This window comes from Empidonax traillii, unplaced genomic scaffold (genome assembly GCF_003031625.1).
Source record: "Empidonax traillii isolate 1590-97213 ecotype Southwest subspecies unplaced genomic scaffold, ASM303162v1 scaffold227:size730986, whole genome shotgun sequence".
NCBI lineage: Eukaryota > Metazoa > Chordata > Aves > Passeriformes > Tyrannidae > Empidonax > Empidonax traillii.
In genome coordinates this window covers 115455-259633 of record NW_020955420.1, presented here as the reverse complement: position 1 = coordinate 259633, position 144179 = coordinate 115455, and the positions used below count along the sequence as shown (strand labels likewise).

Genomic DNA, 144179 nt, shown 5'->3' with positions numbered 1-144179 from the left:
CAAATTCAAACTCCTTAATGCAGCAATAATGAGATAAATACCTATAAATTAAAACAATATGTTGTGTATGTATATGCTTTGAAATACCATGCTTGGGCAGAGCAAATTACTGGTGGCTCTAGGACAAGGACATATGTAGGAGAAAGCAATCATAAGGCTGTAGCAGAGACCCTCAAGAAAACCAGATACCAGAGACTCTGGAATGCAGGAAGAGGAGGGGACCATAGATCCAGCAGACAATGTGGCTACTCAGTGATACAGATAACAGCAGAATGAAGCTGCCTGTAACAGGTACCACATGTGCGTTGGTTTTAAGGTGTGTTTATCATAAGACAGCCACAAAAGTAACTGGTTGCCCTTACCTTGTATTTCAGAGCCACACATGCCCACTACATGGTAAATACTGTCTGTGTGGTACCTTTAAAGGGACCTGTGTTTGGGGTTTTGGCCAAACGTTTTCTTAATTTTGTTTGGCTGGTTTGGTTGTGAGGAGTAGCTGTTAAACTTAGATGCATGGGAGATGGCTGGCTGAGAAAAGAGATTAAAACTCTGGGTTTTGTCCTTCATCTTTGAAGTTTGCATTTTTTGTGTCAGTGTAGATCAAGAATTTCAGAGTCCTAAGTATGAATGTTAACCTCAGAAGACTGGTCACCTCAAGACAAGGACGGATTTGAAGGGTTCAGAGGGTGATACAAATGGAAACACTCTGTTTTAGTTGTGGTGAGGCCATCAGCTTTGGCACTATTCATTTAAGAGTAATTTGTCATCAGTGTTAGGAACTCTGTGTTGATACTTGAGCATTTAATGTGATTGCAGGGATGTTTTAGAACAACTCCTAGTACGAAATGGAATCAAAGAAGCTTGTGGAGCTCTTCGGCAGAGAAAAATCCCTACTGAGCTATATAGAAGTGTATTATAAATGAACATGGAGTGCCTGAGCTGTGACCAAATGTCCATTGCTAGCCAACTTTATTTTGTAGTGGATTGATCTTTCTTCTTCCAAAGCTCAGCATTCATAAATTGTTCTGGAAAACATCAAAGTTATTTCAAAAGGTCTATAGTAATATAAATTTCTCTATGTAAAATGGCTGTTTAACAAGATTGTCTCCTTGAACTTTTCACATGATTGTGACAGCCACTTTCATTAACTAATGGAAGTTTTATAGCGGATTTTCCCACTACTCCCACATCTCTGTTTACTATTATTTTACGGAGAATACTTTACAAATTGGGTCTCTGAAACAAAGGAAGAGATATTTGGTGACATTCCCAGACTGCTATGTGGCTTGTTAGCAGGGCTGCCCAAGAGACAGCAAACAGGAGAACCCCAGACCACATGGACTGCAAAGTTGGGCTGCACCTAATTGGCCCATGGGGGTTAATTCATCAGTCATTATGGTCAGTGCTGAGAAACTCCTTCTGTGTTAGCCCTACTTAAATTAAAATTAGGGAGAACAGAAGGACCCTTATTATTCATGGGGCAGACAGCAGAAAGATGGTGTGTGTGTGTAGTTAGATTTGACAACAATAGTGATCAGTTAAGTGGAAAAGGAAGAGAGAGGTTTATGGAGTAAGAGGTTCGAAAGGCATCTGAGGCTTCCTGAGCCCAACATCCATCATACTGTAGCTCGATGACTTTTGGAACTGGTCAAGAAATGACTATTTTCTCAGCTCACCATGCAGGGAAAGCATTCACTTGGTATTTTAGGAAATGTCTCACGTACTCCATCTGGAGAATCCCTGGGTAATTTTACGTTAAATGGTTGAATTCCCTCAGGGCAACAAGTAAAGATGTTTTCAATTGCTTGATGAGAAAGAAGAGAGTAGAAAGGAGGAAAAAATATCTGGAGAAAAGAGGAGACAGCTAAGTGTAGACCAGCATTTAGAGAAGCAGAATACAAGTGTGAATAACAGAAGTGAAGGAATGATTTATTTATCTTTTATTTTTCCAAGTTATATGTCTTTGTGAAGTCTCTGTTGCAAAAGACAAACCTCGAGTTTGCCTGATTTGCCATTTTTCATTTTGTGAAGGAAAGAGAGTAATATTTCTCCTAGCAACTAAAGATTTTTTTCTTCAACAAGTTATAAATGTGAAAAAAAAATAAATAATAAATGTTCTGACTTTGAACTTTGGTGAAAAGTCTCATTTTTACAGTCAACCATCATCTTTCAGAGCATTGAAAAAACAGAAAGATATTTAGAAATATGTTTTTCTTTTTTTTTTTAACCAGAAAAAAGTAGCTTTCATTTTCAGTGAGGTTTCAAAACTTCATAAAAGCCTGAACATTTTTATTTTTTTGTCAGTCCAAAAGAGTATTTTGCACATTCCTGAATGTGACATGATGAACACTTCTCAACTTTTGAGGATGGGTCATCCTCCTGAACCAGGGTCACCCAAGGTCAATGCACTATTCTGAGCATCAACAATGTGAAGCTTATGATGAATCATTTCTACACATGGGATAAAGACATTAGATTGCATTTTTCTTCGAGATTAAGTCATTGAATTACACAAAAATTAGGGGGGGAAATCAGTCTTGAAACATGCAGAATGTCACATCTCTAACTGAGATGGCTTATACTTAAGATTAAATTTGATATAGTGGTTGCACATTGTTGACTAAAAACTCTTTTGATTCTGGCTGTGTGGTTTCATAGCAGCAATTTTCAATTTAATATATACTGACATCACTGTAATTAAATTTAATTCACAAAAGAAAGCTAATTTTAAAAACTTTTAATTTCTTTTTGTTTCTGTATAAGTGCTAATATTGAAAAATTTAAGGACACGTAGTCACAGCAGGAGCTAAGGAACTAAATATTCAGTTCTACCTCCAGAACCCCTTAAATTGCCTACTCTTGAGGCACATCATCTACATCAAAAGGACAGAATTCCAGCAGAGTATGTCCTCATTCATTACTGTGGCAAGTGAGGAGATGCACGATCAGATTACAGTTACACTATGTAGATGCAAAGGATCAGAATAGGACCTCAAAGACACATACTCTGGGCTTCTCAAGTCAAAGAGTTCCTAAATGTTATGCAAAATATTATGTGGCATTTAATATTCTAAGAGATTTAAGGAAAATGTCTTCTACTTTACACATTTAAAAGGAAAAGTCTTCTGTTCATCACATTGGACAGAACTTTTATCCTTAAACTGTCAAGATGATAAAGGCATCAGCATACATTTAAATTCCTTACCTCGAAAGATGGTAAATGATGTATGCAAAAGAAAACCAGATTGCACAAGAAATTTCTTTACACAGCGATTGTACCATGGAAGAAAGTTAATGCAAAAAGTAGGTGTGCTTTTTTAAGCTAATGTTAATGCATGATGAGGTTAAGTGCCAAGCAAATCCAGCCAACTACAGGCTTTTTTTTTTTTTTTTAATAAGAAAAAGGCATGCTTTTTTTCAGATAGAAGATTTTTTTTTACTTTGCTTTTGCTTATATTGATGGACTGTGAAGGTCAAGAAGAGATTGATCTGCCGAAGCCAGTAAAAGTTAGAAGTAATTTAATTAGAGTTGTCCAAATCTGAAATATCTTCTAATCCGATTATATACTTATTTCTTGAGGGACAGTGTGTGGGCATCTATATTGCTATAGAAAGATCCTTTTTTGTAATCTACAAGGATTCAGTTATCAACTCTTTTTCAAAAAGCAGAATGAGTCAAGAAAATAAAATCCCAAAGTATTTTTCCACAGTTAAAAAATAGAGTATGCTTATATTAGTTTATGTTTCAAATTAACTGCATTTATGTGTATGTGCATTTTGTATATTACATCTATACTACATAAAGTAATCCTTTGGAGTCCAAGTAAGTGGAAGTCCAAGTAAGTTGCTTAGATATGTCCTGTGAGGATCTGTTTTCATACTGTGCTATCTGCCCTAGGTAGCTGGTGTGATTCACTGTAGCATAAAACATATTCTGGGACACTCGAAGAGATGTAGTTTTCTCTAACTGTCTTAATATAAAGTAGACAAAACACTTTCTGTGAAGAGGAAGGCTGTCATCCATCAAATCTTTTCCATCCCTGCTTTGCCATGGTCATCCTTTTAGGGTCTTAAGGGTACAAAATGCACAGTAACTGTACATGATAAAACTGAGCTGACTAAACACCTCTGAAAGCAAATGGGAAGGTGAATACACTGTAACTGAGAGTAGAGAGGCTGGGAAACAAACTGGAGTATCCACTGAAGAGCAGCATAGTCTGCTCCACAGAGCCCTGAGCTGTAGGGAAAGGTTTTCCTCCCACTGCCCCAAAATAGCAATGCTACAGAGAAGTTTCTAAGCAAATGTCTCACTCTCAGATGAGCAGGTATTGCAGCACAGTAGAACGCATTTACCTGAAAACTGTTCATCAGAAATCTTGAAGTAGGTTTGGGTATACCAGAAGCACGGGAGAGCAGGAGAGTCCCTTCCTTTCCCTGTGTATATTTGTAGCACTAAAACAGAAACAAGGGCATTCTTTTAAGAGCGAATTACATTTTTTAAAATGCCCCTCCCTTTCTTTTCTTAAATCAAGAGCCAAAAATAGCAGGGCTGAAATTCTGTGAGAAAGACCACTCTTGCCCTCCTGGGAAATACCAACGTTATCTCTATAAAGTCTGTTGCTGGAAGATTTGGAGATGTTTTGCTGACTGCAGAGATCTGGATGTTCTTCAGATAAGGAATTGAAAGTTTGTCTCATTACCAGATGCAAATCTCCACTCTAAGTTTCATCCATTGACAGGTAGGCTGTTGAAGTACACTGAAGTATAACTATCATACAAATCTGGTAGGATGTCCTTGACGTAATGTTTGCAGCACAGCTTTCAAGGGCTTTATGAATATGAATGGACTGGTGACGGCAACCAACATGATTAGGATGCTCCCTAAATCAACGCTACCACTGAATTGCCCACAAACGTCACAGTAATAATTTTATTTTTATAAATAAAATATCAGAGATAAAAACCCCCTGTGAACTGAGTGCTGTGCCTCCTGAGCTTTTACCTTTTTTACCTTAGATGAGCAACTGATACAAACAGCAATTAGGGGCTTACTTTAAGCAAGAACTTAAGTTCCATATACTCAAGCGCTTTGCCAAGCAGGAATGAGGTTACTCATATACTTAAATATTTGTCTTGCTATTAGACAAAGAATTCAAAATTTGAAATTTATATCCATGCAAATCCATCCACATATAACAGTCTTGCAAATAAAGAAATGTGGTGTATTTTTGGAGCTTGCTGCATCATGGAAAATGGAGAACATATTCTTCTGTCTCACTGGTTATTTCACTGCACAATTGAATTTCTTGAGGAGTATTGGGCAGATCATGCATTCCTAATGATAAATATGCCAGCGTGATGACAACTGGTTTTACCTTGAACAGTTCCCTGGATAGTGATTTTTTTTCTAAGCTGCTAATAATACGGCTCAGTCTCCCAGAGGGGAAAAAAATACTTTCCTTGGAGCTGTGTTAGTCCATGTTGAATGAGGGCTCTAAGAGCAACCCCAGGGAGAAGTCACACGAATGTTTTTTTAGACAATAAAAAAAAAAAAATTAAGAAAAAGGCTGGCCTAAAAGAGTTTACACAGCTGTGAGTGATAAAATATAGCAGCCATGGCAACCCACTCTCCAGTATTCTGATAATGCATCAGAAATGAGGCTATTAGAATTATTAATTCACATTAGTGGCTATTAAAATTACTACCTGCAGACTCACAGCCTGAAAATCCTTTTCTGTTTCTAAGAGAAGGTTCAATTGCAGAAGGAACCTTTTTGCTAAATAGGTGCACTGTATTGTATGCTAGACATTATGGGAAGTCCAACAGATAATAAAGCTCACATTGAGCTTTATGTAGCTGCTTTGTAATGCAAGCGTAGCAGATGTAATACTTTATTCTTTTAATGATGGCAAAGAACCAGTACAGCCCAATGGCAGTAACAATAACTGGACTCTTACTGGTTCCCTGGAAGCTAATACTAGAAATCCAAGTTACTGTAGGGTATTTCATTAAATAGCAAGTGACATACAAAATATTCTACATTGGTAGGTAATAAACAAAGCCATCAGAAACCAGCAGAAAAACTGAGCCAAACCCATAGAAAGGTTTTGTAGAGATGCTGGGGTGAGACTCAGAGAGTCCTGCAGAGATTTGGCTACATCCTTTCCATCCCCCATTAACTTAACTCAAAATGCAATTGCATGCTGTTTTAAGTAAAAGAAGAAACACTATTACACCAAGGCCACAGCAGGAAATAATCAGGGGGAACGGCAACATGGCAGAGAAAGAACATTTTATTTATGGAAATGAGCAGAGAAAGTAACACACAAGCTAGAAGCCAAATAGGTACCAGTAAAAATAACAAACAAGCAAAGAACATGAGCTTGGATCACAATCAGTTTTTAAGAATTCACATCACGGTCTATCTTGTTTTAAGAACCCATGTACCAAAAATGGATATGACATCCAGTGTTCTTTCTAAAAATTATCATCCTCAGAAAGAGAAGAGAAAAACAAGGGTGACTGTAAAATGAAATTTAGCACATCCTCACAGGCTAGACACAGCAAATGATGTGGGTACACACAGTGGGGCTCAAGTAGCCTTTACACTAAACACAATTCTGAATTCTCTTTCCCTGGTCGCCACCTAACCCAAGAATAGCCTGAATTCCTTAGGGATTCCTTTATTTTTTTACGAAGTTCCCTCTGTGCCTACAGACATTTGTTTCTACATATGTCCTGCAAATATCTATCAATAATACCTCGATAGTTGAAGTAGATATTTATCCACCTAAGCTTCTCTTGGAGCACAGAATGAGGCTCTCATCAAATACACTCTTCTTTTCAAAAATGGTGGCAAATACTCTTCTAACAAATAAAAAGGTGGTAATACTTTAGGTTATTAATTAGAAGACCTAGGCTTGATTTTTATCTGGGGATGTTCAGACTGACAGACACTGGATGCCCATATGGAAGTCTCCCCAACACTCTTGGGGTTGTGCCCAGAAAAGTTGTTTAGTTTAACTGTGCCACCAAAAAACAGCAATTGTGGATGCACTTACAGTACAAAGAAGGTAAAAGTAGAAATTTGGCTTGGTCCAGTTTAGTGAGCAAAGTCAAAGAAATTAGGCATTCCAGAAAAGTGTTATTGTATCTCACAAGAGATATTATTAGACTTCACATGAGATGACCAACTAACAAAAATATTTTTCAATGACCTTACTTGTAAAAGTTCCAAGGACTACAATTCTGTGTTGTCAGAATATACCCTGCCCTTTTCCCATTTTTTCCTCAGGCATTCAGACAAGCATTGCTGGATATGGCATTACTCATACAGATAACAGCATCTCTGCACAACCAAAGGGCTTCATGCATGAAGAAAAGTATTTGTTGTTTCTTTTTCACTACTTGCTGTTCATCAGCTCAAGTTCATGTCAGCAGGATGACTCATGTTTAGCACGTGCTTAATGCTCAGCTGAGTGAAGCAAAGCCTGCTGTGGCCTGCAGAGCCCAGTTTGCCAGTGGAGAGGGGAGAGGAGAACAGAACAGCTCATGCCCCATGGACAGCCACTGCACCAACAGATAACTGAGCTGCAATAATGGGAGCAAGTCCAACACTGCTTCATGTGACTGGGAGTGCTCACCCAGGAACCCTCAGATACAGCCGTGCTTTCTACGGTCATAAAAGTGTCAGGGAAATATTTTCGCCTAAGAACTTGCTGACTTGCAAAAAATTAAAGCGCTGGCAGAAGTGGTTTGGTTTTGACACTGTTTTGCTTTGTTTTGGTTTCTTTTCCAAATTAAAGCTGGAAAAAAGATTAAAATATTAAAATCTTCTATGAGGCAAAATCACCTTTCTCTGTAGAGTTTCTGTGTAATGGACTAATGAGTAGTTATTTTCCTCTGCATCACAAAGAGATTTTTGGGAAACATTTCAAGTGGGAGACAAAAGAAACTTTTTCAGGGAATAGCCAGGGAGATCATGTGAATCAGAACAGGTAGTAGAAAACAATACAGAGTCAAGTAGGTAAAAATCACACTTTCAGCTTTTTCATGTTTTTTCACTCTTCAGCTCACAAGGTGGAGACCCCAAAAAGTAGACTGAAGGGGTCAGAGGAACTAGAGCAGGTGACAGAGCATTTCCTTTTTTCCACTCACACACCATGAATACATTTGCAGAGATCTTCAGTGTATTATGATAAGTCCCTAAAAATACACCAGAGTACATATACCAGGAAGCTACCCTGTACTGGAAGAAGAGGAAAAGTCAAAGTATCCAAGTGCATTATTCTTCCTTATAAAAGTGTCCACATTTTAAAGAAAGAGTTACGTTTATAGTAAAATTTAGTTGGACAAATACTCAAGGACACGTGATGGAATTCTTCAGCGGGTCAAGGGAGATGGACTCAATGCATGCACAGGTCATTCCAGCCATGACTCCTGGGAGATGCTCCCCGTGTCCCACGTGTGACTGCTCCAGAGCACCTCTGCAGAGGGAGCAGATGCTTCCACAGCAAAACAGGCTTTCCCCACAAAACTATTTCTGACAAAAGCAGCTTAAAATCATTTGCTTCTTTCTACTTTAACATTTTCTGTGTGTTCTCCTTCAGATCACCATCTTTTAATTCACCACAAAGGCACAGCTTCCATACATTGCCCACTGACTAAATCACTGCAGCTACTTTTAGTCATTTTGATTTTAACTTGATCTCATATTAAAATCTAAATGAGGGATGATTTCAATTTTTTCTTGGAGGATGGAAGGAAGAGCAATGTGGGACTGTACCAGCTGCAGCTTTAGAGCTTTATTTGGAAGGTTACAAGGACACACTTTATTTCCTTAAGGATCTCAAAGGCCTGGACTAATTAGTACTTATTAGAAAACAAATTAGAAATGCATTTTATTTCTCCATATGGTGAAAGCAGGAGCTACAGTAAAGGGGTGGGATATCGTGAGAGCTGAGATGGTGATTTGCGGGTGATTTGCAATGCATAATTTATATAACTAATTTTGCCTTTTATGCCTATGCATTGTCTATGAACAGACAACAACTTTCTTCAATGTATCCATTGTTCAAAACAATTTGTCAAATAATTGCTGCTTTGAGGCTTATCTGTGAACAATTCATTGCATGTATTTGATCACTGCAATTCAAAATTGTAGTGGCAAAAAACAATAGATATGCGGGTTACCTTATATTTTTTTTGATTTGATAACGTGGATACCACTGTGACCTTTTGTATGTAAGCATGTTTGATTTTATTTTTTAGTTTTTTGCCAGAGTAAATTCTTCAAAATTAACTTAAAACAGTCTGAACTAGAATTGCTATGGAAGAGAAAACAGGCATTACCAGGATTAAGTAGAATTCACAGGAACTTAGACCTTATTCTCACTGTTTTGTGAATGTTTCTTCCAAGATTTACTTCTTGTATGTAAAAGGTGATCCTGGCCAATGAGTAAATACAGTTGTAGTAATCTGATTTTTAAAAGTTAATGAATACTCAGTGAAAAAAGTAGAAGTTATCTCAGTAGCTACTGTCAGAGACACCTTTTGGCAGCTCTGTCATAAGGGATACATTATGTCTGTGTTTGTAAAAGAGGGATTCTCGGTAATTTGAGGCTGGACTGAAGAACTTGCTGTTCATTATGCCTTGAGTACATTAGAAATGGCAACACTGATCACTTAGTTCACCTGGCATTGTTGAGCAGTAGGGTGATGCCAGCACTAACCCCTGCAGAACACCACCACGTAGATGGCTGTGTCCTGGTGGTGTTGGAGGTCAGAGCATCTCAAATTCACAGCTCTGATCTCTCTTCCCTGAGTAGGACATAGTGGTCACCAAGCTAAAGCCATGCTTCTCAGCCCAAATCCTCACTTCTAACCTCAGGAGTAGTTAAGAGATGGAAAGATGGTGTTTTCCACATGCCTAAAGTTCAGGTCTCTAATTTCTGAGCAGACTCCTATTCAACTGGCTTTTATATGAACTGTTTCTAGTAACCTGCCAACCACAGTTGTGAACTCCATGTGGTGTGGAAGCCACTATTGCCAATGTGCTAGGTGTGCTTTCAGCCCACCGGCAAAACAGGGCACCTTAGAGACAACGGGCAGAAATGCCAGGTTTGTTCATCCCAAACAACTTCTCACATTTGTCTGCTCTGGGCAATTTCAAAAAGGGGAAATTATGCACAGACAGAAGTAATTATATCTATATGCATGCTGACCATGCAATTGCAAGAACAATTGATTCCAGATATTCCTTTTATAGCCCCTGCACCTGCCTAACTCTAAACTGTCATCTTTAGATCCCAGTAGATTGAGGGCACATTTAGCCTAGTCCCATAAGTAAGACATCTAAGTCCTTTAGAAACAACCATGTACCCTTCACATGACCAAATATTCCAAGAAAAGGCATTCTATATATCTACTACTAGGAAGAAATAAAAAGAATCTATGCAAGCATAAAAATTTTGAGGAATTGATTTTATCCCTGGATTAAATGTTTTAGTTCACTATTTGTTGATTCTAGCCAGACATAATCTATTTTATTCCACTGAGAGGAAAAGGATAGATCTGTTATCTTTCTTAAAACATATTTTGGCCAGAAGAGGCTTCTAACTTGTATGATGCATTTCTCCATCGATGTTACAGAACTATCTAAATAATTCATAAAAACTGTAAGAATCCATGGCTCAAACACAGTTTTTCAAATTGTGAAAGACTCCTTGTTTTATTATGTTGATTTCCCTTACTGACAGGACTGAGCTCACCTCTCATCCACCTCTTTTAACAGCACTTTGCTAATCTATAAGTAGTTTATAAACTCTTTCCTCTCTTTGAAAATGTTTTCTCCGATATGTTCCATATTCAGAACAATATTTCAAAGTGCCACTTTAATCCTTTTTATCTTTCTTATAACTTAGGGATTGGTCATTACTTGGTTATTCTGGTCACATTTCACTGTTCTTCAGTGAAATCTCAATAGAGGAGGAATGCTCTAGGCAAAATGAACTCTGAACTTTTGTGTCATCGAAATCTTAATGTGAGTATATTGAATACAGCCTGCACAGCTAAGCCTAAAATCATAAGAAACACATCACATGAAGAAATTTGAACCAGCACAAAAAATGGAACAATTTTGTGAAAAAGAAATTTAATTTCTCTGTGTTATTTCTCATAACTCTAGGTACTTACTGAATCTAAAAATAAAAATAAAAAGTTTTGAAAACATTTATATAAAATTCAAGAATGGAAATGCAGAGAAGGTAATACTAAGAACCTCCTGCTCCCTCCTATACAAACCATAACACTGTTTGCTCTCCATGAGCTATTAAACGATTTGGCTTCCTAAAATTACAAAGCTAGGACATTGTCTTCATGTGCCACATTTGAATACTTACAGGTCATGACGACACCATAAAAGCGAATGTGCAAACTCTTTTTTAAATACCATTATGGCTCCAAGGAAGTAATGTTTATCATAAAGTTTTGTCTAAATTAAAAAGAGATACTAGCATGAGTTAAAGTGTCCTTTTCTTTTTCATTCTTTTAATACTTTATCTCTCAGGGATCCTCAGAAACCTACTTGTTTTCTAAAATAGACATTTCTGATACAGGTGCTTTGGCTCATAGTTTTCACATATGTCTCCACATCATTATTACATTAAATCACCATTTCTGAAGAGGATTTTGTCTTCTTTGCTTCATGTTCTGCATTAGTTATCAAACCTGCTGCTTCCTTCTGGTACAGACCAATTTTTCACAGCTTAATACTCAAATTATTATCTTAAAATTCCTAAAATGCAGTTCCACTATGGCTTAGCCACTTCTGCTGCTTTTAAAATCGCTACTTATTAATGTTAATCATGTTAGAATGCTGGGTTTTCTTAACTAGTATAAGAGCTTAAGTTTTTAATCTGAGCCTTTTTTTCCCCCTCGCAAATTTCCAGAAAATTGCTAGGATTAAAATACCATAACGATTTCCTTTCAATCCATGTGAGCCTGTAACCCAGATTGCTTAGAAGTGAATCTTTTATTCCACTCAAAGGACATATGTGCAGACTGATGTAAAGCATGATCTGTGGTACATGTGTGTCCACTCCATCTGGACATTTGCACACCTTGCAACCTGTTGTTAACCAAAAAGTAAGAACCGACAGAATCTTGTTACAAACAGCTATTTCTTCCCTTCACCCTCATATTGTATCTATGTCATCACCCATCTTGTGTACACCTTTTGAGTGTCACTCTAGGTGAAACACATAAGGCTTTTAACCTGTGCAAACACCAAAGGGTAGTGAAAGTTGGGTCTCCATTCAGAAGAATAAAGATGACCCTACAGGAGAAGCCAAGCCAACCTACTTCATTGCAGTTGATGACCTGTGGGAAAGGAGATGGACAAATGAACTCTTCACCCTCAGCGTTCTCCAAGACAGGCAGTGTATCCACTTGTGGTCACACAGCTGGGACTGGAAGAGATAAACGTGACCTCTTCTCTGGCAATATGTCAGCCAGCTTAAGCAGCAGCTTAGAAGTTTGAGGAGTGACTTAATTTTGCAGCCTGGATTTTGGCACTGAGTTGAGCATGAATGCATTGAACCAAATATTTCTGATTCCTCATAAGAACTAAAGATAGCATCTTTGCAAAACTATATAACCATTGGTCACCTTAAACAAGCATCTCTCAGGGTATGCAATTCTGTTGCTATCACATTACTCCACAATCTCCCCTCTAAGGGTCTTTAAGAAGGAAGATGAGGATAAATAATCCAGTCTGGAACCTTAATCTGTCCTTCAGCCTTTTTTTTCAGGTTAATTTCAGTTAGAAGAATAGCACAGAGACTGTTCTGGTCTCACTGATTGTTGGTTACTCCTTAGCAATGGATAAAATCTCAGGTGTCTGTTGTAATTTTTGAGATCAGTCAGTGGGCTTTGATATCCATGGTCCTTGGTTGTGATAAACAGCATAGCTTTTATGCTATCACTCACTTGAGTGATTTTGTTCTTTACTCTCCAAATGTCAACTCCAGTTCCCGCTGAACTCAACTGCAAAACTGCTTTAGGCTTCAACTAAAACAGGTTTGGGCCCCAGGAGATGAAAGAAAGTGATTTTGATCAATTGCTCATCTGCCCAAAGAACACTTTCACACAGGTTCTGCCAGGCTATATTTTAGTGCGCCTCCTCTATCTGATGCTGAGAGAGATAATAACACAATTTGGGCTGTTGTGCTTTCAAGATGCAGATGACACGCAGCTCTCTGCCTCATTTTCATCAAACCCAGATGGTGTGGCATCTTTGCTTTGCCTGTGCCTGGCAGAGATTAATACTTAGATAAGGGCAAGCCGACAGAAGCTTAATTTGGACAAGATGGAGGAGGTGCTATTGTGCAAGGGAAAATAGGTGTGATCTTACTTCTTTTCCACTTCCCATTTGGGAGGATTTTCACCTGGAGTGTGTTTGGATTCCTATTGCTTTTTGAAATCATGAGTGGCTTTGCAGGCCCAAGACAGCCTTTCATACCTGCTTCATTTAGACATCTATCACACTACTTCTTGGCTTTGGACAGTGCCACCTCCAATCCATGCCTTTGTAAATTCTAGACTTAATTATTGTGATGTGCTCTATATGAGGCTACAGATGAGGACCAACTGGAAACAACAATGCGTGCTGAAACCAGCTGCTTGCCTGGCTGGCAGTGGCAGCCTGTGAGTGCATACTAGATAGCTTCTCTGGCAAAAATTCCATCTCCCTCCCCAAGAAAGCAAAGGTTCCCTCCCTATTGAAACTGGTTCCTACACTGAACTAGTGTTAAATGACCTGGGTCCTGTCTTCTTGAGAAAACATCTCCTGCCAAGTGAAGTTTCAAAGCAATTTCTGACAGTATAATATTAGAGCTCTAGATTTAAACAAATAGGAGGCAGTAGCAATGCTTTTAAAACAAACAGCGCTCAGCTTCAAAATTGGCTTCCCCAACTACTCCAACAGAGCCCAAATGTGTTAAGCTTGGCACAGTAAATGACCCTTCACTTTTCCCTAGTTTTGGATTATCACCACACTTATCACAAAGGACTGGTTTGAGAATCTCGTGTTAATTGCATCTGTATTCATGATGCATTTTAACATCATCATTAATATTGCACTGGAGATATGGACTCCTCATGATATTATACTAAATTGACACCAAGAGCTTGAACTTTGGATTCTTATTTTAAAGATTCCATCCGTGACCCATTGCCCCTCAAAAGTGTGGTTCAGATAAGCACTCTCAGGATTCAGTATTTTTCTGACCCGCCTCTTGGGTCAGCAAAGTGGTTTGGAAAGCTCAAGAGAGCAGCCTTATTTATTATATTTCAGCACTTCTCTTTTTTTTCTAGTTCTAGCTAAAACCAGGACCTACAGAGAGAAATTCTTAGGACATTAAAAAACTCCTTTCAAATTCCAGAAAGCCTTTATGTTTAGTCTTAAGATAGGAAAAGCCTGTCACTTCTTATTGCAGCCAAATCATCCATTACAGGGGACAGTTTAAGTAGAATACCCTCATCAGAAGTTATACTACTATGTATTTAATGCAGAAAACTGAAAAATTTTCTATTAGACAAATTTTGTTATCCATATGCCCACCAGATTCTCCATTAGTAGTGAAACTGCCAAAATGATGTAAGATACTCAGGACTAAACTACAACTTGATGAGAGTAACAGTGGCAGAATCTGATTTTTATGATAATAGAATTCCTTCCTCTATTTTTCCAGAAGACCAGTTCAGGCCTTGTTATCTGAATACAATACCTCTGTCTCAAATACTCTGAGTGAATGGAATTTATAATTCTTGGAATCTATAGTTCCTAGAATTCTTGGAAGGGAAAATATTTCATTATTTCCTATATAGACTATGTATACCAGTAATAACTTAAACTCCTAAAGATATGCAGGTGCTTGGATGGAAAAAGTAGACATTTCGATTCCTTAGTCTCTGCTTTGCTTAATTGGATTTTACTGAGCATTTTAAATCGGCTGAGACTTTTGATCAACTGCACATCCACTGTCACTTCCAAGAGCTTTCACAACACTACAGACTTGAATATCTATCTGACAGACATATTTTTGAATCTACTAACAGTTCCTTACTAAGATATTTTCATCAAAAATGTAAAACCTTATAAAAAATTCAAATGTTTTGGTTCAGTTGAGGCCCTCAGTTAGAATAATGTCATCTCATGTCTATATGGCATGGTGTTGTTTTTATTTGGGGGCTTTTAACACTACAGTGATAGTGATTTCAAAGGTTCTAGCTTCTTTTTAAGAGATAACTGCACTATTCTTGATTTTGATCTGTCACCACCTTGCCACAGTACGATATTCCAGGTTTCTTGTTTTGAGTAAATGTATTTTTTTCACATTGCAGCTTGATAAAACAGAAACCCATTTTGAACAATAAAGCATAAGTAATGTATTTCTATTTTTATATGTTTTCTTGGATATGATTGCAATTTATGAGAAAAACCACTATAATTATGAATGCAAATGATTTCACAGTTACTGCAACAGATTTTGTTTATATATGTTAAACTATGCTGAGAAAGAGCCGGCTTTGATCTGGGAAACTCATTAATGTCTTTGCAAAACAGCAATCAGAACATGGTATACAGCAGTGATAGTGACCGTGGTTCACCAGGATGTGAGTCAAACCATGCCAGCTTTGAAATTCAGACACCCTCTTGTGTCAGTACTCAGATGTGGATCATAGGGAATCTAGTAAGGCTTTTTAAATTAAATTGTTTAAAATTGTGTTTCTAGCCTGATAGAAATAATACTGTTTTGTTTTATTAAATCAAAATAATCATGTGTTCTATCAAGAAAAGACAGAAGTTGCAGGGAAGACTGACAGTCCACATCCTTACCTGTGAAACCAAAGAGGGTGAGTGCTGCAGCCTGAGCATTCGGCCCTCAGTGTCTGCTCTGCATTCTCTTTTGCAGTGGTTTGGACTGCTCCCCTTACATCTCTTCACCATGAAGCCCGAGTTCATCCTGGGGTTAGCTTCCACCAAGAAGCAGTATGGATGAGGCCATACTGTGTTTAGCTATCTCCATCTGTCACCATACTCCAACATTAACCCAGAAGACCTCAGACTCTCACATGCAACCCAAAATATTCACACAACACTCCAGGACATGTGTATACTCTCCACATCACACTTATTAAAATCCCACTCTTGAGGCTGTAAGGCAGTTTCCTCATTAGCAGCCTGGCCTATGGACCCAGGCCTGATGACAAGTGCTGTTAACACCATGTCAACAGATGTCTGAGGAACACTGTGGAGCCAGCCTGGGCCTCACAGAGACAGCAACTCTCCTTTCAGCATGCAAAACAGAAAGCCCAGGAGTGGAAAGCCAGACGCCCTGAAAGGATCATCAGGGTATTGCACCATCCACAGGCCATACTGGTAGCATCACAAAAGTTCAAAAAACAGTAGTTACTCTGAGAGGATCCCAACAGTGGTGTCTAAAAGACATTCCTTGACTTCCTCTTACCTGGTTTCCTGATACCTACTCACTCTTCAGTGTTTAACTCATTCAAAGTTGGCCCAGGTGAGCTTATAAGGATCTAGATATGTCTTATGCAAGGCATAAGGAATATCTTTGGGTGATCCACCATACAGGCATAAGATGAGCACCACACTGGACAGGCTCAAGACCTGGAAGAGAAAGGCAGGAGGTATGGCATGAGAATGGTCATTTACCACTGCCTTCAGTGTTTTCCCAGAACTCATCATCACATGGATGGGCTTCTACAGTGTGTTGGAAACTCATGCATGCCCCTCTTACAGCAAAGGTGAGATCCACTCCTGGTTGTGGTGAGGAAGCAGACTGGCACAACAATATGGGGTGGTACCTCTCTGTCCCTCTCAAAGACACTCTCCTCCCTCCAGTAGGGCAGCTGAAGTAACAGACACTGGACCCACTCCCCTTTGCCAAAGAGCCAGCAGCTCACACTGTGGAATGCTGAAACCCTTTCTGCTCAGACCACTTTCTGGTAAAACAGAGCCCTCTGCACTCTGGTCTGCCAACAGAGAAATCTGGGCTATCACCTAGTAGATGAATAATAGCAATTTGGATAGGAAATGGATGTTGAATCCTTTGCATGTCCTCCTGCTCAAGACCCTCCCAGAAAACATTCAGGGTCTGATCCTTAGGGATCTAAGGAACTCAGGGACTGATCTCCATACTGGGCAGCTGAGCAGCAGGTGGTAGTATGTAGGATCACCCTTCACTTTAATTGCCTCCTTTCCACAAAAAAGTAGCCCTTCGTTTTGGTTAACTCTCACTGTGATAGTTTTCTATTTGCTGGACAGCACCAGTTTTTGCAAAGATGTAGTAATTGTCTATGCAGCTGCTAAAATACGAGTTGACCAAATGGGCCAGGTACTATTCTCTGGCCTGGCAGCAACTAACACAGTCTCATCTATGCAGGACAGCTTTGCCCAGACTTCCTAGGGGGAATAGTCCCTGGCCTAGGCACTGTCTCCATGCACTAGCTCACAGTGACCAAAACCACACTGAAATCATGATGGCAATTATCAGTAGTGCTCAGGTCTACACAGCACCCTCATTGGTATATCAGTCTAACTATGGCCTGCTTAATTAATTAAAATATTAATCTGTTTCAAGTTGGTATATGTAGGGATTGGAATGACTGCAAGTTACAGAGCAATACTCTTTCCTTGATCTAACCTTTAGAAAAACTTTTCTTTGGACTTGAAAACAGGTTAACAACTGAACCAAATTATCCTAATCTGTTGTAATGCATACGAAGTTGAGTTTCATGAAGACAACATTCCATGGGGCATAGGCAAGCAGCACAGTCTCTCAGAAAAACTGACTTAGTTCAATGAGTGTTTCTCAGGTAAACCTTCTGACTAGTTGCCAAGGAATTGCTTCTTTTCAGTGTTTGTAATACCTTGCTCTTCAATGAGAGCCGATTACGGCCGCACCATTCTCATTCTGGGGCAGTAGGTCAATAGGTTAATATCTTGGCTAAAGAACCTGAGTGTGCTTCACTTGGCAACGCCGCAGCGTGCTGCCAGAATGCAGCCGCAGACGATAATAGTGAGCTTAACTTCCTAATGCTCCTCTTCACCAAGGGAGACATTACACACAAATACCCACAGACTCCTCTAAATGCCTGCTGCTCTCCTTCTGCTGGGTTTTCCCATCCACATGCAGTCTTGCCACCATGTCTAGAGATATGAAACTTGGAAGATACATTTTTATTTTTTAAAGCAGTCACTGTATAAAATGTTCTCATTTCATCCCCAAAAGTGTGGGCCTTTGGAAGGATGAGCACCAGCACATCTCTGGTCTTCTTTAGCCATAAATAGATAACATTTAAAAGCAGAAATTGTTTGTTAACGCTGTCTCATCATGAACTTAACATTTTTTTCTCCAGGTACTACATTTACATAATTAAGAACCATTCATATACTTTGATTTTAAATTTTAATTCACCTAAAACTCTTCAAAATAGAGTGTCTATACTTTACTTGAATGGAGACTTGGAGAGATTCTGAATATACTGATGAATGCAAAATGTATTACATTTATACTGATTACACTAGGTCATATACGTATCCCACAAAATTATCTTGTGAGACAGAAATCAAGGCAGAAAATGTAAAAGAAGCATTTTCAATAAACTCAGTAAGTTCTGCTTGTTCTCAAAAATGTTTTTTTTCAATTATATTCAGGGAGTGATGCTGCATATGTCAAAAAATTAATTTCATTAATTTTCTAATGTTTCATCTAGATACTGTATCACAAAGGTCTGGAAACCCTTTTCTAATTCTGGGTAATTGGGTGAAAGAACATTTGAATTTATGTTAATATATGAACTTTCTGTATGAAGGATGCAGAGCTCTCCAACAAGATGCTCAGTGTTGTACTAAGGAGCTAAAAAAAAATCAGCTCCTATTACGTGTTGTATGGCAGCTGAGGTTACTTACTCTTTTATAACACTGCTTGGTATCTTGCAGGATTAATTTGAAGTGGGGTTCTTGGCCATTGGTCACAGCATGTTATTTTCTGCCTAGCTGAAATCATCTTCATTCCAGTCAATAAAACCCAAGCACCTTTTGGAATCACTACATGCTATCACCAAGCTGTTAAAGTGGGCTTTGACCTTTTTCCAGTCTATATGTGGTACCTGGCTTTTGTCTGTTTGTTACTCATTAAGATCTTTGTGATGGAAGAATTTTCCTCAAAGGAGAATAAAATAATTGAAGGTTTTATGAGAGGCTATGGCACAATGAACAAGCCATGAAGGAAATCTCAAAAACAACACAACATATAAATGTCAGGGAGTTTGCACTGAAACACAAATCTCACCAGAATAAACCAAGGACTCTTACTAATCAGAGTCTGGAATAATCTTAAAGAACAAAGGTGTGTGTAAGACTTTAGCCACAGGGATGAAAAAGGAGACCATGTCATATTTATAAATTCTGCAATGATGACAAAGAAGTTTCAACACAATAAAGCCAACAGAGCAATTGAGAACAAAAAAAGCAATGTCTCTGGAAAGATTTGGAAAAACATTGAATTTAATTTTTTTTCACAGCAAACAAGATGTTCTCTGGCAAATGATACGAATCCTTTGTCAAGGCTGTCCAGATGGCCTTTGCGAATAAAATACTGCACACAGCAGTGACATACTTGTTGGACAGACAACTTACAGATTTGGAAACAGCCTTTTGGAGAGCTTCTTCATTAAACTAATAATGTTTCTGGTGATTTGGTTACAAGAAGCCAAAGGCCTAGTTGCACAAAATTGCACAAAAAGGAAAGTTTTAGCTGCTATGACAACCTGGACAACTGTGTTTCTCCTCATGACAACTTGTCTGAATTATACAAAGTCATGAACCCACAATGAAAAATAGATTCCAGAAAGGTCTCTAAGAAATGTTAAACTATACCTGGAAGATGACAAAAAATCTGACGCAATGATTCTGTTACCCTTTTCATGAAGTAAGATTGAGAAGATTGTCAGACGTTGAAAACTGCTTTGGTTATTGCATAGAAGCTTCTTTTAATTTTTTTTTTTCTCCTGCAAAGGAGGTAAAGCTCAAAACAGGAGTTCTTCAATTGATTTTATTGACAAAGAAGTAGTCTCAATACAGGTAAAAATAAAGTAGAAAAGACAAGATGGAGAAAAAACTACAAACATGGCAAATTTCCAAGAAAGGTGAGGCCTTTTAAAATATAATTTCCTATTCCTTTTTTAGTCTCTCTTTTAATATCTTTTTCTAGTTATCTACTAGTTTACCAATCTAATTTTCTAACACCCTCACTGTGTTCCTCTGACATCCCTCTAATGCCCCCTGAAAATTCAGTTTTTAAAAAATTTACCATAGCCAAAATTACCATATTCCATAGCCAAAATATCCTTTTTGTTTTACTTGCATCTTTCTGTTAAAGTAACAAAACAAAATATTACTCTGTGGTGTTTTTTTTTTTTTTCAAAGTAATTTTATGAAACACAACATATTAGAGCAATTTTTCTACAAGCATAGCAATAAGGAGGAGATACTGAAAGAAACCAACATTCTGAAAATAAACCCCATAGTTTTCCAGTTTCAAGCCCCGATATGAAACAAAATTTACCCATGTAGACCCTAAGAGCTCCCTCCGGATCTAAGTCATATTCTTAAGCTGCAAGACCAACAACAGCACAGATATGAACTAATTATACTTTATTTATTTGAATAATACTCCTAGCATTACATGTAATCACCTGAATAAAGATCTGTGTGTTAGGGGTTGCTTCCATCTCCTCCAATGAAGTTAACTGACTGGAGGTAATCCACTGCCTAAGAGTTAATCCCTCTGAATACAATTCCCTGAATTTCTAGTTAATCCACTAGAGTCTACAAATGGGTTCTCTTTTGCATGTATAACATCAAAGTATGCCCACTGTAAATGTTCTCTAGTTAATAAATAACCCAAACAAGCATTTAGCTGAAAAGCCATTTAACATCAGCTGTAATAAGTGACAAAGAAAATTATGATAGAGAACATCTCTTGAAGAAGATGAGAGACGGCAGAGAAAGGGAATCTGATCTGTAATGAATGCAGTTCGACTGCTTGTTTACCCTGATTGCTGCATTGTAGCTAAAGGGGGAGCCTGACAACCATGCAGCGCTGCTGTGACAGCTTCCATTTCCCTAATAACATTGCACCCTTCCTAGTATTATTCTATCAGATGGAGCACATATAAAGTAGTGCATATAATTTTCAATAATATCATATAATCATATGGGCCTTTACGGATGAATAGATTACATGAGCAGGACACTAATTTTCCAGCCAAAAATAGGGCAAGACGAGAAATACAAAGATACATCTAACACTGTTTTTACCTACTTCTTAATGATTACAGACCTTCAGTCTGGCAAAACCTTACTTTGAAAGGAACTGCTATTTTTGGTTTTTTGCAGCAGTTATCTTAGTGTAAACACAGACATTGATATACCCATTATGCAAACAAATGGAAACAACTGAAGTTGATAAAAACAAGTTTATAACCTAAGAGTCCATTATCATCATACAGGGCCTGCTTTTCTCCTTTGAAGTCAGTGGGATTTTGTCATCACCATCAATGGAAATATAATCAGATTCTTAGTCCATATGGTGGATTTGCTATGTAAAACTTCTTTCATCACAGAAACAGCTACTTCAGAACCCCTTGAGTTGATCAGGCATTATTATTATGAACACTACTGTAAATAATATGTTGTATATGTCCCCCACTTCCTATTTCAGATAACAAGCAGATTACACTGAGAATATACAAATATTACTAAAGAAAGAAAGAAAGAAAAAAGGAGTGGGGCAATCTGGAATAACATGGTGACCATGTTTAGATTTTGGCAGTGTAGCAATGCAAGCTACACTGCATTGCAGAATTAGACCTTGGAGAGACCTGAAGAGCTTGTTGTCACATTGGAAATGGGAATAGAATGATATGTGCAATAATTTGCCTTTGACACAGATAAAAACATTTGACTTCTGATGATCAGATAATCAGCTAATAAAGCCTTGGGCTGTGCTAATTTTTTGGAGTGGAATATGTTTAGACAGAATGATGAACAATGATAAGGCATTTGTGAGATGGCATAGTTGTGATTCCAAGGAGTCTGGTAAGGTATTTGTAAAGTCACTCTAACCCTAACAATGTAGTCAGTGTGGAGATGATGTAAATGCAAATGAATCTGATCTCTGACCAATGGAGTATACAATATGAATGTATATTGCAACACATGGTCATATGTAAATTTAAATAATGTAGAAATCAGATGGCACAGTTTATAAAAATAAATGTATTTGCAGTGGCCCCTTGAAGCTTAGGAATATGTGCAGTAAAAGAAGGAATATCATTTAGATGCATGTGGCTGTGTGTGGAAAAGAGGTGTAACGTGAGAGGACAGGGTAAAAAAGCATTGGGTGTGAGAGACTGAGTAGGAGGATAAAAGATGTAGGAGATAAAAGGGTTGAGAGAGGAGAGATATAGACAAGAGAAAATGTATGTCTGATCTTAAAGATAAGGGTAAATAGCTTTGGTTCAGTACAGTAAGCAACAGGAAGCCTAGCAGTGACTCATGTGGCCAAAACAACAAGAGAGGAGATGACACAGGAGCCTAATTTTGGAGAGATTATTGGGGAAGATAAGTGAAAGAAAAGGAAAACATTAGAGAGAAGATTATAAATGAGCACCAGACTCTATACTAAGATATTAGTAGGTACTAGTCATAAAGCAAATATATTTCTATTCTCCACTAAATACTGGTAGGAAGTCTCCATTCTTAGGCTTTTAATATTACAGATGGGTTTAATTTGTTGTGATTCTTTTTCAAAATAACACCAAATAAAGGTGTCTTAAGCCATTGATTAATCATTTGCCAAACTTAGTTTTTAATTAAATGTGTTACTGTGTTATGTGAGTACATAAAGGAGTAAACATCAAAGTTGCTCTGTTCTGCTATTGTTAAAATGGGAAAAGTGTTTTTTCCTTTGGAATTTTAAGTTTTATATTACATGATTTAGCCCAAGGCAAATATTTTTTTATGGTTGAATTATATAGTTCTTGAGAAACAGGTTTATAACAGAAGTGCAGACAATCTTCAAAAAAGCATTATAAACACCAAGTCAAATTACGAAGCAAAGATGGGTCTGAACCCAAACCCCAAAGCTAGCCACTCCATTAACTTTTACATACACTGGATTCAGATTCAGTCTTTGTAACACTAACTCATCCCTGCCATAAAATCCCATTACTGATGTGAAAATGGAGAGCTGAACAAACGTGTAAGCAGTTGCAGGATCAGGACCTAAAATCCTGTGACTAAAATGTGAGAAGTGGATTATAAAGAGAGACTTCTGAATGTTTCATTTGATGCCAGTTTATATTCAAGATGATTAAAGATTAAGCATTTTCAGGTAAATATATGTAAACCCGGGATAGAACGCCTTCACTCATCACTTCAGGGCAATTCATACGTGGAAGAAACCTGCACCTATATCCATGAACCAGAAAGAAAAAGATGGGTGAAAAAAATAGACTAGTGCCATTTGTGTTATGATAGGAAAGGACTCTACTGTACCAGATTCTTTTATATTTGCTAGGTCTCAATAATTCAATAGAAAAAAAAAGTCTTGGTGTGAAATCCAAAATACCCATGGAGTACTGAGGAGGAACAGAGATCTTTTCCATGGGCCATGTTAGCCCCAAGAGAGACCATTCCTGTTCATCTGTCTTTGCAGCCTGGTGTACATCTCTCTCTCTGCAAGAAGAGGAAGCACAGACATTTGAGACATGAGCATGTTGAAATAAACTTTGATATATGGATTCGTGGTTACAGGGTAGGCTCAGGTGATAAAAGCAACCTTCATCATTATCTTAAAATTTATCACATTGTACAGTCTTACCGAATGTACATGTCCTGTTTGCATTTAAGTGTTTTATTTTTCTTTCAGGGAATGGAATTTCTTTAAAATACACTAGCTGGTAACACACTGTGCCTCCATCTGCAAAAAGCAACCTGTTAATCAGATAAGAAAAAAATGGATAAAACACTAGGGTTGGTTGGTTGGTTGGCTGGTTGGTTGCTTGGTTGGTTGGTTTGGAGCATTTTTAAAATGTACATCTAGGAATTTTTATTTCCTTTCTGCAGATTAGTAGCAATTATCTGACAGACTATGCTAATCCCAAAGCAAGAGAGCCACCACTGTCATGCACAAAGTGTAATTTTTGATATACGTGCTCTCTGGGTATCTGCTTACTATTTGTCACCTACAGAATTAATCTTGGCTTCTGAGGCTGAGGTTTTAAAACAAACATATACGTATACAATTCTGCAATCCCTTATTGAGCTGCCAGGGAGCCCCTGGTGGTCTAGTGGTTAAGGATGCGGCGCTGTCACGGCCGAGGCCCGGGTTCGATTCCCGGTCGGGGCCCCTCCTCGGGCAGATGGAGCTCGTTAGCCCTGTAAGGCAATCCATCTACGTCCTGAGGACCTCGCTGCCACTGTCCAAGCTCGCTTGGCCCTGGCAGATGAACCTTAGGATTAAAGGGTGGGCTCAGTTCCGTGCACACTGTGTCTCACCTAAAAAATCCAATGCGCAGGCTGGAAGGTGGAAAGACCTTCCCTGGATCTTTGTTCACGAAGACTGGCCATTATTATTATTGAGCTACCATCAGCAGATAATTTTGGCTTTCAAAAATAGATTTACTTTATTTAAAACCTATGTTGCTGCTTAGGTAGTCACAAACTAAGATATGCTTCAGGGCAGAACCAATTTATCTCAAGGACTGTCCAGCAGAATAAGAGTTTTAATAATCAGAAAGAACTGCTAAACTCTCCCCTTCCCCCTTGTTCTGGGAACTTCTCTAAAAGAAAAAAAATAAAGGGGGCTTAATGTGCTACCCATAAAATATACATTCCAATCAATGCATAAGTATTACAAATGATGATCCAGAGACTGCCTAAAGATGGGGAAATGAGACTGAACCCAATAACTCAATCTGACTAGTTTTAGCCTGCCTGGTTTCTAGCCTGCCTGCAGACACAGGCATGGGCAGGAGCAGGGGCAAGGGCAGGGACAGAAGCTAAGAAAGGAAAGAATGAAGTGTACAGAGAGTACAACAGGATCAAACTTCACTTTACTGCATGATATTACACAACTGCCATCACAGAAGAGAAGGGGAATGTCTGGCAAAAACTCAGAAAGTAGTAGTGAGAGAGTGCGCAGCATGAAATCAGCAGACAGATTTCCTACGGACTTAATCTCCAGACTTCAGCTGACCTTAAAGTCGGGGCTTCAAAAGGGCAGAGAGGGAGAGGGAGAGTGGAAATCTCAGACTCGGGGCTAGAGACAAAGGGATGGTGGAGACTGGATCTGTGTATCATTTCTGCACACAGATGTAACACATTTGTAGTTAATCTGTGTGGCTGCAGACTGACAACTATGTTTGAAAACTATTTCAAACATGGTTACATCTTCAGGGTGGACAGGGATTTACTGCTGCAGCTACACTTGGAGGATGATCCTGCCCCAGAAAAACCCAATTCTTTTCCCACTGCATCCTTCAGAAAGACTCCTTGTGGAGTAGGTCCTCTATCAGGCCTTTTTCCTGATCAAGTATTAACAGAGTTTGCCTCAACTGTGCACCAGTAACAAATTGTTTTCAAACTGCTCTGGGAGATGAGAGTGTCTGACATCCATTGCTGGCCGCAGGTCATTTTCTTAGCACAGACCTATCTTTGGGGACCATTTAACACTGTGTTTCAGCTTTCAGCCTTGAAGTTCTTCCTCTAACCCCTACCCCAGCGACTGGATTGCCTCAACACAGAGGGAGCTCAAAGTACTCCATATAAAAGAACCAGTCGGGTTCGGCTAGGTGATCACTCCCCAGGTGCAGGGACAGCCTGTAAGACAGGGCAATAGGGCAAGGAAGGAACAGGGCCCATAGCTGGTGAGCACCAGAGCGTACAGCCAAAGCAGAAGGATTCAGGCACAGCCCACTATGTCCCTGCTTAGTTCCTGTCCTCCGTTGCCAGTGGGAGCAAGGCGGGAGTGGGGGGGGAGGGGGAATGCTCAGAAGGAGACAGACACTCCCCAGTGGGGATTTCATCCTGCATAGCCCCCATGGGGAGGAGAGCCTGCCCTGGGGGACCCCCAGGAGGAGCTCTCAGCTCCTCAGCCCCTCAAGAGGCTTCATGAGAGACAGACAAACTGGAGGGGCAAAGCCGCAACAGAAGCTCAGAAAGACAGGAATGACAGCCAGGGTGGGGAAAAGGGTCGAAAGAGAAGGGATGCAGGGAGGCCTCCCGCCGAGATGCAGAAATGCAAAGGGGACGAGGGCAGTGACCGGATGAGCCTAACACTTGGAGGTCCGCTCACGAGGGGTGAGGGCAGCTCACGCCACAACAGCACAGCCAGACTCCCCTGCGATCACAGACAACGGTGGTGTCCCACTGGGGAACAGCAGGGATTCCGAGGGACACGCGCGGAGACGGACGCTTGGCTGCACTCCCTTACGAAACAGAAAGAGAGTGGGGAGGGGGGGATAGGTGGCAGAGGGGGTGGCCCGGGAAGGAACGGGGCAGGGTTCCCGCGGGGCACCGTGCGGAGGGCGAGCCGGGACGTGGGCGGGGGTGCGTGTGTGTGTGTGCGTGGGGCCGGGGCACGGCAGGACACGGCAGGACACGGCAGGGCAGGGCAGGGCCGGGCAGGGCTGCGCGGGGCCGCGCAGGAGCCCGCGGGCCGGCGGGCGCAGGTGGTGCCTCCGCCCCGATCGGCTCTACCTGCCGTGCCGGGGGACACCGCCTCTCGATCCCCCCCTCTCCTCTCGCGTTCCCGCTCTCCAGACCACGCCTCGGCTGAGTGTCAGGGCTGGGGCTCGCCGTGTTTGTTTGTTCGTTCTTCTGCGCTGCCGATGTCTTGGGGGGCTGAGGAGGAGGAGGAGAAGGAGGAGGGCGGGGAGGGGGAGGGGACTGGGGCTTGGGAGACGGCGGCTCCTCGGCCTCTCTTATTGCCGCTGAGTTGCGCTCCTCTTCCTCAGGCTGCGAGCAGGAGCCGCCCGGGCGCTTCCCGCTTCCCAGGCCGGCCGGGAGTCCCTGCGGCGGCAGCGCTCGCTCGTCCCCCACCGGGGCAGGTGAGTGCGGGGCGCCGGGCACCGCCGGCATCGCCGCCCCGGGGCTCCGGCCCCGCGGGAGAGCGGAGTAGGCAGCGGGGACGCAGTTTGCCAAACTCCAGCGCCCAGCTGCTCCCCGCTCACGGCCGCTTTCCCTTCCTTATCTCCCCTCCGCAGAGCACCCCCGCCCCGTCTCCCGGAGCCCGCCGGCAGAGCGCTCCCGAGGTGCCGGCAGCCGCCAGGATTTTTTGTCTGTCTTGTTTGTGTGTTTGTTGGGTTTTGGTTTTGTTTTTTTTTTTTTTCCCTCGTTTTCGTTTGGCTTTCTAGTCTCGCTGGGAATGGCAGAGGCAGCGGCGCCTGGAGAAAGAACAAGTGTGGGAAAAGGGAGAGGGAGCCGGAGCTAAATGACAGGATGCGGGCGGCTTGAGGCGAAGAGAGAAGCCAGCCTCTCTCTGCCCCCGGGACTGCCTCTGCGGACCGTGCTTTCTGCTCCTCACTTCGGCTGCAGGATTTAAGGAAGAGTTGTGCGTGGAGGGCATTTTTATTTTTTTCCTCCTTTCCCCTGAAGGGAAAATGGATTGGGGACTTCTCCTGCACTGTGCAGCCCTCACCTTCACCCTCGCCAGGGCTCTGCGGAGCGGTGAGTGTAACGTGGGACATCGGGTCTCAGCTCTGGCGGCTGTGGGCGCGGGGAGAGGGCGGTGGGACCCGACGGGTCATGGGACCGGCACCGACGTGAGCCCGGTTGGGGGGAACTTTCTGCCGGAGGAGGGATGCGGCGGAGTCCTCGCCCAAGGATCGCCCACCCTCGCATTGCCTTTCGATTTTATTTTCTGTTGTTTCGGGCTGTTGTATGAAGCAGACTGTTCATTCTCGTTGGATCGGGGCAGCCAATTATCTTAATAATGTTCTGTCTCATAGGCAATTAAATGTATCTCCTTCGAAATCTGAAAGATAATGAACACTTTAAAGGGAGGGCTTTCTCTGCCCTCCCCCCTCCCACCCTTTCTATTTTCCAAAGCGTAAAGTTTTAGATCATGCCTCTTACTTGCTGTGTGTGTATCTGCGAGTAGTCTTCACATGGAGAGCTCTCTAGAGTACCCCTTTCCCAGGTCTGCAGCTTACGTGCAACTTGCACTGTGCCAAGAGAGGAGCTGTGAAGGCTCACGACTCCCTTCCAAGAGTAGAAATCCCATAACAAATGAGTGATGTAGCTAGCTTACTGTCAAGCAGCCGTTGAAAACACAACTAATTAAAAGCAGCGTGCTCCTCCTTCCCCGAACAATGCCAGGGCACTGTGAATATTTCACTGCATGGTGCAGTTTTAAGGATGGTCTAATTGTGGGACTGCTTGACGTTTAGCTCTTGCACATGAAACAGCTCGTGCGAATCTTCCTTCTCCGGCAAATCCTGAGCAATTATTACTAACTAATTATCAAATATTTACTTTTGCCTGACTGGGTTTTCAATCTAAGTAATTAAAAGAAGAGAGCACCCTCCACTTATACTGGTATATTGTTTTAATAATGGACCACAAGTGGAGTGTCAAGCAAGAAAGAGTATTAAAATCGCATGTTTTATGATGGAAGTTAATCTCTTTCCCAATATGTTTTGAAGAGGCTGCTTAATTTAATCAGGACGAGCTGCCTCTTCCAGTGCTGTGGCACAGGAGCCAAGGTGCTAGAGGCGTGCACCAAGCCTGGCGTGGGGATGCTCTGAGAGGTGCACTTTGCTTATCCCCCCAACCCAGGCGAGGGTTGTGGGCAGCTGCCTCCCACATAAACCTATATTGCTGCTAGTCCTGTACCTCTGAGGAGTGGGAGAGGGCCACCCCATGCTTTTGTTGATAATTTCTCCCTGTGAAAAGAAGGGGAGTAGAGCCTGTTGCTGGGCAGAAGCCTCCACTATGAGTGGTTAATGTGGTGGTCCTGTTGCAGTCACCAAGGTTATTAACCTCCCCTATAACCTACCAGACCTACTAATGCTACCTTCACCTACATGCAGTATTAGTGTCCACTAAATTAATTCGTTAACCTTATTTGGAACTAATGGTCCAAAGTCATTAGAAACTGCTCTTCTTAATCAAGTGTGAGAGAGATTGCACAGAGCCAGGGAGTCTAGCAGACCGCATTATCTTATTACACTGTCACTTTCCCAGAAATCGCAGATTAAGGAGCGCTGGTGGTAGTGAGTCCACCTCAGCGTCCTCTGAAGTGACTCTGTCAAGTGACTATAAGCAGCACTGCTTTATTTCAGGCATTTAACAGATGCCAGACTCTGCCATGTTGTTTGCAGGGCTGGAGTGGGCTTAATGAGACAGGATCACTTTCCGAGTTTGCTTACACAGGGAGGAAAAGGCAAGATTCCCTGAGAGCCCCAGACAGCGGATTAGCAAGATCACCAGTGACAGCTTTTGAGCTTTGAGCTGCAGTTCCTTTTGTTCTGGTCAGAGGAAAACAGTCTGTTTTGCAAAGGCACAGCGGAAATATAATAAGATAGCCTTTCCCAGCAATGTGCTTAGCAGTATCTGGGTTTTGACCATATAGCCGAGTATGTATCATCCCCTTCTCTCCTAATTTATGGCAAATAATTTCTATAAAGAGTATTGCTTTATGCATTTTTGATGTGCGCTTCCTCATTCATTTCCATTTGACCTGTTTTTCCTACAATAAAATCCTGTACATTTATGAATTCATGCTGAGAGCAAGGATTGCCATTTTGCTTTCACAGGGAATGTATTGGATAGAGCACTGCAGCCTCTATGTACCATTATTGGGATGTAGTGATATATAGTCTTGCTTTTTAGTGTGGACATTCTTCCTGTCCATAGTTTACTGTCATGTTTTATTGCTCCAAATTACACAATCAATGCATGAAGAATGTTCTTCTTACTTGAAGGTCTATAGAAAGAAATCCATAGTATTAAAAAAGTGATAACACAAACCTGTACTGGACAGTGGAATGACTGTGTAGGTTGGATTTCTTGCCCCTTTTTCTATAAACCTTAAAATGCAACCCTGACAATGCTGACCAGAGGAGCAAGATGCAGCACACCACACTTCAGTCACACTTGGTGATTCTTGAAACTTTTGCAACTATTCTGCTATTAGAAATAAATCTTTGTTGTTTATGGGGGGAGGAAGGAATGGAAGGGAGAGGAAGGGATGTTGTTCTGCTCCATTACTTTGATGCAGTCTCCAAGCGTGAACAAACTTCCTTGAAAGAATAAATAGGGGATGATTTCTGCTTCACTAGAGCTGCTTTGTTCTCTGCAAGCCTGGGTTTGAAGAGCACAGATAGTTTCAACCTGTCTAGATTTATGGACTGATAAAACAAAGGCAGGGTCTGCTTCGAATGCTTGGATCCACTAAGACAATCCCAGTGGTCAGTGACACAGACCAGGCTTATCCCACAGCTGGGCAGGGGGTCAAACGGCATCCCTTTACACCTCCTCCCAGCTTTTCTTTAAACTTCATACCTAAGAAGATTATGCTTTGTAGAGTTAATTATGTCTTATGTACTCTTTTGAGCCAACATTAACCCCGTTGTGCACGGTTTTAACGCTGTAAAGGGCACTGTTGGAGTGGAGAGCTTTTTGAAAGGATACTGTTTAGAAATGGGGTATCTTCTACTACATGCTGCCTGTCCTGCCGCTGGACTTAAGGATGGGGTTGGAGAAGGAGGTCTCTTCCTTTGGGTACAACGTAGCAGAGATGGCTTTAAAGGCATAAGGATGCAGCATAATTTTGCCGGTGGAAGACTGCGGCCCCGCAGCATTCCCACGGCTACCGGCCGGTCCACTTGGCGTGCGGGTGCTTGACAGGGGGACCGAGACCAGACCCTCTCTGTTTGCTTCCCCCTCGCAGATAAGTGCGGCGACACGATCAAAATTCTAAGCCCCGGGTACCTCACGTCTCCCGGCTACCCGCAGTCCTACCACCCGAGCCAGAAGTGCGAGTGGCTGATCCAGGCGCCGGAGCCGTACCAGCGCATCATGATCAACTTCAACCCGCACTTCGACCTGGAGGACCGCGACTGCAAGTGAGTGCGGAGCGCCACGGCTCCACCTGCCGGCCGCGGGGACCCCAGTCCCGGGGCCGGGCTGCGGCCGCAGGCGCTCCGAGAAGCGTCCTTCGGGGAAGGGAGGAGGTGTGGGGGTGTTAAAAAGATCTTTACAGCTTTCGCCAGTGCGTTTGAGCCGCGCCTGCCCGATGGGCTGCGAGCTGGTGGCGGTCGGTGGTGATGCGCGGTTGTGGGGGTGCGGTCGGGGTGAGGCACCGTTTGGTGGCCTGCTTGCTCTTGTGAGTAAGTCTCCGGAGTTTGGAAAAGTAGTTCCTTTTCCTTTTGCGCCCCCACAGCTACGAACGGCCCATGACAGAGGCAGACCATTCATAAATTGCCAAATCCTCTTAACGTAGGGTTGGTCTGGCATTTGCTCTCATGCTTTAAGGGGCACTGGACTGGAGGACTGATAGTCGTATTTCCCCCTTTCTGCCTTTACTGCTGATTTATGGCCGGTAGCTCTTCTTTCCCCTCCTCCTGCTCTCCAGTAGTGCCCTGAGAAGAGGAAGGGGAGAGCTGAGGCTCCCTTTGCTCCCCTGTCCTCACATTCCCTTTGACCGTCTGCTCCAAAAGTGAGAAGGGGAATCAGAACCTCCCAGAAGCTGTTCTCCACTTTCCCCCAAATCTGTAAACTGCATAGCTTGCCCAAGGCAACGCATGGTCAGATCATTCCCCTCTTCAACATGCCCTCTAAATTCAGCCTTCTTATTTCATGAAGGAAATATTTTAGTGATTCATTATTTAAATATTCTTTGAGTATCATATTTTTTTCATCCTCTTCTGATAACTGCAATAGAGTTGCTGTTCATTAATGCTACCAGTTAAGATTTTCTCTGCATGTCAGAAAGATTAAACTCAATAGCCAGTGGTGTTTGGCATTTCTTGGGCATATTCAGGATTTTGCATGATTTGGTCCCATAAAATGATGTTTAGCTCATCAGGAGTGGTTGTACAGACCATGAGATTAGAGTGTTGGATTTAGAGAAAGAGAGCAACTGTAGTCAAGCACTTAATTTTTGCCAGGCACATCTTTGTTCCTATTATTTAATAAATTGATTAGTTAGATCAAAATTACTGTTTTCTCTGAAAATGAAGTTCTATAATGATGCAGTGTGGTGCTTAGTTGCTTTTTTGTTGTTTTTTTTTTTTTTTTAATAACCGCTTATACATCCACATTTCACTACCATAGTTGAGTGATAGTGCAGGAAAACCCTGCACTCATAAAACTAAACTGGCTCTTCGTTAAAAGGAGGTTTTACTGTGGTGTTGGAGCTGCAGCTCCTATTCACACCATATGTTCACATGCTGCCTTCCCATTCTTTAATTTTTAATGTCTTGTACTTGGGCAATGATTTACTTCCCTGTGTCTTCTTGATACAGGTTTTGCTTTCATTATGTGGGATGCTGCTAATTCTTTAAAATGTTTGTCACTCTTTGTCTCTTAGATAGGAACTGGGAAATTAAATGAAGCATACTTCAGTGTCAAATCCTTTCTCTCCCTTTCTAGAATGCGTGTTTTTCCAACTCTGTTAAACCAACATGGGCTTTGGCAGCAGTAAAATGGTGTACAGAATACAATTATTTGAAGAACAAGTAATCTTTGTGGCATAGTGTTGTGCTAAACAGTGTTAGACTGAGCTGAACTGGGTCCAGGGAAAGGATTGACTCCCTCCCTCTGTTGCTTCCTTCTCAATGTTCATTGTCCACTCTCCCCCCTGCATTATTTCTTCCTCTGAAACGGAGCCCAGTGCAGTAATGAGATGGTAGTGGGTGGAAGGAAGTCTCTACACAGGGTTGTTTGCATTGTCTTTGCAGTATGTGATGGTGATGACTTTACCATTTATTTTGTCTATGCTGAAATGCTAATTTTCTAGGCTATGCTAAATTACTCAGCTGCCACTTCACTTATATTGAAAATTGTTCTTTTTAACTTTAAGAGGGATTGTATTTGTGCAAAAAAAAAAAAAAAGTTAGGACCAGAATAACAGAAAAATATTTCAGCAGCGGGAGTTTGTCAGCAATCTCCACGGTCTGAAATTTCAGCCTCTACTTACAAAATTCACATTCCTTGTACCAAATATTGGATAAAACAGGAGATTAAAGCAACAAACTTGTCACAAGATTTTTTGGTTTTGAGGTTAAGTACATTTTGTTTTCCTAATATGCTTAGTTTATTAGAAAATCAGTCTGCAATCCAGAAGTGTGTAATTTAGATTACACTCTAGTTTATTGAAAAGTTTAGCTCTGGAAATTAATAAGCACTTAAATATGAAATGCAGATAGAAAATGAGAGATAAGGGAATTCATGTCTGGGAACAAAAAATGTCCCATACAATTAGAGTAGACTAGAGAAGATTAGCTTGCTGGCCTAGCTCCCAAAATTGTCTTTATAATGCTGTTCATTGCATCTTGGACTTTAGTTAGCGTTGAAAACAACTTTAACAACAAGGGACCCCCTGAGCCCAGGAAGGGAAACAATGTGACTTTGGAAAGGTTATCTTCTTGTTCCATAGTGCCAACAAGAAAATGGAGAGGCCTTATCTAATTTTAAAAATATTACTCTATATAGAGGGCTGGATCTATTGAAATGTAAAACTGGTGAAAGGTTGATTCTCTGAGGAGAGTCAAAAGCAGCACATTTAAATATTCGCTGTACTGAAGCTGTTCCCAGTTAGTATCTTTGTATATTAGGGTTTGGAATTAATTTAAAAATATGCCCTTGATTTACCTACTTATTATGCTATGCTTTAATGAATAAGTATTTCTCAAATGACTGCTAATAAAATTCATATATGTATGTTTTTCTGACAATCAGAACCATTTGACTTGTTTTAAATTTCAAGTAAACATGGTGAAAATTCCTGTTTCTTTGAAAGCGTTCCAAAGGACCCAACTTTCACAGTTTTGAAGAATAAAGATATGCAAATAATTAAAAAGATGTTCACACAAGCTAGGTTCATCTAATAAAAAATCTTTTAGACAGAACTATTGTACCAGCTTAATGGAAAAACTGGGTTTTGACAGGAAGTATACAAATATGTCAGCCACAGATTGTTATCAAGGACATATATAATGAAAAAATACACAGTCTCTTTTTAACTTTTAACTCTAATGAGTGTTATGCCTCCTCTTGTGGAGGCCAAGACACAGAAATTATGGTTGTACTTTAGGAGAAAACTAATTTTGGTTTGCCATTTTGCCTTTTCTCAAGTGAGCCCAAATAACAACCCTGCATTTTTGGAGCCAGGAACATGGTTAAAATGAATAGAAGAGACAAAACATATGGCCACATATTAGTTAAAATGCTCCAGTATTTGTTGCATGTGGTAAATGCTTTTCAGCACTTAGTGCAAGCTGTACAAGTCTCGTGTTGCTGAAGTATCCTACTGTGTAAATGTAGCCATCTTGAATCTAGTAAAACTTTATACCTAGATAATAAACAAGAATGTCACTGATACAGTACTTTGAATTTATGGAACTTTTCCGGTTTCCCAGCAATGCACACTATCAGCATGATAATTTATAATGGTTTGTGACAAATGTTGCTGAGCAAAGAGGTGTGTGGTTACATTCAGATCAGATGTCATTATCTAGGGAGCAATAAAAATTTCACAGACACTAGGTTAAAAACATTAAGAAAATGAATGTGAAGCTTCAGAAGAAAAGGGCTTAAGAAAGGTGGAGGGTTTGGTAGAGAAAGCCCAATAGTGGTTTCCTTACTGACAAATTATTGACTTTGTTGCCAGACTTGACTCTATTGTTTTACAAGGTTTTCATAGATATGCCGCATGGCACTATTGTTTTATTGGTCATCATTTATAGACGTAGCGAATAAATATCATCCTTGCCTAACACTTATGGATTATATACACAATGCTGTCAAATCACTCAGAATGGAAAAATTGCCCATTTTGGAAACCTTCACATTGTAGAAGGAGAGATGTCATAGATAATTATTCTTTATATAGCATTTGCCAGGGATTAGTTAAAGTGATGAGATTAGAGCTGTATAGAAATTACAGTCAGTTACAGAATACAGAGCAAAAAATACCTATTTGTTTAAATAGAAGAAAATGGTTCCTCCAGATCCTTAAGTAAGGAAGAAAGCATAGGTATCCTACAGGGTGAAACTGTAGCCCCATGGAACTCCCACAGACCTTAATGATGTCAGAAATTCATCCATCCATTTTATTTCTAAATAATGTCAATGGATTTATGCTGCAAATCTGTAGGTATAACAAACTGAGGCTGGTAAAATAAACAGGAGTGAGCCAAGTCACGGCTCAGCCGTTCTTTAGTTTCTGCAAAGTTTAAGCTTTCATTTGCTTTTGTCTAAATCCTGGTTCCTATTCTTCCACACGGCTTTGTGCAGGCTTTGTGCCTCTTGTTCGTTCCTTTAGTGCAGGGGTTGTTCAAGCCCTTTGGGTTGAACCGATGGGAGTAAGACTGTACGTGTCCTTGCTGCCCGTCTGGAGAGCCACCCATGAAGAACACTGCTGGGACTTGCCTGTCCAAAGGGTTCTGCCATCAGCTGCACACAATAGCTGCTTCCTGACTGCCCAGAGGTGCATCTGTGGCCTGACCAGCCCTGAACTGCTCCCACAAACAGCACCAAGGGCATCTCAGGCGTAATGGGGGGTCTGGGCCCAGTGCAACCTCACTGCCCTTGGAAGCAGTGGGAACTTTGCTCTCCACTTCCACAGAGCTGCATCCCATGGTTCTTGAAGGCTGTGGGGAAGGGTGCAGCACAGGTCCTGTGGGATGGTTTACATCTGTATCAGTCATTTGGATGGCAAATATCAGTCAGTGCTTCCTAATTCCCTCTCCTTCTGCTGCCGTTGAGTTCAGCAGGCAGAGAAGTGCCTGCAGGTGACAATGCAGGGTAAGGGATGGGCTGTCATAGGAGCAGAGTTGTTCAGATCTGTGGGAGGTAGAGGTGGTATTTTCCCACAGTTGAGTAAAGAGGTCTGAAGGAGCCAAGGCCTCTGAGCTTCCCAACAGAAATATGGCTTTAGTGGCCTGGCCCTGCTCCACTAAGCATCAGTGCAGGGCTTTTAGTGGATTTCAGCAGGATAAGGTACTTAAGAGAGATGGGAATGCCCCTGCTTGCTCTGATCTAGATTAGCCACCCAGCCCACACAGCTGGAGCCACCCCACTGCAGACACCACTGCCCAGGCAGAGGTGGGCAGAGGTCTGGGCATCTCTGTCAAAGCCATGAGGGGGACGTGGGCACCGACACCCTGGGAAGGCCATACCTGGGCCAAAGGGGTAGCATCTCAACCCCTTTGTCTCCCTCAAAAATCTGCCCCTCAAAAGTTGCTTGGGGTTACCGAGAGGTTATTTGGAAGTACTGAGGGGATGAAGGCGACCATCCTTCATTCTGTTCCTAAACCAAGAAACAAGTGGTTTTGGTGTAACCTGGGATGAGTTGTTGCAGTGGATTTGGGGGCCATGTGGTACCTCATGTTTCTGGCCACACTTTGAGGGAATTTCTGTGCTTCATGTAAAGCACACAAAATGCTTTCTCAGGGAGCATGCTGCTAGACCCAGACAGCCCTGCTGGTGACCACTGCTATTTGGTACCCTCTGTAAGGCTGCAGTAAACTGTGCCAAGGAAAGGAATTAACCCAGAGCCTGGGCAGGATCAGGGAAGCAGAAAACACTTGTTCTGCTCCAAAATCTTTTCCTTAACATAAAGATTCTGGATTATGAAAATATATACAGTGTTCTCTTTGCTACAAGATTCAACATGTATTTGCACACAAGTATCAGATGCAAGTATCTAAAGATAATGCTGTTATTTTATTGTGCTTTAGAGACTAAATAAGAATTGAAACAAGTTGAAATTTATATTGTTTTTCTGATTATACAGTGTAATAAAAATATTCCTTTGTTGTTTATCCAAGCAGTTAACTATTGTTAAAGTCTCTATTGTCAAACTGTTTGACAATTCCTTCTTTTAGAGTAGTGGTTTGAGCTTGAGTTTCCTCAGGAAAAGGTATTAGGAAACCCTTAACCAAACTGCCTGGCCATAGCTAGAGAGTCTGTGCTGGCCTGTGTTCAGGGCTGAGGTGTTGGATGCAGAGCCCGGTGTTGCAGTCTGTGTGCATGGGTGCATTCCCTGGCACAGCAGAGCCTTGACTTGGGTCTCTGTACAGTAGCACACTAAAACCAGTCACATGCAGGTGTTTCTATTAATCTGGACAGTTAAGTGAACTATGAGGAGAATTCTGTCTAGATGCGCTACAACCAGATGCCCTTCAGACAGGAAAAATTTGAGGGTCAAATACGGATTCCCTTAAGCCTAATCCTTCATCCTTTCTGCGGCCAGAGATAAACAAATTCAGAACAGAGGTCTGAATCCTTTCTAAATTGAAACCCAGAGTCATTTGTGTTAGCCCCATGAAACTCACAATATGTTTTCAGTCAACCCCACACTGCTCCTCTCTCCACCCTCCTCTCCTGTGCTAATCTAATTGAAATAAAAACCTATGTCTCTGAAAATTAGTTTCTTAATTATAGCTTATTGCAAGCTATAACATTGGATCATAATTTGATAATTATGATATATTTTTATACAGCTGAAGCAAAACCAAATTCAATTATTTTCTTTTGTAGTATTTCCAAAGAATGAAATTATATCTGAAAATTGGATATACATGCACTCACATGTATATGTCTAGCATAGATATCACACAAAACTACTCGGATATAGGCATATGTGTTATATGCACCTCTTTAGGGCTGTGCCTATATATGTGTATTCATGTCTGTTTTATAGATTTCTTAGTTTATGTAGAAGTTCCTAAAGTAAATCTACTAATTAAAGTGCTAATACCCATCTTAAGGCTGATAATTAGGTATAAAGAGAAAAAGAGACAGGATTAGTGTTCAGATCATGTTCCAAATGCCTCTTAATTGGGTGTTTGTAATCAATCCTGATTGCAAGAGGCAGTGGTTTGGCAGAATAAAGAATGAAAAAGGCTTAGCCCTGCTATTTTCCTGTTAGTTGACTTGGCCGTAGTATTTAGGTCAGGATCCAGTGTCAAACAAGGTAATTTTGTCAGCCTTAGCAATCCTCACAAAATGTAAAAAAACTTCTCTAATGATATATTTTCAAGCTAAAAACTCTCTCAAGCTAGAGAGCTATTTTTACCCAGAATCTTAAAAATTGTTTTCAAGTGAACCACAGGAAAGACTTTGTTCTCCTGGCCTCTATCCACCACTGACTTCTGAAACCATGTCTGAGTTCACTGTGGGTCTTTCATTGCATTGACCTTGGCACTTTTCTCACCAAGCCACAGTTTTCCATCATAAAACCACACAGCTTGGTATAATGATTACTTCTTTATCCTGAGTAACCAAACAATTTTTTAAACAGGGTGACAGATTTCCCTCTTGCACTGTGGGAAGCAAGCACCTGGCCATTTCCAAATAGACTTTTAATGAACTTCCTGAAGGAGATTCGAGAGAAGTTTAATAAGTCACCTGCCAACTTTTTGGGAGCATAGGTCATTTGCTTTTCTGTAGGAATTCACAAAAATGTGAGAATAGCCCCCCTTCCTAAGTTCCAAACTTCCATGGAGGAAATTGATTTTCATGGACAATATCAAAGGTTTTTAAAAACATAACCTCAAAAATCAAATTTCTGATTGTTTTTTACACGTCAGGTACTGTGAAACTCTGCAATCCACAGAGCTGGTTAAGAACTGTGTGAGCTTTATAGTAATATACTTAAACAGGAAAGAATTGTGCACATTTAGACTCATCTTGCATGTTAATATCATTACAAACATTTTACGTAATGCTATAAAATGAAGAATTTAGATGGCTCAAAAGAACTATTGAGAAAATATCTCCATATGTGGAAGAGACACTCATTTAATGTGATGATTTCCTCCAGAAGAAACTATGCATATCCCAGAAGCACAATAACCAGCTGTTTTACAGGGGAAACTGGGTGTTTGTCTGCTGCCTTCCATGCTGACGTGGAGTTGCAGTGGCCACATGTCTCATGCCTCCCCTAAATACAGATGGGCTGAGCCTCACATTGAATGAGAGCCTGGGTTAATCCCTTCCTTACACTCCCAGCAGCTTGGGTTCCCTTGCACACTTGTGCTGTGGGCTGCTCTGTGCCCCCATGTGAAGACACAGCCATCAGAGCTGTGGGGCGGGATGGGGATTGGAGCACCCCACTGCAGGGAGGGGCACTCACTGACCTCGCAGCTCAGCCCTTTACTGGGGCCATGCCCCACTGCTTTTCATCTTTGAAAAGAAGATACAGGTAGTTCTTTTTTTTTTTTTTTCTTTTCTTTGAACACTCCCTATTAAATTGGAAGTTGGTAACCTAGAGAAAACGAGAGAGGTCTATTCACACCCGAGTGATTATTCTGCCTCAAGTTTTGAGAAATGCTCCCTCACAGCCAAAGTTTTGCTCATTCACATAAACAGTCACGCTGAAGTCAATTAAAACAAGAGACTCACTTTGTGCGGGACTAATAGCTAGGACATACATTTCTGGCGCTACACAAATTAATAATTGCTTTTTAGAACAGTGGTTTTCAGATGCTTGTAGAGTAATTTACAATACAGTGGAAGATTCAGTTTCATACTTTTTTGCCTCCTCAATTCATAAATCACCACAAATAGGTTATCAGTTCTTCTTCAGCTCTTAGCTCTTAAAAATGAAGCTCTTAATAGTGAAGGTCTGGGACAAGTTGCTAAGTGCATGAGTAGGAATCAAAGTTTGCCTTATTGTAGGATCTTGTGCCAATCTGTCATTAAGCCAGACAACTTCTACCGACTTTCTTCTGATGTATTCATCTGTAACAAGGGAAGCAGATCAGCAATTTAGAAAAGCTTTAGCTTGATCACCATGCAGAACTGTAGGCTATGCTGCCTATTTCCATAGCGATCACACCACTTTGCCAGATGCAAAATGAGAGGCTTACATCCCTCATGCTAAAAACCCTTCTTAGAGGAAATCCTAGGCTGTCGCTTCATTTGAGTAGCTTTAGCTAAGTCTAGAAAAATATGCAAAGGTAGCTCTTAAATAAAAACTCTTTTTTTTTTCTGTTTCACAGCCATGTCCATAATCTGTTTTGGAGACAGAGGCATAAGATGTATTAGCATGGCAGGCATATGTTCTGATTGCTGAGTGTTTTTTGACATTCCCAGAAAACCCCTGAGACTTTGTGTCACAGTTCTGTAAACTTTATCTATTTGTATATTCATATCTGGGCTTAAATCCAAAACTTCTTTGCATGCATTTAAAGCAGACAGTTTAGGTTCATCTCCTTGTGTTTCAGATGGCAAGCGGATAAATCAGGTACGCGTTTTAAACACTCCACATAGTCTAACATTCTAATGCATTTCAAAAGCTTTCCAATGTGTTTTAATAGCACACAGACTATATACTGTAGGTATATAAAATAGATACAGCGCCACATTGAGCTGTGAAGCAAGTGAAGACAGCTCACTGATGCCAGTAGAGGTGCACCTGCTAGCAGCTCAACACAAAATACCATAAGCATATCGTAATGTTCTTGCTGGTTTCCATTTTCATTTATCCTTCACAGCTATACTACATGATGGCCTTCCAACAGTATAATAGTCATCTTTATCTCATTTCTCTGACATAGTTTTCAAGCTCCTTATTACTGTTGAACAGTGTAGCTAATAGTGCCCAAATTGCTTCTCATTCTTCTCATTATAGTATGTCATTATTCAAAAAACCAGTGCTCTTCATTCTTTCCCACACAAATAGCTCTCTCCCAAACTAAACTTAAAACTTACTTCCAAGAGCCAGTCCCACGTTTCCCAGGCAATTAGGCTCCTTCCACTGACTATTACATTTATACTTTGGACATTTTTACACTTTTTAATTACTGTACCTGTGTACTCCTTGAGATTTGAATATTTGTCTTCTAAGCCTAGTCTTCATGCACAGATTTTTGTACCAATTTAATGATTCCAATTAAGGTTTAGCTTGTGCATAGTTAAAACAATTCAGCACACACTGGGGAACACATATATTCTAGTATGAAGATGTCTTATGTCAGTACTTTTGCAGAATAAGCCTTGCTGGTATCAGCAGTTTGTGGAAAGGACTGTACACTGCTCTCTCTATAATGGTTTCTAAACCGATATATCTATAGTGGCTGTAAAAACTTATGTATAAACCTACTTCTCTGTGACATAACTACTCAAAAATGCTAGTAAAGGGGTTTGGGTACTCTGTTAGCTAAATTAATTAGATTGCCTTACTGATTGCAAGTTGCAAAGTGCATCCATAGATATATTTATATAGATGTGCATATTGGGGGATTTAGTGACATATCAGTTTCCTCCCAGCTTTTATTCTTTGAACAAAACCTCAGCCAAAGTGTCTAACCTAAGCAGTTCCTCTGCGTGCTGTAACTTAGGCTTTCCTGGAAGGCTTTTTTTTGAACTTGCATTACCAGGCAGCTACATAAATTACTGTGGTGTGACCTTCAAGCGCCTCGCTTACTCCGTGGAAATTATTTGTATGCACATTCTCACCCTGTGATCTTCCACATGACATTCAAGATTCTTAGTTATTCCTCCCCCCACCCCTAAAATTACAAAGTAAAAATATGCTCATAGGTGTAACTGCAGGTCAGCTGATGCTCTGAAATCAAACTCTTGAGTGCCCTGAAAATAAACATCGGATTACTAGGTAACTTTTGAATGGCCCCATATGCTCAGCACAGAAAATGAAATATATCCTTCCTTTCTGCATCCCAACTTCAGCTCTTTCTCATCTGAAAGATGCCAGATAATTTTGATTTAAGTATGTAAAGAAAGGAAGGTGTTTTTCATGGACCATATTCTTAATTTGTTTAAAGATCATTCTGTTGAAATTAGTGGAGCCCCAGTAATTTGCATCAGCTGAGTGAGGAGCTGACTACATTTCTACATTCCCTAGAAGTTCTTAGAAGAAAGGCCGGTACTGTAGCTGAACCCATGTTAGTTTGGAATGAAGTTCGGTTAAAGTTTTGCTGTTCAGCAAGACTGGACTGTAATACTTATACAGAATAGGTAGAAGCTTTTTAAAAGTAGGTGTACAAAATCTTTCTTTCCACTAACAGCTTTAAGGAAGTACACAGGATTGGGTGCTATGGTACTGTGGCTCTTTACAGTGCTAACTCTCTTCTACTGCTTGATCTTGGGAAAGTCAATCATCATCTTTGTGTCTCGGTTTCCTTAAAGAGGATGATATTTCTCTGGTTTTCAAATATGTGAGGATGTGGTTATTAGTGTTTGCAAAATCCTTGGAGACTGCTGGGTGGAAATGTAGTGCAGCGTAATAGTTATTTGCCATTGTTTTGTATTGTTCATCTTCTAGCTGTTGATTTTTTTAAAAACTATACTGCTATATAAGAATGCATGTGGCAATCTTTTGACTTTCGGAGAGTAGTGTTATCCTAACAAAAATAAAGAATAGGACTCATGCTCACAAGAGACACATTATCTGTGATGAGAAGAATCTATAACCGACACGGCACTAACTCAAAACTGTGCACCAAATAGCATCCAAATGCAAGCAATTTCAGATGTGTGCATATTGTCAGTGCGAAACCAGGCCATTCTGCAAATGCAGAGTCCCCCAAGGAGCAGTGAACCTAGCAGCAGCAACACTAATGGCTGTCTTCTCATGTGCAGCGAGGGAAAGCAGCACTTTAGAGCCGCCTTGGGCAGCTGTTAAGTTATTCATTCTTAACTTACTTCTATAAAGCTGTTACTGGGTGGAAGCAGATGACACAAAGATATGGACCTGTCTGTCTGCTGTGGGGGGAGCATTCCCCATCCTCGCACACAGGGTGAAATTCTGGCTTCCTTCAAGTGAATGACAAAATTTCGCCTCAGTATTGCTTGGACTGAAAAAAAATATTCTAGGCTTTGGAAAACTCATTTTTGAAGAGCACTTTTCTGGTGCTAGTGTCTCTCACAGGATTTTTCTCAGTTTGGATGTCACTTTCCCTCCAATGCACACAGTTCATTTAGGGGAGCAAACAGGCCCATGAGTTTTCAAGTGTGTTTGTACTGCTAGAACAATATAAATAAATAAATAAATGATCCCAACCAAACAAAACCAAAAGAAACCAAATTAAAAACACAGCAATTTTCTGTTGTTAGAATACATGTAATGTGTGAGGTACTGTGCTAGGTCATCTACCTTGTTTCTTAACCTCCTTTCAGAACATTTCAGGCTGGTTTATGGTTTGTTTGTTCTACCTGATGTCTGGTTCTTCCCTATTTCCTCTCAATAGCTGATGTGAAAATTCACACTGTCTTGAATAAGACACAGGGGTTTTCTTTCTCAATACTGCTCACTCCAAGTTTTGGACATCATACATCAAGCCTTGAGAAATTGTGAAACTTTCTAAAAATCCCTGTATCTAAAAAATTACTATTGATTTCTGTTTCATTTCTCATCTAGTAAATTTTGAGGGATTTTCTGAGTGATGACAATAGCCAGAAAGTTCCTCTGCCCTAACAGAGAAGTTTGGCAATACCATGATATCAGCAGCTGATGCTTTAAAATCTGCAATCAAGTTTCATGATACTCATGCTAAAAGTAATGAAAGATTGTGTTAGATTCTTGATAAAGTCCCAACTTCCTGATGCTGTTTCTGTTCTCAGTCACAGCCTTGAAGTTCCCACTCAAGGGATAGACTTACAGAAGAATAATAGAATCAAAAGAAAATTGAAGTATTAATTTATATTGATTTCACTGCATGGCTATGTTTCTTCACCCTCACTCTATGACCAAAACTTTCAGAAAGCAAAATTTATGCCAGAAAAAAAACAAGAACACATCCTGAGGACCTCATCCTTTTCTTTGAGAACACATAAAATAGCATTAGGAGTCCTATTGTTATGGAGGCTACATATTTGCTTGGCTTCAAAGCTAACTTACACCAATTGGACATAATTTGATTAAATGCCATTAAACACAAGGATGTGACTTTTGTCTCAGGAAGACCCTGATCTGCAAATTACTGGCACGGGTGGGACAAAGATCACACTGGCTGCTCCAGGGTCCTTACACTGTCCCATGGCTGTCCTCTGGTAGTCCTGCTGGAGATAAACGAGGTGGGAGGACACAGAAAAAACTTGCTTATGCCACATCTTTTTATTTGTTGATCAGGCTTATGCTTTCAGGGGACTGTTCTCATGCAGATATAATACAAAAATACAGGGCCAAGTAGCTAACACTGACATAAAGGGACCCATCCTGCACCTAACTATACCATTTTTTATCTGCATGTTTCTAATGAAGTCAGTGAAGTTGTGACTGATCGCTTTGTATTTCCTTTATGGTTTGGGTCCTTCCCTGCTGCTGTTACAGTAGTTGCAGCAGGTCTAATCTGATGTGCACAAGCTGAGAAGTGGACGCATAGCTCTAAACTCAGGGGCTGTTATGAGGACAAAACTAATTTTTGAAACGTTTTTATAAACTGAAGGAAATTTTAACGTCTTTATTGTGTTATTACTTTACAATAATAATCCCAGACTGACCTGAGACCTATTACTCAGTGAGTACTGGCCCCTTGGAAAGTTTCAGCTTGTCAGGTTTAGCCATTTTTTGAACACACAGAGGAAGTCATTAAGGCACATCAGGCTGCTGATTGCTATTAAACTCTGCAGAGAGTTCTGTGCAAAAATCAATGCCATAACAGGGCTGTAAGAATCTTAAAGGCGGGAAAAGCATTTCTTTACCCTCTGGCAACTCAAAAATGGTTTAATAGACTTCGTGAAACCTCAAAAAAGTATCACCTATGAGCTAGGGGCCAAATGTAAACTTCTGTGACAAAATAATACAGCTCAGAAAGCTCCAAATGTGAAAATGAGTTTATAATGGAACTGTCACTGCTGTAACCTCAGCTGCATGTTTCTATGCTGGAGAAATCTCACACATCTGCACATATGCACATGCACATGCTTATTTACTGTATCCCAAGAAACACCTTTTTTTTTTTTTCTGTATTGCCACTAAGGAACCTGGAGGGAAAATGCTTTTTGAGTAAAGTCTGATCTTATATAGCTTTTGCCAGGAAAGTACTACAAGAATTTTCCAGATGAGTTCCATCTCAGCATCAGCAAAAGTGTTGCTTAGATGACTGGCGGGTTTTGACTGTGGGGGAACTACACTGAAAGATGCAACACAGTTGCAACAATTGCTACCAGTCAAAGACTTCTGCAGAAAAAATCTTTTTCGTGGGAAAAGCTAGCTGAAATCGTATTAGGAAGTTTTATTGTAAACATGTACTATATAAATCAGGCAAAGTCCATTTTCTGGCTCTGAGGCCAGTTGCCACAGAATGATTTAAATTCTATCTGTCCAGTTCTCTTCCCCCAGAAAGCAAAGTGGAGGCATTCAGTTCAATTTTTGGCATGAATTTCATTAAATTTTTGATGATAAAATTATGAAGCATCTTTTCAATTTGATTTTTTTCTATGAAAAAAAATTTTACTTAGTTGTACTAAGTTTGTTTCACTCTATTATAGGAACATTTGTGTTGGGAGGGACCTCAGGAGATCACCTCGTCCAACTTACTAATCAAAGAACTTGCATTTTATATAGTACAAAAGCTAAAATGGAGCAATCCATGTAAACCAAAGAAGATCCAGTTATGGTGTTTCAGAACCTTTATTTCATGGCCTATCCCAGCCTTTTATGCTCAAGTAAATACTGGTTTTTCACCAGCTATGCTTATTAATGTTAACATTTTAGATGTTATGTTTTTATTGAAAAGAAGTTTCTCTTCCGTTTTTCCTTTTCAAAATCAAGGAAGTACCATGTAGGGTTGACCCCACCCAGGAGGAGGGCTGAGTTGTAGGGCCACAAGCATATCCCTACATGGTGGTTGCAGAGCCCCACTGAGTCATGGTCTGTCCCCTTGGCTAAGCTCAGAAAAGACTTTTTAAAGAAAGAGCGTGAAGATGAGCCACCTCAGCATTAAGGCTCAGGGCAGGCAGTACTTAGGACCAAAATAGCCAGCTTTGGTCTGCATGGAGGCAAGTTTTGCCCAAAGCTCACCATGGCTGCAGCTGTTTCACAGTTTCCAGCCTTTCTGGGGAGTCACCACTGTGCATCCATCCATGGCAAGAGCATGTGGTTGTGGCTGCAGCAGCATAGCAAACCCTCCCCAAGTATCTGGGCCCGAGACTGAGGTCTACAGAAAGGTATCAAAAATAGGCTTTGAGTTAAGGACTGTATCAAGCACAGTCAATGAAAGAGCTCTTAACAAGTGAGTTGTTAAGGCCTGTTCTAGTGCATATGGTCTGGTCCGGCTGTAGCGAGGGGACAGATTGTGGACCGTTCCCCCAGCATGGTGCTGAGGAAGGAGCCTCCTATACTCTCATTATAACAGGGGAAAATCCACTTTTCTTGCATGGATAATTTAGAAGTTATGAATCAGCCTGTTGTTTTTATTTCAGCAGAGTACAGACAGGAGTTGTGTAAAATGAGGCTGCTGCCTGTCTGTCAGGCAGCTGTAGTTTTTTACCCTGCAGCCTCTTTTAATGTGCATTCTTGGCAAATTCTGAAGAGAAGCAGTCACAACTGTGCACTCAGACATTAGAGCAGATCTCATACCCTAGTTATTGAGCTGAAGACTTCACTCATGCATCGTCCCATGTTTGATGGAGCCATTAAGCACCCTGACCCAGTAACCAGAAAACTGAATTGGTGTCTAAGTTAAAAGGCACTCTAAAAATATGCTCTTGAATCATCTGTTTTTGAAAAGAGATTAATATTTCCTTCCAGTGTATCTACTTTTCCCAGGTGTTAAATAGACCATTTGCTGTCTGCTGGTCTTTAGGATTTTTTAAAGTACATGTTAAAGGCTATTCCAGACTAGCTCTACAGGGTTTTAAGGCATGAGAGACAGTTACCTGCAGAAAAATGCCAATCTCTCTCAAATAATTAGCAATTATCTGTCAAAAAAGCTTCTGAGCTGACCACAGTAAGAAAAATACTTTTCATCTTTGGCTTTTTTTGCCTTCCTCCTTCCCCCTCCTCTTTGCCTCCCTCCCACCTTTTGCCTAGCATTTTCTGAGCAGCCTTTGCCAAAGGAAACACTGATGAAAGAAACTTTCAGTGGCTGAGCAGTTCCCTCTGACACCTCCTCCCTGTCCACCCCCGAGATTGCAACAGACATCTGCCTTTGTACACACCATGTCAGCGTCCAGCAGAGACATTTTATGTTCTTTGTTTCTCCAAAGTAAATAAGAGCAGCACAGCCGATGCAAACTGGCTGTAGACATCCCATTGCTAATAACGGAGCTGCACTGGTAATTGCTAATAATGATGCAGTGTTTCAGCATGGGAACACTCTTCTAGATGTAATGTGCATAGGGCCTGAATGAAGTGACACAGATGGTAACATTATTGCGTATTTCTTTGTAGTGGAAGTTTAAATTTTTCGGGGGCGGGGGGGAGGGGGACATTCCTACATTTCGTTCCAATTATTTCTTTAATATTAGCTGTCCTGATATGCTTGATCTGTGAATTGTGTCAGTGCCACCTAAGAAAATATCAAGAGGAGTCCACAAAGTGAGGAGAAGCAATTGTTTCCACTTAGCAAAGGAAGCACTTAGATGCTGTTTGACAGAATTGCATTTGCCTCCTTTGGCAAGGATGACCCATTTTGATCACACGCAACAGCCAAACAACAGCCAATTTGCAGTAAATCAGACAGTAAACAATTCTGTAGCTGCTGAACTGATTCTGGAGTCCTCTCTCATGAACCAGAGCTCCCACATCTGTACCTCAGTTGTCCAGGAGTGCTTCAGTGCCTCTTTGCAGGCTACAAACAGCAGGAACACATGCTCTGTGGGCCAGCTTCTGGGTTTCAGCTTCCTTTGATGCGTGCAAAGTACGTGCTCCTCTGGGAATGCCCGACATCCTCCATGCTTACGTGCACAACCACTTCAGCACCCTGGTGAGTCAAAACCAGTGGAAGCACACACTGCTACTTTGGCTTGACTGCAGCACGTTTCCTTTGAAAGGTGTTTGGAAAGCTGTGGCAGCACGTCAAAGATAAGAGAGGCAGGAATTGGTTGTATTTGCCAAGTGCCTGTCTTTGTTGGCTCTGTCCGCGAGAGCAGATACCCTTGCTTTGAACTCTCCGAACTTGCTGCATGTTCATCCACAAAAATTGCTAGCTCACCCAGACCTGGAGTGTCAGGACCAGTTGTCCTTCCTGCAAGATTAGGTCATATAATTATATCAAAGTCCTGTTATGCCATTTTACACCACGTGGATGCAAAAACCAGCCAAGTTTCTAGTCTCAAGCACAGGTGTCTAGCAACTGTATGATACACATATGAAAAGTAAAGCCAAACTTGTAAGCCAAATTTCCTCTTTCCACAGCATTATACCTTTCTCATCCACCTTTATAGCTGCATTTCCAGTTTAAAGTTCAGAAGAGTACTGCTAATGTCTGAAAATATCCTGCCTGTCATTCCTTTGCAACTTTTTCTCTTCATCTGGCAATTCAAAACTGCTCTTAATAATGCTGTGTTAAACAATTAAGAAAGAGTTACCTACCAGAGAGGCTTCTTCTTGGCAAACGGAGTGCAGCCCAGTATTAATTTACCTATAGAGTGAACATGTAGCAGAAAGCATTGTTGGCATGTGGATAGGAAATAAATGCAGGGTATTTGCTGCGGAGCTGCTATATAGCTGGTAGTCCAAGGCATGAGCAGGAGTGATAAGCAAGTGTCATTTAAAAATTACTATGAGAAAAATAGTGAGAAAGCACTGAAAGAGCACATAATTTCACCTAATTCATCCTTCCAAAAACTAGATGTCTCCTCTAAACTGGATATGTGGGCTTCTCCGGTGGCTTATGGAGAAAAAATAAATCCCACCTTAAGACTGATCACCAGGATAAATCGCTCTTTCCAGGTGCCTTTATCTCTCTCCCCAGACTACCAAGGGAAAGCTGGCTCAAAGTATCTCCCAGGGTTTTAGACAACTATTGTAAGGTGAAATAAATTCCATGCAAAATCGTCAGAAATGTCTGCCCAAAGTGGGCAGGAAAGGTGGCAGACTTAGATAGCTGCTGGAGCTCATTCCTGTCATGGCAGATACAGAGCTGATTGCCATGGTTGGTACAGGATTGCCCATGTCAATGAGGTGAAAAAAATCTTGCACCTGTTTGGAATTTTTTTGTCATGTCACAGACTTAATGTACAACAAGCTATACAATTGGTTTACAAGTGAATATTAAGATAGAAAATGAGCACTAGACCTCTATATTCTGCTCATATAAAAGTAAACATTTTCTTCAAGAACTGAAACTGTTGTGTCAAAATATATCACATGTTGATGTGCTTAGTAGTGTCAAATTGTGTTTATTTAGGCAGTGTTACCTGCAGCCTCTGTGGCTTGGCTCGAAGCCTGTGTGCGTGTCAGTGGGGCAGGCTGACAGACCTGTGCTCGCTGGTCTGTAGCATTCAGTCACTCCTGCAAAGCACATGCACCACAAGAGCCCACTGGTCAGCAGTTAGAGGTCTTCTGCAGGAAAGCTACTTGGTAGGGCACGGTGATATGAGCAACATCCCTGAAGTGGAAGAGAATGGAAAGGAAAACACCAGAATCTAAGTGCACACAACACAGACTGCCTAATTCCGCAAACGCAACTCGTTCACTTGAGCTCCCTCATTCTTCTCTCAGCACACACTTAGTCCTGTTTAACATATGCTTGAATCCTGCTTAATATAACGTAGGCAGCAGGTGCTTACAATTAGGCACATGCTTAGTAATGTGCCTGAATTAAGGCCCAAAATATTCCTGCTTCAACACACAAGCTGTTGCTATTAAGATGGAGCACTGCACGCTAAGATTTGTAATCAGTACAGACCACACCACAGGGACAACAAAGCACTAGGAAATGCTTCTGTTCCGAAGGCTGTTCATGTGTATCCATTTGGGTCTGATCTCAAAACTTGCTTATTCAGGGGCGAAGCAATGACTGTCTTAGACCAATTTATGAAGCCCAAGTCCTGAAGTTCCTCTTACTGCGAAACTCCCACAGACTTGAAACATGCAAACTGGATGCAGTTCATGGACTCCTGGCAGATTGTCAGGGCTGTGTCCATAAGTTTATGATATATTACTAAATTGTAGTAAATTTGTTACTAAACTGTACAGTGGTTCTGTAGTTCAAAATTCAGGAAAAATCGAGGACCTGCATTTTCTCTTACAATCTGATTTGTTGTCACTACCTTATATAACTAAAATAGAGTGGACTGAAGCAGCAATAGGTTAAGCAACAATGACGCCAGGAATTTCTTTTGCTGAGGCTTTAGCCAGGCTAAGGACACAATGCTAATCTAGGGTTGTTTCTCTTTTTCCTTAAATAATATTTTTATTGAGCAAGGAGCGGATGTCAGAATGGCCTTTTGATCAGCTAAAAACAACAGTGTCTCTAAGGGAATCTTTCCTGTTTATTGTATTCTGCTGCATTTGAAAAATGCTGGTCTACAGTAGAGCGAGACTCCTTAACATACAAGAAGCAGGGCAAAACAGGATGAGGCCAAAATGGGAACTGTATATCACAGGAACTTGGAAGGACAGGAAGTTACAAAACAAGTAGAAATTCTTGATTAAAAGTATAATTGTACCAGCTTGTGCAAGAGGATAATGACTTTCAAATGTCAGCCTTTGTGCCTGTTCATAACGATAAAGCTATTAAACCATATGTACTGTTCTTAATTCCATTTCTCATGGCAAGTCATTTAGGATCCATAACTATTCTGTCCACTAAAATCTAAAGTATTTCTTCAGCAGCATATTCAAACAGTAGATTAAAAGGAGTGGTAACTAGAGCAGTGCCAGCCAGGACTGCCGCACAGTAGTTTAAATCATGTCGGAGATTCTGTTATAAGCCCTACTTTCAAGGATTTAAATATCATCTATAAAAATTCGCTCCCAGGATAAAAGTCAGCCAATGAGTGCATATTTAAACCCAGGTTTTTTTAACTAAAAAGGCATCATTTTTATAGTTTATAAGTTTTATGTATAAAAAGGAATAAGCTCTTAAAACCTTTTTTTTTTGTGGATCTGTGACTGAAAGTAAATTTAATTCAAAAATTAACTCAATAAAAAATTAACCCTTAAAGCAGTCAATGGTTTTGTTATTTCAGAAAATCAGTTATAGTAGAGACACAAACAAGTTACTAGTTTTAAAACTAGTGCTGCACGGTTGAGCTTGGTCCAGCTCTGGGTTGCGAGTGGAAAAATCCCATTTGTTTCAATGATAATTGGATCAAATGCTAACTTCCTCCTCAGGAAGTTAGAGTCTGGAAGAAAAACTATGAGCTCAGTTCAGCAATCACAATGCTTGGTAAAATTTTTCACCTATAATGTTAGTAAAGTTGACTCCAAAGGGAGCAAGACAAACACTGTGATGGTGTCACCATGGGTGCTTCAGCCTTCCCCAGTGTTTTGGTCAGTGTCAGTGCTTAGATCCCAGGCCATGGGATGGTGTTGCTTCCAGACCAAAGCTGGTAATAAAATGCTTTATAATTATAGGCACATGAGAACAGGAAAGCTATAGAATAAGTTGCCATTATCAGATGGTTCAATGTTTGGGGAGGTGAAGATGTTTGCAGAGAATTCTGCAGCAGCTTCCACAAGGCTTACCCAGCAGGTGATATTTATGGACTGTTTACAAGATTTTCACATATGGCATTCTAAAGAGGTTTGTAAATTTTATACTCATCCATCCAGTTTATTTATTTTCCAAAATCTCACTACAAAGGTCAGCTATGTTCTGTCTGTTTCAGCAACTCCAGGCCTAGGGAAAAATTTTATTGTAATATGTAATCTCAGCATTAAGTAGTTGTACAAGTGTGCTTTTAAACATGGTAGAGATGTGTTTGTGTCTTGTTCTTATATATCTTAGACCACATGTCTCTTGGTTTTACACACCATTTAAATAACTGTTTAGCACCTCTTTCACATTCAAATGATACATTTGTGTTCTATTGTGTGGAAATGTCTGTATATTTTCAACACTGTTCAGTTCATGTGAAAGCAGATAGAAACAAACCAAGGAGACAAAGATTATGTCAAAGAGGCTGAATAATACTCAAGTGATCATGATGCATCTGTTTTTCTTTTCAAAATCTTCAGAATAAACCCTTCTCTGAATTTCTAGCTTTCAAGAAGTGGAAGGAAACTCATTTCCAACCCTTCCAGCCTTACACTCTGCTCTTGGTGTTGGGTTCCTATCTCTAAGCCTTCTCTTCTGCTCCAGCTGATTCAGGAATGGAGGCCAAACCTTTTACTGACTTTCCCTCTTACCTGGCAGCAAAACAATTCCTTCTCTTTTCCTTACCACATCTTATCCATATAACTGAATAGATCTCATTCTAAGTAATGAATTGCAGGTGAAATTCAAGTAATGTAAAAGCAGCTACTCTCATCTGGTTGTTTCATTTTGCAGGTGCAAAGCATGCTTGCACACGGGAAAGCCAAAGATCAACCTTTGTAGTCACTGTAGCTGGGAGCTATTAGCACCTCAAAGTTATATTTACTGTAGCTCTTGGTTTAACCAGGCAGGTAGCTAAAAAACACACAGCTGCTTACTCAGTCTTCCCCCCACCCAGTGGGATGAGGTAGAGAATGTGGAAAAAAAAGTAAAATTTATGGACTGGTGGGTTGAGCTAAGGACAGTTTAATGGGACAGAAGCAGAAGGGATAATAATAATAATAATAGTAATAACAATAACAATTATATACAAAACAAGTGATGTCCAATTCAGCTGGTCACCACCCGCCAACCGATGCCCAGCCAAGTGCAGGCCCTGGCCAAATTTGCATCTAGTTTATGTATTGCGCATGACACCGTATGGTGTGGAGTATCCCTCTGGTCTGTTGGGGTTAACTCCTCCCAGCTTCTCATACCCCCAACCTCCTCGCTGGTCAGGTGATATGGGAAGCTGAAAAGTCCTTAACTTAGTGTAAGAACTACATGACACCAACCGAAATATCATTGTTATCAGTATTATTTTTACCTTAAATCCAAAATACAGCACTGTACAACCTACTAGGAAACTGTTATAGTCAAAAGTGTTGAAGATCAGCTATAAGAATTATAAAAATTCAAACAGTTGTTTGAATACTCGAATCTCTTATTCACAAAAGCAATATCATACAGCGCAGCTATTATTTATGCAATGCCTGATTTGTGATATATGTGTATAATCAATTGCAAATTATGTGCTTTTCAAACATCTGCTGTAGTTTATTGTGAGTCTATTAGAGGATATCTAATATTCAGTAAGAAATGATGTGTAAGAAATCCATCACCTCTTTTCTGGCAGGAGTGCCATATAATTCAAACAGAGGCTGTCTATCTTCTTTGTTATATCAACCTTCTGGATTTGAGAATCTGAGGCTTTCTGCTGAACCATCATGAAAAGACATTCATGATGTTTTTATGTCTGCCATAATAAGCCTGGTTGTAGACCAAGAGGACAAAGCAGCTATACAGTATGTGAAAATTGGCACAGCTTTAAACAGGCATTAGTTCAAAGTCATGAAGTAGTGCTCTTAGGAAAATAACAAAATCCATGTTTTCAAGTCCAAATCACAAAATTGTTGTTTTCATCAGCTGGTAATATCACAAGCACTATTTCTTTTAGGAATACTACCCAGGAGTATAGATTCCCTTTGCTCTTAGGAGTCTGATATACAAGCTTTTGAAGCAGGATGTCCGGTTGCTCATAGGATGTAGAGCGAGGTTTGTGATTTCTGGTCTCAGTGTGAGTTTTGTCAAACTAACACAGTTTACAAATTCCATATTCTTCACTGGAGGAAGAACACTTGAAACCACATTTCAGCTGCAAGGTATAAAAGCAGCTATTAAATATACCTACTGTTACATGTTTATAGGTGTACTAGGAGGATTTGCCTTGGGCTAGACCTCAGCAGGTTAAATTGCCTCCACTTAAACTAATAGAACCATGTCAGTTTTCAACTTCAGTGGAGCTGAAGCAGCAGGACAGGACAGCATGCACATCCTACAAGCAGGACCAGGAGAGCTCTGAGGGACTTGAGGGGGAGGGACTTGAACATATTTTCCAATTGCGGATTTCAAATTGCTCTTTAAGAGCTGAGATTCTCTAGTCAGTAACATCTTTTCTCCTCCTGACAACAGCACCTGAGTGCTGCCATGCCCTCTGCTACAAAGTCTGAGGAGCTTTGCAAAATGCCAGAGAGGAGACTATGATTGCAGAGTGTAGATTTTTTGGATTCCCTATTGAGTAAGGTGTCTATCATACTCCTGTGCCCAGGACAGCTGCTGCATGGCTCCCTTGGGGCTCCTGGTCTCAGACACGTGACAGTCTCATGGGTGCGTTTTTCCTTTTTTATTTTCTTCTCAGACTGGAAAAAGTTCTGTTCTCTGTGTGAGAATTTGACTTATATAGAGACAGTGGGATCAGGACTGCAGCTTACTCTGTTATACCTAATTAACCTTGGGAATTCATTTCCACAACACAGAACTAGGCCAAGTATATAGGTAGCTTTACAAAGGAAAATTAAGGATTTGCAATGAAGACATGGAATATCCACAATTACATTTCACATGATACAAAATAATTAAGGGATATAAGCCATAATTGTTCATGGCACAATCCAAGTTCTAACAGATGGGGATACGATGAAATTTACCCATGGGAAACCGATTTTGTAATTGTAGAGGTGGGTGTTTTCCATTTACTTCTGTATTTATTTTAGATGTATGTTTATATTTGTATAAACATTAAGGAAAAGAATCGTTTCATAACCTCTGGGTATTTTTACCATTTGTATAAAATACAGAAGTAATTTCTGCATACTTCTTAAAGAATAAAAGGAAAAAAATTAAAACTCTTATTTTTCCCCACCCACGCATTTCTCTTTGCTTCATATATCCCAGCCCTCAAATTGCCCCTCCCTTTCCAAAAGCCTGGGAAAAGATTCACAAGCACATGTGAAAAATGATAGTTTCACATGGCTGTAGTAGGTTCACATCCTTATTATGTAAATGAGTGGTTTTGGTTTGGGCGTCTCTTTTGTGGTTTTTGTGCAGATGGTTAAATACTTAAAGAGAGTGGGCCAAATAGTTCCTACTGGAATTTCACTGGCTTTGGCTAAACTACACCAGGAATCGAAATAGGCCGTGGAACCAAAATCTACTTTTGCATATAATGAAACAGCAGCCAAATGGGTAATGGGATTGCTGCACAGTAGCAGAAAGGAAGAAGCAGCCATGAAGAGATTTTGCTTTGTCTGTTCAGTAATTAATGAAGTACCTGGTGAAAAACAGATCTGAGAAACTTCGCCTTGCTCTTGGGATCTGCACTTCCTCCAGCCAGGTAAGCACAGAGCTGTGTGTGCTGGAGACTGATTAATTAGCCCAGGCCAGTTGTAAAATCTTTAGGAGACAAGTGGTGTCTGTTTTCTTCTGCACAGGATGCCAAGAGATGTATTTAAAGTGTGAGAGTCAAAGGTCAGTTTGACATCACATACTCCAAGAAAGAGCCCTCGCTTAGATCCCTGTTTCATGTTAGAAATACTGTCTGTGAGCCATGAAGCTGTTGTGCTTGATAAGAGAAGGAGTAGGATTAATCTGCAGCAAGGAAAATTTAGGTTCAATATTATGAAAAATGTTGTAACTGTGAGATCACTTAAGCAAAGTAGCAGGCTGTCAGGGGAGACAGTCAAGGCTGGAAGTGACACTTTTCTATCATCACTGGTTGGGAGAATAATTAATAAGCATTTCCCCGTGAAGGGGGAGTGGCACTCGGCTCCCCCAGAGGCCTCTGCCAAACCAAAGGAGCCGACGAATCTCATAGACACGCTGGGAGCTAATGTCTATGTACCGATAAAATAGAGCTCTCTGAAAGGACTTTTCCAGCCTCTTCTCAGCTTGTATTATGTATTCGAAATGTAAATTGAATGCAAATACTTTGAGCTGTTTGCCACAAAGCAGTTTACAATTTCCTACACTAAATCTGACCCACTGGAAATTTAGGGGCCCATAGTAATAGTTCACGTAACTCTTTAGAAGCTAATTGGGTTAGAACAGCAAAAAGGTCTGCTCCAATCTTTGTGATTTCTCATACCCATTTCTTATTTATTTTCACAAATTTCTTGTTATAGTTTAGTATTTCTAAGTTTTCAAGCATTAACAAAGTTAATGAAGGTGTTAACATTGCATTCAGTGAGAAAATGCATAAGCTCGATGCACAGCTCAAGTTCTAAACATTCTGCTGTGGTTTTTGTATTCAAATTATTCGGGCTTATCTGCTTGCACTGAAACAGTGATAATAAGATATCTCTTTCTGTCTTTGCTCTGTAAAGACAAAATTTGTCACTTCCTACCGTTATACCCAAGTGCAGCAAATTGCAAAACAAATGCATTACCTCTACATTATTTTGGGGATGCAGTGAGTGTTAAATTAGTTTTCAAAATCAGATTACAGGATGTTAAATCTCAGTCCCTAATTTGTGCCAACAAAATTGGCAAATCGTCTTAACAAAGGACCAAAGAATTATTGCCTTGATAATAACAGAAAATTTGAACTTGGCAGTTTTATAGATTGGCCTGTGTCTAAAAACCTTTAGTAAAGGTGGTTCTCCACTATCTCCAGTGGAGTGGTGCTTCATAAGAGCAAACATTCATTTTGTCCACCAACAGGGATTTTGGCAAAGTAAAAGGAGGCATAGGCAACATGGTATTTAATCCATAGCTTTCCGTCTACTCCACCCTACAGAGTCACAACCCAGGGAGCCAGAAGAAAGAGATCAAAAGGCTTTAAAAATGTCAGGCAACAGGATCTCATTTAAATTATTAGGTGAGCTGCCCTCTTGATTTTGACAGTAACAAAACATAGCACGTAGCCTGTTTTCTTCTCTCCCTTGGTGCTAATTTTGACAGACTAGTGCAAATTGCCTGTAGAAATTGTATTTCTGCTTTCCAGCATGACTTTGGACATCATTTGAAAACATGTTTTTGTAAAACAATATAATATTCAAAGGTATTTGAATCATGTAGAAGCTGGAGGATTTGTAACAGATTCTTAGCCAGTATTGACTGAAATAAAAAATTTGACCAAAAAACCCAGAAACCTGCCTTAGGTGAAGCTGATAAGTACTTGAGGAATATAAGAAGGCTTATCTCTAATTCTGTTAAGGGATTCAGCTTTAAAAATTGGGCATTTCTAATTGACATACCTATGATAAAAGGGTTTTTTTGAGTTTCCAACAACTGAAATTGAAACAATCATATAAGAAGAGAGGGTTTTTTTCTTGTTATTTTTGTTGGCTTTATTGCAGAAAGATAGATACAGTTCCAGCCTGATGTCATACTGTGGAACATTAAAATCTTTCTTTCTCCCAAGCTCTGTGTGCAACCTCTATGCTGCTAAATCCTTGTGCATGAGTAGTCTCACTGACGTCAGCAAAAGCAGGGCTGTGCAGTCTAATTCTTAAAATACATCGTGTACATATAAATTCTTCCTGCTGTCATTTTTATCTCAAGTTTTGTATGGTGAAGCATATGGCCTGAATATGAGACTAGCTGAATATTAAACTAGCTTACTGAGTAATTCATGTTTCTAAATCATATGAATAGAGGATAGTACTGATTTAATAGAGCACCAATCAGTCAAGACTTATGTGCTTAAAATGAAAGAAATACAAATACAAGGTCATCAATATACACATGATTAAAGATCACATTTAAAAGCAATTTTCACCATGCCTCCTAATCATGGGTTTGTGTTTCTGTGTGTCTGTGCATATGAAGGGTGGGCTGAAATAAGGGAAAAGAAGGTCTCAGCATCATTCTGTGTTCCTTACTTCTGTCAAGGCCTTTGGGATTCTTTTACAGACTAATAGGGATGTTGCAGATAAGGAAAACAGAATGGCTTAATTTTAGAATTCAATTCATATGAAACTATTTTCACTTACCTTATAGCAACTCTCTGATTTTCTTCTCACAAATATGTTGTCTAAATGCAGATGGTCAGGAAACTGCAAAAGTGAAACGAGCAGGACTCGCATCCCTAAGGATTAAAAGCATCAGGAGACAAAATACATGTTGGAGAGGGGCAAACTTAAGTTCTGAGTGTAAAGGGCACTGGTCATACTGAATGAAAGGCATTTCACATCCAGAATGCCTCACCACAGTGAAGTGTTTGCTAATGTGCTTGCTTCCTCTCGTGTTGCCCCAGGTATCTAAGGCAATTCCTACATGGCAAATGGAGGGAGAGTAATTTATAACGTGACAGACTCACGCTAAGGCTGGCAGGGAATATCGTTAACCTCACAAGTCTTGATGTGACTGAAGAGGCTCGAGATCTGTATGGGAGACAAGTTTGAAAATTAACAGCCTCATTAATCAAATCACAGTGTTTTGACAACTTCATGGTGTGTATGCAATCTATCCTGTGTACAATTTAGCTAAGACTTTTATGCAATGAGATTTTTTTTGCAATAACTTTATGTGAAAAGACTCCATAATTACTGGATTATATGCTGATTGTTAAAGAGTGAAAAAACATAGTAAACTGAGATTCAAACAGAAATTCCTGCTGGGATTATGAAGGAGGTAGCACATCTCCTTGTTTCTATTTGATTTTACTGACTGAACTATAATCACCATCATCACTTATTTAGAAAGTCTGGAGGAAAGATGGCCAGCCTCTCACACCTGAGCTCAGGGACAGGAAATACTCCTCTTCAAAGAATTTCTTCTTTGAATCCATTTGCCCAATGTGTTTAGTCAAAAGTAAAAAAAGCGTGGATAACCTGTGGGGCACCCTGCCACGACACAGCAGAGTGTGCCCTTCAGATTACCAGTTCTCCAAAGCAACAGGTCACTCAGGGTAATTCAAAGTAATTCTGAGTCCCACAGATGTCAAACAATCATTTTCTGCTTAAATACAGACTGTGCCCCAAATCCTTTGTTTTTCAGTCTCCTTGTAAATACCTGTCTTAAGGAGCTTAGGAATACATGGTTGCCTCTTCTGCACCTGGGGATTTATGCAGAAGGCTTATTAATACTTTTGACTATTAATTGTGTAAATCCCTACACATCTAGGCAAGGCTACATCACTGAGTATTTGTGGGTTATAAAGAAATGTTACTGCTTGTTATAATGTGCTTAGTAGAACAAGGCTTGATGTAGTGACAAGAGTAGCCAAATGCTGTATTTCACTATGAATGTTTTGAAATGAAGGCTCACAAAAAATATGTAGTATTTTTGGTCTCTTTGTCCTTCTTTCTCATTGTCCCTCTTCAAGGGTGAAAATTTGAAATCAAAGCTAAAAAGGGTTAGAAGCAAGAATTCAGAACTGTCAAACTAAATATATCTATTTACAAAACATGTATTGAATCACAAAATGAATGACAGTGTCATTAGTACTGTAGCCATTTGAGTTCATCCACTGCCTTCAAACTCTTTCAGGGAAATATCAATATCTGATTTGCCAGTCTGGAAAGCTGAGGCACAGGAAAGTTAGCTGACACTTGGCTTCACCGAATAGTGATGGCAGAGGAATAGAGCCTGTGCTTTCAGCCTCCTGTCCAGTCTCTGCCTATTTTTTTCTGTCAAGTCCTATCTCCCTAAATGACCTAAATAAGCCCCATCCTACTGAGGGCCATCTAGGCCTACGTTTGCAGCATGAAATCTCAGCTCCCTCTCTAGTCTCACAGCTTTATGGCCCTGTTAACTACTGTGTGAACAGTACAGAGCTGTAACAAAACAGAAGGTATACAGCTGACTGAACAGGCAACCCCTGGGCAGCCCAATTCCTTTCCAATGCTCCTGCCTTCCCAGCCAGTGGCTCTCAAGAAAGCAGAGTAACTCCCAGCTTCCAACCTGCCACAGGTTGGACATTTGCATCTGCGCTGCAATCACAGACATGACTGCGGCATCCACAGGGGTGCCAAATTCTTGCCCAGCTAGTGGCAAAGCTGTGGTGGCATAGGATTTATTGTTCTTGGTGGGAATATTCAGCACTGAACAGAGTCTATGACATTATTAGTACCTCAGCCAGTTAATAAAAATAGTTCAGACATGTCTGCCTGTGTTATAATCACATCTCCAAATGCAAGAATAGCATTTTTTGGTGGAGTTTATCGCTGCTCTGAGCAGCACCATTAACAAGCAGTACTGTGATTTTGCCAGAGCACAATGCTGCATAGAAACTTGGTTCTTTCCAGTTGATATATCCTTTTGTTGCTGGCATGAGACGTGTTTCCATGATCCTTATCCCTGTGGGGAAAAAAGATGCAATCCTTCATCAGTTCCTCTATTATCCCTCGCTAGTTCTGATTTTTGTGAATTCCCAGGTGAAGTTTTTACAGGGGAGAGGGACTAAGGTTTGAAATATTTCTCAAAGTTGTCTGGCTGGAGTGGTTCCTATATTAGGCATGCAGCAATCATGCAAGGACAGAGGGCACTTTGTGATATCACTTTGAGAAAAAATGTTCAGTAATTGAGGAAAAGCTGAAATATGGGATGTTATGTGCCAAATATGTGACAATTCAATTCAGTGGAGCTGTTTCAGGAATCTGTTCGTCACAACGTGTTGGTACAGTGAGTCAGACAGGACTGTGCCTCTCCAATGGTCTGTTAGTCTCCTAACATCCCTTTGTTCAGAGAGAGAGAAAGAGGGACTGATTTTACAGCACCCGTGAGACCAAATTCAGGTTAAAGCTAATGAGGAATGTGTATGTTTAATTTGTTAAAGGGTTTTTCTGCATGTTTCAGGAAAGGGGGAGGGAGGTATTACCATTTCCCCCTTGTAATAAAAAACAGGATCCTGTGTCTTGGAAATGTTTACAGTCTAACAAAATGAGGTTATGTTATGTTATAAAATTTTAAAGGGGGACTACGCACTGACACCTAGGCTCAACAGCAGGGAACCCATGAGTTCAGACAGGAATTTTTTTCCTTTTTTTTGTATTTTGAAGTTTTGAAAGTAATGTTTCAGGTTGAAAAAAAAACAAGTACTTGTGTTACAGAGTTTGAGATACTTCCAACAACAGATCCTCCCCCTGCGAGGTACCAGCAATTTTATTCAGAGTAGGGGCTAAACACAATGCACGTACCACCTGGCTCAAAGCTGGGTAGGTTTTTGGTTATTTGGGTGTTTTAGCACTGAGAGAGCAAACCTGCAGGTTTGCCTTTCACTACCACGCTGCAGGGTGGCAGTGTGTGGCAGTACTGCTGGTGCAGGACAGCTCCAGAAGTGTACCATGAGCCCTGCGGGGCAGCGCCCTGGGAGCTGCACCACAGCTTGGACACAGCACTGGGAGGGTTAGCAACAGAAGGATGGAGGCTGTGCTGCCAAAAGGAGTCCCTGAGTCCTTCTGTAGTCAGACATCTCTGTCAGCCAGCTCAGGAGGCTCTAAGTGAGGAAAGGGATGGGGTGTTATCTCATTTCCTTCCCAGACTTCCTACTACTGTTTTGGGCAATTTATACCTTTAAGAATGCATAAGGCAAACAAACCTTGTTCTCCCTAGTGTGTGAAAGCCTGTCTTTTGCATTATTAAACCATAAAGGAAAGCCTGGCGTTATCTCACTCAGATTCTCTGCACGTACAAGAGAATCCGGCCCAAATACATTTCACAGCTTGTCTGTCTGAGTTAGTGTGCTGCTTGCCATGAGTGAAGGAGAGAATCAATGCTTAATACCACAGAGTCTTATACAGATTGCTCTTGTATGCTTATCACTAGTAACTAGGCAAACAAAAGTAAAAGTATTTATAGATACCTACTGAAAGTGTAAACTAAACAAAAGCCATCAATTCAGGATTTTATCCATTTAATTGCAGAATAAGTGCTTTCATCAGTTGTATAATGGTTTATTGACTTTCAAGGCTTATTTATTGTAATGATTAAAGAAGACTTAGAACACCACTCTCTTATGGGTTACAAAAGGAGAGAAGTTGCGACACCATTTATGTTTGCAATTCATTGAGTTACTTACAGGTACCCTCGATCTATCAGGTAATGCAATGTTATAGCTCCATTTCACACTGCCCATTTCCCTAAGCAGAAAGCAGGGACAGAAGTCTGACCCATGAAATGCCGAAGACAAATCAACATCATTATCCCATACTTTCTTGGACCCAGTAAGAGCCCTTTCCAGAAGACTGTCTTTTTTTAGATCATAGCTGTCGAAGCAGTCTATACAAGGATTGGAGAGTGGTTCTAGGAGAACATTACTGCTGACCTCAAAAGCAGCAATTTCTGTGAGTGTGTTACTCCTGACTTAGGTTTTGCACTGCCCTGATTTCAAAGACAGGGGTCATCTCACAACCATGCAGCTCTAAACAAGATTTAGCCTCCACTGAGTATAGGTCCAAACGCTCAGCAGATTTAAGAGAGGGTATGTCTCAAGAAGTTGCACTGATGAGGGAGGAAAAGGAAGTGGAAAGAAGACAAACTTGGTCCCATTTAATGAATACTTCCTTGACATTTGTGCAGCTCCCGCTGGGGATTTGAGCTGGCACGCATGTATGCAGTGTGGTCCCAATTACTGAAACCATGAGCTGTGTATATGTTTGTGTTGTGTGGATGTCCATTACTCTGCTTGCTTTCACAAATAAGTACTAAGTACCAAAAGAAAATGAAGCAAAATTTTTTAGTAGACACTTGTGAGTTGTGGTAGGTTTTCCACTTAATTTTCCATTTTAAATTAGCGTAGGGCAATGCACCTCAGATGCAATGCCACTAAACTCTGCAAATTTGTACCAGAGATGATGCTGATCTGCTGTGCACATTTTCCTTCCTGTAAGTCATTATCACATGCCTCTCATTTCTAAGAAAGACATTTTTATGAGAGGTGGATCACTGGGGTGGGTTTTTTGCATGGCTGGTTTGCCCCACATTCAAGCTATAACAGTGCAGTTTCACTGGGCGCTGGGTCATATGGCTGACCTCAACTAACAAGCTGTTCCTGTTTTTAGGCTACTGGGAATGTTTATTGGCCACTGTTTTCCTCCTTTCTAAACACGTAGTTATTTCTCAAGACCCTTATAAATCATAAGGTCAAAAACCCCATAAAAACTGTGACATTCTCTGTGATATAGGATACAAATGAGCTAAACTCAGGGTTAGCAGCTTTAAACATCTATGGTATATTTTATCATAATAGAAATACATTAATTTAAGTTATATATACTTTTTAGTTCAAGGATACACACAATAAAATGGCAATAAAGTTGCTCAATGGGACAAACTTTTAGGTACTGATATTTCAAATCGGTGCAGTTTAACTGTGAGCTCTATTACAAAAGCAATGTACTGTAACTCTGTATGAAACTGAGTTTAAGAGAAATAGTGATCTGTTTGCAATAACTATTAAGTAATCATGCACTTTATAAGAAAATGATGCTGAGGGTAATATTGAATTTCCTAGTGTGAATTTCAAGAGCAGATCTCAGGGAATGCTCTGTACTCATGTGTTGGATTTACACACTGATGTGTGCAAAACCCTACTTACACCTATAAGAAAGTTATCAATAGGAGTTTTATTTATAATGTCTCTACTGAAATTAGACAACAAATTGGTAGATAAGAGTTAGTAGCAATTACTATAGTTAAATTTGTGTAAAGGTTTTCACTCCGCCTCCCAGTTCTCATATGCTTTAGTGGTTTTGAAATGTACATCTTCAAGGCTGAAAGTTTCCCAGGCTGCCTCTCTGTTTGAGAATGAACTTCGGAAAGAAACATCTGAAATGATTCAGGTCTTTTTCTGTAGAAAGAGTATAAAAAATATACACACAGAAACACACACATACGTGCATACACACATTCCAAAAGAGAGGAAGATAAACCGTGGGACTTTTTCAGCCAGCTTTTCAGACACACTTACTAAGATCAGAAGGCTGGAATTTGAAAGCACCGTCCTTGAGTAAATGTTCCTTGCACTGCTCTTAGGAAATATCGTTTAGATTTCACAAAGCCAGGGCTCCTTTAAAGTTGCCAACTATAAGGATTACTCATGCAGCTTAAGGGTTGTTTGTTAAAGTGGCAGTGTACACAACCAAATGATTTTGTGCTGAGATAACATGAGACATGCAGACGTGGTAAGTGGGTTGATCTCTGAACTACAAATGTTTCTTATTCAGCTTTGTGTGCCTCCTGTGCCAGAGAGCACTCCTAGTTGCTGTGGCCAGGCACTTTGTCTTTGCAAGTTTGTAATATATGAAAGAAGTAAGGAGAGATGGTTTTCATCTGTAAGTGCAAAAAGAAGTCTGCCAAAGGTCTTCTCAGCATTATGAGAATATTTACCTAATAATGCCACATATTTCACACACTTTAGGACTCTGTTTTCAATACAAGAAAACCTTGAAAGTTTTGATCCCCCCCTTATGTAATTTAAACTCTTTTTTCCTAGATGATAGCTTAAGGAAGTCTACCCCTCCTTCCCCCACTAAAAATCCATGGGAAAAGCCCTAATACATGCACAGAATGAAGCACTGAGAAGTCAAAAGTTTCAAAGCCAAAGCTGTATTTTTTTCCAATAACTCCACTTGTTTCTACATATATCTAGTCATGTGGCTATATAGGGGGTTGAGATACAGTCAAAGAATCAGTCCACTCATTTACATGTGTCACATTTTCAGGCAAAGAGGACACATTGCAGTCATTTATATCAGTACAGACTAGGTACATGAAGACACTAATCCCACAGTGGATTTTTCACTTGGCCAAAGGTCTACCCAAAGGCCATGTGATGCAGAAGTCACAAGAAACAGAACAACACTGAGAAATATTGAGTTCCAAGGGCCTAACACTGCATCCTTAATATTCTCTTAATATGGTTCCTAACTGGAAATAAATGAAAATGCCCATCATTTTACTGCATTTACAGAGCTTTAGGACATGGTTGCTATGGAAGAAAATTGCCATAACTTCTGTTCTAAAGCTGATATGTATGTCTTCAATTTCCTTTTTCCTTTAGCCTCTTTTAGTTTCATTAATTATAGGTATTGGTCAGAGAGGTTGTAGACAACCCACAAGGGACAAATATCCGAGTTTCAAAAGTGTGGAACTTATTTTATGTTCTGAACTTTCACAGGTTTTGTGGAAAGCTAACATCTACCTAATACTTTTAAAAGTCGAGTTCCTAAGGTTATGATTAATATACTACATAGATCCCAACAGGGTAATTACAAATTAATCAGCAGTTCAAAACTCCCAAATGGAGTACTAGAAGGTTGCCATCACTTTAAAGCATTCCTTTTCTACTTTCATGGAAAAAAAAAAGAAATCACAACTGATTCTGAACTTCATTTGATACAACTCTTTCTCTGTTCTTTAGGCCTTCGAGGAAGCAAAACCAAAGCTTCTATAATTCTACCAATTAGGCAGGCTTTTTAGTGAATACTAACAGCACTAATCCAACCACAAATCATTAAACTAGTTAGACAGTTGAAAAAAGTATTTAATGGATATAGAGGTATGTAGCAGTGTGAGTGTGTATATATGCATGAGTCTCTGTATACAGGTAATTTAGTCTAGTTCTCCTACAGAAATCACACAAACCTATTTGTGATTCTGTGTGAGACTTTGCACCCCTTTCTTTCAGTCATTCTATGGCTCAGGAAAACTTCCAAGTTTCAAGCCTCTGTTAAGAAGCTTTATTTGAAACCCACAGAAACCACTAGGAATCTTTCCATTATTTCAGGAAGAGCTCTTATATTTAAAACACGGGATCTGGCTATCGAGGCTTTGTTCCTTGGTGTTTGCAAAATTTCCGTAAGACTGCTGGCACTCAGTCTCTCTCTTCTGTCTCCACATATGTAAAATGAGAATGACAACTTTACCTCAGAGGAATGTTGCAAAGCTTCGCTTATAAACAGATTGGCATACTTGGATGAAGTTGCTCAACTAACGAGAAGTGTTCTGATTGATGGGCATCTCCTGGGAGGTCATAGAAACAAAAACAAAGCCATATAGTCGAGGTTTCAGGCATGTTTTGTTTTGGTTTTTTTTTTGCTTGCAAGAGCCTACTCTCATGCAAGACGGCTGCTTGTGTCATCTCTTTTCCTCTCTTATCACGTAGAATATCTTTTCAAATCTAACCTTGTCAAATTAGTGGCTTAATACCAAACTAAGCCAAAGCATAACCCTCACACCTGAAATGTCCACGTGGAGGAACCTGAGGTACAGTGAGTAATAACGAAATTAGTTTTTTAAAAGTGTAATTTCTTTCCAGTGAGACACCTAAGCTGTCTCAATGTAGATAAAGTAACTACCAAACAACCAGCAAAAATTAGACTGCATTTCATTTTGTGAAGAACACTGGAAAGTTGGCAAGAGGTAAGATTTTGCAGTGAAATAGGGAAGTGAACAAGTTGTAAATGACTCTAATATCTTCCAGATGGCATATTTTACTTGGGAACTGAGTTTAGAGTAATTAGAGGCATGTGAATTTCCTATAAATACTAGACTTCACCAGTTTGACACTAGAAAGCTCCTTCGTCTCTGAAGTCTTTAAACTGCTAAGTGTTTCTTTTTCCCCCACTTAAAGTGGAAGTCAAGCATTTGTAAATTTGTCTTATTTGACAGACAGAAACCTTTTCCATAAGAAGATAGCATTTTTCTATGCCAGAAAGTTATGAACTGAAGTTCCTCACTGAAGAGGTTTAAAATTGAATGTTTCTTCCCAGAAGAGATTTTCTTTTTTATATACTGGGATCATTGTATTATAATTTATTACAGTTTATGGCAAGCAGTGAAATCAGTGGAATTTGCCCTAACTTCAAGATCAAATCTTTTCATTGGTAAAATGCTTTTTGCAGATAGAAGTGCTGAAGACCTTAGCAGATGAATTTTGCTTTTACTTCCCCTAGGACACCGCAATACTAAAATGGCAAAACCTGATCCATAACCTCTGATTCTTCTTCATTTTCTGCATGACATTGTTTCATACATTCCAAAAAGTGAATCCTGGTGTTCTCATTTCTGTTGAAGTATTTTCCAGGTTTTATTTGGTATAAATAAAATAGAACTAAGTAAATACATGGTAAAATATTCTGTCACCGCTTGCACCCTCTTTAGCCATATATCAGTGTAAACTGACTTAGATCCATTGACATAAAGGGGCTAATCTCATTTGCAGCAGCTAAAGATCTGTCTACTGTTCTCAGTGGAGCTGTATAGATAAAAGTGCAGATACAATCTTGCTCATTTAATTCAGATCTTCAGTTCTGCCAATCCCAGGTATTCAGAAGGCATGAGCCAAACAACAAGGAGCATGTGATAAGATGAAGAGTAATCGTATTTTAAAATAGGAATTATTATTTTTATTACTTCTGGGCTTTGAAATTTTAGTGGTTAAGGTATGTTGCATTTCAGACTCCTTTGTTCAACAGAGAATTAAAAGCTTAATTTCAAAGTGCAAAGGCAAATCCCTATGCATCCAATGATTCCAGAAACCAATGTAATAACAAAACTGTTGCTAACATGAGCTGGAATCAAACTGTTACAGTGGGTAACTGTAGACCTTCATCGATGTCTTTGTTACATCTTTTCTCTTTTTCACTGCAGCATTGTCTTGTACTAAAATAGACCCTTAGTAGTTCATTCTTAATGGAGACCCACTGTCAGTTAATGGCATTAGTAAATTACTGAACAGTGGCCAAATCCCAATGGCCTTATTCCCAGAAATCTTTTACGTTGACAGGACCTTTGTATGAGTAACTTCAGTGAATTTTGGCCTTGGGTGAAAACCATAAAAACACCAGCTCAAAAAGACCAATGGAAACAAAGGCTCCCCAAACTGACAGTAAATTACAAATCATTATTTGATTGCAAATTGTGTATTTAAATATCCAGGACTTTAGAGAACCCTGGGATTTTGATGACATGTTCTCTCCTTCAGGAGATTTCATCCCCGCCATGAATCCACTACAAGCAAAACCAGTTTAAAAGCCTCCTGCCATGGGCACTGCCTCCCAGCTCCCCCTTTCTTACAGTTTGAAATGCCTGGCTGATCCTAATTCAACTGTGTGTCCATATGTGGATTTGAGGAAAAAAGGGAGAAAGGGGCGGGGGGGGAGAGAGGGTGGAGCAGGAGTGGAAAGAGAGATGAAAGTACAGAAAGAAAGGAAGAATGGAAGAAAGGAAGAAAGGAAAGAAAGGAAAGAAGGAGAGAAAGGAGAGAAAGGAAGAAAGGAAAGAAAGGAAGAAAGAGAGAAAGAAAGAAAAGAAAGAAAGGTCACTTCAGTCATCCTGTTAAAAACACGGCTACACCAACAATTGGCCTGGCAGGATGGAAAAGAGAATCTCCACTGGGAAGACTGCACTGAGTAATGGGAGCAAGCAGCCAGGCAGGAATGCACCATGCAGGACCCCATGGCACACTTGAAAGGAACTAGGAAAGGAAAAAAACCCTTCAGTTCCCATGCCACTTGGTGACTAGAGAGTACCTGTTCCCTGCTTAGACTTGTTGCGGACACAGCAGTCACTCAGGATCCTCCAAGGGCCACATGCTGCTTTCACCTCCATCAAGCTGTGTTTTGAGGCCCATGTGTGAGCCCTTGGTGCAGATACTTGCACTGACAGCCCCTACAGGGAAGGCTGTAGAATGTAGCTCCACAGAATGGGGCAGCCCCTCAATGCCCATTAGATGGGTCACCTTCCAGGAGGCCCTGGAGAGCAGTCAGGCTCTATAGAGGAGGCTCTCAGATGGAGAGAAACCCAGCAGATGCTGAGGTTCCAGGCAGAAAATCAGCCCATTTGGGGCTGTGCTTAATTTTTTATTTTTAACAACATGTACTTTTTTTTCTTGTTGCTAATAAACTGGGATTAAGGTTGGTGTCCCTCAAGTGCCTGCAGCTCTTAAGCTTTTAGCTCTGGGATACAGATTGCCTTATGCCACAAGCACTGCAGTAAATCCCACACCTCTAGCCCTCAGTAACTAATGGGGCACAAAGACACAGTGTAGAACAACTTGAAACTCTTTATTTAGATTTCCTTTTGCAATGCCTTCTGTTCAGCTAAAATGGAGCCCTGTGAGAAATAAAAAAGAAAATTCTTTATAAAATAAAGGCAAAAGAAAGATACATACAAAGAAGAAAATTCCCAGAACAGAATATAGTCCCAGAATTAACCAGGGTGGATGATTTGTGTCATGGAGAAATTTAGCAGCTTGGTGGATGTGGAATCAGAGTGATAAAAGAAACAGACACTTGGAAAATTTTTTCATTTTAACAGGTGAATAGCCAAAGTACTCATAACAACCCTATAGATCATAGTAGGCTGCAGAAAAATATGGCATACTCAGATATAAATTGTAGTTGTATATGCTTCACTGATTGCTTCATAAAGTTAAATGGCAGATATTTACACTTCAGATGAGTTCTGCCTATTTCTTGGGAAGGAATTTTTTTAAGCGAAAGATGTAAGATGTCACTGCCCTAGTAATAGGAAAATGTGTAGCTTGGCAGGGTGACTGGCTTCAGCAGCAGATGGGGCTTTCCAGCATTTTCATTTGCTTTCTGCAGTACAAAGTGCTGTGGTCCATTTCAGGGGTCGTCAGCATGTTCAAAACTGAGCCCTGACATAAGCACTGTTATCATCTACTAGAGACTGAAACTAGAAGATTCACCAAAATCTGTATTCTGCAACTGTTTATATTATTCACTGCTCAATGCTCACTTTATAGGTATTGCTTGGCCTTTTTCTCGAAAGCATAACTTGGGTTGTCCTAAAAAGAACACAGTTTTCACAATTCCCTGAAGAATTTGTAGAGGAATTCTGAATTCCCTCATTTTTCCACTGGGAATCTGTCACAGACATTGTTTTACTGAACCATAAAATTAGGACCAACTAGTAATGGTATGTTGAGGCACCAGCTGGGAGGAGTGGGAAGTGTATGTGAGCTGTTGCACTGCAGCCTCCCATCTGAAAGCCATGCACTGGCCTTGCACACCACAGAGGCTGCAAACAGAAATGGAATATCTGGAACGACCCAGACAAGCAAAAATGGAACAGTTTTGGCATTGTGGCATAGAGGTTTCATGAATGTATCCACTGATTGTCCCCTCTTCTGGGCAGGCATCTCCTGTTTTCATACCTGAACTTGTGCTCTAGTCTTTCACCTGAAACTACCCTTCATGGTTAGCACCATGTTTATATTTACATCTCTGTACCATAAGCCCTAAAGGACTATAAAATTACAAGAAATATTTGCCACACCATTGACAGCAGTAACTGAGTGAAGAATTGCCAAATGGGAAATCCAAATTTGCAAACTCAGTTTTCTGGGCTGTTTGCCGAGTCTGTCTGGGCGCTGCAGAGGTGACGCATTCAGCCTTCTCGCGAGGGTGCCAATGTGCCAACTGCATCCCTGGCACAGAATCTTCCGACAAACTTATGGAGAAGAACTGTTACCAAGTCCAGAGGGAGATGCAAGCTGCTTTCTGAGCTTCCTTGGCAGCAACTCCATTTCCAAGTTGTGACTGTACTTTCTGCTTTTTACCAGACCAGTTGTTTGTGATATGCTGTGGTCTCTGGTAGGATTTTGAAAAGTGCAAAAATGACAGCGGGACGTTGGTTTCCAAGTATAAACTAGTAAAATCCAGAGTAATTTCATTTCCCTAAGAAAAAAGCAATATAAATACTCATTTGCTGCAACCCAGATATCATATGTTGCCACCAGTGTGGAAGAAGCGAAATCCATTCACTAGCTGCCAAGGGAAAGACATGATCCTTAGAACATGAAGGTTGTAGGGTTCACCTCTAAAGCTTCCTCTTTTCAAATTATACTTCTTACCTATTGTCTCACAGCTATATTTTTTTTCTATCTGTCAGTAATTTTTCCAAGCAAAAGAAAAAAATTGAAAAAATCCTCCAATCTTCCACAGGGTTGCATGACCTATAACTTGCAAAAGCCATTAGAAGACAGCCTTTTAGTAACCAAATTGTGTAATTTACAAATGCACAGCAGCCATAAAGAGCACCATAAATTACAAATCTGTCACTATAAGGGATAATGGAAAATGTAGGTAGGCTATTGCTATAAAGGAGGAAACCTAGAAGAGTGATAGAATTTAATTTGAATGGGGTTTTTTGCCTAATTTACTTCATATAATAGCAAAATTGGTACTTACAGGTTAGTTATTTTTTGGTTGTATATGGAAGACTTAGACTATCTAAGATTATTTATTTTTAAAGTGTAGAAGATAAAAACACTGAATCCAAACCTTTGGAATTTTTTATCTTCTTTATACATGAAGGAAAAAGAATATAAAATTTGCTTAGCATTTTTTCATACCATTTGAAAATTTATCTACTGTTGAGGCTGAGCAATGAATTGTACCTAGGAAACTGGTGCAATGTCATCATGGGGAGAAGAGCAAACTGTCACTCAGATGCTGTGGGTTTATACAGTTACTCTTTAACAAGGAATTAACTGTTTGGAGAAAGATTGTCTTGTCTAAAATTGTCAACATACATTTTTTTCCTAAACTCTAAAATTTACCAAAAAACAAAACAAAACAAAACAAAACAAAACAAAACAAACAAACAAAAAAAACCCTCAATAATTCTGAGATCTCTTCACAGCTCTCCTCCTAACTTTCAAATCCAGTTATACATATATCAGAAAGAGATTATAGAAAGAAGTCTAATTTTAAAAGATGCAGGCTACTTAAAGTATCTGTGAAATTATCTCAGAAATGCACATTTCCGCTTTGTATCTCCACCAATCTGCACTGGGACACTGAAGCCAGTGAGCTGAGCAATTGCTACTAGAAAAATCAAATACATAAGAGGAAATGCAGTTAACACAATATTTCACATATGTTAATGCTTACAGTTCCATCAGTGTCAGCTTTATTTTCTACTTGATATACACCAAAGCTGGCACACAATTTTAACTGATGAGGTAATGTCATTTTTAATTTAAGGAGCCTTAAGCCGTCCACTTTAACTAGTGATATCATCTTTGCAGCTGTCTCATGGGACTTCATGTAAACATAAGTAATGTGCCCTGGATGGTTTGGAGCAGAGTTGTTAAAAATGACATTGGTCATCATGAAGACATTTTTTTTCCTTTGATCTCTTTAAGAATGTCAGACACACTTTATTGTCCTGTCATTTTTAGCTCTTCCTTATGTATTAATATGCTTGGAACATTTCAGTGAGCTTAACAGTAGAATATAAAGGCCTAAACAAATTAATGGCAACATTTTAATGTCAGCCGTAGTAAGATAATGAAAAGTAAATGAGATTGTCTGGCTAACAGCAACTTGTTAAATGAAAGGGCAGCGTGGCTGAGACACAGAGACGCAGGGGCAGGGGAAAGCCTTTTGCCGCCGTCTGAAAGAGGCCCAGAGCACAACCCAGGCTCCAAATGCCACCACGTTCTAGGATAAGATTAAACTGATTCTACAGATTGAGTCTGCTCCTCCTTCCTGTCTGGGGTCAAGTGAAATCATCTGCTAATAAAACTTAAGAACAGACCTGTCTCTGCACCTGCAGCTTCTGCCTCCTGTGACTTTCATTCTCCTTTGTATTCCCTTGGCTGGTTCAGCACCACCAACCTGCTGGGTTCACTCTTCTCAGCCCTTGGAAACCAAATCTGTCAGACCAGAGTCCACATAGTGTTATCTCTGCTGACAGAGGAACCCTAATGTGTTGCTCACAGGCTAACTTTTACTACCAATCATTATTGCATTACTATATGCTTTTCCTTATACAGTCCTGAGGAATGAAGGAAGCAACCAGGGAGGTTTTAGCCCAGCCTGTCTAGTAATCCCATACTGTACAAGTATGAATATTATAATGTTCACTTCTTGATTCAAATACCTAAGCAAAGGTGATTTGTACTGAAACAATTTTTGTCTGAGAAAAGCCAAGTGCTGTAACTGACTTGTGGATTTTGTGATTTGCTACAAACTATTTGTCCAGATAACAAGGAAAATAACAGATTTTTCTACCACTGATCTGCAACATGGCAGAGTTTTGAACAAAATCTAATGTTTAGGGATTTATTTATTATTCTGGGGACATATGTTTGGAGGACAGCATATGGAAATCAAAGTATTGTTCATAAAGAGCTCCAGCCAAAAAGACATTTTTGAATTCATAACAGAACTTCACAGTTTGAAAAGAATGCTATGCATTATGTATTGATAACAACACTACACAGACAAAGGAACACAATTTAATAATACAGAATTGTGCTCATGAGATTTCCTTTTTTTTTTTTTTTTTTTTTTTTTTTTTTTTTTTTTTTTTTGTTAATTGGTTACTTTAGCTGACATTGTCTGCAAGCATAATGGACACCATTCTTCCTAATAGTTCCATGTTGCCAGATGATGTCTACAGACATAATGTAGTCCATTTTAATTATTTCATTTTGCTTACATCTTTCAGCATAATGCATTTTCCAAGCAAGCTAGCATTTTTCTTGATTATCTATGTTGTGTTATGGTTTCTAAATTAATTAGGTCTCCTTCTTTCCTGGAAGTTAAAAGTTTCTTCCTTCCATTTATCTACCAGGTATGATTATGTTGAAGTGATTGATGGAGATAATGCTGAAGGACGCTTATGGGGAAAGTACTGTGGAAAGATTGCTCCCCCTCCTTTAGTGTCTTCAGGACCATATCTTTTTATTAAATTTGTTTCCGACTATGAGACACATGGAGCAGGATTTTCTATCCGCTACGAAGTTTTCAAAAGAGGTGAGAAACAATTCATTGTTATATAGTTCATAACCTCTGATTTTTTACTTGCATCAGAAAGTTCACCATAATTCTTTGGAAGGGGGGGAATGCATGCAAATACTTGAAAGAGAAAATCTTACTACCCTAATCATTCCAAGGCGGGGCATGTATTCAATGGGCGTAAATCATTATTAATCCCGTGGGTCAGCTGCGTCTGAGGGTTGACTCCTCTGTGTGAAATATGATAGTTTTCATCAGCTGTTTGTTTCAACCATTTTAAAACCATTAGCTTTTTTCCTTTTTTTTTTTTTTTTTTAATAATAATTACTGTATGGTTTACAATGTTACTGCCTTAACAGCACTGTAACCTTCTGAGCCCCTGACTCATTTTGGTTAGTGTTTTGCTCTGCATTCCCAAGAGGTGGCTGTGGGCTTGGAAAGGACCAGAGTACACATGGGCAGCAGATGATGTTGCTGTTGCTTTCACAAATCATGTTTGGGAGGTAAAGGAGAGATGAAACTCACTCTGCTCACAGGCATGACCTGCTGGATGCTCATGCCAGGAGTTCTGTGCCAGTGAGCACAATTAGCTGGATGGGCCACCGAGAAAGCCCAGAGAAACAAAGAGTGAAAGATTAACCAGACATATAAGCACTCCCTCTTCTATAGCACTTTCTCTAAAAGGTCTGTAAGGTCAATGTTTTAGCATACATCTTTCCTATAGCTGGATTAGTAATTCAAGCATTCCATTACTTGAGAATACAGGACAAAAAGTCATAATATATAAAGAGATAATAAGATTATTTCTGTAGAAAAAAAAATTGACTTCGACATCAAAGTTTAGGGTAATATTCACAAAAGCAGCGCAAAACTCAAAATTTCCAGTGCATATCACTCCCAGTCAGTACCCCATTTCCAGAACCAGTTCAAATCCCTTTTATGCACCTAAACCAGAGCCAGATTTTCAGCTGTGTTCAGCAGACACATTTGATGGCAGCTGTACTCCTAATGAGGATAAGCGCAGTAGTGAAGTCTCTTTTCTATTGCTATTGCTTCTCTGCACAGTGTTAATTGGGGCCACAGACCTCTTGTTCACCATCTTCCCTGTCTGTAAATCCACTCTTGACTCCCAGAAATTCTTTTGCTGACCTCCAGGGTCACATTTTTTGAAAGAATTCAGCATCCAAATGACACCAAGCTTTCCTGAAAAAATATCTCTATTTGTTTTGGTGTCCTTAGGAGGGTAAACTCTTGAAACCGTGTTCTGATGTTTCTCATTGCTTATATATGCACTACCATCTTTCATAAATTAGAAGGCTGAAACACAAGATGAAGTGAAAGAATGACCTGTGAAACACTTTATTTTAGTAACTGAGCATTTTCAAGTAAAAAAGGTTTATTTATTTCATAATAGTGTAGCAGCAACTCAGAACTCTGACAGGAACACTTTATTTCCTTGTGTGGTCATTTACATCTCTCAAAGATGCACATTTACAATGTTAGGATGGTGTTATGAATATGATTTTACACACACGGAAGTCAGGAAACTCGAAATTATGGCTCCCAGAGCAACTTTAACTCAAGTTCATTCAGCACAAACTATATATTAAGGCAGGAAAGTTATCACCATTCACAGTGTTAGAAAATACCATGTGTACACAAAGGATACAAGCTATCGTTGCTGTGGGAACACAGCCCTTTTTAACTTCTGAATAAATGCATATATGCTATTCCAATTTTCCATTTCAATATCTGTACCAAATAAAGCTGACCAGTTCACCCTGTTGTGCAGGTGAAGCTCAGCTGCTCAGACAAGTATGTTTTGTTTAGCATATTCACAACTTAGTTCATAATTTCCCAGGTATGAGAAGCATGATTCCAAGCCAAGGGTCCTGTGGTGCTGAGCTGAAGGCTGAGCTTCATTCCTGCACACTTTTTTTGCCCATTATTCATATGAGAGTAGCCCTAGTTTTTGAAAATAAAAAACTGCCTTATGCTACCTGTGTTCTAAGCTGAATGCTTAAAATGATGCACACCATGGAAATTGTAAGGAGAGACCAGCACGCACAATGACCATGATAAAGGAAGTATGGGCTTTCAGAATAGGAGCTGTCTTTACTTCTCATTCAGCTCCTTAACCAGAAAGACACTGGAAAAGTTGATTGCAGGATTAAAAGATGAAAGCCATTTGGCCCAGTGTTTAGCCCATGTGAAATATCATCGTTTTGGCTTCAGTAGACAGCCTATCTTAGGATGGATGAGTGACTTATTCACTAGAAAAGAATCCACACAGTTCACAGTCAACATTTCTAACTTTTGTCAACTAAATTTATGGTGTAAACTGAAAGAAAAGAAAGTGTCAACCAAGAAGGCAAATTATTTTCTGGCTCGGTGACACCCCCAGATAGCAGATGAAATTATCTCCAATGTCATTTCTTTCTTTGCTCTCTCTGTTGCTTCCTCTCTTTCTTTCCTTCAGCTCGTATCTCTTATTTCATACACATTCACACATGTAATTTCTCCATCTCAAAAGTATCTATTTTGTCAGGTCTCTGCTGAAACCTCCTCTGCCAGTTTTCCGTGCAGATTGCCCCATGAAGTTTCTCGTAGCCTTAGTGTTGATTTAATTCCTGCAGCTGCTTCACAGTGTCAATAAAGGGTCAAAATCTGTGGAGGGCATTTTAGTGAGGCAGCTCTTGTGAAAACAGTTTCTGTTTCTTGCACCAGATTGACTCAAACGTGTTTAAAATAAAGCAAGCTGGTACTGAGATACCATGTGTGAGTGTAAGGAGCCTGACGATTGTGCACTCTCAGAGCCAGGATCTGCCTGTATTTAATAAAGCAATAATGATCCTGGCTTACATTTTATATTGCATCTTTTATTGGATTCCAAGAGGAGTACAGAGCGCTTTATTCTATGAATGGCATAGCAAAGCTATTTTATCCTGGAACAGCAGCTACTGGTGGGAGTGAGGAGCAACACCAGAATATAACCCTCCCATACATGACAAGGAGACAAGGGAATGACAGGGAGAGAAGAGAAATATCCGACTAATGTGTAAGGGGGTGATTTAATTATAGGCAAAATGTAATTTCCCAAATTGGAATGGGTCAGGTTACATAGGCATCAATATCCATGTCTTCCAAAATATGCCATGAAGTGTTCTGAATATTGATGTGATAGCTCAAGCATTTCCTATCAGTATCTGCTGAAGGACAAAAATACCTGAACTGACTAAATTCATTCAGACCTCTCTCTTGCATGCTGAATTTAGCTGGGAGGTGGCCAAATCTGTGGGGGGTAATATTTTTGGCACATTCACAAGGAAAACATTTTCTACAGTGAAATAAGAGTATTCATATATGCAACAAGCCAGACTGTTTTCCTTCAATGATCTGTGTTAAGCATTGGAAATCCTCTAAGGCTCCTGACTACAATTTCTAGGCATCCTCACTCAAATTAAAACCTCACACACATCATTCTCCAGCACAGACCTTCCTGTTGCAAGCAAACTCTGCTCTCCGTTCCTTCCTCTACTCCATGTCTGAAGACCTTCATCTGAGTCATCCTAACTTGGACTGCCCAGGTCAGCTGCTATCCACCAATGCTCCGAGTCCTGTAAATCACTCTCCCTTAAATTTGCAGTGTCAAAAGGCAGAGAAGGGGTACCTGTGCTGACCTTGTAGGAAGATGTGTGGGCAGTGCCTGCAGCTGACTTCTGAGCACACCTGCAGGTGTGGGATCCACAGAGAGGATTCCTGAGGGACCTAAATGAAGGAGGAATGTGATCTGTCAGCAAGAGAGAGGCTCCAGGTTGTCCCTGTATTCACAAAGACAAATCCAGTGACCTGGCCTTTTATACCCTTACATCTTAACTTCCACTTTCCTGCTCCACCAAGAGCACTGTTTGGAGCATCCCATTATGCCATGGTGGGGATATCAGGGAAAACTGGTGTGTCAACATTGACATTAGGTGACTCCTAGCAAGACTGCCTGTAATCACACAGTTTATCATGCCAGCACTAGCAGCAACATTTTACTGGTGCACCTGTGTCAACACCACTCAGAATGAGTCACTCACCCTCCGTACATGTACGAATTACCTTTCACATTTAGTTTGTCAAAGAGGCATAGGTCACATCTGGCAGAGGTACTGAGTCAGTGCTCCAGGAATCTGAAACCACTGCTCCCTCTACTGAATTCACTCACCCGCTTTTGTAAAAAATTCTATTTCACCAATAAAAGCCTGTCAGCCATAAGATTTAAAGATTTGAGCTTGAAGGGGCTATAATTATTTCTCTAGGGCTCTGTCGAGATTTCTGCAGCTTACACTTTCATTGTTCCCGCATGACTTTGTATTTGTCATAATTTTTTCTAGAGCTGGTACTAGTTTTCATATTGTTCCATACAAATTGAAAATTGAAGATCAGACAGTATATGCGAATTGGGCTTTAAAACCTGACTATCAATAATAGGAATAAGCTGGCTGAATGATTAATGCAGCGATTAAAATGAGGTGTTTCATTGAAAAGCCACCTTTGCTGCTGGAGAGACAATACAACCTAATTTGTTTCCCAGCTAACTACTTTGCATAGTAACATAGCGTTAACCCAGTTGATTTTTCTCCTTCTCCTACAGGACCTGAATGTTCCAGAAACTTTACTTCCTCAAGTGGAGTGATAAAGTCCCCTGGATTCCCCGAAAAATATCCCAACAGCCTTGAATGCACTTATATTATCTTTGCACCAAAGATGTCAGAGATTATACTGGAATTTGAAAGCTTTGAGCTAGAACCTGACTCAAATACTCCAGGGGGAGCATTCTGTCGCTATGACCGATTGGAAATATGGGATGGATTCCCTGATGGTAAGAGAAAAATGGACTGTGATATGCGTAACCATTACTATGTGGTGGGCTGCAAGGCATATTCCCATTTTTTTAAATGCCATACTAGAAAGGTCCTTGCTTGATTTATGTGAAGGGAGTTGAATTAAAGAGAAACTGGGAAAATGTTCTGCAAATTCATTCAGTAAAGCATATCTCAGTGTGAATGAGGGGTCTTTTTTTTATGAAATATGCTCAGTCTTGAACATTTGGCTCGGTGGAAACCTCTGTGTTCAGTCAGCAGGTATATGTGATGAACCTCCTACAATAAAACAAAGTAAATGTAAGCCTTATAATGGATCCCCACATTTTCACAGCGAACAGATGATTATAGTCCAGACATTTCTAACAAATTGCAGAAATTGGACTTCAGGTACTGACCCTCTGACTTGTGGAGGAACTGCTTTACAGACCAACTGTCAAAGCAGACAATTTCTTTGCCAGAGAAAACGTGGTGTCCATACAGTTGAAATCATGGTGACTAAATGATTAACCAGGTCAGTAAGCAGTCACTGAGTTATTCATTCAGGTGGCTTCGGTGACTGGGCACTGCAGGGTTCCTCCATTACAGTGCTCTCTCTTCCAGCAGTGTAAGCAAATCCAAAGGTTTTATCTTAATTTGTTAATTTATAATCTCCGATTAGCTGGGCACATGTGTCAGGGTGGGTCTGCTGGGTACCCTTCTGGAACGCCTCTGCCATCTCAGTAATTTTCCACTTAGTTGTTGACCACACTTGACCTTGTGCACATTCACTAAGTGCATAGCTAGATATCAGCTAAGCCTATAGAACCAGAGAGCCCTCATTTCACCCTCTGCCCAGTCTCATATCCCTGTTTTACACTGAGACTGACAAACAAAGTAGCTTCATGATTTCTCGATGTTTTTCATGTACAGCTCTGGGTCCTTGAGATTCAAGTCTCCTGTAGGTCCGGGAGCTGTGTACCAGTTCTCCAAGGACCCAGCATGATAGGCTGCAACTCCAGCCTAAAAGGGACTGTTCAAGCTGAATGCCTAACCTTTAGGGTGCCCAAATGCCTATATGACCTGTGCAAGCAGCTATATAAAACTGATTATTTGTGGTGCCTTTTTCACTGGTTCTACATATGGCATAAGCTAATGAAGAGAAACATCTTGGAGCTGTCCTTTCTCTTCTTAATTTTGTAATTCATAGCAAAATTCAGAGACTGAAGATTTATGTTGTTTGTGTTGGGCACTAATTACAACTATTTCAGTTTTCCACTGGTATGATAATGCTTATTAATAGATTTTTTCTTTTATGAACAGCAGTGGCAGTTTCTACAAACTGCTAATCCTATATTAATATTTCATCTAAATGAAAACATGTACCTTAAGGAATATATTATAAGAACACATTTACACTTGCTTATTTTCCTAGATAAATTCCCAATATAACTTTGCTTAAAGCTTTCACTGGTGCTGCAGTAAATAATTATGTGGTTTTTAATGTATATTTGGGTTTTTTCCTCTTTGTTTTATGCTTAATGGGTTTATCATGGCTCTTTTCAATCCACTCCAATAAATAGTGAAGAAAGACCCATAACATAGCTAGAAGACTATTTAGTGTTTAATATCTCAATTAGGAAGACAATATTGCAACAGCACAATAATGATATCTGGAACATTTAATAATAGGTTTATTTGTATATAGGCCAAATCTGTTCAAACCAAATTCCTGCAGAACTTGTATTTAAACTGACATATGAAAAGATGACCCAATCAATCAATTTATGTGTCATATAACCAAAAAGAATTGCATTATTGCCAATGTAGAGAGTTTAAAAGAGGTAATTTCCTGGTTCAAAGAAGTGGCTGAGCAGTAGTGAAGAGCAATTAAAAACAGGCATCATTATCAGCCTTCCAATTCCCTCACAAACTATCTAAACTCAAAATGACCCAGGCGTCCAAAAAGGGCGTTTACATGTTTGTAAATATTCAACTGATTTTGTGGGTTGTGAAAAAAAGGTTTTCTTTGATCCAAACTGTTGGAGGTTGCTGCAGTTGCAGGGAAATGTTTGCTGCATCATTTCACTGTAGGACAATTCTTAGCCAACAGTCAGTCTCTCCTGTTTAACTTAACACTACAAAGGAAGAGAGAATGTGATTGCTTCTCTATAAATGCATCACAAGGCAAATCCCTGGGAGAGAGAAGAACTATTTGAACTGAAGAGCAAAGCTGATGCAGGAAACCATGGGTACGGCCTGGCCATAAACTGAAGATAGAAATTAAGTTTCTAGATATCAAAAACAGAATGTCAGGATAATCTTGGAGGCAGGGGGGAGCAGAGGGGAGGGAAAGGAGAAAGGAAGGCAAAATTAATCTAATTTGCATCCCAATAGAAGTAGTAAATTTCTACACTGTGGAAAATTATACAGAATGGTTGCCTTTGGTGAAGGGAGGCTCACCCAAGTTAAGTCTTTCAGCTGTTTGTCCATTTTGCTTCAGTCATCAAAAAAAATATTCTGAAGCTGCACCTACACTATCAACTGAAACAGAGACAAGGCATGGTTGTGTGCACTTCTTAATTGCTGGCATACTCCCTTGCATGGTTTTAGCACACATCAGTTGGCACTTTCCCAAGAAATTCTTAAGCATGATTTGGAGGACCAAGAAAGCAGAGGTCATTCCCAACAGGCATGTTGGACATGGCCATCCAGTTTCAGGGGGGAGAGCCCCATAGGGGCAAGCTGTGTCACACTTAGTGTGGTCCCAGGAGCAGCCCCTGACCCCTGACTGCAGGTTCAGAGGGTGTTCCCTTGCCTGATCTGTTTGATGATAGGAACAGCATTCCACTCTGATCTGTCTCAGACATCTACTTTAGGACACAGTTAATGGACCTCTGGAGGTTCTTGTCTCACAGACTGTACTGGGAGCTACGAATGAGTAAGTTGGACGTAAACTTAAGATACCTGAGTTAAAGCAGATGAGTCCCATCATAAGTGGAAAATGTTTGCACTGTAGAATTTGATCAGCTACAGTCACTAGAGATCATCAGGAAATGAATTTGCTGGTTTATACAATTGTGAAAAAAAAGGGGGGGGGGCAAAAAAAAAAGAGGAATGTTCTCTTAAACAAATTTTCACAATGATGTTTAAAAGGATATGTCAAAGTCAGTATGCTTCCATTTACATTTTGGTTCTACGTAATTGCCGTTTTACTGATGGAAAACAATTTTCTGTTAGACAATTTGACAGCAACTGTAACAGTCATTCAAAAAGACGTTAATCCTGAAATGCTCTGTCACAATCATGGAATCCTCAGCCTACCTGGCTGTCCTTTTAGTGGATTGAAGCTGGCAAGTGCTGAGTACTTGCGTCTTGATTCTGCAAAATATGTGCTTGTCTTTGAAGCATGTGAGCAGTCAGATTGACTTCAAAAGGAATTCACCAAGGACACTTACAGGACCGAAGTTAAACAGTGGTGTAAGTGTTTTTCTGGTTCAAGGGGAGAATGGTAGGCATTCAGGAATGCTTCAGAAACTGGCATTTTGTTTCTGGGTAGCTGCATGCCAAGGGCACATTGCAAATATTGCAGAAACGGGACCGTGGATTTAGAACAGGAGAGTGAATAGATCTCTGAATAGAAATGTGTGATTTTGCATTAACAAACTAGACACCAAAAATATCTTTGCCCAAGGCACAGATATACCTCAGAAAGCCTCTGCTGAGAACAGTCCATTGATGACTTTGAAGAAAAATAGCCCACTCAAAACAAGTACTAGCTTTAGTGATGAACTGCACATATTCATCATGCAGCTCTCTTTGAAGCTCTATAGACTGTCTACTAGGGCTCAAAAGTAATTTAGAGAAGTTTACATATGGTTTGAGAACCACAGGCTGAGCATTGCTGCTTCGGTCAATACCACAAGAGCTTCTACTGAATGACAGAGTGAAGCAAAATGCTTTACTGCAGTCGTTAACATCAGTGCAAATGAAGATTTCTATTAATCTAAGTGTGTTTCTCCTCTGTTGTGGTTGCTTTCTACACTCTTGTGAGAAGCTATTAAGATATAAGGGCATACACAAGCTCAGTGTAGCTGACTCTGGACTGTGAGGATGGAATTAATTTTTCAGTTGTTTTCTCTTTTGTGTGCAAATATTTTGTCAATAAAAATCATACTGCTGTGAAAATACTGTCCACAACACAGCAGCATACTTATAAAAGGCAGCTTTAGAATTCAGTAAATGGCTAGTTAACATTTAAATATTTTAGAAATATGATATATCTTTTTTCCTTTCTTCTGTTTTGTTGGGGTTTGTTTAATTGTATTCCAAAAGCTATCATTTCAATTAGATGGACAAATGTGCATTTCAGTAAGTCTCAGAATTTCTTGATACAGATATTCTTTGTCCAGAAAGGCAAACAGTAGAAAAATAGAATTGGTAAGGATAAGATTTCTGTTTAGTCTTAAACCACCAGCCACATTCTGTATATTCCACACTCAGATCTGTAAACCTTCAAACATATTAAGAATAATCAAGGATTTATTCAAGTTTTATAATTAGATTCTGCATTTTGGGAAATGCTTGCAAAACAAGTGTCTTAGTTGTCCTTCTTCCGTCTTTTAACCTGAAAGTTACTCAGTTTTCCACTATATTGTACTATGCCAGTGGAAAGATGAGCCAAGGTCCCAGAAACAGCTACAGCATGGGCAGTCAAATGAAGTAGCTGGCTCACTGAAATGCCTTTGTTCTGCAGGAGGTGTAGAAGTGTCCTTGAGTGAGGACAAGTGACTAATATTTGAAACAGGACTTCCTGGGGAATTCTGACATAGCAACATGATGGTCTACAGGTAGAAGTTGCAAAGAGCTTTCTAGGCCTAAGGACTTTTCAGCACCTGCTGCCCTAAAATTCTCATTTGGAACTGTATATGGTCTATTATTAAATCCCATCTTGGCTCCTAAGGAATTGTCAGGAAGATGGTAAAAAAAAAAGCAGTGGCATAGTCTACCTAATCAGACAGCAGTATCATCCCCTGAGTGACTGCACAGCATTTATTTGATGTGGTGACAACCAAAATATTTGATAAGTTATTGTAATTCAAACATTTTCAAGACTTGAATGGGAAAAAAAGGAGAACTTTGTGTTAGCTATTTATGGAAGAAGAACAAGAATCTCTGTTTCATCCAGTTGTACTCAGATCGATATCGTATTAGCTCAGCAGGCTAAGGTTTACATGTTGTGCAAAAAATTCAATACCTCTTTGTGAAACAGTCTGAAAATTTTTGGCTCTTGCATCTACACAGCTAGCAAAGGGAATAGCACTGTGATAGCAGGACCAATCTTTTGAAGGCTTAATGTGGAATTACTAAATGTGTCTTAAAAATTATAAACCGGTGAGTCATGGGGAATCTTAAAGCCTGTCTGCTTTAAACAAAGTTCTCTTCTGTTTGTCATTTCGAAGAGGCTTCCCTACAGGAAATGGGAGGAGGGAGGCTCAGAGCACTGTAACATGGTGGCCTTATCCTCCTGATTTTCCTGCAGTTGTGAGCAACAGCAGCAGCTATAACGTTGAAAGCCATCATGGGAAGGAGCAGGATCGGAGTTGTTTGCACATAAAAAATGCAAAAGAAAACAAAAACAGATACAAACCCCAAAACCTCCAGCAATTGGAATGCAAACATTACTTTGTGTTTTCTAAAAACCACTAATGGTGACAGTCTAAAACTAATTTCTCTCTCCAAATAATAAAACTGTGAAGCTTTACTGATTTCTAGGATGAGGAAGAATTCAACTCAAATCCTCTATAGGGTGTTTCATTCTATCAATGCTGCATTAAACAACCTTGGTGGAAAAAGACTGAATTGGCAGGTATTTTAAATGCCATGGGATTGCCAAGGCAACTGAAGACTAACTGTGGCCAGAATACAGATAGAAAAGCACATGTTGGCAGCAAGAGCTATAACATCTGAGCTTCCTCTTTCTGGCAACTCTAAGGCCTTACAGAAGTGTGTAGCTTACATAATAAAGTTATTCCAAGCTGAAACTGTTTTACTTGTTGTAAAATGCCAATAAATGAGTAGAAAATTATGTTAGCTGTAGATTTTCTTTGAACTGTGAATAATTAGGATATATAAACATTTTATATTTTAAACTGAAAGTGTAATGGACTTTCTAGAGACATGACAAGGTGTTAATTTAAGCCTGGAAAGCCAGTGGTGTAAGCATTAGAATGAAGCCTCATGATTATTTTCATGATTGACTCCATGGGTGGGTTTTAGCATTATCTTTTTTTATTGTTTGTAAGCACAGATGTACCACCATTCAACAGCCTAGGGACCTATCTGTAGGGAATGCTCAAGTGCTAGAAGGCCACATATGTTGGTTGTGAATTGAGTAGCTTAATTAAGGAAAAAGATTATCTCACTGCACAGGAAACCCTGAAAATATCAGAATTAGGTTTATACATTATTAACACTTACAGAGATCATGTATGTGTGTGTGTGTGTGTGTATTCTGTGAAATGGAGATACACTTAAGAAATCCTTGCTCTTTTAAAGGGATTACGATTTTACTCTTAAATTCTTTTTAGAGGGTTCTTTAATATTGAGCACATGAGCGAAAGATCTACGAGGGTGTGCTGAAAGCCTAAATAGGGGGGATAAAGAGTCATTGGCCGTAGCCTCAGTATGAGTGCAAAAATGTTTTTCAAAGTTCACTGTAAAATTAACAGATTATCTACAGTATTGAGCATGAAACCTGGCAGGCACTATTTGAACTCCTTGGAGCATCTTGTATATTGGGTGGCCAAATCAAGCCATTCAGTTGTTCTTGTCATAAATAGGTGCTGCAATCACACTTTGGAAAATACTTGAGGTGGTTTGTACATGCAATTTTGTGCATCGCTGCCCTCTTTAAACAACACTTTTTGAAATCCTGGTTCTTTACATTTTCAGAGGTTCATGGAGTGCTATCGGGAGCATTTTGGAAGTAACACTGCTAGGGCAGGAAGAACAATTTACTGTTCGCCACTAAGTTATTGATGACTGTCATTTTGAACTGTTGCAGAGGTTCACTGTTTCCTGCTGAGAGACTCTCTTTGGGAGGATATTGTAGTGGCATCTATTGTTATAGTAGGACTGGTAGTTTACTATTGTATCCTGTCTCTTTGCAGTTGGCCCACACATAGGGCGTTATTGTGGGCAGAACAACCCAGGACGTGTCCGCTCTTCAACAGGGATTCTTTCAATGGTATTTTACACTGACAGTGCAATAGCAAAGGAGGGATTCTCAGCAAACTACAGCGTGTCGCAGAGCAGTGTATCAGAAGGTCAGTATTTATCTATCCCGCAGAGCTTCTTGGAAACTACTCTCTGTTATGTCTTCTTGCACACCAGGTGTTGCCTGAAGCTTTAAAGAAACCTTAAATAAATAAGATGGTGGGGAAGGATTGGTTCTGTTTTCCTTTTTTTTTTTTTTTTTGAAGAACAGCTGCCCTTTGAAAAGCAGTGCAAGGAGCAGAATTCTCCTTACAGTTTTATTCCACAGTCTTGCCAGGAAGTGGGGATAATTATTGTGAAAATCTGTGCTGACCACAGGAACACAGGAATGCAGAGCAGTTGAACACTTGCATTAAAACAATGAAACACGGACAATGAATGCACTATCCAAAGCCTTCTTTTATTACGTGGAATAAGCTTTGATGATCGATTTCTTGAATAAAAAGAACCCATTTAATATATGTGCTCTTGTTAAACCATTTCATAAGCTATCTAAGCTTTGTTCTCTGACCAGTATTTTTTCCCCAATTACCTGGTTTTCATGCTTACCCTTTGTACAGAGAAAGAAACGAAGTGAGGGAGACACAGGAAAAAAACAGGCTGTGTTACACCACATCCTTGCAGATTTTCTTGCTCTCCTCAATCATAAATGACACACTTTAAATCAAACTCTCTCTCTTCTTTCTGTGTCTTACTGAGTTTCGAGCAAATTCACCCACATTTAATCTACTTGTTTAGTCAAAGAAGGAACAAAAGAAAAATGAGTAAACTGAAATAATCCCTGTAACTAACCAGCTCTCCTCCACTCTTGCCTCTGTAACAGCTTTCTTATACATGCATAGCCAGGAAGAGGGAATGGGACACACCCAGCCTCTGTGGATGGGAAACATCCTTCTCCGTCTGTCTCAGACTGTACTTTAAGATAGTTTCAGTGCTCCCTATGTAGGTGCTGCTCCTATCCCTTCATTAGGTAACACAGGCAACTTGGGTCCCCATGTCCAACTCCTCCACAGCCCTCCTCCTGGGCTGTAGATGCATCATCACACTGAAGTCAGAATTAATATCTGCTACACTGTGATGCCTACATCTCTTAAGCACAGGACAATAGAACAAAAATCAGTGTCTGTGAAAACCCTTTTGGATGATAAGAGGAAACATTTTATATGCTGGAGACTTAAGACAGAGTGAATCCTCTCACCTAATTTCAGCCACCCTTGCTCTTTGTGTTGTCAGTAGAGAGAGGGTCACCTCCAAAGGACAACTCAATCTGCTTATCTTGGATATGTGAGATGTCCCTAGGAGGTACTTGTCCCTCTCAGTAGACTACAGGGAAAGCCAGCATGTCTACATCAAACTAGACACTTCCTTTTTAGATATTTTAATATGACTCCCACCTATCGTGTTTTGCATTCTTTACAGTGGTTTATGGCTCTCCTTCAAATTTCAAGCAGAAGTTAATTTACTTTGAGACTTTCCCTAATGTAGTTCAGCTCCAGTACTTCACCCAAGGCTCCTGAAAGACTGAAGCAGCACAGATTTGGGGGAAAGAGTCATATGCCATGGAAAATGAAGCTGACAAGAAGTTTGCTAATTCAGTTAGGGGTCACCCTAAGTACAACTACTGTAAACTACCCTTTATAGAATTTCTGATTGTAAATTTTTGGATCCCTGTTAAAAGATATAAACACTTTTTAAAGAATATTTTAATTTTAATTTAAAAATAGGAAATTTGGGGGTTTAAATCTCATTTTTCCAACTCATAGATGTTGAAACCTTCAACTCAGCACCCACCCCTCTGTTAGAGAAACATCAGCTCCAGAGAAGATGTGATAAAAAGGAATGTATATCCAGCTGTCAGGGCCTCCACTTCACACACTGGTATTTTACCTTAAATTTCTAATGAAGGAATGAATTATATTTCTATAATATGAATTCCCTGAACAGAACAATAGGCACATTCTTTTTTCTCCTACCCCATTTCTGACATGAGGGGCACATGAGCACCTGGGTGTGAGGATCTATCTAAAGCCATTGGCCTCTCTTGCTTTAGCAGAGGTTGGAGCCTTTGTATTTGAAGACTGAGAGAAGAATTGAGTCTGCATGCCCTACTAGCCTTTGAACTCACTACAGTGATTAGGATGTCAATTGATTCTAAATTATCTAGGTAATTTTTGTGTCAACAAAAAGAGATTGAATTAAGATCATCAAGTTGTTTAAAATACACCACGTTACAGAAGAGGTGGTAATTCCCTTAGATCAATAATCTTCTGGCCTGGATTCAAATTTTGTTGATCTGTTTCACTCCAGTGTCCCGGATCCAAAGAGAATGCCAAAATTTTAATAATATTTTTTAAGCATTTTATACTTTTTGTGTGGAAGTAAATAGTTTTAAAATCAAATTATTTCATGCAGTCATCTAGTTTGTCTTTCCTGAGTTTGTGCATAATTATGAGGTGAACATACATTATTTTATGTTATGAATCTATAGAAGTGTTCATGCTAGGCTAGAATGGAGAATTCTATTGTCCTATATTGAAATGGCTAAAATGCTGGGCTAAAAATATTTGTATAGCATTATTACTGCAGGAATTGCCATGGCAACTCAAATGACAGTATTAAGAATGACACCATAAGCCCAATACTGCCTCACTTAAAGTTGATAAAGTATTCAAAGTCACATAAAAATAAATTCTTTAGATATTCATATTCAAAGCAGGAAAATGTTCTCATTATTTGAAGTCTAAATCAAAAAGCTGACCATAATAATGATGGTAATTTATTTTTCTTCAGATTTCCAGTGCATGGAACCACTAGGTATGGAGTCAGGAGAAATTCACTCTGATCAAATCACAGTTTCCTCCCAGTACAGCGCTATCTGGTCTGCAGAAAGGTCTCGGCTAAATTACCCTGAGAATGGATGGACCCCAGGGGAAGATTCTATCAGAGAATGGATACAGGTAAAAAGATAACATTTTAAAGGTATTATTAATAATACTCTGTGGAGTTCATTGAATGTGGAGAATGCAAAATAAAGGAAAAAAATAACACAGTAAAGTACTTCTACATAATTTAAGAATCATTGCAAGTGAAAATCTAATATTCCCTATTAGACACACAAAATAAGACTTACTCCCAAAGGTACAGAAAAAGAAAAGGTCAGGAAGATTAATTCTTCTGTTTCCCACATCTATTGTTTTTTCAGTCTTCTGGGCACAAATAACAGAGATTTTGGTTTAGTGGAAAAGTCAATATTAGTTTAACATGCACTTAAAGTGGAATGTCCCAGTAAGCTGAGCATGTGCTATGTCTCTAGCTGATTACACTAAAGCATTAATACAGCATAGTGTTTTTGTGCACTCAGTTTTCACCTCAGAAGACCTATGTCTCTTCCAGAATATGGTACACCTAGAATGAGTTCAATGGTCTCTGTCTAGTGGGTATTCTTCCACATCCTTAAACACAACGTTCATTAACAAGATAAGCTGCCTTGGCTTTGCTATGTTAATACAGGAGAAATCCTGCAAACATTTGTTGCCATGAAGAGGCTCCTTGAGTTCAGTCAGTCTGTTTGGGCATGTTTTTTGCTGTGTTTTCTCATGGTTCCTGAACAGTTTAAGATTATTCATATAAATTACTGCATACAAAAAACCTATACTAGAGGGCAAACACTAGCGTCATTATATGAAAAAAACCACTGATTTTCCTCAATTGTACATTGCCTTACACTGCTTAGCTGAAACCCAGATTCTATTTCTGTTGGCATAAGCTAAGAGAAACACTTGAGTATATTAGATCTAAATTACTAATATTTAAAAGTTGTTCATAGATTTTAAACATTCCTCCTGCTTCTGTTGTTTTCTATAGGAAATTACTAACTGACATATAAAAACAATGCCTTATTAGCCTTCCATATGAATGTTCACACTGGTGTTTCCTGTGAGGTTTGCTGTCTGCAAGAAAGCTTAAAAACATGTTGAGTAGTAGTTAGTAAAGGGAAGAAAGAAGGGGAAATCTTTCAGTTCTGATCCTTGGCACACAACGGGACTCTCAGGTGTCCTGCTTGGGGGTCCCTGTGCATCCTGAGCTCCTGGCAATGTGGTGATCGTGTACAATGGATCTAATCAGGCTTCAGAGAAGGAAAAAAAAAAATCTGCTTATCCCTTTTCATTACTGAGGAATAAACATCAAAATCTCCCCAACCTTATCTAAGTGCGAGGCTTGTTATTAATCATTGCCACTTGCAATCCATGGAATGCACATGGAAAAAGGGTGGAATGCATTAGAATCAAATTCCATGTGTTTCATCTGGTCAGAGGGCCGCCACTTTTTCTTTGTTTCCTTCTTTTCTGCTGTCACTTGCACATTTATGACTGAATAATCAAAACAAGAGAGCTAGTCAAATCTCATTCATGTGTTCTGTGTGCTTATTAACTTTATTAAGTTGTGATAACTACATACCTATATATATATAGCTTAATCTTTTCACTTAGAACTAGATCTTTCTGAGAAAAAGTTTCAAAGGACTTTTTTTAACCATTAACTTCTCTAATAACAGACACAGCAGAATTCAGGGTACTTCAGGGTTTATGCTTAAAACAGTTCAGGGTTCCTCAGTCCTCCTGCCCATGAATTTCTCAGGCCCCTTTGCCTCCTGCCATGAACCAGAGTGCTCAGGGGCTGAAACAACCACTGAGTAGAATTTTTAGCAGCTTTGTGCTGCCTCCAGCTACCACATCAGCCAAGAAGCTGATGGTCATTTCCATGCAGTCTAGCCCTTGGGCATCTCCTTCACTGCCCATGGCCCATGTAAAGGGACTACTGTTAGTAGTTTCTGCCACTTCACTTCTGTAGCAGAAGCAACCAAGCTAATTCAGAGACTGTGAAAAGCCAGGGGATGCTGTACTCAGAGTATAAGAGTTTGACTCATCTTTGGCTTATTTATTTTGGTTTCATTCTATACTAACATTGATAATTCAGACTTCCACTTGTGTTCTAAATGCTTTCCTGTTAATTGACAATCTTGAGATGGGTGCCAAGGGCTTCAGACCATCAGGAACCTCAAGAGCAGGATTCTTGTGCAAGTGAACTACCATCTTCTACAAAGTCTTGATACCACTGGCAGTAAGTGCATGTTGCAAGTTTGTGTCTGGATAAAATACTGAGATCCCCTCTTTCCTCTGTACAAATATCCTCGGGAACAGATCTCCATCTCCATAAGAGCTTACAGAAAACCAACCAAGGACACGTAACTGATAAAATACTCTGAAATTACCCATAGAAAAAAAATTGTAACATTTTATAAAGGGAGGAAGGCACGTGAATATGAAGGACTGAGGTCACTTTGTTCTGCTTTGTTGTGCATGTTATTGTAAACTAGTCATTTGTGTGAACTATTTGCTTTTGTGCAGTACAGCATAAATGAATTTTTGCTGCACAGAGCAAGAACTCTAGAAAATATTCAACAGAAAAAAAAGCTGAAGGATACAGCAATGCTGAACTTAGAACTTTTAAAGTGAAAATTTCTGCCTATATGTCCTTGTCTGAAAGACAGAGATTGTGTTATCAGTTAATCATTATTTTTTCACGATTGCTGGTTTCCATATCTTCCTACACACTGCAGCTCGTTAAATAGTGATGTCTGCCTTTAAACTGATAGTATGCATATGCAAGTAGGGCATATACATGAGCTATGTACAGTCATACATGGGCAAAACAGCATGAAAAAACAGCTCCAAAAACTAATTTCCTCAGTGTATCATTTTTTTGTACAAGGGAAATATTATAGTTCTCCTTTCCCTTCCTTTTACCTGTCCCTTCAAGGTTGATGTTTTTGTTAAGACAAAAGAAACAGAAAACTTCAGTTGAGTATCAGCCAAAGGAGATTGGTATCTTTAGAGGATGTCTAGAGGGCATGCGATATCATTGTCTCCTTTGAGGTGTTGAAGTCTTTTGGACCATTTTGCTGAAAATAATTAGGAAAATAGTGTTGGCTTGTTGTTAGTAATGAATTTGCATGAATTCCATCTGTGGACCTGAAACCCATTCTTTGGTGGAAAAACTGGGTTGCTCCTTTGTGGCTGACAGGTACAAACTAGCGAGTCCATCTGAGTGCCACCTGCTTGCAGGGCTCCGCCAAATGAAAGTTGCCTTTCCACTTCTTTTCTCAGTTATTTGGATAGAAATGTCAAAGCTTAGATTTAAAATTTTCATGGCACAGTCACAGTCTGCACAGTATTTTCCATTTTATTTTTGCCCTCAAACACACTTTTGAAAATTGCTGGTCTAACTTGAGATTTGGAGTGATACCTTAATCAGAAACAGAGTCACTCCAGATTGAATTTCTTCCTTAAAAACATGCTAATAAAGTCTGTGGATTTTCCAATATGAATGGAATAACAATATGCATGAGGCATGAAGGTAGTTTACTGTCATACGGGATGTTATTAACATCTCAACTTTGAGCTCAGCCTACTTGTTTATTGCACTTACATTTCACGCACTTGACTGCCCTTCAGTTTGAAACAGTGTAATTTAAAATAAAAAATAAAAACAGCCCTTTAATTTAATCAGAAGCAGGGAACTGCCATTGCAATGTAAAGTCATTGTCCCTCATTAACGTATCCTTTCACAGGAAAAATAGTATAGTATTTCCATTTATGTAATCTGAACAACAAACATGTTAATAGGTATCAATTACCAGCCAGTTTCAGTACTTGGAACCGGTAAGAAGGCCCATGCGAGGGTTTGACATCTGGTTTTAGTGAAATTGTTCCTGTCTGTGGTATTTAAAATTTAAAGAACTCCTATTATTGTGCAATTGGGAATCCTAGGGGAGTACAATGTTAATGAAATCCATAATGTGCAGGGATTTTATGATTACATTTTCAAGGCATTCCTTCAAAAGGGACAACTGATGTCTGCCAAGGCATCAGTAATTGTGTTTTTACAGAGTAGATTTAATGTTCACCTTTAAGAACATCAGTTATGTTTACACTCATCTAAAAAAATAACATGCAAAATCTCTATATTTAGGGAACTTTGCATCTTATTTCTGAATCCTTTGAGCAGGAGTCCCAGGCCATTGTGCATGGCAAACCCTTGCCCCTCAGGGATATCCTGGTGGGTTGTGGCCAGCAGCCCCCAGGGCAGCGCAGGAGTCAGGGGAGCTCCAGGAGAGGTGTCGTCAGCTAAAGACACTTGAAACCCATGTGTGTGTGGTTTTGAGAGGAGACTGATTGCCTATTACCAGGGTCACTGGGAACCTCTGCTACCATCAATCCTCATAATGGTGTGGGTTTTCAAATCCACAAGGAGCAACACCTTCTGGGTACTTTTACTGCACGATCTGTATGTTTTCTATCAAAATGTTTCTTCTAATGCATATAACACAAATCTTTACGCTCCCATGAGGCTGGATGATAGTTTCTGGGTGGCACAATTTTTCTCTTACCCTATAACAGTGAGCAAGACCTCCAGCTTGCCCAGAGAGCAAAGCATGTTTGTTAATAACACAAGATCTTCAGTTCATATTATGTCTGGGGTTGGACAAAACCATAAATCCAGCTTTAAGAATCCTAGTATCAGATCCAAACTTTGCAGCCATAAACCAAAAAGCACTACTCTGGTATAAACACACTCTGCCAGTTCAAGTTTGTTCAAAAAGGTTAACAGGGGGTTAACATAAATAGACATGCTCTGAATTTGGTGCTATCTGTCATTCTGTAGCTGACATAAGGCCATACACTAAGATGAACTCCTTATTGTGTGTTCTGGCTAATTTGACATAAATGGCTAATCCAGCCCAAATTTATACTGCTGGGGTTTGCAGCGGGGCACAGACCTGGTATCACATGTAAACATACAGACTCAGAGGTTGGCACAAGCATCAGGTTTTGTCTGCCTCCCTCTGGCCTCTGTCTGCCAGTCTTCACATCATCACACATCCCTTTGGCACCTTCAGCTCCTACAGGGTAATTTTAGTCCTCTGTAGCAGTAAGCCCTTAGAATAATAGCTGATCTGGTGCAAAATTCTCCCTCTGCATCTTGCAGCATTTAGGGGTCTGAAGGAAGGGCGGAGAGGTAAGACTAGGTCTCAAAAAACAACCTGGGAGATCCCTCTTGCCTTCACTGATTGAAATATCAGTTGTTTATTTAACACTAACTCTCCCTCCTGTGGAAGGAAAATATACTCCCATTGATTTAAAACATTTCTATGTATACACTGCTTCACCAGAATTGAGAGGGAACTCTGAGGTGGAATTTTCCTTCCACATTTGTCTTCATTCCTTTACATTTTAACCTACATTCTTCATTATTTGCTCCTTTGTAAGCAAAACCCAGGAGCAAACATCACTGATATATACTGGTATATAGATTAATACAGATTTATTCCCATATCACCTCTGAAAATAATCGCAGTTCATCATTTGGTGTATTGACATTTCATCTGTGTTGTAGCTTATTTCCTTATCAGGTATTCGCTTAAAAATATAGGCAATATTTATAGATGCTGCTGCGCAGCATGTTTGTTTAATTAACGGGTTTATTCTTACATCAGGCAGCTGTTTAGGCTGACTTTACCAAGCTAGCTTATCTAAACATTTCACATGAAAGCTCAAGGAAGTGCAAGTCAACAATGCCTGTTATTTTTATTATTATTTCTGTTTCTTTTGGAGTTTGATAGTGGAGTGAAGTGCATCATATTGCTGCATAGAATAACATGAAAACTGGGAAATCTCAACCTCCCAGTTCTCCTGGCCTTTGAAGGGCTGCCTGAGAGCTGGAGTTCAGAGGCTTTGTGGTGGGGCTTGCGCATCATTAGGGAGCACACTGACATGAAAGCACAAAAACTGTCAGTCCTTTGTCTTCTCTACCACTTTAGAATACAAGTCATAGAATACAAGTATTTGGTTCATGTCATTTTACAGTTCATAACTGCACTCCAGAAATCACAAAAAGCAGAGTTAGCTTTGTGTAGAAAAGTGTTACAGTTATCCTAACGGTCTTAACATGCTTTGCACATGGGCAAAGAATGACAAAAGAATATTCCCTTCTGGAAATCACAGCCAGTACAGACTGTGACACAGCACAGAACCGAGGTTAATTGACCCAGCAGGATACATTCGTACCTTTATTTACTGTGACATGGGAATAAATGGTAGAGTTTCACAAAGGCAAGTACTGAAATTAGACAAGAGGGAGAGGGAGAAATAAAAGGGCCCTACAAAGTATGAAGGTTTTTTGATTATTCAAAGTGCTTTAAGAGCTATTTTAGTACCAGAAAGTTCCCAGCCATAGATTTATCACTCTGGGGAGGCTGAAGAGATGCTCAGAGAACTGTGCAAAACCATTGGCAGCCTTATTGCTCCAGAAGTGCAGGTGCAAAATGCAGTTTAGAATAAAACCCTCTCTACCTCCCTCTGACATGTTTCAGCATCAGCCCTAATACAGAGGGGAGTCCTGTGTGGCTTCAAGCACTCCTGCATGCAGCATATGGAGGAGCAGCAGAAGCAGAGCCCCTCTGAGCTTCCACTACCAACCTAATCATTATAATAGTTTCAGTTCTTTCAGGGGATCCATTATGCAGAGATCTGAGTAGTTTGTATATAGCTCTGTAATTACCTATGCATCCACTTCCCAGTCCAGCCCTACATACCCTCAACGGCTGCAAGACAGATGGCCCTTTAGAGCTGAGATAGCAAATTAAAAATGTGTCCGGCAAAAACACTGATTCAGCAACTACTGAAATAATTTTGTGGATTTACCTCACTTTCACTAGTTGGTTCCAGGAGGTAAAGAAATTAAAATCTTTAAATCGAAACTAAAACTAGTTTTAAACTAACCACCACAGGCTTGTTTTGTTTTGTTTTTTTTTTTAAATCACAGCTTATACTTTTACTTACTTTCACAGAAATTAAAGCCACTTAAAAAACTCTGTACAAAATTATTCTTCTTTCTCCTTTGTTTTTGTTTTTATTTTTTCCATTCATTAGGTTCACATTTGGCTTGACTCAGAACATTTGTTATACTTTGCTGGTTTTCAAGCTGCCATCATGCCAAAAGAATCAGTTGTTTGTGCCATTCTGCTTGGTATGGGGGCTCTCTCCCAGCTGGCTTGCAGACCCCATGGGGTGTGAGGCAGCCTTGCCCTCCCAGCTACCAGGCACTGCACCACATCTGCTCCACCGCAGCCAGAACCTTCTGCAGATGTGAAGGAAGGTGTCTCAGAAGGAGATTTTTCTGAGCCTAGCAGAAATAAATAATCTACAAGACTAGGCAGGTGTCAAACTGAGGGTGAGGTAAAGCTCAAGGCTAGAAGTGAAGTGGCTAAGGCCAGTGGCGAGAAGCACCGCCTTGGGTAGGAGCGCAGAGCTGAGGTGTGTTATAATAAGCAGAGTTATTACTGAGCTAAAGGTCTCTGTTCTCACGGGGCTGACCCTGGGCTGGAGATGATAGGTGTACTGCTGAGTGCTTTGCAGAAACGATTATGCATTTTTATTCACTCTTTCCGCACCTGCACAGTAGTATGAAGCTGTAGAGTTCATGAGTCCTATGGGCCCTTCCCCATCCCAGCATCCGTGCTCCAGATTTTCTGTTGCTGAACTATTATTTGCCCCCCCTGTCTTTGTGTCATCCTGCCTTTCTGTCCCAGTTTAATTCTATTCTACCCATTAGGTGACATTTTCACAGCAGTAGCAAAATAGGTAAAGAGGCAGGATAAATGAGATTTCTTCCAACTGGTAAATACCTGCCCTTCAGAAAGCAATTCATCTTCTTTCAAATAATAATAATAAAAAAGAGTATATTTCAAAAAGGAAACATTTCAATTCATTTTGGCTTTGCCTCTGATGTTTTTACTCAAAATTTTTAAAAAAAGTCTTTAAAAAGGCATTGGAATAAATTCCAAAGCTGAATGACAAACAGAAACTACTAGCAGAGAAAATACAGTTGACCAAACATTAAGCTGAGGTTTGGTTCCTCTGTTTTCAGGAATAACTGGCTTCTCATCAGAGAAACATTGTTTACACACAACTTCCACCAACCAGCTGGACTGTGTAGTCTGGTATTTCTCTTCATTGCAGCCTTTTGTGTTGAACCCTTCAGACCAAACTCATTCTGGTGTTGATCTCCTGAAGCTGATGAAAAGATCAATTTGCCCTATCCCATATAAAACCAGGGTGTATTTTAACTGGTCAAATTTAGGTTACTTATAAAGACTAAAGTGTCTTTCAGCTTTAACAGACCCAGGATCAGGTTCTTCCATTGCAAATCCTACCAACTTCAGGCTATTGGCTGAAGGGTTAACATAGCACAGAATAATTTTTGAATGCTCTTATCAGGTCTTAAAAATTAACTGTCGACAGGAGTGCTCCCCCTCTTCCATGATATGCTTAACTCAGAAAATACACCCTTGTGTTTATTTTTAAAAGCCACAGCACTTAAAAATCAATAGCTTTGTTCTTTACATAACTGGAGATAGAGTAGTAACTTTTAGATAGGCATAGTGAAGGTACACAAACCAGACATCATTAGCTGACCAAAGAAACTCTGAAAATTAAATCCCTGTGGCTGGAGTTTGAGTGTGCTTTGCTAAGGGAAGGGCAGAGCTGGGGACAGACAATCTCCCTGATTCGTTTTAGCACCTGAGAGTTGTCTTGGTAGTCATTAGCCTGTGCCATCCCTTTATTGTCTCCCTTCCTCCAGCAGCAGGGGACAAGAGCACCACTCTCAGCAGTAGGACTTCCAAATCACAACTTCAGAAGTATTTCATCTACCTGTGTGCACTCCTCAGAGCTATGAGGGACATATCAGAAAAAGTGGAATAATCTTTGCATATGCAGCCTGTCACTCACTTTTCACCACAGACTTACAGTACCCTCACCACATCATCTAACTGCAGCTACCTGATGTTTTTCTAGAAGGTAGCAGAAACTCATATTTTCAAAAAGCAGTGACTTGCTTGGTGACCCAGTAGTAAATTAAAATCATCATACACAATGTGTATGAAATAGAAAATCGAATTTTGATGCAACAAAACTGACAGTTCCATTTAACAGAGAATAAATGAATGCAGACTCCTGTGGATGAATGACTGATTTAAAGAGACTATGACGATTTTCCAAGATGAGAAAGCTGATCACAAGAAAACACATGTATTTCTCTGTGACACAGGTTATACACCTACTCCAATTGCCTGTGAAATTAGGCTTAAAAAATATTATATCATAGACACTGGTATTTTTTTCTGATTTTGCTGCGATTTTTTATATAAAAACCCGAAGTCTGAACTTTCAAAAATATCTGAGTGTAGTAAATTCCAGTTATTTCAGTGGAACTGGCTCTGAACAGAGATTGCACTGTCAGATCTGTCTACACCATCAAGGTGTACTGTCTGAGACAGCAGAGGTTTAATTTTGCATAGTGTATCATCCCTCACTTAACAGCTTCCTAGCCATTAGCATAGGTATGCTGTGAAACAGGAAGAAGCAGAAGTTATTACTGTGTGTTTACACATGTAATATTGTACTTATGTTCAAAACACCAAAATTATAAATCAAGCCCTCCTGCCTGTACCCTCTGATTTTAACAGGACAGCAGTTGGGAAAAAAAAAAAATCTACAAAAGAACTTAATAGGCAAAATTGAGTGTTTTCCACCCAAACCCTAGTTATTCACATGTGAAGAAGTCTGATAGAGAAGCTTTGGATTACTCGTTTGGGCATTAGTTGCTCAGTACACTTAGGGGAAAGAAAGTCCTACAATTATGCCTTTTTCTCAGAAAAGAGTAGTTCTGCAAGTATTGCTATAGAGTTTCCCTTTTCTATAGTTTCTAACTCGAACTGGGGAAGGTCACATTCAAACTGCACTAAATAGTTGTCTTCATTCCAGATCACAGGATTAAGCTCAGGTTTAAAATTAAATGTAAATTACAAATAAGTATTCAGCAAATGTTAATTAAAAGTATTACGTTCCTGACTCATTTATTGCTCAGCAAGGGTTCCTAAGTATCTTAGCTGGAGAAAGGGGCTATTCACATTCCCCCTTTTTTTTGACCAAGTCATTATACATGTCTTAGGTTATCCATTTGCAAGTTAATGTAGTGCCGAAGCAAAGGTTTTCATTTTAAAGAAGTAATATTTCACAGCAAGATATGTTCTTGAAAGATGTAAAACAATCTTTTTCTAAAGCACTGGGAGTTAATCAGCCTTTCTTCACTGCTACAGAGAGGGTTTGAATGGCATAGGATGCTGATTGCTTGGATCCCAGAGTCTATAGAAAACCCAATACGGTTACATTTTCCTCCCTTTGTTATCTGAGTTTATTGTATCTTGGTGTTCAGGATTTAAGTAGTTTTCAAGTAAGAAAAATAAATTAAGAAAAAGGTATTTTCTGAGTCTTCTGAATAACAATCGTGTTATATCAGAGCATCACAGGAAAGCAAAAGGTGAGGATTGCAAATGAATAACATAAGGATCATTCCCTATCACTGCATGTGCACTGGATGCATTTCACACAACAGAGAGAGCCTCTTTCAGGGGAGCATTGCATTGCCTCTGCTTGCAAACCAAGCTTCTTCAGAGACCCACACTGCAAGTATCACACAGAGCTTGTGTACCAGTGTCAGTGCTGCTCCCAGCCCTCTTGCAGCGTTTCTCTTTCACATTTGATCTTTATAGTTTCCATACTGGAGCAATTTGGTTTGCTGAATTTTGAAAATGTCTCCAGTTAAAATGCTAGTGTATTAACCTGCTGTACTGAGTCTCTTTTGTTTCTCTTTACCAGAGTGCTGCTTGCCAATTTTTACGACTACAGCAGATTTTACTATTCAAACAGAACCAGATGGAACACCAGTTCAAAGAACATGTCAGAATTAAATATTTCTTTTTTAATTAGTTGCTTCTGATTTATGCAAAAAAAATTAACATAAGAGTGGGAGAATGTGCCATGAATCCAGATGCAACACAGCCCACACAAGCATTATCTTTTCGCTGTCAGAGACACAGAGGCTTTTTCTTTCATTATTTTCTTGTCTTTTCTTTTTTCCTTTTTGTTTCTGGATTTTGGTTTTCTTATGCTTTCTGCATCTTTTCCTTCTTGAACCAGCTCTATAATGATGGCTGAGGTTATCTTATGTTCATCACTCATACTTTTTCATCATTATCTTAAATTATCTCCCATAGAAACTGGTGGATCTGCTTCTAAAAAAAGTTATTGTACTCAATACTGCTATCCTAGCATCACTAGCTAAACACGATAGCATTCTTTGACTCTAATCCTTGTTTTCAGTTGAGGGAATCTTTACACTTATGTTTTTTTCTGCTGCAGAAAAGGATTTAAGCAGAAGGTCAAGATTGTGAGGAATATATATTTCAAATGCTAGAGAAAGGTTGTTTCCCTTTTGCTGCCAAGAATTCCTGTTTCTTTGGCATGAGTGTTTGCTCATCTCTTCTTTCATGCTTCCCCATTTTTGCCAAGTCACATAGGCATCAGTTCAGTAAAACATGCTGGCTGAGGACAGTTGTTAGGCACAGACTAGAAGTTAAGCGTGTGATTAGCTGCTTTCCCTTTTGGAGCTCTCAGGATGTTGCTGTCAAGGTCAACGAGAAAGACTTCAGTGACTCAGGAGAGATCTTAATAACAGCAGTATTTTCCCCCCACTTTCTTAATGGAGCTGCCACGAGTATCACTGAGAATTTTGCACAAAGATCTGAGATAGTTTACAGGCTTAACTATTTTTGGTTAAACCCAGGATGAATATTTACACGTTTTCATTAATCAAAGGGTTGTGCTTTTGTAATAAGTACTTTTTTCAAGGATGAAGACTTTTGGAAGTAATTTTCCAACCAAATTAATTAAACTATTTTCAGAATTTCTACTGGAGCCTGTGCCATTTTTTCTTAGCATTATAATCTAATAAGAAAAGGAATTAAGTCTTATTTGTATATACCTCTTGAGGAAGCATGATTGGTCAAATCAAAAGCAATACTTAATAAAAAAAGATCAACTCTTGCTTAATTAAATATTTAACAGAAGAACAGTGAAGCATCACAATAGTTAATCTGACTCAGAGCACTGTATGCTATCTAGGGAAATGACACAGTTCTCTAAAAATATTTACTTTGGTATGTTGTGTCAAGTGATGGATTGTACAGCTTTTCAAGCCACAAGAGATGCCCACAACAAAAAGCTTCCTGTTGTTAATCAAACTCCAGCACTCAGTCCTTTATTTTCTCAGGTTTTGAACAGACCTACAGTAGGAGTGTTAAAAGCTGGCAAAACTGCTCCCTTGCTGCAGTTCCCTCAATGACTGTATTTTATTTAACAAGGCAGATTTTCATTCTGAAAATAAGGTCTTCCATACTTGGACATGGTTATGTATGACGACAGGAAGCAGCAATATTAATTTCAAGCCGTGTATGTCGTGTGTTGTTCTTTATCCAGCAGTTTGCTAAGATTTGCTACGTGATGCATTGTAGAGAGCTAAATGTTTTTTTTTTTCTTCTTTTTAACTGGTCTCTAATAAAATGAGATGGCATATGCCATCCCTTGCATATCTACATCTTAAAAATGTGTCACCCACTAACATTTTTTGGAGACAGTAAGACAGCAATAAAAATATTTCTCCTGGATGCTCAAAGATATTGCAGAATAAATAGAGAGGAAGTAATTCATATGTAGCTAGTGCCTTGCAATATGCTCTTGAAGGAAAGAAATTAATTTCAGAAATAGGAATAACAGAGGCTTTTTTTTACATGAACATTTCTCTCCTGGAAAAAAAAATACACACTTGAGATGCTCCTCATTTCTTGTAAGTTAGGGGCCCATTCCTGTAGGCAGTTCTGCTCCCACACTTGTACTTACGAATAAAGACAGTCACACTGCAGCACAAGCAATTATCAGAGGCTGTGTTTTTGGATAAGACCCTAAGGCATCATTTTCCAAGAGATATATGCTTTTTAATCAGAATGACAGTGACCAAAATTTGAAAAAAGAATTAGCAACATACTGCAGTTAGTCAAAGCTGAAACTCTGGTCACTGTAATGGAACGTCAGTATATCAGGTTTGGAGACATCTGCCTATCTCAGATCACAGCCATACAGCTTGCAGTAACTTACAGAATCACTTGCATTCTCTAAATAAATACCAGATGTTTGTTTATCATATGTGCAGAAAGTTAAATGTCAAATAATTGCTGGGAAATGCATTTGATGTTCATCTTCAAAAGTACCGCATTTCATCACCACTTCTCTCCACAGTCATTTTAACATGAAACACAAGTTCTTAAAACAAAAAGGACAAGAAGGCCAAAACAAAAAGCTAGTTATTAAAGATTTGTATTACTGTCTATTACTGTAATTGGAGGAGCCTGGATCTGAGAAAAATGGGTAGCCTCTGGTCATGTTAAAACTTGGACCTTCTTTGGAAGTTCCCCTTTGACTGGAACTTACACAGAGAGTTGACCTCTATAAGCATAAACCTCCAAAATGCAAACCAGTTCCTATCTGTTTGGTGACACGGCTGTTTCAGAGCTACTACCCCCTACATTGATTTCTCTGGAAACCATGGAGAAGAGCTGTGTCTTGCCACAGCCACACTTTGCTACCCTCAGGTTCCAAATGCTAATAACAGTAGATATGGTTGAATTTCAACTCTGAGCAGTCCCTGTGGCATTTAGAATATTTGTTTTATGGACAATGTGTACATTTTATAGAAAGCAGAGTTTCAAAAGACATTGAAAAAAACCCCAAAATACATCACCAAGTGATTAATGAGGGTGAGCTTAACAGCCAAAAAAAAATGTGTCATGAGGTTTCCAAGGTAGTCTTCTACATAACTCGTTTCTGTCACCTTACCTTCAGAAGAAGATCGATACATTTAGAGCTTGATTTGCAAACATACTTAGACACAAAAGAGGGGTACTCAGTGTTGCAATTCTGTTTTCATGCACCTGGAGAAGAGTGGTGCCTCTCTGGAGGCCACTGCAGAGAACCATCAAAGGGAGGAAAATGCCTCAAGCCCTGCCTCTCTCCTGGACCTTTTCACTGACACAGAACTGAAAACTCCAAGAGACCCTTCTGCTTCTCTGCTGCTTAGCCTCGCCTTTCTTGTTTGCACTGCTCCTTTCTCACAAAATAGCACTGATGGAGAAATATTACTCTTTTTTCCTCTATCAGTTTGTGAACAAACAGCCCCTGGCATGTGTCAGGTCTGGGGTTAACGCTTCCTTTTGCAAGGGGTTTAAAGCTGTGCTGAACACTACAGCTGTCAGAGTCCAGGCACTCCAGGAGAGGACTGCTGTTAACACAGTTCCAATTTTCAAGAAGCACATAAAGATTTGCTGATTCAGAGAGAGCACATCTATGTGGAGAGTAGTTCTCCCTCCTCCAGTACTGTCTTACTGTAGTTTCTGTCTTATGTCAGTTACTGAAGTCAGGAGTGCTAATGATGTTGCCTTTCCTTCCTTTACTTGTAGGCAATAAATTAAAGGTTCTCTCAGAGTCTCTCTCTTTCCCCCAGTGAGAGAATCCTGACATCTTTTAGACATGAAGGTAGATGTGTGTATCCCTGGTGTGTTTAGGACTGAGTCCTGGGCAGTGAGATTGATGCTGCAGGATATTCAGTGCCCAGGAGTTAAGGTGTATTGAATCCCAAATTTGGGACTAAGCAGAATTTGGGGACCTTAAGTTTTCTAATGGGGCAAGCCCGAGACACTTAAAGGGTCAGTGACTGCTAGCAATTGTTAGCTCAGGCACCAAGTAATCAAACCTTTCCCTAAACCATCAATGTTAAATTTTAACTTAGCTTCAAATACCTAGAACTCCTGTAATAGGCCATTGCTTGACTTTATTCACAATGAAGTACTTACTGTATATTAAAAAGCCCCTACTAGAATAATTTCAAATCAGTTGGAATGGCACAGGCTTGGGACCCTAATCATTTCAAAACTGAAGAGCTGTTTCAAATTGTAAGAGAAGCAGATCATTTAAATAACTTAGCTCTGCACTCCCTCAGACTTCCAGATTTTCAAGTGCACTTCAGCCTGGAAGTGAATGTGGTATTGGACATAACTCAGTGCAGCACACTTTACAATCAGCAGAGTACAGTCTGGAGAGCATTTGAAGTTAAGCTGAGATTGCTCAGTGCAGTAATGCCCAGATTCCCCCATTAACTTTCAGATTGCAACAATCTAACATCTGAGACTCTCCAGTTGCTTTAAATCACTTGATTGTTTTTGTAAAGCGGTGCTGAGATTCTTTTTCTCTTAAGGCTGTTCTTTTTAATCACACAAAACCAAGATGTTGCAGCATTTCACCCCCAAAGACAAGGGCTGAAATGTTACATATAGACTTTACCAGCCTTAAAAACTGGGGCAGGGGTTTTGCCCTGAAAGCCAGTTCTATCTGTCACATACAAGGCTGCTATTCTTGTGTTGGAGGACTCCAAAATGCCTTGCATATGACATGGGCATTGAGAGAGTAGACACTCTGTCCTCAATAGCACTTCCTTCAGCCTTTTGGGAGAGAATGCAGAGCATGTTGATTGAACTGCTCCAGCGCCTTTAGATATATGACATACATCCAGGAAAAAGGATGCCTGTGGGACACAGGACACATATATTCTGCCTCCTGCATACTTTGGAAATAATGAAGAAGCCTGAGACATTCATGGGACAATTCACTTGATAAGGGTTAATTCAACCTGTTAATTCAACCTATTACTATCATACTGAACTCTGGGCAAATGAAGTTTAGGGGGATAAATGACTCTGATTAATATTTTGTGAATAGTGTCATTTTATAATGAAATTAAATGGTTTGCTTTAGGAAACAAAGAAAAGGTTCTAGCTGTAGAGAAATAGGGTGAAGAATTTAATTGGTTTGTTTTTACAGCTAAAAGAAGGGCTATACAGAAGTGGCAGGAGTTTCAAGCTGTGGTCACCAACCTGCCTGTGAGAAAGTTTTGTGCCTGGTTTCAGCCATTTGGCAACTGGACTTGTGCACTGAGACAAAAATTTCTTTTGCCAGCAGAACTGACTTGAGTAGCTGTATTCCTGTACCCCACACCATTCTCCCAAATATACTGATATTTCTTTGGTGAACTAGGTGAGGAAAAGATCTAGATGACAAATAACAGGGGGGAGAGCAAGATTAGCCTAAATCACTTGTCCGTTTGTAAAAGAGAGAGAGTGAGTGAAAAAGAGTGAAAACCTCTAATGAGCGTTTGTGTGCACACCATGGCATTCATTGCTCCAACAAGTTCAAAATGATATTATTTTCTAGTTATAGAAGTCCACTTTTGACAGTTGGAACAGAATTGTTACACTTGTGCTAATGCTTTTTTGTGTTTTCTTCAAATACATCATACAGCAAAAGCAACTAATCTGCCTTTTTCCTAAAAAAATCATCTAGTGATTTGTAATTATCTTGTGACTAACTAATACATCATTGGATTCTTTTCTTCTCTTCTACTTGCAGGCGACTATTTCCTGAGTTTTGGCAGAATTCTTGTTATCATTTCCTAAGTGCACATCTTTGACATTGTACTATTAAATTTCATCTGATTTCTAATACTGCAATCCTTAGGGCCATTTAGTTCTCACTGCATGAGTCTCTTCTGTATTGACAAGGCCTTGCAGATTTGTGTCCTTAGCAAATTTCGTTAGCATCTATGCAAGGTAGTTAATGGAAGTATTAAGTAAGGTTTTTCACCAGACTGGTCCTTGGCGAATTTCTCTAGTAACTTCTCTGCAGTCTGTTGGTTCCCACTCGCACTGATGGGGTCTCTGGTTACTCCCTCACAGAGAAAAGAGAATTCTCTGGCATGTGAATAACCCTTCTGGCTAATTAGGCAAATTTTCCCATCTTCTGTGATGACACTGTTTACTAAACAGGCGATTAGGTCTATGTTATTATCGACAATATTTTGCAATTTCCGTCATACAAAATCCTTATTATCTTTGTAAAACATGGTGGGGTGGAGGGGGTGCCATTTCTTCAGTATTGTCATGCTCTGAACTCACTGTCCTCACATCCCAAATTATTCTCTACCCCAGGTAGATCTAGGCCTTCTCCGCTTTGTTTCTGGAATTGGGACCCAAGGAGCCATCTCAAAAGAAACAAAGAAAGAATATTATCTGAAAACATATCGTGTAGATGTCAGCTCCAATGGAGAGGACTGGATTACACTGAAGGAGGGAAACAAACCTGTTGTAAGTAATTTTTTAAATCTCTTATCGCTCTTCAGCCAAGAAATAGTCTGTTAAACTGTTTAGTTGCTATTAGCTGTTTATAAAAGAGGAGTAAGGTATCACAGGTTTAGTCAAGCTGATCAGGGTTAACATTTTGCCAAATCCAGACTATTGTCTCAATAGTGATGGGCCACAGAAATTGTTTATGCAAAGCTTAGAGCAGCTGAAAATGGTACAAGGTGCTGCCTTATCTGTTGAAGGCACTATAATTTGAGTGATTTGTTTCTTTTTCCTGGAGTGTTCTGCTCTTTCCCAGCTTGCCAGAGATCTTCTGTGTGACCTTGAGAAAAACATTATGCAGAACCTTTCAAAAATTGTGTTGCTCTGTTATCTACAGCGAAGTTGTGGATATGCAACGTGTCAGCGCCTCAGCTCCCTGTGCACAGCCATGCTGTCTTGCAGGAGCACTAGCAAGTGATTAGTGGTTTATTATACTTCCAAGTATCTCAGTGATGGGGGTCATGCAGACAGATGATGAGGCACATCTTTCCATCCTTATAGATTTTTATCACCTTTCCATTTATCAGCAGATTTGCTCTCTGTGACCTCCCAATGAAACAGCTTTAGACACTTGTAAGAAAGTCTTCATTATCCGCTACCGTGAGCATAAAGCTTATTACTGAGAAGTCAGTTCTACTCCAGCTCTCACATGAATAACCCCAGTGAGGCTGTGCCTCCCTTCCCACCTCACTCAGGATGTGCCTGGAAGCAGCATCCCCAGAGGCTGCCAAGGGCTGATGCAACTGGAAAGGTTTTGTGGTACCTCCCTTCAGGACAGTTTTTTTGTGACCCTCCTATGAAGACACAGAAGAGCTGTACAATATCAAACTCTATCAGTGTAACCCTATCTAGCTTTAAATATTTGGATACTGGTTTGTCCCTGACTCATCTGTAAATGCTGTGCCAAGTCCACATTTATCTAATCAAAATGGTAGCAGTACTTAACACATACATCTTTCTTCTTTGAAGCACTTTGTGAAACAATAAAAAAATGACCACTGAAAGCTTCTCTTTGACAGGTGTTATCCTGGTTGTACACGAACTTCAGAAGGTCAAATGCCACTGTACAATGATATATAAAGATACAATAACTGACTTGCCCAAAGTCATAAGAGGAGCCAGTACTGTGGCTGGTATGAGACACATGGTTTCCTGGCTCTGGATTCTATAATCTGAAAAACTGCTTCTTTCAAAATCAGACTGTGCCTGATTTTCATTACCAGCTTCAATTTGTAAACTCTCCAAGAGTGTATTTTACATGAGTTTCTCTTGCACATGCTGTCCTTAATTAATGAGAACACTTCCTAAACCTGTGTCACTTGTCCAAAGGGTTTATAAAAAATCAGGTTTCTAAAATGGCAATATTTTGCTGTTGATCGAGACAAGAGAAAACCATGCACCATTCTCTTTCTAATATTTTAATTCCCATTAAAAGTTCACAGTTACAAATCTCTTCAAGGCAGCCTCACCCTAGTATTTCACTAACACCATATAGGAAGCTGTGTACTTTAGAGAAAAATCTCATTTTCTCTGTCAGATGCAAACTTTTAGAAAACAACAGGCGGTCCTCACAGAGAAAAACGTTGCTGAAAAGAAATGTAGCTCCATTTAAAATATCTTACTAGATATTAAATTACTTGAGATGTAACTGAGCCTGATGAGTTGACAGCTGTGTGCTCTTGGCCACTGATACAATTAGTGCACTTACAGTAAGTAGCAAACAGGAAAGTAGACAGTGTGTGTAAGAAATGGGAGAAATGTCCCATAAAAGGAGAGGGGTTTGTATCCATGGAAAACAACAGGAAATCGGTCTTCCCTACATGAGGAAGAAGCAGGAAGCTGAATCACTTTCTTTGGACTAGAACATTGCAAGGTTTCAGCTCTGCTAGGAAGGAGCAAGTCTACAGGTTCCTCAACATGAAAGCACAGCCCAATCCTGTCCCTTCTTGTGGAAGTTTCATTGTTCATCTAATTTGACTGCCAGCCTCAGGGGATGCAGGGAAAATCTGAAAGCCTGTTATGTAGATTTTAAATAGACTTCCATCTCAGTATGCAAGGAGAAAAAAAAATCTGAGTACTTCTTGAAAAGGATTTGAAAATAGGAGGTTAACAAAGCAAGGTTTGCATGATAACCTCTACAAAACTTTTAAGTCCAAGTACAGCAAAATAATATGTTTTTATCCTAACTCCATATAGGATTTCTGTGTGGTTTAGTTGAAATCCAAACCTTTAGTTTGAACCTGATGCTCTGTAGCATTTTTTATCATTCCACGAGTGTACTAGAAATAAAACTGCCCTAGTGGGGCATTGAGGGATTCTTCTGGGACACAGAAGTCCTTGGGTGACAAAGACCAGTGTATGTCATTCCTGCATGTAGATCTGGGAATTAGGAACGCCTTTTTTAGTATCACTGAACACCTTCCATCTTCATTTTTCCTTCCCAGAAAAAGCTAATCTGTCTGCAGAAATTGTGTTAGGAGATTAATGAAGGAGTTTCCCATGCAAGTCTTTGGTCTCAACCCCCCGCAAAATAACCCTGGTTAGACTTTATATCATAACTCTGTGTAAAACACAGAATTGTAAACACCATTTAGGAGAAAGTCTAACACATATATACTTTTTGTTTCCACACAAAGGTGTTTCAAGGGAATAGCAATCCCACTGATGTTGTTTACAGACCTTTTGCCAAACCAGTTTTAACGCGGTTTGTGCGAATTAGACCCGTGTCTTGGGAAAATGGAGTTTCACTGAGATTTGAAGTCTATGGCTGCAAGATAACAGGTAGGTCTTGGGAAGGATTATAAAATCAAAGGAATTTATTATGCTTATGCTGTGGGTTTTATTTTTGTGAGGGAAATGCATGTTCACAATTTCCAGTATGGTGTGAATCTAGAAATGTTAAAAAAAAAAAAAAGGAAACACAACAACCCAAACATTTAGTATTACCTGAATATTGTTCTGATGTTATCTTTTAGGTCTAATTACTTTCCTTGCTTTTTCCTTCCATGGAGCTGTAATTACTTTATTTACATCTAATTACTTTACATCTAATTTACATATAATTACTTTACAGGTCCTTGCAAATACTGGAGAAACATGGATATTTTGCAAATTCTCATCTTATTTTCCCTTCCTAACCCCCCAGTCCCTCTCTCTCATGCTTGCTGTTCATTGGTAGTTCTCAGCAGGCTTCCCAAGGAGCACACATACACAACTATATATAAAAGCATTGTGAAGTACAAACACTTAGATCTGAAACCTGTGCAAGCAATGGTATTTATAGTCAAGTTCTCAATAATTATCAGTATTGGAATGTAATCCAATATCCTTTATATCACACAGTTACCTATGACAAATTTTTTTTGAAATTTTTTTATATAGTTTTACATTTCCTATGCTTCCTACAAAATGGAGGTGCTTTTATATGTAAAGTAAAAATACATGTTATAGATGAAAGAAAATGTTAAGGAGTTAATATATTTTACAAAACTAATTTTTCTAGAACGTTTTTTAGCACTTAACATAATTCATTGGCAGTAATTTTTAGTACTTCTAGGGATTTTTTTTTCCTGTCTTTAGTCTTGAAAATGTTTCTTAGGATTGATTTTCCTACAACAGGAAAATAAGACTACTAATTACTTTGTTAAAGAATTCCGGGCCATTCTATGAAATCTTTTCAGATTAGATGAAGGTAATGTCAGCAGGACTACTGTTACATTCTATGTTGGAAATCTTCATTCCTTGTTAGCAGGTATTTCTAATTTACATTTATCTAGGATCATAAAAGAAGCAACTATTTAGCTTCTGTTTCATCTGAAAAACTCTGAGACCCAGGAAACACAATAGAAAATCTCACATGTAGCAATAAATGATGTTTTACAGAATGTATGAAGAGTTCCATTTCCAATGCCACTAAAATAAAATAATCTGCAACCAGGTTTTGGCTGATTTTGGAAGTTTTCTCTAGGGAAAGATTCACAAATTCAGATGACCCTGCCCTCTTTACCTTAGCAAGAAGAATAGAAAACAAGAATAGAATAGGATTTTCTGCTCCTTTTGGTTCCCACCAAGCCAAAAATACTTGTGGTATTTTGGTACTTCCTGCCAAAACTAGTATGTGCAAGTTCGAACAAATGAAAATTATATACAAATCCAAATAGATTCTTTTGGATATAAGAAATAATTAATTAATTATAGTAATTACGATAGTTGAATCGACTGATGTATCCTGTTTCTGTTTTGGTGCTTGCTCAGATTAACTGTTTAATTTATTTGGGACTTTTTTTTTTTCTCTGTAGATTATCCTTGCTCTGGGATGCTGGGTATGGTGTCTGGGCTCATTCCTGACTCTCAGATTACTGCATCTACTCAAGTGGATAGAAACTGGATCCCAGAAAATGCTCGGCTCATAACAAGCCGTTCAGGTTGGGCGCTGCCACCAACTACTCACCCATATACAAACGAATGGCTTCAAATAGACCTTGGTGAAGAAAAAATAGTGAGGGGCATAATTGTCCAGGGAGGCAAGCACCGAGAAAACAAAGTGTTCATGAAAAAATTCAAAATTGGCTACAGCAACAATGGATCAGATTGGAAAATGATCATGGATTCTACCAAGAAAAAGATAAAGGTAAGGAAAAAAACTCTGCACTAAAGAAAAGTTGCATTAAAACAAAAAAAAATATAGTTTACATTACATTTTTGTGCATCTATCTCTGACCTTAGAAAAGGCTCACAACTGGGATGAGGCCAAGCAGGGGAGCTCCAAGGGCAGCAACCCTGAAGGGATGCTATGGGAGCCATCCCATGAGGGCAAGAGCTGGCCTTGGGATATTTGCCTCTCTCTGGCAGCAAAGGTTTTGCTTATTCAGCAGCTAGTTCGGGCTTGATTTCTGTCAGCTTGGTGCTTCTGTGGTCCCCAGGTTACTGCACAATCCCATGCAATGGGATTTAAAAGTCTACTCCAAAAAACTAAACTCTACGCTAAAACTGAAAGTGAACAAATTTATTTGAGACACTGAATTACTTTTGATCTATTTTTGTCAGAGCTGCAGAATAAGAATGGGGTTATTTAACTCAATGGGGTACCTGTTGTATTTCTGGACTCCCTATAGATTGCTTGGAGAGTTTCACAGGTTCTTTGTCATGATCTGATCCCAGTCCCTCTAAAAGAAAGTGATGAATTTTTTGACAAGTTATCCCATTCCAAGTGAAAAGTACTATTGTATTGTCACTGGTGAAGCATCTTGGCAGTTGCTTGGGAATAAAGGGCAGCTGGTTCATAGGCTTAAGCAGAAACTCAAAGACATTTACAGGGGAGGACCAAATGAATTGCTGGGTTACGTGCCAAGGAAAATGAGCTTGACCCAGAAAAGCTTCTGCGAATGTACCTGTTTGGGTTTGTCTTTGCATGTATGTGTTTCAGGGCGGAAATTGCACTGTGTTTAGCTTGTTTATACCAAATCCCATTTTAATCTTCCATCCCATTTTGTTGTCATTGCTCACAAAGTGCATTTTTGCCTCAAAAGGCACACTCATTTTTTAGTCTTTCTATTCAGTTCCTTGAAGAAATGAGTAGGCTACAATACTGGGATGACCAGAGATTGCATACCAAAATGTGCCCTCAAAAGGCAAATCGTTGTGGTGCTTGGCAGATGGAAATCCTGAGAGTTGCTTCATATCTCATCTGTGTTAGTTTGAAAATAAGATGTAGAAGTTGTTTTGCTATATAGACTCATCCATCGGGCAAACCTGTGTTTCCTTAAAGGAAAAGCTGAGTGGGCCCATGGATGTAGCTTTTCCAGGCACATTTGGTAAATATTGGACTTCGTTCTCTCCTGTTTTAATCGCACTGAATATGTCTGCATTTTCTCACTTTTCATCATTTGTTTGGGGGATTAAAACTAAACGAATTCAGCCTTTGCAGTCATCTCCTTTCTCTTGTTACCATGAGTTTTGACTTCATCATAAAGTGTGAAGGGAGTGTAAATCAACAATGGGATCTAACCATTTTCGTTCTAAAATAGATGTTGTTTTGACATGTACTTCTACACTGTGGCTCAACGAGGGAAAAAAATAATGCCATATGCTTTCAAAGCAGTGCGCCGTCTGCTGCATGGCTTTCTGTTTTCTAATACAGGCACTTGCCATCATTGTCAGAAGTTAGAGTTTGACAAGAAAAGTAGTGTGCTAACTAATGCACTGAGCCCATCCTCGGCTTTCATCACTACCATAAATTAACTTTCAAGATTAATGGAATGGAGAGGGCTGGAATTCAAATCTCTCATGGCGTTATTATAATCCTTCCCCAAAATTCAAGATATTTAATAAACTTTCTTTCGAAGCACAAGTTTTCTTTAAAGAGAATCAGATAAATCCCATGATTTGTGAGTCTGATGGATTTAAAATGTTAATACTGGAACGTAGTATTTTTAAATGTAAGTAGAGCTGGATGGGACAGCGTGCTATAATGAGTCACAGCAGGAACATGGATTAGAAACAGCCCTGTTATATGAAATGAAACACGTCGTTTCACTTGGTTAAAGTCATGACTTTCAATAAACAAACAACTGCATTTTAGGAAAAGAAAGAGCAGCGACAGGCTAAACATAACAATAGAATATGTCCAAAGGGTGAAACATCACCTTGCTTCTCAGCACAATCTTGTCATCCATGCCTGCAGCTCCTTTCACAAGGACTACCATAACTCCTTCCTCTTTGGGTGACCCAATTTCAGCAATTTTTGAATGCGCAAAATATTTCCCTGTAGCCTAGCTCAAGCACTCAAAGGAATGAAAAACACAAATCCCCAAACCACCACGCAGAACTCCATTTTCATGTCATACTTGTTTCCTCCTTCCACTTTTTCTGGGGATGGGGTTGGTTGGTTTTGGTTTGGTTTTTTGGTTTGGTTTTTTTTTTTTTGTTTTTACACTTCCTCTCATCACTTCTGGTACAAGAAGCTTCAGAACATCCTGCCATTTGGAACATCCTTTTAGAATTTTTCTGCCATCTTTATTTTGATTTTAAAATATGTAAGGTGGAATTTTTTTCCTCTCACCAGTTTAGCTTCTCTTTTGTTTCACTATTATTTATTATAACTTACTTTTGTAGTGAAGGAAGGCAATTTGTGTCATAACCTGTATCAAAGACACTCCCAAAGTGTTGCTGTATACTCTCTCTCCTCTCCCACAAAGAATATCAGTATGTGTTTTAAATGAACAGTCAAAATTGAATCACAGGCAGCTCTGCACTACAAAGGACAATGATTCAATATAATTCTAGATGCCAATTGAATTCTAATGTCTACGTGTCAGTACTCCAGTAGTGATTTCTTTTATAAATCAGTTTTCATTATTATATGTTGCTATTAAGACTACTATTAAAAAGGGAGCAAGGATTCCTCAGATACATGTGTCTGTCTACTTTGTACACATAAAATGGCATTCATTCTTTCTCACATGGTAGGTAGCTTTTCTGATCATTTGCACTATATTGTTATTCAAATATAATAATATGCAATTCCATGTCAATTAGCTCTGACAGGCCCTCTACACATGGATTCTTGACAACTGTCTTCGAAGCACTGACAATATACTGGGTCAACCAGTGCCCTTTGAAGGCACCTTGGAGGTGCAATTTCCCTAGGAAGTAGGAGAAGCAGCATTATGTTGAAGTTATTTTAGTTGGTCACAGTCTGCTGTCACTATTGGCTTTTGCCATTGGCACTCTTTAACCAATGGCCAGAAGGGATTGTGGACCATTGGATCACAATGCCAAGGTAAAAACAAGCAAGGCTTTTAGGACTACAGCGAATGTACAAGTAACAATCAGGTTTACCTATGCTGATTTTGTGCTTTGGGAAATATGACCAGCTTTTTTCCATGGCAACTGTTTTCTCTGTCCCAGATCAATAGAAGGAGTTCATTGCAGGCTGGGTTTTGTTCTCATCCAAAGTGAAGAGCATCTGATAGTTTCTTCCTGAAGAAGGCTTCAGGTTTCACAGCTATGAGTTAGAAGTTTCTTATAGTAGTGCTTCTAATCCCAAATTTGAACTGCAGTTAAAAGAAGATGTTTTTTAGTGTGTTGCCATTTTACTAATTTATAGAAAAGGATGAGAACATTTTACTTCGTAGTTATATACATTTTCATATTTTGTACTTTAGAGTCTTCTCTACCCGATATTCTGAAGACGTCTTTTACCATGAAATAGAGTAAAAATAACTGCTTTTGCCTATCTTGGGTTATAAAGTTTTCATGCCAAAGACTGTTTCTTTGTTCAGTTAATTCTTTCTAGAGATTGATCATCTTCCTGGAGGTACTTGAGGTGTTGCTATGAGTAAAAATTATAACATATTCTATATGCAAAAGATCTATATGACAAGAGAAGCCAAAGGTATCAATCAAATGCCATTGAGAGTTGCATTATGTCTGAAGAACCCAGATTGTAACTCAGAGAAGAGATTTTTGTCTGAAATGTGCATTTGCTGACCTGCCTTGCCCATTGGATTATATTGCAGTTTTGTCAGGAAGCAGCTTTCTTCTTTCCTTCTTTTTATTCTTCTTCAATAGCGGGCTCACTGGAAGAACTCTTGCATCTACTGTTCCTGAAGTTTAATTTATGCCTTTTGAAATAACTACAACTTGTGAAACTCTGTCACTGGGGGAAATCAGATTGAAATTTTCTCTTGAATAGTTGGATTAATATTGTAACCACTTAAAGGGTGACAGGATCTTCACCTCAGCCATTTTTTTTCCCTGAGAAGTGCTGGAAATGTCACCCAGTTAAACACCAGATCAGAGTGTCATTTAAAAACATGTCTCATTAAACACTCAGCTCTTGTTATGACCCTCATGGATTGGTCGCTACTGAGTTTATGAAAAATGAAATGCATTACTTTTCTGAGAAGCTTTAACAATGCATTTTCCACTCTCATTTAGGACAGGAATGCCTGACACTTATTAATCAGTTAGAATCTGTCCTACTGCTCACCTAATTGAAAGACTGGAGAATGAAGGAAGAAGGATGAGTGTTGAAAATACCTTTTGCTTTTTTTTTTTTTTTCTTTTAACAAGTACTATTTGTCATGCTTTGCAGACTTTTGAAGGCAACACCAACTATGACACGCCTGAACTGCGGACTTTTGAACCTGTATCGACAAGATTCATCCGTGTCTACCCTGAGAGAGCCACACACGGGGGACTGGGGCTGCGAATGGAGCTGCTGGGCTGTGAACTCGAAGGTAATTGCTCTGCTAGAGATGAATGCACTTTATTATTTTCATAAATACATTCTCTACTTGGTCTACTGCAGAAGACTGCTGTGTCTGCACAGGCAGCATGTTGGACTCTTGCTTCCATTACTGCCATTAGTGCTGTTTCTTGGCCTAATCAGTTCCTTCTCTGCAGACATTTGAATATGCCCAAGGCACAAGTATTATTCTTTTTTTTCCCGTTCCTTTGTTGAATCACGGTTATATTCTCCACATGGTTTTCCATTCCCTTAAGCAGCTTTATGATTATACTTTTGAGAATTATAGAGCTATTAGGAGAGAATAAAGACAGGAACTTAAATTTTGCATTACCACGATAGAGCCCCGTAAGAAATGTTTTCTGGGAATGCACAGGGAGCTTTGCCCTAAATATAGCAATTATGTCCCTCTGTCCTTCAAAGGACCTGAAAGTCACACCAGAAACTGTGGTGGGCAAAGATCACTTGGCTAGACAGTGTCTGTGCTGTTCCTTTTTGGGGGTAAAGGGGACCTCTTTGTTCCTTACCAAACTTCAGTTTTGCAAGTGTATATAGGAGATGAAAGACCAGGAAAAGCAAAGTTTAGACAATTATCCTTGGACTGTGACATGAAGTCAGCTTTGATTTTTGTTATATAAACAATAATTATTTACCTTTATAGATAACTACAGACAACACTATGTGAATTTCACAATTTTGTCTGGTGGGTGATGGTACAGTGGCGAGGCTTATAAACCACCCAGCTTAACACCACACTGAATAGCAAACCATGTTATTTGGGGTTTCATATAACACCTCGTATAGAAGTAGCGGGACAGGCTCCCAAGATGAATGGAAGCAACTGCTCTGCCTCCATTCCTTTCTCACCATTTCTCCCCCAAGAGGGAAGTGTGGGAGGCATTTGCTGTGAGAACTGAGGAGTTCTGTGTTGTTTTTTTCTAGTGAAGGCCAGATTGAATAAGTATGCCTTTTCTTGGCCCGGAAAGTTGAGAGGTTGGAAATACTTCTTAGTTCCTGCAGGAAGTCCTCATTTCCTGTGGGAATACTTAGTTCCTGCAGACTATTGTGCTACTTGCTCAGGAAAAAGGAAAACCCAGCACCTGCCTCATGTAAACTAACAACCTGTGGGCAAAGTGCTTCTGCCACAGGGCTCCTGTAGCCACCTAGACATCAAGAAGTGTGTCTATGGACCACCTTACAAGGACACATTGCTCAGTGAGATGGAGGAGACCGCTTTTAGGCAAACTGCAAAAGCAAGTACAGGGTTTTTTCCCTGGGACACTTTTTTGCATTTGTCTTTCTTCTGTGGTGTACTTTTGATGTATGCTCACCTGTAGGCCATCCATGTGACCTCACAAGTGAGGTCAATTTGCATTTACCCATGGGAGAAGCATAGTAAGAAAACTTTGTTGTATAACTGTATCTTAAGGAGGGAGCTGAATGAAGAGAAGTCACTTGACTGAGCAAGAAAAGAGATGAGAAAAGCATGGAGTTAGCACAGAGAGGAGTAGAAATCAGCTCTCCAGCACTAATGAGCAAGGGCAAGTTTTGTGTGCTTGAAGCATCCCAGAGGGGTGTATATGGAATGATGGCAGAGATGTGGGCAAGCTTGAGGCTATGCAGGGACACAAAGATCAAGGTAAGAAACTTAACTGGATATAGAAAGGTAGAGGGACCCCCTAGAGGGTTTTTTATAGCAGTGTGAGGAACAAATGCTCTGCATAATTCATAATAGGTACAGAACTGTTTCTTTAACTAGAGGTAGATTAAACCTGAAAAGCATAGGTCTGAGTCTTAAAGAGGCATGTTGCATCCCAGGATATAGCTGCTCCAAAAACTACCACCTCTCCTGACATTTTCAGGCCCAAAACTCAGTCTTTGTGATCTTGTGTGGCCAACAGGAGCTGGGGGCAGTAGAAGGGAAAAGAAGAATCTGCAAAAGACATGCATTATTGCATAACTTACAATGAGTGAAAAAAGATTGCTAATGAAAATAACAGTAGGTGAGAACAGGCAAAAGCCTGGATCACATTCCAAGAGTGCTTATCTTGAGTCAGGGAACTATACGTGCGGCATAAAACATAAACACAACACCAAGTTTCTGTCTTCTGATTTTCCAGATGTGGCATGCTTTGCAAACACTAGGCTATAGATGTGTTTTCTGGCATCTTATACAAATCTGAAGCTTTAATTGTACTAAAAAAATTCAGACTTTTACTGGTTAGGCAGCAGCTACCGTAAAGTCATCACCAGTGAGAAGCAGGCAGGTGGCCGGGAGGGATGGCTGACATCACCGATGTCTTATGTATTTATAACTTAAACAAAAAACAAAAGAAACTCCTTTCAGGTCTCCTCGTTGAGCACAAAGTGATTCTACATCACACTGCCTTCCTGCCACTGTTACCAGGACCCTGCTCAGACATTTCCTCTCTTACATGTGTTCTGCAGAGAGGTTTCTTCAACAATGTGGTGGATGTTGGAGAATTACCAGCTTGAGCATGCGCCCCTCCTGCTCCTCTACGCAGGCCCACTGACAGGCACTTTGGCCGGCAATAAAATTATGGGGTTTCTACCTTCCCCTCCCCCCCGGATTATCATTCTGCCTTGCCAGTCTTTCACTATTCCCTGGTAGGAGCAATAAACACTCATCAGTCAGTGAATAGGCACTCCAGGGCTTTGCTGCCCCCTGATCTCAGATACATCAGAGAGCCTTAGTGCTGGAGTCAGAAAGGATATTCCCTGTTCCATAGGAATGCTAACTAACCTGCAAGGGAGAGTTGCTTCAGTCCTAAGGTACAACACATGAAGACAGCATGTGGTGTTCATGGAGATGTTATTGCCAATTGTATGCTGGTTCTCCGGCACGTGTTTTAACGGAGTGACTGGATTTTGTTTCAGCTCCTACCGCTGTCCCGACCATTTCTGAAGGCAAGCCCGTGGATGAGTGTGATGATGACCAGGCAAACTGTCACAGTGGCACAGGTGATGACTACCAACTGACAGGTGCAGAAACCATCCTCATTCCATTGCAGCTTCATTGTAGCTCATATCCATCAACAGCTAAATGTTTGCACTGATTTAATCACTCAACATTAATGGACATTGGTATGCAGTTCGTACTGTCAGTGCTGCCAAAACATGGGCATCTGCCTTTTACATATGACAATACTTTTGATTGTTTTCTCAGCTATGTAATTTTTGAAGCAAATAATAGTGACTAGATGGAAGAGAGGGCAATTTTTGTAGCAGGAATTGTGTCTAATCAAACGTCCTAATCAAACTCTCTCTTATTAAGAGAAAAGCTGTACAAACCTTTTGGGGTTTATTGTCTGAGATTGAAGAACTCTAAATATTGTTTAGATTTATATATCTGCTCCCTACCTAAAATTTAGTGTAGGACTCAAATCTCATCCCCAAACCTTTCCCAGAGAGAAACAAAACACATTTGTTTCATCAAAGCATACTTACACATACTCACACTGCCAGAAATATTTCCATGAGCTTGTCCACCAACAATGCATTACAGCCACAGACGGGCTAATGTTCTCCAAGCTGCCATCACTAGCAGAAAAATAGTGGGGGGAGACATAACATAGTCTGCATCTGGAACAGAGGAAGCTTTCTAGGTTTCATATCCTCACACTTTTGCACAGAACCACTAGTCCTTCTGGAGAGCTGACACTGCACCTCTACGCTTTTGGTCTCTTCTTGGAGGTCACTTGTTCCGCAAATCTCTGGGTCTGTTTGATGAGATCTGTACATCTATATTAATTGAGTTTATTTTTAGATGCAGCAACACGAGTTATTTCATCACTGCTCCCTGATGGGCTTATCTAATAAATGTTTATTGCTTCTTATATCCATGATATAAAATAGTATTAAAATCTGGCAAGAGCTGTCCCAGAGGACATTGGGAAAGCTTAGGTAAGAGATTGGCTTTTTGGACAGAACCAAGTAGAACATCAGAGAGCAGATACTAATGAAAGTGCAGTTTCAGCACCAACCCTTTCTGAGTTTTGCCAATGTCTCCTGTAATTGCATGTTGCAAATCATGAATTGAAAAAACAAGTCTTGAGTGGAAAAGACAGTGCACGGTCACTGTCACTGCTTTTCAAATCAGTGTCCCAGATGAATCTTATTCCCTTTGAAAACAGCCGTGTGGGGAGTCTGATAAAATAGTCTGTATTGTATTTAAGGTAACTCAGAAATTTTTCAATGTTTAAACATTGTGATTTATTTATCTTTTTGAAAAGAAAGAGCCAGGTCAGGAAACACTGGGGCTTCCTGCAAAGCCCTACACAGTCTGGCAAAGCCCAGTAGGTAGAGGCATATTTCACATAGGTGGAGTCTGTGTGAGGGGAAGGAGAGAGATCTATTCAAGCACCTTCCATGTTCACTCACAGTTTCTGCACTTCAGGGAGCTCAGGAATGCATCCAACATGTCTCTTAGGGAAAGCTCATTGAGCAGAAGAAAAACCTTTGGCAGTTTTTGCAGGTTGTGCTTATGGAGCAGTTTATAATCTCTAAGACAAGGGAGCAGCCACTGGCCTTTCTGAGCACTAACTCTTTTGAAGAACTGAACCTATTTTAGTACTAATATTGAAAATTACTACATTGCACTTATACAAAGGTGCAGACATTTTAATATAATTTATTATTACAACACCTAGAAACCCCCAGGCAGTGCGTGCCCAGTTGCTCTGGACCCTGGAGAAACACTGAATTGTGCTTCTGAAGTTACTTAAAACACTAAAATGCACAGAACTGATTTAACCAATAAATCAATTGTAAACTTGCTTTTCTTCCGCCAAAATGCATAGAAGGCAATTATGTAAGCCTTGTGGCCCGTTAAGGATATCAGGGCAGTGCAGAGGGGATTTTATTGGTGCCTTACCCCCTTTTATTGGGAGCCCCTGGTGGCCTAGGGGAAAGGCACTGCACTGTCACTGCAGAGACCCGGGTTCAATTCCCAGTCGGGGCCCCTCCCTGGGCAGATGGAGCTCGTTAGCCCGTAAGGCAATCCATCTACATCCTGAGGACCTCGCTGCCACCGTCCAAGCTCGCTTGGCCCCGGCAGATGAACCTCAAAGGGTGGGCTCAGTTCCGCACACACTGTGTCTCACCTAAAAAATCCAATGCGCAGGCTGGAAGGTGTAAAGACCTTCCCTGGTTCTTCGTTCGCAAAGACTGGCCATTACATTACATTACATTACCCCCTTTTATCCTTTCTCAATGCGAGTGTGGCGCCCTCATTCTCGTGGGTACGACTGTCAGAGCCGCTTTCGTGACAGCACTTGCCCATATGTGAGTATCACAGTGAAGCCTCCCTTGCAATTAACTGTAATTGTGCTGTAGGCCAGATTCCTTCCTGCTCTATTTGGACCCCATACAGAGCTACTCTATTTGCGTGGCTTATAGCATTTGCCATCAGATTATTCTCACAAACATAAAGCTGATACAGCTTAGGCATTCATTCTCATTGGGAGTCATCATAGTCATCCTTTCTATAATGCTTTAAGCACTTGCTTGCTGGAGAAAAGAGGAGCCATTGACTGGTAATCAGCACCCCACTGCGCATTTATAATTGTGCTAATTTCCTTTTTGTTTCCTTTATCAATAGTATGAGGCTTGCTTTAAAAAGTCAAGTATTTTAAAAATAATGATTAGTGAGCTTAGGAGAGGGCCATGATCCCACTCACCTCTTGTTTATCTGCTTGAAGAAAAGGACAAAGAGGAGGTCTTTAATTCCTCCTCCACTTTGAGACCTGACTTAGGTTAGATCCTAAAGTCAGGCAATTCCCATGTACTCTTGTGAGCTGGTCTCATAACACAGTTATGAAACAACATATGAAACAACTGAGGAGGAACCGTATGGCAGGGACTGGAGGACCTCACGTCTGTGATATAAGAAACAACATGCCATGAGTAAATGCACACAATAACGACTCCTAGGAGGTACCATGAAGATCGGTCATTGACTCCCCATGTCATTTGGAGCAAATTTGTGTCTATAAACCAAGGACGGCCACAGGGACATGGTGAGGATTACTTAGCCGGAGTTTGCAAGGACTCCAGAGATATACAGGTTTATTTAATGAAGAGTTCTCGTGTTCCTTTTTGATAAAGGAAACCAGATCTTTGATGTCATGTTTTCATGCTTAAGCTCACATACTCAGTTACCTACATGTCTAATAAAGATGGCAATATTTCAGGTTTATATATAGGATATTCCTAATGGCTGCTGTGTCGTTTGTTGTGTCCCATGTATCATAATATGCATAATTTCTTTTCCAGGTGGGACTACAGTGCTGAATACAGAAAAGCCAACAGTAATTGACAATACATTACAACCAGGTAAAAAAAGAATTCTTTCTTCTTATTAAAACTGTAATAAATTCCATACCCAAATTTCATGCCAGAGACAAAATAATGAATTGCAGCACTTCCTGACTTCCCATTCCTTAAAAGTCTCTGAAGTAAAGAAGCATCTGGTCTCTTAGCTCTGTACAGTAAATATTTTATTCCTTTCATCCACATGTAGACACAGCAGAGAACAAGATTTCCTTCTGCATCAGCAAATGCCAAATTCTGACAAAATTAAACTAACTTAATCACACAGTGCACTGTTTTAATGTGGCATGTCAGTGACACAAAGTGTGTTTGCAAACTCCAGGAAAACAAAAACAGAGCCGCACAGGCCCACTCACTATTTATATCCGTGGTTTTACAAAACTAAGACAAGTAAAGTTTGCCAGTTTTCTCCACCAGAGAGCTGGCAGTTTTACAATATTGTTTTCTAGCAAGTTTTCTCAAAATAAACCACTACCATGAACTTGAAAAGGGAAAACCAAGTTGTCATTTGCAGCGAGTCCTTTTACTTAATACAATAACTAGCAGCTTTTAAATTCCTTAGTTTGCTGCTTCCGCAACTTTCATAACATTTTTTTTAATATTCTTTACAATTTACTGGAACTGGGGGAGAGGATAGATTTGGGCAGAAAAGCGAAACTTGAAAAACTATGAGCACCAGTTAAAAATCCTTTGCAACATAACTGTGGAGCGGTAGAGGTCAGTTTTCAGTTACTCCCATTTCCTCCATTAAAGCACAGTCAGGCTCAGTCAGGCAAATTATTTATTAACAGGGTTGGTGTTTATCATTGTTTCCTCAACCATGTGACAACAATTCACTCTTGCTTTGAGTGAAAGAAAGGGACTAATAATGCAAAAGTTTCCTAAAGGACAGTGATGGTGTCGACCTGACTAAGAGATAGAGCTGACTTAGCTAAGACGTTGTTCCCACTCTCGGCCTCTGCATTCAGATATTGCAGAGGCCAGTGCTTTTACTCTCCTCAAAATTTGTCTCCAGGGTCATCCAGCTGGCTTAGTCAGCATACACTATTTCTAGCTCTACCCTGCTTTATAAACAGAGGGGGATTGTGGTGCAACGAGAAGCACAACAGCGAACTGGCCCACCCTCATGGGACATCTCTCCACCCTGCTCTTCCACAGTCAGCCTTGCTGAAGGGCTGGAAGGCTGCTGCTGATCCCACAGTTTGGAAAGGGGTGGGGGATGCAAAGGAAGAAAGGATTCTGTGCAACGAATTTAGAGTAAAGCACTCTATTTTTTATGTCTGAAATTATCTTTTAGGTTTCTATTTTGATGAATTAAGGATTTCTTTACAGGATTTTTTAAAAGTATCTTCTGGCATTTAAGCAAATTATAAATTTAGAAAGTGCCTCTGTGCAATACAGTTTCGCTCCCTGTTCTCTAGTGCAAGCTGAGTTTGCAGGTTGTGTTTAATCCCCTTGGCTTGGGCGGGACTCTCTTGGCTGTTACTGCCAGAGATTAAAATACATTCATTTCTCTCCTTACTTCCCTCCTGCACCACCTTTGCGTACTCCGTGATGTGCCAAGATTTTTTTTTCTTTTAAAGGAGTTTCTGGGGCTCTGTTCAAAGTATGCCAGTGTTACTTCCCTGCATTGTGCTGTTAGGAACCATTTCCTTCCGGGGAATAAGGGACGAGTTCACATCCCAAACTCCAGGCTCCTACATGGCAGCACATTACAAAGATCGTAGATAGAGATCAGTCAGACGCTAATAAATAAGAATAAGATTTCCAGAATCTCCAGTTTAAGACATAAAGGTTTCCAGCTGCCTCATAATCCCTCACTGAAAACCAGCCAAAAAACTCCCAAAAAGGGGCAGACAGAAATTTCCCTCAACATGGGGAAACCCCTCCTAGCATGGGGGCGGTGTAAACATTTCCTTCTGCTGAGGGGGCATGGCTGGACCTGGCTGGCACGATGGAGCACACTGGAGTGAGGGGCCACGCAGCTGGGAGAGAGTCTGCTGTGTCAGCTACAAATAATGTAGTTTAAACTGCCCTTGAAGTTACAGGGCTGCTCAGGGGGCCCCTGGCCCTCAGCTGCCTGAGGATAAGTGGACTCATTCAGCTATTCTCAAGCTGAACAAGGTATGAATTTAACATATCAAGGACTGAACCTTCAGCTTTGGCCTTAATTCCTTCTAAGGCCTGGTTTACCTTAAGATGCTAATGCACCGTGAGGTAAATGATGAACTCCAAGCCAAAGAGCTATTCCAGATCAGTTGCAGTTTGCAGGCTCTAGTGGGTAACCCTGCACGAGCTGCACGGCGCCAGTGCTGGCCACAGCAGCTCGTGACACAGTGAGAAGGGACAGAGACTGACCAACCCCCTCAGTAGCAGCACCTGCCATGGCGCAGGTACTTTGCAATAGGTGCCAACACCGTGTATCGCTGTCCTGCTGCCTGCATTCAAGCCTGCAAACACCCCTAATCTTGTTATCCCAGACTAACGTGCTTGCGTGTGTCAGAGCCTGAGATTATCCCATTCCAACCAGCTTTCATACACTATGGAAACAGTTAAGAGCAAATAGCTGGAAAGCCTCCATGTATAAACAAGCTTTCCATCAAGGCAACTTTTAGAGTTCATTTCAAGGGGATTGAATTGAAAGAAAATAAAAAATGATTGAGATTTCAAACTGCTAAAAATGTTTTAAGGTGTTGTTTTGTTTTGTTGTTTTTTTGTTTTTTTCTAAGAGAGGATCTACTTTCCTCCTCAAATTTAAAAAGATGCCTTTAACAAATCTGTCTGTCAAGGTAAATACCTTTCAGGCCTCAGCCTTAAGACTTGCTAACTTGTAGTCTTTTTGAACACATCTTTTTCAGTTCTAAAGGACTATTTGTCTCCTAACTATTTACATGCAGAGCAAGCTGTTCATTTACAGTATATGCTCTCAGTGTGTAAGTCGAGTCCTTTTTAAAGCAGACTATTACAAGAAGTAGGGTACCTTGTTTTTTGAACATGTAACAGCTATGCCAGAAAAATATAACTAAGAAATCTTGAGTTAAAATCTATGCTAAGAAATAAAGGTAAAACAGGTCTGATTCTCATTTATGGTGGGGAAACTTTGCATCAGTAAAGGGGTATTTAAGCAGTTATCATTTACTATCATTTAAGGTAATTCTGTGCCAGCATAAATGGTATAAAAGGGTGAAATGCAAATATGAGACAAACCCCATATACTACTTTGAAGTGGTTCAAATTATGTTTGTGATTTCCTATTTTAATGTTGATTTACCCTTTGGCAAGAGCATCTTATAAGAGAACTTTCATAGAATTTTTAATGCCATCTTGCTCCTTCTTGCCTCTTGCTGGAGGAGTTATAAAAATATGTCAAAGTCTGTGGGCCACAGAAGATTGATGGACTTGCAAGAAACTCACTCAACTAGATTTTCAAATTACTTTCTTGTTCATGTGCAGTAATGGTTCCAGCTGTGAGCAAGATGTGGTCAAGAAGTACAGCTGTTGGTTATTTTTCGAGAGGATAAATCTGTTTTAATTCAGTATCACGTACCCTACATCTTGAAAAAGGCATATGGGATTTCGTCACACCTCCCTCTCAGATTCTCGTCTGAGCTGCTGCTATTTGATTACATAATAGCTGGTTTTCTTCATCCTCTCAATACACACAAACCAAGAGATCAATCACCTATTGGCAGGAGAATTATCCTAGCGGCGGAATGGGCCAGCTCTGCAGAGGGAGCACAACAAATGCTACTTGTCCCCAGTTTCCTTCCTTCCACCAGAGCTGCCAAGCTGTAGTTCAAGGACAAAGAGCACAGATTGCCTGTAGCTTGCTGTGAGCTACTGTATCAGCCCCCTGAGACCTTTAATAGAAATGTTGAACTAGTCTGTCTTTTGCTGGGGCAGATCCATTGTCCATGCTGAACCTTAATGAACCTATCCTGATGTTACAAGTGTCCTTTATTAATTGGCTAGCAGGTCTGTCTTTCTTTTTATGGGTCCCCAGGAGAAGGATTGGAAGAGACATGAGAATAGGCAATAAGAGATGGCATGTTTAAGGAGCCCATAAAATAAGAGCACTCTGAAATGGTTTGTCTTTGACCTTCAGTCCCACTGCTGTGATTGTCTAAGGAATATATTAACACAATCGCTTTTCAGGAAACAATAGGAGCCTAGCAAGGAATGGCTAACAGAGCAGGTTACTGGTCAAAGTCTTCTCGGTTTCAGTGGAAACTTCTGCATGGAAAACAAGTTCATTTTTATGCTACACCATGCTGTCTCTGAGTCTGAAGCCAAGGAACACAGGCATGGCCAAAGCATATCAGACTTAGGCTCTTTGCCAATTTCCTGGACTATATATTTCAAATGAAGGTGTAAGAAACTATTTATTAGATGGGGCTGTGAAATTTAGCTCTGCTGTGAAAGTCTCCTTCTAATCCCAATGTTCAGAGCTGTCCTCAGAGCATAAAGCAAAAGGCTTTTGTCACTTCCTGCACTTAAAATTAACAATTAAATTCTGGATATTTTCCTTATTCATTTCAGTGCCCAGTTCTCTTTGAATTGTGTTCAGCCTTAGCAGCATTTGAGGGAGCAAGTACTGCTCACATCATGTGAGAATTTTTTTCCTTTGATCCACATTGAACTTCAGTGGGTATCTCACAGTTCTTAGGCTATGAAATGGAGAAAACAGAATATTGTATTCTTTCTTCTCTGGATTCTTCACTCATTTACATACTTCTCTTGTGCATTCTGCTATTTATTTTTATTCAGAGTTGAACAATACTAGTCCTTTCAATCTGTTTATGCTGTGTTCTCATTTATGCTGTGTGATATCTTCAGATTAATGTGATCTATCTACCACTGTTCTCTTTTCCTGTGGTTTGAATACCACACAGGCTATCACTAGCTTTGCATGATGTAATCCTCTGGGATTAATAAGATTAATTTTGTCTTACGTTTTCTAAAACCTTTTCTAAAGTTCTGTCTCATGGCTCTGATGTCAAAGCCATGCAATATAGCTCTCCCTAGGCCTCCTTGACAATGAAAGGCTATTTTTCATGATCTTAAAACCGTTTAATTCATTGCAATGTCATTCTATTTCTTTAAAAACTCCCCTTGATTTTCAGATGTCCCCTTTTGGGCAAATGTCTTTGATCTTAGCCCCATTGTCTAGAAAAAAAATCCCATATACTGGAGAAAGAGACATAATGGATTGCCTTTCTGCACTTATGTGCATAGACTGAGCTCTGCTTCTTCAATGTTTTGAGCCCAAAGAGAGATTATTCACCACAATCTGCCTCTTTCCTAGAAAGGGCTAGGGTGCTCCAGGAAACATCTTTACTCCACATTGAATTCCCGTGCCAGACATTATCTGTTTAATTCATTTGTTCCCATCTACAATGCTGCATTCGTGACAATGTGGAGTAGACCCCTCTGGAGGCCAGCGGGAGAGAGGGGGGAGGCAGGAGGGATGGGGAGGATGAAAGGAAGGAGTGAAGAATGAGAGCTCAGTGCAGAGAGTGCCCCAGCACAGCCAAGGCACTGACAGGCAGAGGAGAGGGCGCAGGAACTGCCGTGCTCAGACCTCTCTGCTGACAGAATGAAGTTTTCTAGGGGCAGGAGGAGAGAGGGCACAGTGGCTGCAATGCAGGAATCCAGTGAGCTGACTTAAAACTATGTCTGGGAGCAAGGACCTGCCAAAAAAGGACACAGCAGGCAAGGAGAGAATGATAGATGAACCCTTTTTATATCCATTCTGTCTCAACCTACTCACCTGAGGTTTTCTCTGTCTTGATAAAATGATTATTCTAGTTTAATTTCCATTAAAATCTGGGTTGTGACTTCAAAAGCCTTTGCAGTCTTCACTGGCAGCTCACTACATGGAGCAGGTCTTTGCTTCTTCAGACTGGAAGAGCTCCACCTCAAAGGTCTGGCCAACCACAGGTCTCAACACACTTCCCATATTTCTCCTTATTTTCCCACAATAAACAAACTCATTCTAGGGGTTGCATTATCTTTCCTGGCTTTTCTTATTAATAATGGGCAAGACACACAGTTCTTACCCCAGAGCTGATATTGATGGGAGCACAGAGTCCTTTGTTCTTAGTTCATACTTGCACAAAGCATCACATTAAAGTAAACCAAAATTATTCCTTTAATAAGGCGTGAGTCATGCCTGAGAAAAGACTCCAAGATTTGGTCACATTGCTGTGGGAAGGGTATTGCTCTACTGGGAGTTGTCATTGCTCAAGGTGAGATAAAAGTTCACACCAATGCGTTGGGAAGTGAAAGCTCAAAAGATTTCAAACTGCTTCTGAAAATAAGAAATGCAAGGGATTTATATGCTATCTTCATATAATCTTTCCATTTAAATTCCAAGTTCTGTTGAAGAAAATAAGCTACTATGTATTAAACCTTTGGGCAGAATTGAAAAGGAGCTGAAGACAAGATATGATCTCATCCTGACCATAATGCCAGACTTCCCTTGTTTTATGCAGAGCTTGTTTTGAAGCTTATTTTGAGTTCATTTGGCAATCAGCCACATTTGTCCCTTTTCCCTCTCAATTTGTCCATTTCAATGCTGCCATCTTGTGGGCCTTCTTAACCGTCTGGAAGATGCTGAATGAGTTCCTTATTGAAGCCACGTAGATTTCACCCGAAATTCTTCCCTTGCCAAGGACATTCCACTAATGTTTCTGTCTTGTCTAATTTTTGTCCAAATCTCATTGCAAGTTGTTGCAAAACGTTGCACCATTACAGAGCAAAGAAATATCAGAAAGTATATCTGATAGGTAAGCCAGATCTTTTTTTGTGAGTCATATATATTACAGTGTGGTTAGCAGCTAATGTGGGCACATCAGAAGAATCAATCTAAACCACAAAAAAAATCCTAAAATATTGGTCATAAAGAGTCAGGAAACAATCACATAATTTGCAGAAAATAGTAGGTTTTCATCTATTTCCCAGGAGGGATGCTCTTGCTATGGCTTCTCAGAGTTTAAGAAGGAATGGTTCTCTTAATGGACAATTTTATGCATTTGGTTTGAAGTGCAAAATTATTCACCAGATATTGTTCCCCCTTTTCCCTCTTTCTTTGCAGAGCTACCACTATACAATTTCAACTGTGCCTTTGGCTGGGGATCCCAAAAGACTTTGTGCCACTGGGAGCACGACAACCAGGTGGATTTAAGGTGGGCAATCCTGACCAGCAAAACCGGGCCGATTCAAGACCACACAGGTAATCATGAGTTCATGATTTAGCCATTTTACATGGGAAGAGATTGTTCTGTTTAATACCAGCATGTCTTCCAAAATGACAGGAGAGAGAATTTAACTGAAGTGTATTATAAAGCATATTATAGCTAAAGTATGTAAAGTCAAAAAGATGGTTCTCTAGGACACCTAATCTCTTATAGGTAGTTACAACTGACTGTAATTATATTTTTGCTGGGGAATAAAGATTATTTATTGTCAGGAACTTAAGCTATTCCCCTGAGTTGCCTTTGGATAACCATAATCTGGTGTAGAAAAACATCTGAACAAACAAATATTTTGCAAATATCACTGACCAACTGATACATCCGTGAACAAACCCCACTTTATTCCTGTTTGTAGTTAGAGGGACTACCCACCACAGGAAGGTGTTCTAAGTGAAACTTCCCTGATGGATGTATTACCATGCCCTTCTCCTTTCCAGCAGGAGATGGAGATTATAGCCATCCTTTGCTCGCACTCAGTTTTTCCAGAAATATCACCCTGGGAAATTGATTGGTTTGTTTTGTAGCATCTAACTCATGGCTCTGCATAATTAGGCAATAAATATGCTGCAGGGTAGTGGAGAAAGGAGGGCACTGTGTGACCTGCACAGCCTCTCACTCTAGCGTTCTCGCTTGCATATGTGCAGATTAATCAAATGTGTTGAGATGAATCCCCCTTCCCACTTCTGCTACCCTTTGCCTAATGAGAATGACAAGGAAATTAGACAAAATTGGACTTTTTAAATTCTGAGACACTTTCAATTGAATCTTAAGACAAGTACAGTAGTTTCAGGGAAAAAAAAAAACCTTGTAATACTTTGACTATAAATGGCATTGTACAAATAAATGGTATCAAATTAACTAAATGCAGTTAGCTGAAGTGAAGGCTGTAATGGTGGAAAAATTGATGTAAAGTGAAATGGCTCAGTAGGATCTGACATTGAAAAGAGGTTAAAAGCTATGTTAGCCAGAGACTGACAAAATCTAAAAGGCATGCATAAGTAAGGCTCTAATTAAGACAATGAAGACAGAGTTCCTGACCCAGCTCTGCAATAATATTCTGAAAATGAGAGCTATCTGCACTTTGCCACCAAAGATTACTGAGAGACTGAACCTGTCTTCAGCCAAGAGATGAAGAAATTATATTCTTCAAAAGAGATTTTGTTGTTTCCCCTGGGCCCTCCTATCACAGAAAACTTATTTGTCCCATGAGCTGTAGCTTTAGTAAGTCTTACAGGCCCCTTTTTCTCCTACTGCCCTAACTTTCAATATTTTCCAAAATTTTCCTTAAAGAGTGCCTTCACCTGCCAGGTTTGCCATTCACCTGCCAGCAGGTGCAGAATGAGTGGAGTGGATGTGAATGCAGACCATGAGCAGTCTGGATGGCACTGATGTCCCAAACAAACCCTCAGTGTCACCACTACATAGCAAGGCCACCCTATGTGTTGGGAGAACCACACTGAGCAACTCCCAGACACATCTTTTTCTCAGCCACATGCACAAAGCTGAAGAAAATTCACAAAATTCATCTTCAACAGCAATTCTTTTAAGACAGCAGGATGCACTGTATGTCACTTCAAATTATACATGTTGTGATTAAATCTGGCCAGTGTTAGGTCTTCCAACTGAGACACTCATCCTAATGCTGTGATTATTTTCCTTTTTTCTTCCCTCTGGATTTCCCTATTACCATTCTTTGATGAGGTTTGCACATGTTGTGCTGCTCTCTGCACAGAAGCAAAGTGGGAAAGATCATATGGATATAACCACTCTTGCTTAAGAAGCTAGACAAGATGTTACTGCAATAAGACAGAGGGAAAAAAAAGGCATAAATTTTTTTGACAATTTAATATCATCTTTCCCTGTAAAAATCTTTCAAAAACCAGATGCTTCAACATGCATATTGGGCAGGATGCCTCTAACTGCCCACAGAAAAATCCAAACAAAACATCCTTGTCTCACATTACTAGAAACATAGAATCATAGAATTCTATGAATCTATGATTCTATGAACTGCCCACAGAAAAATCCAAACATCCTTGTCTCACGTTACTAGAAACATTTTCCTTTCTCATTTATTAGGCCCACTTCTTCCACCCACTGGGTTTATCCCATTCCTCTTTGTTCTTGTTTCACCTTTTACTACCCTTCTTATGCTTCCCAGAGTAACAATGCTCATCTTCCCATCTTCATTGGTACAGGACTATACCACTGCAATCCAACAAGTATCAATTATACATTATTTCACATGAAATTCAAGAATATCATGTATAAACAAAGGCCAATGCTGATAAAAGACCACCCTTGCAAAACATCTTCTTTTGCCTCTTTTTAATTTTCTTTTCTTTAAGCATTGGTGTAAACACTGGAGAAATGTACACTTGGTATAAGCATTGGAGAAGTGTACACTTACTTCAGTATTTGAGAAGTAGTATTTCTTATTAGTACTTTTTTCCTTCTTATTCTCAAAATAACTTTGTACCAATGTCAATAAATGTTGTCTCCATCTTTTTTTGTGAGTGCATTGCACATGCAGTCTATTCTTAAACACACCAGGATGAACTTCATGTTTTTCCACCATAATTCCCTGCAAAGAATCTCTTCAAAAGCTGACTAGAATGAATGCCTGGCCTGTGTAAATCAGAAGCACTTCACTATAGTCAGTATCTTGCTAAGCAATTTTCTGTTACCAAACTAATCACACTCCCACGTGCATCTCTCCCAGCATGATTAAGAAAGTAATTTTCCAAGGTAGGGTTATAAGGTGTTCAGATTTCAGCACGTGTAAATCCATTATGCTCTTTGAAAGTTCCAGCCACAATCTTACCCTTTCAAGAAACAGCTCACAAGTATATAGTGCCCAGTATATTGTTAAAAAAATCAAGAGTGTAAGTCTGACACCACCTACGACCCCATTTAGGAACACTATTTAGATCTCAGTTCCTGATCTCTGACCATGGCTATTCAAAGCCATTTCATCCTTCAGTGTTCTCCTCATTCTAATCTTGCCTTCTCAAGTACAGTTTACTGTAAAAAGAGGTTTTTTTAATAGCTCTCTGCACAATTACCATAGAGTAGGCCCCAGGGACTTTTATTTAGCCAGCCTAGTGTTGGCTGCCTTCAGGAGGTGCACGCTGAGTAATGGAGCATATGCTGTCACACCAAACAAGCTTTTGCCTCCTTCCCTGAGCAAAAGCAAATGCCTTGTGTGTGTCATGTAGTGAGCATGTTCTTACAGCTCACTCTCGGCACAAAGCATCCCAGTGAACTGCACAGGAGATGACAAGAGGAAATCATGGAATAACAGAATGGTTTTGGTCCTGGACGGGACCTTTAAAGGGCATCTAGTCCAAGTCCCCTGCAATGAATAGGGACATCTTCAATTAGATCACATTGCTCCTAGTGTTCCCAGGGATAGGGCATTTAACTGCTCTCCAGACAACCTGTGCCAGTGTTTCATCACTCACCAATTTTCTTCCTTATGTCTGCTCTGAATCTACCCTCTTTTAGTTTAAAACCATTACTCCGTGTCCTGTCATTATAGGCCCTATTAAAAAGTTTGTCCTTATCTTTATTGTAAGTCCCCTTTACTTACTGAAAGGCAGCAATTAAGGATCCCCAGAGCCTTCTCTTCTCCAGGCTGAACAACCCCTGCTCTCTCAGCCTACCCTTATAGGTCAGGTGCTCCAGCCCTCTGAACATCTTGGGGGCACTCTCATTAGAGCTTATGAGCCTTCCTAGAGCTCCCAAAACAACCCACTCTGACTCTCTTGTTTGTGATGCTTGACCCATCGGCATGGAAAGAAAGCAGAATGGTCGGGGGTGGTCTGGGATTCTTGTGTTAACAAAGAAAATTAAAACTCGTGGCTATTCCTAACACAGTCCTTCTGTCACAGTAGGAGATGGCAATTTCATTTACTCACAAGCTGATGAAAACCAGAAAGGCAAAGTCGCCCGACTGCTGAGCCCGGTGATTTCCTCGCAGAACTCTGCCCACTGCATGACTTTCTGGTACCACATGTCTGGCGCACACGTGGGCACCCTGAAGATCAAACTGCGATACCAGAAGCCGGATGAATACGACCAGGTGCTGTGGACCCTGAGTGGGCACCAGGCAAACTACTGGAAGGAAGGACGTGTTCTTCTTCACAAGTCTGTGAAACACTACCAGGTGAGCTTGGCTGCTCCCTGCCGAATGACCGGAGCTGAGGTCATGTTTTATACACCATAGCAAAAGATGTCACTGAAGGATTTGCGTAGACAGTATTACACCTACAGATGAGGTGGCTTGCTGTGACTAATAATAGTGAAATATTTCATGGTATCTCAGACTACAGTGATGCAAGAAATTTGTTATCAAAGGACAAATAAATACTTTAGAAATCGTTTATCATCAGTCACAAAGCTGCCTCTTTGCCACAGTTATTGCTGATGTAGAAGTCTGTAATGAAGTTATGACAGTATATAAATTTACATTTGCATGTATAAGTTCAGAAAGGTAGGCAATGCCGATTTTTCAGGCCACAAACAAAGCACATGTAGATGTGACATCATGGCAGGTGAAGATGTGTGTTAACAATTAATTAAGAAATCCTGAAAGCTGCAATTGTGTGCTAACACGAAAACAATGTTAATATTATCTTGTTTTGCCAGGTGGTTATTGAGGGAGAAATTGGAAAAGGAACTGGAGGAATTGCTGTGGATGATATTAAAATTGACAATCACGTAGCACAAGAGGATTGCCGAAGTAAGTGTAAAAAACAAGAACATAGAGAATTCTCATCCAAAACATTATTTATTTTGTTTTGATGCCACTTTTTTCTCTGAGAAAGGGATAGATAATTATTAGCTATATGGGAAGGTTTCCACTGAAAACATTCTGATTCAGCCCATAGCTTTATTCATAGTAAGTGTCACTGGTGTCACCTCAGTATGGCAGTGGTTTGGATCAGAACTGGCATCCTCCTGGCATGGGTCGCAGCATGTTCACATTCTCAGATATCTCCCTGTATTTCATATTGATGCCCTCTTTAAATTTCTCTGCTTTTCCTAATGCTCTTCCCTGTTTTAACTAATGTTCAAAATCCAATTAAATTTCTTCACCCTTTTTACATCACTTACTACCAAGCCTACTTAAATTGTTTTTTAAAGGACCATTTCAAGCCCTTACAGGATAAGCAGACAGGGTGAAATGGCCCCTGCTCTGTCCCTCTACTGTCCTGTCATTCTGAGTTTGCTGTGGCTCATTTGCTGTAGTCGTCAGCTCCCAGACATGCAGGACACAAAGTAATGTTAGGACATGGCCTTTCCCACATCTGAGCCAGGCTATTCCTGAGATGCTCTTTGAGTCCTTTTATTTCTGGCCAGTCTTGGGTTATTCCAGTCACTGCTGATCATATGCACATTGCATACTGCACGTAATTTGGCAGCAGCAGCCCCAGATAAACACAAGCACTGAATGCTGTCCTTCACAGTGGAGATGAAGCAATTATTTTTATGTAAAAGAGGGAATATAAATTATTAGATTTAGCGAGATAAAATTCTGCCATGTGAGTTGGCAACATGGCTGAGAGCAATAATAGAGGGTGCTCCTCACCTTTTGTAGCTACCATCCATTTAAGGGTAACGTGACAGCCTTCAGCTGTGTGGTAATTTCACTGCAGGATAAGAAAACTGTACAATCTCTTTTTATCACACAGTCTAACCTCTTAGGTTCATCAAATGCCACCAGAGTGATAGTTAGCAGGAAAGAGAGTCAGGACACAGTGCTTGGTCCTCCTGCAGTGTCCTCAGTGCCAAGAAGGGTGCTGGGACCACAGTGACTGTACTTGCCTGACTCCAAAATGAGAAAGGAAACTGACTCCTTTCCTACCTTCCCATGTTTTGGTTTTTCAAACAAAATGTTGAGGAAAGATTTCTGGCCTGAGGAAGCTAAATCCAAAAGCTCAGTCTGAAACCCAAACACGAGTGGTCTCACTGCAGCCAGTGAAACTGTTCTTGTGATTAACTATGCCTATGCTGATGAAGTGTTATGGAATTGGGCTCCAAAATTGTAAATACAGTGAATGAGATGCTAATTCGTCACACTGATTTCTGTTTTCCAGGCATGGAAAACCCCTTCTGATAACTAAAACTGTGCCAAGACTGGCGGAGAGGAGTTTTTTAATCTTTCTTTTTTCCTCCATTAATTTTCAGAGCCCATTATAATGAACAGTTCTGTCAAGCCACCATAATGATGCTCTGACACAGGAAAATCTGCTATACCATTATTGCCAGCATGGTAGTCAATCAGTGTTTGTAACCCTAATAATCAATGTCAATTTTTTTGCTTCATTAGAATCAACTGATGTGGAGAATGAAATAGATGAAGAAGAAGAGCCAGATATTAATCAAACAGGTAAAAACTGAGTTATTTTTTAGTAGGGAATTAATTTTAACTTTTTTTTTTGTGTAAATTCCTACATTCATTTATTTATAGATTTTCTCTCTCAACTGCATATTGTATTAAAGTGTTTTGATTTATCTGGATCAAATACTAAGAAGGCTTAAATTTATTTGAAGGAAGCAATAGTTTTATTCTTCTATGTCATATAATCTTCTGAACTTTTTATTATTTTTACCTATTTCAAACCTTTTACATGTTATATATTTTATAATATTTATATATAATATATATTTATTTATTTTATTTTATATCTATTTTTATATATTTTCACCTTTTATATATTTTATATATTTTGTATATTTTATATTTCACAGTTTGTTACATTATATACATATATATGCATGCACTTTTTAGCTCCTCAATATTTTGTTATCTAGAAGGCTTGTCCACTGATGTAGAAAGCCCTATGATTATGTCTTACAATTTATGATTCACACCATGCCTCAGTAATTGGGCTCAAAACTCTTCAGGCTAATTGTTTCACAGATCTGGCTGAAAATATCATTTTATGACCAGTCTAGCAAAGCATTATCATTTTCAATGATGATATCTGTAAATGGATCATTAAATGGATCATAATTGTCATATTGTCCCAATAATAAAATATATTTGCATTTTTCAAGCAATGTTAATTTTTTTTCTGTTACAGTCAATGGGATTGCTGTAATTGCTTTCAATGAAAGAGGGTTTGTCCAAAAAGACTTTTGGGGTTTTCTTGCAACAGCTACAGGGTTAGCTGCTATTGGATCATTTTCGTAAACTGAAAGAGTTGAGGGAAAAAATACACCCAGTGAATATTTTACACAAGGGGGCAGAGTGCTCTTCTGTAGTTGTGCCACTATTTCCACTTCAAGATCCAATCCTAAAGTCTTTGAAGTGGAAAGGATGCAAAATGGCTGGACATTCCCTACCAATGTCTTAGGCTATAAACTCTCACACTGAACTGAATAGGAATTGATTAACATTTTTGAGCTAAATACTGCAGCCTGGTAAAATATAATCAAAAGGCCTGGTTATTTGCCATAAGACTCCTATTTAATCCAAGGCAGAATCAGACCTCTACTAATAGGCAGCAAATTAAAAGACCAGAGAACAGTCTGGAAAAAATCAACAACTATTTGGGCCATGTTGTAGTTTTCAGCTATTTATGACTACCTCCAAGAAGCTAGGTTTTAAAATTTTGTAGAAACTTAGGTCAAATAAAAAGCGATGTTCTTTCTCAAAAATTTCAATTCATCAAACAAAGTTTTAACTAAGATTGGTTCTGAAAATTTTGCAATTCTTCACTCCATTTCAGGGTTTACACCTCCATACCGTATGGGCGAGGACTATGATGACAACATCTCCAGGAAACCAGGCAATGTCCTGAAGACCCTAGATCCAATCCTTATTACTATCATAGCCATGAGTGCACTCGGGGTGCTTTTAGGAGCCATCTGTGGAGTTGTCCTGTACTGTGCCTGTTGGCACAATGGGATGTCAGAGAGGAACTTGTCTGCACTGGAGAATTATAATTTTGAACTGGTCGATGGTGTAAAACTGAAAAAAGATAAACTAAACACACAGAATTCATACTCGGAAGCATGAAGGTATAAAGCGACTGGAGAAGTTTCAGAGAATCTGAATCGGGATGGAAGGACATAGCTCGGTCGTGCTGGGGAACTGTTGATCTTTTACTGTACAGGCTGAAAAGTGCATTGATGACACTGAGCCAAGCTTTTCTCAGGAGCTTCAATGAGTGTGTAACCGATGAACATGGACAACAATATGTGTTAACAACCTGAATCATGTACAGTCTGCTTTTTCTGTTGGTTTTATTTGAAATAATCGAATGCTGGTGTTGAGACCAAGTATGATTGACTTATAGTTCATTTTGTCTTTCTTTCTCTCCCTCTCTTTTGTTTTCTGTTAATGGATAATTTTGTTTTTACCGTGCAAAATCCAAGATGCTGTCACAAAATGTATTCAGTGGGGTCCTTTGGAAGGACATGCTGTCTGTAGCTCAGTGCCCAGAAAATATTGGAGTAACAGCAATTTAGTGGACTTCTGCACCTGTATTTGTGTATAATTGCTCGTGTTGTGCATAGGCAAAGAAGGGTTAGGGTGTTTTTGAAAGTACTGCTGCATCAGTACCGGTATAGTGTGTCAGCTCTGTTTACGAAGCAATACAGTCAAATTTTATTGATGTTTTTCAGTGTTGTACTAAATTTTGTGCTTGTGAACTCCATAAAAGAGTATGTGCCATCATCAGACACAACTGGTAACCAAGTGTACTGCCTAAAAATGAAACAAAAAAAGTCCTTGGCACTGGCTAGTGTATGTCCTCTCAAGTGCCTTTTTGTTTGTACTGCTTCTCATTGTGTTAACATTAACTACAGCTTCTCTGCAGTTATGCCCTTGTCTTTAATCATATTCTGATGGCTCACTGACTAAAAGAAAAGTATATTTTAGTGTAAGAAAACAGCCTCAACAAGGCAAGGGCTAATCAGATTTGACAACCTGGCTCGATTGTTCTGCTTTCTGTATTTCAACTTCATGTCTCTTGACCCTTTTGTATAAAGCTGCAATATCCCCTTTTATTGTTCTTTCATATAGAATGTATTTTCAAATGTAAAATCTCTCTCCTTTCTCTTCTCTTTCTCTCTTTGTCTCTCTGAGTAGGTTGCATAAGCATTTGCCATTGCCAAGGAAAGAAAACTTCAGCTTTAACTTGCTGGTAGTGGCAAAGGATTTTATTAGAGTTTGTGTTAAAAAATAAGGGAAAATTCTTAACTTTATCCTCCAAAGTCGAACTTTGGGTTTCTTCTTAACAGCATAAAGTGACAGTATCTTTTTTCCTGATATCATGGAACATGTCTTTTATCCTGAACAGCTTGCCTGTTAATTACACTGGGGAAAATGCTTCCCTTACTGAGAAGATTGCCTTTAAAATGAGAAACTTTCTTCCTCCTGCCCCTACCTGAACTCAGAGTTCTGTTCTCTCAGTGTACGTGTATTTTCATGCTAATCAATGCTAATTGGGCTTACCGTGGGTACTGAGGGCAGAACGAAATCCCACAGTGCATGTAGGGTATGTTCTTACCATCACGTTATGTCCAATTGACATTTCATACCAGGAGGTTTCTGTTTGACCAGAAGTATAGACAGCGACCAATTCAGTGAACTGAGTACTATAAGCTGTCGGAAAAAAATGTGTTTGACAATTATGTGGCAATTTTTAAAATATTTTAGGGCAGATATTATTGGACAAATAATATTCAGCAGCCTAGGCAGCTGGTCCAACAGGGTAAAAAGAAACAAGAGCATGTTTCCCACAGGGGTTCATAGGAGGTGACAAGGGAGCAGGGGGATCACTCCTCTCATAAGGGGAGCCCCTGGGTTTTCTGCAGTGACCTGCACACAGCACAGCCATAATGGGGAGGCAGCTTCCACCTTCCCCTGGTTATCTACCAACCAGCAGATAAACCCAGTGCAAACATGGGTAAAGGAACATCCTGCCAAAGTGCTGAATGCATGTTTTTCATCATTGAATTTCCTGAGTAGAGTCAGGGAAGTGATTGGGACTTTATGAGTTAGTCTTTTCCAAAATTGCTTTTGTAGAGGAGCAATGAAATATCCTGTCCAGGATTAGGATTAAAGAAGGGCTAATTCAGCCTTGAATTATATGGAGCAACAGAATCCATCCTTATTTATCAACTAAATGTTTTGAGGCATATAATTTCACCAATATGAGCTATAAAAAAGAGAAGTATGTAGAAAATCCACCAATAACCCAGAAACTGAAGAAAAAACTGGAGGTACAAATTGAGGTTTGAAGTTGAAAATATTTTAAAGGAAGATCCAATAGAAAAAAATATGGACAGTTGCTACTTCAAAGGAGTCCTAAAGGCAATGACTATCAGGAAAATCTGAACACCCACGTCAGGTCATCAAACCTTATATTCACGGAAGAGTTACCTCCCCAGCCTCTCAATCTATGGTCCTCCAGCAGGTGAGACAGTGCACCTAGGACCTGAAAGTTTTGCCTAAAAATTAGTCCATGAGATGTCCCAAGTGACTAACTCACAAAAGGTAGAATTTTCATTGGTTTCTAACACTGTAATTTGTCCATAATGGTATTGCAGCAGCTAGTTAATTAACCCAAAGAAAAAAGGATTTTTCAAAACTGTTTTCAGCACACCACCACTGTGTGAGTCAGGAGTTAAGGGCCTGCTCTCCTTAGCTGAAAAAAACTTCTAGTCTACTAACTTGACTAAAAGTTATATCCTTATATTGCCTTGAAGAGAAAATCCCATTGGGGAGCCCAAACCCAAAACCTTTTGAAATATTCCCACTGATTTCAATGGATTCTGGACCAGCTCTTGGTCTTGATCTATTTGAACAGAAATGCTGGTGGTTGGTGGGTTTTTTCCTTCTTTTAACGTACTGATAATAGTGAACATAAAAAGAAATACATCTCCTTTGTGTTCTTCAGACCTTACTATGATAATGACGATCTAGCACTGAAGATTTGATTTCTCTGAAGGTAATAGAATGAAAGTTGCCCTTCGATAAAGGAAAAATGATACTGCAACTTTACATTGAAAAGTATCTTGCACTGATAAATATATTTAAAAGAATTATATGTTTATAAAGTTATTAATTTGTAAAGGCAGTGTTACAAAATGTTCAGTTTATATTGTTTTAGATTGTTTCATAATTTTTAAAGTGTAAAATAACATATTTTTTTCTTTATTGAAAAACTATAAAAATCTTCAGTAGTAAAATGATTTCATTTTACTGGTATATTATTGCTTCATGTTTTGTACCATCATAAGACTTTGTGCAAATTTTTTTTACAGAAATTTTTATTTTCTATGACAATATGACACTTGTAAATTGTTGTTTCAAAATGAACAGCGAAGCCTTAACTTTAAATGACATTTGTATTCTCAGACACTGAGTAGCATAAAGAAAAAACACATAGAACTGAACTGTAACTTAAATTTCCAAACTATGACTACTACATTCCAAAGAAACAGTTGAATTAAACATTTTCATAAAATATCCCATAGCTGATGTATTTTATTATACTAAAATGGATTGGTATTATTAAATGGCTGGTTTTATTTAGCATCTTGCAACAAGCACAGTGTTTTAATCCCACTTACGTTTGTTGGTAGGCAGCTTCAACAGACACCTTGATGTGTTCGTTCATTGTGAGGGACAGTACGGACTACACAGTTCATGGTTTAGGATAGAGGGATTCACTCCTGCCTGCCCTGTTCTCTCTCCTTGTGGAATACACTTCAATGACATACCTAACTTTTAGCCAAGCAGCAGGAATTTAAGAGGACAAATCTGCTGCCACTGCTCTTATGCCATGGGATGCCCAATGTAACACCCTATATGCGGGTGTTACACCATCCCTGTGGCTTGTTCTTGGGTGGGGGGTGAGATTTACTGCCAAGTAATGTCCATTTTTGAGGTGTTGCTCTGCTAAGTCTCTGCTCTGGTGGTAAGGTTTGTACAAATAAGGTCCCAGCAAATTTCCACTGGAGTCATTGGGACTTACCCAACCATGGCCAAATCTTCCAGTGCAGAGAACAAGTTACTGATGGGAGCAAATGGAGCCAGGGCAGCCCACTGGCCTGATTTGGCATTCAGTTGGGTGCTAAACTCATCTGTGGAACACATGACTGTGTGTGGGGAGATCTTCAAGAAGTTTGCATTCAGATCAGAAGCTATAGATGGCACATTTCCTGGTTTATGCAATACTTACCTAATTTGTTTCTTTTTAATACTCAGTACTCTGCACATTAAAGATTGACAAATCTTTTCTTTACATTGCACACATGAATAAGCACATACTGTCAGGTTGTCATTAGAATGAGTACAAACATTTTACTTCAGCTACTTTACCACTCCTGGGAGAAATATTGTACTTATTACCATATATTTGATCATCATTAACACTTGAAAAGGATGTATTGAATCTAGTCTCCTGACAAGAGAGCAGCGTTGTGGGTATCTGTTTAAAACATGAGATGGAACTACAGCAAGCACCTGAGCAAAACTTTGCTTTCTGATTGGAGTAGGGATTGCTCTCAAAAGGCAGTTGTGAAGGTTGTTGTCCATAAAATCACTAAACCTAAATTCCTTAGAAATGTACTTCATTGCACTCTGCTTGCTTCTGTGATAACCAGCCATGGGGCTCTTTGAGGGAAAATAAATGGCAATGGAATTAATTAGTGAAAAAAAAGAAATCTATAAAGTGAATCCATTGAGGATGAAGTTCAGAAAAGAGAGACAAGTATTTAAAGTTAAGAAAATTGTCTTTAATTTAGGGGAAATTGATTTGCCTGGAAGCTAACAAGTGCTTAGCACTAAATCTTCAGTTTTCCATAGTAAATAGGCTGCATAAAGGAAAGACAAAAATAGTGCAATGGGATCTGAATTACATTTCAGAACATAACTTTTAAACTTGAAAGAAAAAGAAGAGCAGATGGAAATAACAGATGGGTCAGCTACAGACGAGCAGTGCCAGGAGTGCATAGCTCTGAGGCACAGATATTAGGGTCATGGTCTGTAAAAAGGCTCTTTGGCAGGTAGCAATAAGCAAACCCCACTATCATTTCACCAATCAAATGGAGCATCCCTGATCCAGCATCCACATGGTCAGTCCCATTTCCTTTACTTTTGGCGGGGTGTAAAATGCTATTACACAGCACAGGGCAGAGGTCCAGGACAGTGGGGGGCAGCACCACTGGCCTGTGGTGGGTGGTGGGCACGGCCCACTGGCACCATGGAAATGGCAGCAGGACCAATCTGTGCAAACCTGCCCACGGGACCAAAGCTGCCAGCCAGCCCCAGTGGAGGTGAAGGTCCTCCATCCTTATAACCTTCCTTTTATGAGGCATACAAAGACCTAACAGCTATGTACTAATATAGCTCTAATTTTGACCCTCATAAGTCTTTTCTTATGTACAATTAGTCCATTTCCAATTCAATTCTTCTAAACCAGTTTATCAAAGTCAAATGTCAAAGTTGGGTTTGATTTTCAGATCCCAGAAGTAATTCCCTTCCCATTCCTTAATTGTCCCGTCCTTTGCAATACATTATGCCTCACAGCATATTGGTTCAAGCAACATTAATTTATTAGAGTTTTAATTTCTTCTTTTATACCATTTTGTGCCTCAAGTCACCCATAACCACAATGTTATCTACAAGTGTCTGTTAAATTATAACAGAGTGTATCTGATTTTTTTGCCATGGGATACATTGCATAGCTGTTTTATTTTCTGATTAGTCCCCCTGTACTCCCTAATTGCTTTTCCACAGTAGGTCAGTTCTCTATATACATTTTCATTCTCATAGCTACACACAATCAAGCTCTAATCTTATCACCTCAGGACTGATGGTGTCTCAACGTTTATAACTGAAAATCTCATTAAAAAGTCTTCTGGCATTTTTCACAGATGGATGGAGTCTTATCATGTGTCCAAACCTAATTCCATCTTCAATAATCATATTCTCCTATTTAAATTTACATTGTTTTTATTCATCCTTCAGACATTTGATTCATGTCCCTGTCATTGTATTGCATCACTGTGCACCATGCACTGTGTTTTATTACAGAGTTGTGTTTCTATAATGGGTGAGGTGGGTCTTATTGAAAAAAGAATTGTAATCTTACTGGAGCACTGTTGATACCCAAGAGAGAGGTCAGGTGTTGCTCTCAAGGGTAGAAGGTAACGAAAATGTTTGGCAGGGTTTGTCAGGTGCTGTCATAACTTAGACTGAGGGATTTAATGATGAGAGCCTGGAGGATGAAGGACTTGCCTGAGGAAAGAAGTACTTCAAGTGGCATGAGCTGCAAAGAGAATTATCAGAAAAGTCCCTTGTTAAATTACTTCATTTTTCCCCAGTTAGAAAAACAAACAAATAAATAACAAAAACCCCATTCACAATTCTCAAAAAATATCTGCAGTACAGAAATGTCTCTGGTAGCTCCTCTGCACTTCTAAATTCACAGTCATGGAAAAAGGGAAAACACAGGTAGCATCTCAGGGCTATAGACTGGCATTCTTTATGAACCATTTTCATCTTGGAAACCTTTATTCCCTTCCCTCTGAAACATTGTTTTATGCCACTTGTTTCAGAAGTAAATTACCTGGGCCAAACTACTGCTTTTTGTGATTTTCTACTGTTAATATATTTTTCTGTAGTGCAATTTATGCTTCCCTCACTGCTCAAATACTTTTAGAAGATCTCTCCCTATGCATTACTAAGGCATGCACAGCACAAAATAAGCCCAGCCAGTGCCCCACATACCATATGTCAAAGGAGAGAAGAGCCCACTTCATCCCACATCTCCTCTTCCACATCCTTGCCAGGGATGTGTACTCCATGTCCAAGACCCAGACACTACATCTTTAATAGATAATCTACCTTTCAGGGAGCATCAATGATTCATACTTGGAGCCTGACATCTTTGCATTAATTAAATATTGATATCAATCTTCTTACTAAATATTTACTTACTAGCTTC

At 39.8% G+C, this 144179-nt stretch overlaps 1 protein-coding gene across 3 annotated transcripts; it reads left to right on the top strand.

The window, feature by feature from the left end:
• The first annotated feature begins 27104 nt into the window (after positions 1-27104).
• Positions 27105-140695, top strand: NRP1 (neuropilin 1). 3 transcript variants are annotated; one of them, XM_027887992.1, is made up of 18 exons: positions 27105-27205; positions 27362-27824; positions 31051-31225; positions 73814-73995; positions 78617-78844; positions 85997-86152; positions 88893-89059; positions 106156-106311; positions 108987-109131; positions 110649-110980; positions 115448-115592; positions 118499-118582; positions 121895-121954; positions 129048-129185; positions 133101-133375; positions 133858-133951; positions 135542-135601; positions 136947-140695. In XM_027887992.1, the coding sequence occupies exons 2-18, from the start codon at positions 27758-27760 to the stop codon at positions 137234-137236; spliced, it is 2754 nt and encodes a 917-aa protein (XP_027743793.1). In that variant the 5' UTR covers positions 27105-27205; positions 27362-27757; the 3' UTR covers positions 137237-140695. The 3 variants fall into 3 exon arrangements, with proteins under 3 accessions (XP_027743793.1, XP_027743791.1, XP_027743792.1); XM_027887990.1 differs by having other exon boundaries at positions 118499-118603; XM_027887991.1 differs by having other exon boundaries at positions 133104-133375; positions 136947-137500.
• The last annotated feature ends 3484 nt before the right edge of the window (positions 140696-144179 follow it).

Excerpts from the sequence above, each read along its gene's own strand:
- NRP1 (XM_027887990.1), top strand. The coding sequence starts at position 27,758 with ATGGATTGGGGACTTCTCCTGCACTGTGCAGCCCTCACCTTCACCCTC. Across the intron at positions 31,226-73,813 it reads CTGGAGGACCGCGACTGCAA|GTATGATTATGTTGAAGTGA; the intron begins GTGAGTGCGGAG and ends TTTATCTACCAG. Across the intron at positions 78,845-85,996 it reads ATGGGATGGATTCCCTGATG|TTGGCCCACACATAGGGCGT; the intron begins GTAAGAGAAAAA and ends GTCTCTTTGCAG.